Source organism: Mytilus trossulus, unplaced genomic scaffold (assembly GCF_036588685.1).
Source record: "Mytilus trossulus isolate FHL-02 unplaced genomic scaffold, PNRI_Mtr1.1.1.hap1 h1tg000085l___fragment_1__unscaffolded, whole genome shotgun sequence".
NCBI classification, from domain to species: Eukaryota; Metazoa; Mollusca; class Bivalvia; order Mytilida; family Mytilidae; genus Mytilus; species Mytilus trossulus.
In genome coordinates, this window is record NW_026963295.1 from 2,478,787 (window position 1) to 2,622,965 (window position 144,179).

General features: G+C 31.7%; 4 protein-coding genes across 6 annotated transcripts; 3 read left to right on the forward strand and 1 right to left on the reverse strand.

Moving 5' to 3' along the window:
• Window positions 1-10,199: 10,199 nt before the first annotated feature.
• On the reverse strand, window positions 10,200-66,890 carry LOC134699739 (neurabin-1-like). Of its 3 annotated transcripts, XM_063561167.1 has the most exons (25): window positions 66,825-66,890; window positions 64,596-64,649; window positions 60,852-63,389; window positions 58,256-58,276; window positions 50,268-50,407; window positions 47,700-47,827; window positions 46,597-46,729; window positions 45,855-45,975; window positions 34,275-34,379; window positions 33,680-33,926; window positions 32,788-33,090; window positions 32,012-32,065; window positions 30,863-30,991; window positions 30,293-30,414; window positions 29,890-29,986; window positions 29,046-29,178; window positions 28,325-28,414; window positions 26,964-27,130; window positions 26,155-26,231; window positions 25,617-25,766; window positions 24,880-25,061; window positions 14,870-15,043; window positions 13,111-13,223; window positions 11,654-11,839; window positions 10,200-10,357 (listed from the first exon to the last, which is right to left on the reverse strand). In XM_063561167.1, exons 3-25 carry the CDS (start codon window positions 63,101-63,103, stop codon window positions 10,211-10,213), a joined length of 5,271 nt encoding a protein of 1,756 aa, XP_063417237.1. In that variant the 5' UTR covers window positions 63,104-63,389; window positions 64,596-64,649; window positions 66,825-66,890; the 3' UTR covers window positions 10,200-10,210. The 3 variants fall into 3 exon arrangements, with proteins under 3 accessions (XP_063417237.1, XP_063417238.1, XP_063417239.1); XM_063561168.1 differs by lacking the exon at window positions 58,256-58,276; XM_063561169.1 differs by lacking the exon at window positions 14,870-15,043.
• Window positions 46,652-81,252, forward strand: LOC134699741 (uncharacterized). The gene is made up of 8 exons (XM_063561170.1): window positions 46,652-46,742; window positions 71,225-71,428; window positions 72,478-72,541; window positions 73,661-73,804; window positions 77,035-77,100; window positions 78,152-78,262; window positions 80,179-80,340; window positions 81,194-81,252. Exons 2-8 carry the CDS (start codon window positions 71,342-71,344, stop codon window positions 81,223-81,225), a joined length of 666 nt encoding a protein of 221 aa, XP_063417240.1. The 5' UTR covers window positions 46,652-46,742; window positions 71,225-71,341; the 3' UTR covers window positions 81,226-81,252.
• A 15,431-nt stretch (window positions 81,253-96,683) lies between these two features.
• Window positions 96,684-113,284, forward strand: LOC134699807 (opioid-binding protein/cell adhesion molecule-like). Its single transcript, XM_063561222.1, has 9 exons — window positions 96,684-96,745; window positions 101,812-101,873; window positions 102,143-102,409; window positions 105,468-105,749; window positions 106,856-107,122; window positions 107,653-107,757; window positions 110,457-110,484; window positions 111,243-111,337; window positions 112,763-113,284. The coding sequence occupies exons 2-9, from the start codon at window positions 101,813-101,815 to the stop codon at window positions 112,993-112,995; spliced, it is 1,338 nt and encodes a 445-aa protein (XP_063417292.1). The 5' UTR covers window positions 96,684-96,745; window position 101,812; the 3' UTR covers window positions 112,996-113,284.
• A 26,842-nt stretch (window positions 113,285-140,126) lies between these two features.
• LOC134699844 (opioid-binding protein/cell adhesion molecule-like) lies at window positions 140,127-143,366 on the forward strand. Its single transcript, XM_063561252.1, has 4 exons — window positions 140,127-140,208; window positions 140,411-140,764; window positions 141,656-141,934; window positions 143,074-143,366. The coding sequence occupies exons 1-4, from the start codon at window positions 140,148-140,150 to the stop codon at window positions 143,364-143,366; spliced, it is 987 nt and encodes a 328-aa protein (XP_063417322.1). The 5' UTR covers window positions 140,127-140,147.
• The last annotated feature ends 813 nt before the right edge of the window (window positions 143,367-144,179 follow it).

Below are 144,179 nucleotides of genomic sequence, written 5' to 3' on the forward strand. Positions count from 1 at the left end.
AGGGCTAAATAGTCTCCATGGAAATTAAATATCCCAATGCTAATAGAACTGCATACCAATTATCATTAACTAATCACATGTTCCCCATAAACTCACCTTATCACAAACTAATACATGAAAACTATGCAAAACTGCAAAGTCAATCTGACCATGACTGAGGGGGCGGGGCCAAATAATCTCCATGAAAGTGAGATATGCCAATACTTATACAACTACATACCTATTATCATTAACTAACTACTAGTGGTTCCCATAAACTGACCCAATCACAAACTAATACATGAAGACTAAGCAAAAGCTTCAAAGTCAATAAACCATAACTGAAGGGGCGGGGCCAAATAATTTCCATGGTAATGAGATGTGCTAATATTAATACAACTGCATACCAAATATCATTGACTTACCACTAGTGGTTCCCCATAAACTCGACCTTATCATAAACTAATACATTTTTGACCCCTCCGTCGCCCAAAGGCTGGAAACAGCATACCTATGTTTCACTTTTTGACTCTGTCAAGGGTAAAACTTAATTCCCACTCTACAATGGCATAGGCATAACAAAAGCAACATCTAAAGGGACATATATGTAAAGCAGTACATACAATGGCACATGTTTAATAATTATAAATAAGTAAGACAATACGTGTTATAAATACTGACTTTATTTTATGTGAAATGTTATGTTTTATACCATGGGGATATGTCAATGTACAAACTAAATATAACTGGGATTCAAATGAAAAAGAGATATAAAATAAAACTTTGAAAAAATCAACAAGTCTACATAATTAAACTGTGAAATCTTGTCACATTCATTAACATTTAACCTTTGACATTTAACCTTCATAGTTCCCCTCCTACTCGTAGGTTAGCAGACTACTGTACTGTCTTACAATAGTGTACATGGTAGAGGCTGACTATCCATGGTATTTGCTATACTGTAAATTCAGAAATTACAGCAAGGTTTTTATTATTGAGAAAAATGCAGCAGAGTTAAAAAACGCAATAATTTAAACTTGCATTTGAAATATTTTATATGAATTTAACAAGTTTTTTTCCCTCAAAATTGTAAAAATTAAAATTGCGTTTAAATCTTAAATGACAAAATTGCAATTATAAATGCATGCAATAATTTCTGAATTTACTGTATAAAATATCATGTCATGATTCTTTTGAGTCTACACTAGTTTGGTTATAAATGATAAAAATAGAAGACTTATTAAAAGAATTTTTCTGTAGTTTTCTGATTTCATTCCTACCCTAACTTGTTAAAAAAAAACTATAAGAGAGTTCGTCTCATATCATTACCACAAACAGTTTATGATATATACCTGCTCTTTGTAATGAAGCATACTTAAATCTTTAATCTTCGCTTTTCAGGTGTCTAAAACTACAAAGTCAAACTATCTTAGTATTTATCAATTAATATGAGGGGAAAAAAGAATGTGGGATGGAAACGCACAAAACTTCAGTGTCAGGAAATTTTAAGAATATTTCAAAATATCTGAAGCTTGTTTGGTTTTGTTTTCAATGGGGAAATCATGGACTTATGTAGTCAAAGGAATGGCAATATCCAATTCATCGTTTCAGAATCTAATGCATCCTGGGTAATATTTCCAAAAACATTGTGATTGGTTTAAAACGTTCTCAACAATGAAAATTCAACCAATGATGTAACGTTATTTTCATTTTGGTATACAAACAATGAAATTACCCATAATCCTTTAGATTCTGAAACAGCCAATTGCATTGATAGAGGGAACTATAAAACATCAGGTAACTTACACAAGCAAAAATTCCTGAAACCATGAACGTTAGTATCAAAGATAAAAATATCAGCCTTCTGTTACATTAGGGTACCAGTATCATTAAGGGTTATTGAATCCCTTCCTTTATCACAACATAATATAAATCATCTCAGAACAAAAAAAAAATATGAAAATATATAAAATATGGAAACTTACACAAAAATATGGAAATTTTGCATCAGTTTTGTTTTTGTTCTACAAAATTGAGTCTACAACCTTTACTAATTGAAACAACTGCTTGACCATACAAAAACATACTGCATGTATATCTGTCATAATAGTTATATGAAAGTTAATTATAAATTCTTATACATATGCACTCTTCACATGCTTTGTAAATGCTACGCATTGTTTGTTGTCCTTATTTCTATTACACTCCCCCCCCCCACTTAAGTACAACATATACATATAATACATGTAAAAGCAAATATATATATATATATATGGACACAACCTTTAAAATCTACAACATATAAATAAAACACAACATATGTTCTTACTGTTTACATATAAATTCACTTTTATAATAAGTTATAATCTTACATATAGCAACCAGATGCTTCGCAGGGCGTAGCTTTATACGACCGCAGAGGTTGAACCCTGAACGGTTGGGGCAAGTATGGACACAACATTCAAGCTGGATTCAGCTCTAAATTTGGATTGTGATTAAATAGTTGACACAGCATAGGTTTCTGACACAGAATGAATGTATTCAAATGAACTTAAAATTTTTGTTTTCTATTAGAGCAATTCACTATGCTGTTGAATATTAATCCTCTCAAAAAAATGTTTGAAAATTTTCTTTTTATTTATGAAATTTCAAATGAGAAAAATTGAACCCAATTTTTTAATCACATCCCCCTTTCCCTTATTCCAAAACTAATTTCAATTAAAATATTCTAATGGAGTTTGCAACAATTACTACTCATTTAAATACATCATAAAATATTAAGATGTAAAAAAAAAACTGCTTGTTATCACTGAATGGTAGATTATTTAAATTTATCAGTTGGTAGTAAAAAGTGAATATACATTGTATATTGTATATAACAAAGATTTAAGTTGATTCTGGACAAAGAAAGATAACTCCAATTAAAAAAAATCTTGCAGATATTTCTTGCTTACTATACTGGACAAAGAAAGATAACTCTTAATTAAATTTTTTTTTAGCTATTTCACAATATTGTGAAATTAGATATTTCTTGCCATTGCACAATACTGTGCAATTGAAAAGACTTGCTATTGCACAATACTTAATATAATAATTTTAGATCCTGATTTGGACCAACTTGAAAACTGGGCCCATAATCAAAAATCTAAGTACATGTTTAGATTCATCATATCAAAGAGGCCCAAGAATTTAATTTTTGTTAAAATCAAACTTAGTTTAATTTTGGACCCTTTGCACTTTAATTTAGACCAATTTTAAAACTGGACCAAAAATTAAGAATCTACATACACAGTTAGATTTGGCATATCAAAGAACCCCAATTATTCAATTTTTGATGAAATCAAACAATGTTTAATTTTGGACCTCGATTTGGGCCAACTTGAAAACTGGGCCAATAATCAAAAATCTAAGTACATTTTTAGATTCAGCATATCAAAGAACCCCAAGGTTTCAATTTTTGTTAAAATCAAACTAAGTTTAATTTTGGACCCTTTGGACCTTAATGTAGACCAATTTGAAAACGAGACCAAAAATTAAGAATCTACTTACACAGTTAGATTCAGCATATTAAAGAACCCCAATTATTCAATTTTGATGAAATCAAACAAAGTTTAATTTTGGACCCTTTGGGCCCCTTTTTCCTTAACTGTTGGGACCAAAACTCCCAAAATTAATACCAACCTTCCTTTCATAGTCAAAAACCTTGTGTTTAAATTTCATAGATTTCTATTTACTTATACTAACGCTATGGTGCAAAAACCAAGAAAAATGCTTATTTGGGTCCCTTTTTGGCCCCTAATTCCTAAACTGTTGGGACCAAAACTCCCAAAATCAATACCAACCTTTCTTTTGTGGTCATAAACTTTGTGTCAAAATTTCATAGATTTCTATTAACTTAAACTAAAGTTATAGTGCGAAAACCAAGAAAATGCTTATTTGGGCCCTTTTTGGCCCCTAATTCCTAAAATGTTGGGACCAAAACTCCCAAAATCAATACCAGCCTTCCTTTTATGGTCATAAACCTTGTGTTAAAATTTCATAGATTTCTATTCACTTTTACTAAAGTTAGAGTGCGAAAACTAAAAGTATTCGGACGACGACGACGACGACGACGACGACGCCAACGTGATAGCAATATACGACGAAAATTTTTTCAAAATTTGCGGTCGTATAAAAACCTGTCTTGAGAGACCAAACCCCTCTTTTCAAAAACCTTATTTTGCAAAAAGAATAAGTCTTGTATATTCATGAAATCAAGATCTCTGGTCGTAGATATAAAAGTTTCTGTTAAGTATTCAGTGACTCTAATCAGACAAAATATCTCACACAAAAAAAGATAATTGTAGGTTACATCAAAATATGTAATATTTTTTGTGTAAAGAGTTGCCATCACTTATATAATTAAGATCCCAGTTAATTTATCAATAAAGACCAAGTTCAAAAGAAATATAAGTTTCTTTATACTACAACTATTTCCTAAACATAGTAAGGGGTCCATAAAGGGATGAAAATAAGTTTGAAATTTGTGTTACAATTTAAATAGCTATGAATTTATTTATTTAAGTTGCAGTATAAAAACAATATTAGGTCAATGTCAGAAAAATATCAACTTTTGTGTACTCGGCGCAAAACTGAAGAAGGGCTCGGTAGAACCTTGCCCTTCCCTAGTTTCTCAGCCTCATACAAAAAAGTTGATATTTTTCTGACATTGATCTAATATTGTATATTTATATGTGATCTAGTACAAAGACAGCAGGTTTATTCAACATGAAACTTGAGCTTCATACACTACCTTAGTTTTGTTACTACAGTTTATCATCTCTTAAAGTTCAGAAATAAAGAATCAATATTTTTGATATGTTAATGATGTAGTATTTGCCATTTTTTTAGAACTGGACATATTAACAGGGTTTGTCACAAGATAGCTTCTACAACACCAAAACATCCATACTTTCACAAACATCTGAATTCTGAAATTAGATGAAAAGAAATAAAAAATTGAGAAAAAGGGTTGCCTTTGCCAAACATTTCACCCATACTTAAGTCTGAAAGTAAAAGAGGGACAGCACTGGATTTTTTTTAACAGGATCAATAAGATGAGGTAAAAATAGAAATCTTCAATAAAAGCCTCACCATACACAATGTTCATCTTGGTTATTTTTCGGCTAATGATGAATATTTTTTTTTTTTTTTTCCTTCTTGTCTAGACTTCTTTATTTAATTATTTTCAATTTTTGATAATACAAGTGAAGATCATAAAAACAATTGATAATTGAAATACATTACTTTTAAGTGGAATATTGATTTAAGAAATCATTAGATGTGAAAGAGGTTGAGTATAGCAGATTAACTTGGTATGAGTGTAAGATTTATATATTAATGAACATTCATGTTTTATTTTGTCAAGAGGTCCAGCTCCATTTCAATTGAAGTAAATAAAAAATTATAAATGATATGCAGATATAAAAATAATAAATAAATCAGTAAGCAAGATTACCATCAAAATTATATACTAATCAAAGCAGCTTTATAAAGAAAAAAATAAATTAAAAAGTTAACAAATATAATTACAACGATAGTTTGTTTTTATCTCAAATCACATCCATCTTCAACTCTTGTACACAAATTAGTGAGAAATATCTTAAATTTGTTTGCCTCTGGTGCGTCATAGTAGAGAACTGGTAACCTACCAAAGATCAGGCAACCAGTATAGAGGTTAATGTTATATAAGTTTGGACGATATGAGATACGAACACTGGCCATTTAATCAACTGTTGTCTGATATGAACACTTTGGCAGATCCAGAGGGGGTTCCAACTGCTTTTTTTGCAGATCAATGCATTAGAATGAGGACAAGTAGTTAGAACCCCCCTTTGTCCTGGGTTGGGATCCTCCCCTTTTTAAAATTGCTGGCTGGATCCGCCCCTGTGAACAGAAATGAATTGAAAGAAAATGTACCTATTTGCCATCCCTTACCTTTGGGGGATTATTTCATTTGAATTGAATCTCTTCTAGTAATCATACCTCTTTCAAAGAGGTCAAAATAAATTTTCATGAACAAAATCTTCCCAGTAGTCTAACAAATAATGCTTGAATAGGTCATAGTGCAAAGTCTCCATCAATGAGTTTTTAACATTCTTTATACAAGATTTTAAGATAAATATTTTTTTTCTTATTTCAAACATACATGTATCTAAAATATAAAAAAAAATATATTTAACTACCAGTATTGTCAGTTTAGAAATGCAGACTGAAAACAGTGAATTTAGGAAATCTACATTTCCTTTTCGCTACTTGATGAAAGAGAAGTTCCTTGTTCATGGACCATTAGATAACGAAAGTAGAAATAAACCAGGAACTAAAAGACAAGTTTACAACAAAGGAAAAAATATGTGATTTTTTTATAAGCAGAAGTAAAAAGTCTAAAAAATTTAAATAATAAACACATATCAAAAAGCTGTGAATTAAAAAAGAAGCAAAAATAAGACAAAAGATTTTTTTTTTTTGGAAAAATTACTTGAAAACAAATGAAAGTGCAGATTTTTTTTATATCATAAATGGGTATGTAATTGTTTTTTCTTTATTATGTTACTTTATCAAAAATAAATTATAAGCTTATAAAATGAAAACAAGTTTGAAAATTTAATTAACATTCAGTAAATTTTATGTTTATCTTTAATATAAGATGTGTGTTATCAAAGTTTTGTATCACACATAATATTTAAGAAAAATATCAACGTACTAGTTTTGTTGAAATATAATTCTTTTCAATAATTGACATATTTAAGTACACTATATTAAATTTGTCCATAAACTCTTACTCTGTTGCTGGTAAATTGTGATAGATAAAACAACGAAAAAAAATGTCTAATGACCCTGAAAGGAACTTCTCCCTACATATATATATAATTAATCTATTTTCCTACACAAAATCTAAGCATCTTAATTTGTGCTTTAGTTTCGAAAATTTCAAAACGAGGCACTACCCTAAAGTGAAGTGACATACACTTTTGATAATTAGTCTGCAATTGTCTATTTATATAGAATGATAAAGGAATGTCTGTTGATAATAAATTGTTTCTATGGTAACCCAGAGTTAGAGTAAAGTGTTCTAATTTGATAGGAAATTATCCCAGCTGATGTAAATAAAGAATGTTTTTTTCTGTTGAATGGATGATACTTGCAGTCTGCACTGTAAGCCACTAGTCAGATTAACTATGATAGGTATGTAATATTGCAATTGAATCTTGGAAAATCAGGGGCGGATCCAGGCATTTTCAAAAAGGGGGTTCCCAACCCAGAGTAAAGGGGGGGGGGGGGGGGGGGGGTTCCAGCTATATGCTCCAATTCAAATGCATTGATCGTCCAAAAAAAAGGGGGACCCCCCCTGGATCCACCAATGAAAATATGACAGTATTGTAGATCAAGAAATTAGTGTGAGAATTTACCCTTCATGCATATTGAAAAATTCATAAAATGTCAAGATTAATTATTGCAATTTTCTGGCACAATTTTTTTCAATCCAAAATCTAATCTCATATTTGTTATATCTCTGTTCCAGTTCAAAAAGGGAACTGAATGAGTTATTGATAGAAGACAGATAATTGCTTTTTTTTAAAAACAAACTAAAAAAACAGATACAAACTGACTTGAAAAAAAATAGCAACATTTTTTGTTTAACGGGAAAAAATCCGTGTAACAATACAATGTTAAAAGAAAATGAAAGACAAAAAAAATATAATTGTGAAAAAATTATGGTTATGAATATGATAATGACTGATACGATGTTTGAGTAATATATACATGTAGACAAATACTTATTAACAAAAAGTATACATCTTTACAACAGTGCAATAATATACATATATAATGTGTGACCTCTCTATATCAAAATATCTCCTATTCTATATTAAGCACCAACATTTGCATGAAAGCTTGAAAAATGAGACGTTTGTATTTTTCAATATAATCATGAAAATTGTCAAAAACAATTTGTTCAGTTGACAAAAAGAATTAAATATTTTACCATCTATATAACTTTGTTCTCTTGTTCCTCTTATTAAAAAAACCTGACCAAGGAAAAGAATAAATTAACCCTTTAAAATTTCTTAAATTTCCTCATATAGCCTTGAAAAAACAAACATGATAATGCCATATCTGAGACCATTCAATATCCTTCATTTTAAACTATTGGTCAAGTCATTGTCATCAAATGGCAAGTTTTTACACTAGGCACCATAATTTTTGTGTCAACTTGTTTAGCACTTGAAAAAAATATACAGATTCATTTTTATAATTACATACAGTTATAAAATTATACCAACAACCTTTTATAAATCATTATGGTCACATATAAAAGACCATACAATAAAAATAAAATAAAATACATGATTCAATATTTTATACCATAATATTTCCTTCTTCTTTCGTTTATTTCAATTTTGTAACATGTATCATCAATATTTTCTATTTCGGTATCTATTTATCTAGATTTACTATAGAGTCACTTAAGCACACATTAAATGGACATTATAAAACTTTTGGTAAGAATTTTCCTGAAAAAGGATAAACAGGAAGCTACCATATTTTCTTAGATTCGAAAAGAAAAAAAAACTTTTGTTTTTAAAAGGAATGTTTTCTTATTAATTTAAAGTCTGATCTTTTATTTGTGACCAAAACTACAACCAATGCTGTCTTGTAAGTACATCAGAAAATAACAACCTATTTAAAAATAATGTCAAGAATCCAGCAGAAAAGTTCTGCAAATGCCTTCAATGAACAAATTACAGATTAAGAATTATTCTGTCCATGGAAAGAAAAAAAAACATGACTAACAAAAAGATAGTTTTAATGCAATAATTATATATATGTAATATTTTAAAAAGTTAAATTTTTAGGAAGAAATTTTTGGTTTGTTTACTTTACAAAAACAAGAGTTTTACCAATAGTTGAACAAAAATAATTGTTAAACATGTTTTTGCAATGTGTATTTTTCTTTCCATAGTCAGTAAATTCTTGAACACAACTTAAATTCACAAAATATAGTTCTATAACATTAATCAGCACTTGAATACATCATTTACAATTAAAATGGTGGTCTTAAATATTGACATTATCCAATGAAATATGACCTTACATTCTAGGCTAGCCAATTCAAAATGTTCTTACTTTTAAAAAAGGCTTTTTATTTATCCATATAATGATGGTGAAATTGGTCCCAATCTAAAAAGCCACAATTAACAACAAAAATGACCAAAATATACAGATACATGATTTTTGTTTAAATGAATATATATAATGACTAATTTATCTGAAATTTCTTTCCATTCAAGTTTAGCATTATTTACTGTTTCCTCTGACAAGTAATTATAATAGTATACCGTTTTACAAACTCTGAAACAAAAATTATTGTCCTAGATGACAGTAAATTTTCAGCACTTTTGAATAATTGTTAAGCACATGGATTTGAATTTTTCAAATACAACATAAAATGAGAATGTTGCAAGAGAAAAAAATAATTTCTATATTCTATCTGATTTCTTAAATTGTGTCAACTGGCGTTTTTATTTTCATAATTTTCTGTATAAAACGTAATTACCACTTTCTTCATTTATATTTCATTTGGTGGCAGTAGTCAAAATAAGTGAGAATACAAAATACTATTTTTTTCAGTCCTATGCTTTGATTTTATCCTTCTATAAAAACAACTATCACAGTTTAATATATATATTTTATTGCTCCATTGTATAATGAAAACTTATGCATTTGTTATTTTATTATGTAAATTGAAAGTTTAGATTCTTGGAATCAAAAGCTGTATAAATTATACAATATATAAAATATTTGCATACATAATTACTTTATTAGTAATTTTAAATATAAAATTTCCTTATTCTAATGTCTAGGCAATAACAGTAGCAACAAAGTACTTCAAATGAAATGAACCTATCAAAAGGTGTTTTACATCTGTAAATAATGCTTGATGGCCAGCCAATCGTAAATAATGTAACATCACAGTTAAGACTGACTTCCAATGAATTATGACCTCTATTTACAAAATGTTGGTTAAGATCTGTGTTATACAATTAATTATCATTAAACCAGATTGATTTTCACATAGAAATCAATTCTGGAAAAGTCATTCTTATTATTTGTTTTTTTAATCAAATATATAATCTATGTTATGTTTAAAATGCAAAATAATTGTTCTTTCACTAATGTATAATTATCATTATTTCTTCCTTTGTTTCTTTTGTTCTTTTTCTTTTATCTTTCTTTCTTTTTCTAGTTGTTTCTTCTCTCTATCTAATGCCATTTTAAGTTCTTTGATTTTCTTCTTAAACAATTCTCTGTCCTTACTCACTGTGATACCCATCGTCTAAAAAATGAGAAGTGATAAACATTAAAATGAGAAGTGATAAACATTAAAATGAGAAGTGATAAACATAAAAATGAGAGGGATAAACTAAGCTAGAGGCTCTCAAGAGCCTGTATCGCTCACCTTGGTCTATGTGCGTGTATATTAAACAAAAGACACAGATGGATTAATGATAAAATTGTGTTTTGGTGATGGTGATGTGTTTGTTGATCTTACTTTACTGAACATCCTTGCTACTTACAATTATCATCATCTTTAATAAACTTGGCCCATTAGTTACAGAGTAAAATATTTTGTTAAAAATTTACAAAAATTTACAAAATTTATGAAAATTGTTAAAAATTGACTGTAAAGGGCTGTAACTCCTTAACACCTTTCGAGCCAGGTGAGCTAAAAATGAGAAGTGATAAACTTAAAAATAAGGAGATCAATACCCAGTAACTTTTCTGTATTGACAGAAGCACATCTTATGGCTGTATGTATGTAGCTTATCGTGTTTTTATGTGATATCCATACTTGGATTCAAAATTTTCCAGTTTAGAGAGTTTCGGATGAAAGTTTATTCATTAAGGCACCCAAAAGTGTAATTTTATCTTTTTTATTCAGAGTACATGCCTGCAATAATTATGACTACTTAACACAAATCTTATTGAAAATTTACCACATAGATTCTTTCTCATACAAAGAGGACAATTTGATTGTTAATTCAATTACACAGGTAAGAGGAATGATTGATCACTCCCAACTTTATGATGTCTCTTGTACGTGTCAGTCCCTGGTCAAGAGTCTGTAGTTCAATTGTTGTTGTAGGTTCATATTTGACATAATAAGTCAACCCCCTACCCCACGCATAGCAACCAAAAATATCCCCCTTTGCTGAATTTATGTAGAAAAGAAGGTAAGGGTAAATAAATATTGTTAACAATTTTCCAAAGAATCACTCTACATATCTGAAGATTCACAAAGCCTTTCAAGAAGAGAAAGCCAACTATCATCAGAAAGACTCTCTTCTATCAATTACTGTAAACCAACTTATTTTCATGGATACTTTATTTTGCGTTTAGTCCTTTCTAATCCACTTCTCAGCAATTTAGCTTCAAGATTATCTAATTTACTTGATGTAGTTCGATAAGAAAAGATCCAAGTTATACATATTCGTGACTTTAAATTCGCGTTATTTTTCTCCTCACGAAAGTCACGAAATTAAATCTCTCACGAAAATTAGTTGGTTTACAGTATGTATATCAAAAGACCTTCATGTCAAATCTTTGTCAAAAGGTCTACTTAAAATATTACCTTTAACTTGGTCCCATCTAATAATACAAGTTGAGGTCCAGTTATATTTTTCTCAGAAAAGAGAGGAATATATTTCTCCTGTTCCAGGGCCACTAGCCAGTGTCTGACATGTTCCATCCTCCACTCAGAGATTGGACAAGATTCTATTTGATTGTTATTCCGCCGACTTGGGGTTGTAGATTTATCCTGAAAATTAAGTTAAGATAAAGTACTCAGTAATCAACTTACTTTCACATATATTTTTCTCAGTTTTAACCATAGCTGAGGGAGGGGTCCTAATCCCAAAATTCCGAGCTTAACACCCGATTCCAGAGTCCCAATAAAGGTCCAACCTCCACTCATAGCTAGCTGACCACCTGCTATTTATGTTTATTTAGTTTTCTATCTTTGTATAAAAATATTGCTCAAAATTTTAATTGGGTTTGCATTATTTCTACATCTATCTAATTTGAATATGTAAATTTGTACTGAGATAATATAAATGTAAATGTGGCCATGGGACATAGATAATGCCCCTGCTTGCATATAACATTATAAAGAGACATAACTCAAGTTGCTAAAAGTGATGCCACCCTAATTTAAACTTGATCTGAGTTTTGTGTTAATCAGTCATTTGGTTCAGGGAACAACAGGGAAATAACTCTGAAATAGTGCATTTTTTCTAAAGGAATCTTAATGGAATTTTGCTATTTTGTATTTTAGCCGGAAAAAATGCACGGTCAGGTGATTTTTTTTTATATTCTCAAAGCATTCTTTAAAAGCTATCTTCTCGTATTTTAATTTACAATTCTATTATTAGTTTAGCTTCTAATCACATAATGATGTTTTTTTCCTGTATAATCCATACAAAATGTGTCATTTTGTCACAACCTGCAGCTTGAGAAAATGCCCAGTGACCTATCATTTTATTATATTTTTTAACATATATTAATATATACTACGTTTTGGCAAAGTATGAACAAATTCTTTCATTTTTATTTAGACTTCCATACCACCTTCATTAATACAACAAATGAAGCTGGAAATACTAAGTGACATATCATTTATACATTACATTGAGATTTGGGAAGATTTTCCCCCTCTAAGTATTCATCCTTGACCTTCAGGGGTTAATAACGTATCTTTATACATTACATTGAGATTTGGGAAGATTTTCCCCCTCTAAGTATGCATCCTTGACCTTCAGGGGTTAATAACGTATCTTTATACATTACATTGAGATTTGGGAAGATTTTCCCCCTCTAAGTATTCATCCTTGACCTTCAGGGGTTAATAACGTATCTTTATACATTACATTGAGATTTGGGAACATTTTTCCCCTCTAAGGATTCACCCTTGACCTTCAGGGGTTAATAACATATCTTTATACATTACATTGAGATTTGGGAAGATTTTTCCCTCTAAGTATTCATCCTTGACCTTCAGGGGTTAATAATATATTTAAAGATTTTATCTACCTCTGCAGCAGGAGTTCCTGAGATATTCAAAGAAAATATCGTCTTTTTTCCATCCTCATCGTCAATTTCCTGTACCATGTACGCTGACGATATATCTTCATTATCATCTAAACCTGATGAGAAAAAATTATAAAAAGTGAATTCAAAACTTCTCAATCAATTCTTATCTCAGGCCAATGGGTTTTGCCATTCAATACTCAGGTAATGTATTGAAACATTGTAAACTACAAAATAGGGCTCTTCACAGTAAGTTTGGCCATATTGGATAAGGGCAGATTTTTTAGAAAGAGGTGGGCATAGTATGAAAGTATGGGAAAGTTTTAATGATGTTTTCCCGTATTTTTCATACTATTTTTACCTTCATTATGAAAATCTGCCCTCTATCCAATATGGCCGAACTAACCGTGAAGAGCCCTAATAACATTCCTTAGGATCTAGCTATGTTAAATCAAACTTGAATACAGTTATATCAAAAACAAAATTCTATTAAGTTGCATACAACATACATAATTATATATTTTACAACACAACACATGCTGATCATTAGTACTAAATATTTGACATAACAATATAAATCTTCAAAATGCTTACAATTTTCAATAGAGAAATATGTCTTTCTAAAATCTATTTAAAGAAGTTCTGACATTCATTTATATCAAATCTAATTAAAATTTCACAGAACTATAAGATTTTTACCAGTTCACAACTATTTGTATAATTAAAGCTTCACACAAAAGTTGCCAGAAAAAAAGTTTGAATAGGAAGAAATGGTATTAAAATGTTAAGTTGTTTAAGAAATGTACAGGTAGGGTGAAAATGCATTTATTCTTCTACATACAATCAACTAGTTAAAATGCAAGAGATTTTTTTTAATATCTTCAAACCATATTTTCCTTGCTGATCTTTGAATATAAATGCCAACATTATATCTATAGTGTTAAGATACATGTATACATTCAGCTGAAAATATGCTATACAGTAAAACCTCTTCATAAAGGTAAGTATGAGAACCAGAAAAATCCAAGCTTATGAAACAGAACTCTTTCAAATGATGTTCAAAATGGATATTTATTACTAAAAGGAGACAAAGAAGGTTATGACCTAACAAGAGGTGCCTTGATGGCTTGTTTGTTTGTATTCTGGAATAGACCTAAATATGTTTACAGATGGATTACCGTTAAAATTGATCTTTCTCTCTTTACAATTGCTGTTACCCATATTGAAGGATTCATAAATGCTTTTCCCAAACAAAATTAGACTTATTACCAGGCTTGTACTAACATGAGCAACATGACTGGTGCCACATGTGTACCAGGATCTGCTTAACCTTTCAGAGTACCTGAGACCACCGTCTGTTTTTGGTGGGGTTTGTGTTGCTAAGTCTTTAGTTATGTATGTTGTGTTTAATTTGTTTACTATTGTCTGTCTATTTGTCTTTTTCTTTTTCAGCCATGGCGTTGTCAGTTTATTTTCGACTTATGAGTTTGAAGAGGGTGGAAAAGGGTTATTTTTGTGCAACATGTTTTGCCACTATTATTTCACGTAATAAGAAGGTTTGTTATTCTCTGTGTTTCCTGAAATCGGTAAAAAGATTAACTTGCAAGACATTTTTAATTGTTTGTTCATCGTGAAATGGCAATGTTATTTGCATTCGTCCGTGCAGATACACTCCCCCCCTTTTACGCCCCTCTTTGGATGTCCCTCTGGTATCTTTCACCTCTCATTTACTGATATTGAGTAACTCATAAACGTTTCTTACCATCCAATGAGTCAGATGAGTATGTAGCCTCTAATGGACGTTTGGAAATAAGTTTAATTCCTGAACCACCTCCATCTCCATTTAGGTTTTTATTTGATAACAATACAATTCCACCTCCGCTGTTGTCTGATGAGCTGCTTTTGCCAAATTTAAGAAACTTTGGCAATCCAATTCCTATTTAAAAACATGCAATTGGATATGTATGTGTGTTAGTTTCACAATTGTTAGGTTCAATTGTTAGAACAAAAATAATGCACCATGCTTTTTTACTCTACTGTCTATTGTTATGACATCTAATTTCAAGGAGATAAGACTAGTTTATTGTAGGTTTCATTTTAAGGGCAAAACATAAATATTAACACTCCCCCTCAGCCCCTCAAAAAATATACTTTCTTAGAAAAGTTAAGGATAATTTCAGTGAACATACAACAATATATGACCCAAAACCCTTGTTCCTACCAGCCCTTTCACATCATATCTTTATTAATAGATTGGTTCTAAACAGGGGTCGAATTTAAGCTTTTTTGTGTACTGTCCAACCGGACCAGTTGACTGAAAATCAACTGGTCCGGCTCCAAATCTACTGGTCCTGCAAAAATGACATGCATGTGAAAACTTTATCAACTCAATACTTAGTATCCCCTGTAATTGATGTTGCAGGTAAATTGTTTTGTTAACAAACCAAGATTGCGAAGCAATCAGAGATTTTTATCGGCTAATTTCTACTGGTCCGCAGAACCACCAGCTGACAAAATCTACTGGTCCGACCCAATTCTACTGGTCTCTGACCACCGGACTAGCGCTAATTTCGACCCCTGGTTCTAAATCAAACCAATATCACAGATTCTAATGCAACATGGTTTGAAAAGTTCATTTAGATGGGCCAATACGATGCCAGTCAACTTATTTTGTGAGCATCAAATCACCAATTGATGCAGCAAGAGCTTAAAATACAATACAGTTATCTCCTAATTCTTCATATTACAGGACACCTTTTTTTTTGGCATCAGAAAAGTCCTATTAATTACACAAGTAAGGTACAGTGTCTTAAATTTAATATGAATATCATTGGTCTGAGATGGATGGCAGATAAGCTAGTTCTTATTAATAAGTAGAATGTCAATGGATAAGTTTATGCATATCTGCAACTTAATTTATCCTTCAACTTGACTTTGGTTAAGATAATATGAGTAGACTTAATATCTGTAAAGAAAATATTTCACAATCTGTTTATATATTAAAAATGCATATATATAAACAATTCAGAAAAATACACTTAATATGCTTAAATAAACTGTTCCCCCTATTTTCAGATACTTTTTCATGAATCAGTCTATATTTCATAGTAAATCTTACAATTTTCTGATTTTCAATAATAAAATAATACCAAGTGTATGTTTCTGCAACTGGACCTAATTATTACAAGTTTAAAACATATAAGTACTATTAGCAGTCAGAGCTCTGACATAAACAAGTCAGAATAAAATGACTTCCATAGGTCAGATATAATTTGATGTAAGTGTTGTCTCCCTTCTTGCACTCAACAGAATATGACTTGTACAGGTCAGTTTATATGTCAGACTTTAATTTATCATAAAATGACTTCCACAGGTCAGCTTTTGCACAAAATATTGTGACTTAATATCGTCATATTCTAATAAGATTTATGTCCCTTTTTGATGCATTTTGACTTAGAGAGGTCATTTTTTGTTCTGACTTGAAGCAGTCATTACTACCACTTTGTATCAATCTCCATAAAAATAAAGTGATTACTTGTTTCCAATCAAAGAGTTTAAAAAGTGGGGCTCATCAAACGTTCTTCTTTCCAGAATCTTAACATAAAATATTTATATATCTCATTAAATTTAATCATTTCAAAATACAAACAAAAACCAGGGGAGAAAAAATGGATCATACAATTTTCTGTCAATATCAAAAGATTTACAAAATACAATATTGGATACATTTACTAGTACCATGACAATACCTTGAATCTTCCAAGGAAAAAATAAAGGATCTATTCTCATCCACTTTTAGCTAAATTTATCAAGAGCAAAACATTTATTATTTTAATATTTCATTGAGGTAAATACTGCTGTGCTAACTGACTCAAACAAGTCACACTATGTTCTGACTTAAAAAAGTCAGTCAAAACTAAACTTATTTCAACCAAGTCTAGTTCTGACTTATTGATTTAAAAATGTATTGGAAAGCCAGATATAGCACAGAGGAAATAAGGTCCCCTCACGTCACAATGAGGACTATAAAAAAAATATTTGGTATATTCAATATTTAAATGCATTTTCTTTTAAACAAGTCAAATCATGTTTTGACTTTTAACAGTCAGTCCAAAACTAATTGTATTGCAATTTTTAGAGTGGGGCACTGACATATTATATTAAATGAAAGTATGGGAACTTCAGAACATAGGAAATGTATCTAAGATCCCCTAAAATAAATAACCATTTGACTAAATTGTTTCTAAACATTTATCAAATAATAAATTCACAGATGGCAGATTCAGAAGCAGGGCTTAAAGGAACTCATTAATATTGTACACCTAGCTTTGATTTGAAAATTTGTTCTGCAATCTGACTTGAACAGGTCAAATCATGTTCAGACAAATTGACTTTAACAGGTCAAATGGGCATGTTCAGACAAATTGACTTAAACAGGTCAAATCATGTTCTTACTTAAAAAAATCAGTCAAAAGCTAAGTTTATGGAAATTTTGATTTTTTTAAGTCAGGCATTGCCATACATGTATGATATTAATGTTATGTATGGAAGAGTCCGATAAAAGACACATAAACTACATGCAAGATCCTCTAAGATAAATGACCATTTGATTTAATTGTTTCTTAAAAAACTTATTAATAAATAAACTCAACAGTGGCAGATTCAGAAGGGGGCTAAGACTAAGAGGAAGATCACTTAGCTTTGATTGGAAATTTTGTTCTTCAAACTGACTTGAACAGGTCAAATCATGTTCTGACTTAAAAGAGTCCGTCAAAAACAAAATGGTTTGCAAAGTTCTGTAATAGTCGGGCATTATCATGATTGTGTGGTAATTAGTTAGAATGTATGGATACAAGTAGGAAAAAAAATCACAAATATTAAGTCACAATTGTAAGAACTATATAAAAGATAATTTGGTATATTTTTGATATCTTAATATTTCATTGAGGTAAATCCTGTTAGTGCAAACTGACTTGAACAAGTCACATTATGTTCTGACTTCAAGGAGTCAGTAAAATACTATACTTTAATTAAGTATTGCAACTTTAAGTCTGGGATTGTCATATGTAATTAAGAATGTATAAGAAACTCAGATAAAAGACACCCAATAATAAAGTCACAAAAATGTGGCATATAAAAAAGTGTATGGTATACTAGTATTTAAAATTCAAATATATTTTGTTAACAAATTTCTTCAAATTATCTTAAAAATTTATTATATTTCTGTATTTTCATGACTATTTTCTGTTAAATTAACATTTGGAACTGAATTGTTTCTTAAAAAAAATTCAATCTTATTAAAATAAGTTCTCATCACTTGCTCCTTGATTTTTTATATGTCGCCGTGTGCGACATATAAAAGATCAAGGAGCAAGTGATGAGAACTTATTTTAATAAGATTGAAAAAAATTATGAATTAATTAACTCTACAGTAGCAGATTCAGATATGGAGGGGGCTTAAAGAAAGAAGACCTAGTTTTGATTGGACATTTTTTCCCTGTCAACTGACTTTAACAGGTCAAATCGTGTTCTGACTTCAAAGAGTCAGTCCCAACTAAACTTATTTCAACTTTATAGTCTAGTTTTTTCATATTGATTTAAAAATGTACGGAAAAGCCAGATAAAAGACAGAGTAAATAAGGTCCCCATACGGCTCAATAATGAGGACTATTTTAAAACAAGTTTATTTTGCATATTCAATATTTAAATGTATAATTTTGTTTTAAACAGGTCAAATCATGTTCTGACTTCAAAGAGTCAGTCAAAACTAAACTAATTTCAACTTTTAAGGCCAGGACTTTCATATTGATTTAAAAAAGTATGGAACATTTTTAGTTGATATATATATATATTCAATATTCAAATGCATTTTGATTTCTAAAGATTTTCATCAAATTATCTAAAAAAAAAAAAAATTGTATTATTTCTGTATTTTCATGACTTTTTTTCTGTTAAATTAACATTTAGAACTTTGGGTTTTAAAAAAAATATTATTTCAAAAACCATTTGACTGAATTGTTTCTTAAAAAATTAAACCTCTACAGTAGCAGATTCAGATATGGAGGGGGCTTAAAGGAAGAAGACCTAGTTTTGATTGGACATTTTTTCCCTGTCAACTGACTTTAACAGGTCAAATCGTGTTCTGACTTCAAAGAGTCAGTCCCAACTAAACTTATTTCAACTTTATAGTCTAGTTTTTTCATATTGATTTAAAAATGTACGGAAAAGCCAGATAAAAGACAGAGGAAATAAGGTCCCCATACGGCTCAATAATGAGGACTATTATAAATTTTATTTTGCATATTCAATATTTAAATGTATAATTTTGTTTTAAACTGGTCAAATTATGTTCTGACTTCAAAGAGTCAGTCAAAAACTTCACTTTAGCTTATTAGTACAACTTTTTAGTCTGGCATTGTCATATGCATTTAAGAATGTATTGGAAAATCGGATAAAAGACACCCAATAATAAAGTCACAATAACAAGGACTATAAAAAAATGTCTTTGGTATATTTTATATTCAAATATATTTTGTTTACAAATTTCATCAAATCATCTTGAAATTTTATTATATTTCTGTATTTTTATGACCTTTCTTTTCTGGTAAGTTAACACATGGAACTTTTGGTTGTAAAATATATTATTTTAAACCATTTGACTGAATTGTTTCTAATAAACCTATCAATTAATTAACCCAACAGTAGCAGATTCAGATAAGGGGGAAGGGGGGGGGGGGGGGGGGGGGGGGGGGGGGGGCTTAGAAGAAGAAGACATAGTTTTCGTTGGATTTAATTTATCTCTGTAAACTGACTTTAACAGGTCAAATTCATGTTCTAACTTCAAAGAGTCAGTCAAAACTAAACTTATTTCAACTTTTAAGTCTAGGATTTTCATATTGGTTTTAAAATGTATGGGAAACCAGATAAAAGACTGATGAAATAAGGTCCCCTAAAGTCACAATAATGAGGACTATAACAAATGTATTTGTTATATTTTATATTTAAATGTATTTTGTTAACAAATTACATCAAATTAATATCTTAAAAAAATTTATTCTATTTCTGCATTTTCATGAATTTTTTACATACATGTATATAGAACTTATAGTTGTAAAAAAAATATTCTAAAAACCATTTGACTGAATTGTTTCTTAAAAAAAATTATCAATTAATTTAAATCAACAGTAGCAGATTCAGATAATGAAAAAGGGGGATGCTAAGATGAAGAAACCTAGTTTGATTGGATTTTTCCCCCTGTAAACTGACTTTATCAGGTCAAATCATGTTCTGACTTCAAAGAGTCTGTCAAAACTAAACTAATTTCAACTTTTAAGGCCAGGATTTTCATATTGATTTAAAAATGATGGAACATTTTTATTTGATATATTCAATATTCAAATGCATTTTGATTTCTAAAGATTTAATTTCATCAAATTATTTAAAAAAAAAAAATTGTATTATTTCTGTATTTTCATGACTTTTTTTCTGTTAAATTAAGATTTGGAACTTTTGGTTTTTAAAAAAACATTATTTTAAAAACCATTTGACTGAATTGATTCTTAAAAAAAAATATGAATTAATTAACTCAACAGTAGCAGATTCAGATATGGAGGGGGCTTAAAGGAAGAAGACCTACTTTTGAATGGACATTTTTTTCCTGTCAACTGACTTTAACAGGTCAAATTATGTTCCGACTTCAAAGAGTCAGTCAAAAACTTCACTTTAGCTAATTAGTACAACGTTTTAGTCTGGCATTGTCATATGCATTTAAGAATGTATTGGAAAATCAGAATATATTTATTTTAAACGATTTGACTGAATTGTTTCTAATAAACCTATCAATTAATTAACCCAACAGTAGCAGATTCAGATAAGGGAAAAGGGGGGGGGGGGGCTTAGAAGAAGAAGACATAGTTTTCATTGGATTTAATTTATCTCTGTACACTGACTTTAACAGGTCAAATTCATGTTCTGACTTCAAAGAGTCAGTCAAAACTAAACTTATTTCAACTTTTAAGTCTAGGATTTTCATATTGGTTTTAAAATGAATGGGAAACCAGATAAAAGACTGATGAAAAGTCACAATAATGAGGACTATAAAAAAATGTATTTGGTATATTTTATATTCAAATGTATTTTGTTAACAAATTTCATCAAATTTATATCTTAAAAATTTATTTTATTTTTTGTATTTTTATGACTTTTTTTCTGTTATGTTAACATACATAAAACTTTTGATTGTAAAAACATTATTCCAAAAACCATTTGACTGAATTGTTTCTTAAAAAAATATCAATTAATTAACTCAACAGTAGCAGATTCAGATAAGGAGAAAAAAGGGGGGGCTAAGATGAAGAAACCTACATTGTAGTTTGATCGGATTTTTTCTTCTTCTGTAAACTGACTTAAACAGGTCAAATTATGTTCTGTTTTAAAAAAATGTTGAGGAGAAAATACTTAGAAAATCAGACTAAGTTTAGTGACTTTGTTGTCCTTCAAGAAGCGGTTCATATATAATACATAATATTTTCACTGTTTTTTAAATACATGTAAAAGTTGAAAGATAACTATCTATTTGGTGTTTTAAAATAGATTTTTTAGCAACATTTATAACTTTGTAATTTATGTTCAATTGTACACTTGTTATTTTTAATATATATTTTTTGGGAACAAAATCTTGTCAGGATTTCTTATGGTACTATCATGACAAGAGCATTCATATTCTAAAATACTCTTAACATTAAAAACAAGTCAGTATCTTCAGATCATTCTGAGTCTTATTGAATTAAAGTCAGAATAGTTATCAAAAGTACCAGGATTGTCATTTAGTATGCCAGACGCGCGTTTCATTCAGACTTTTATAAGTCAGAACATACTGACTTCCAATGTTCTTCTCACTTCTGTAGAAACAAAGACTATCTATATTTTGAATAAAAGGTTAATGCTTTATGTGGCTATGCATCTGGGGTAAGAATTATAGATGCGTAACTTCATAGGAAAACATATATGCCATGTAATTAATAAGAAGTGATTCATCAGGGTTCTCACTAAGGCGAGTCCATGAGTCCTGGACTCATCAAAATTTGTCTGGACTCACCATTTTCAAAACTGGTGAGTCCACAGATGCATCAAGATTGAAATATTTTGTATAAACTGAACACAGTTAAACACAAATATCATCATTTTATAGCAAAAGTTTAAAAGTGATCTGAATTTAATGTCATTTCATTGCTCTGTTAGGCCATGGAGACAAAAATATTACATTATAATGCAATAAAATATTTTCTTCTTGCTATTGGACTCATCATGGCCAAAAATGACGAGTCCCTGGACTCGCCTTCAAAAATCCTTAGCGAGAACCCTGATTCATGTGAGAGGAACATAATACTGAATAGACAATTCTGTTGTTTGCTGAAACACTGATCAATATAATATGTAAAGGTGGTCTCTCAGCAAATAAAAATAATTGTAACAGGATGCTGTTAGGAGGTCTCTCAAACAAAGCTCCAATAATTTGTCATTCCCATGGTCGCCTGACATTGAGCAAGTTCAAGTAAAAATTGGTTTGGTCTAGTAAAGTGATATGCATACATGTAGGTAACTTCTAGGGATTGACCCTGTATGTCATTCAAATCTTCTTGAAATGACGAAAACAGGAATATTATATGGTTAAGGGGTGGTGATCCAGACCATTTCAGAAAGGTGGATGGGGATGACCCCCATGGACTTTCCCTTTATTTCATTTGATTCGTTGTATTGTCCCATATAATAATATATAGGCTTAAGGGGTGGGGATCTCAACCGCTTACAAATTTACAAACATAAGGGAGTGGGGTGACCCCAAGGGACTTTATCTTTATTTCATTTGATTTGTCTTGTTGTCACTTACACTTATATATATGGTACAGGGGTGGGGGTCTTGACCATTTACATGTTTTCACACAGGAGGGGTGGTGTGACCCCCTTCCCCCCCAAGGGACTTCCCCTATATTTCATTGGGTTTGTTTTATTTTCCCATACAAGAATATATATGGTTTAGGGGTGGGGATCTCGACCGTTTACAAAATATGAGAACATTTGCAAATGGCAAGGGGGGGTTAAACCCAGAGACTAGCCCGGTATATTTCATTCAAATCAATTTGACATTATAAAAAGGAATATATATATGGTTTAAAGGGGATCTTATCATTTTCAAGATATAAGATTTTTCTCAAATGACAAGGGGTGGGGCGACCCATAGAGACTTGCCTGGTATATTTCATGATACTTTACAGAGAGAACAAATTGAGTTTAGGGGGCAGTGATCTCGACTGTTCACAAGTTAAATGACAGGGGTAGGGGTTATCCCTTTGAGACTCACCCTACATTTCATTTGATTTATTTTTAATATCATATTCCATAATCATAACTGAAAACCCGTTTTGTGAATCTCTTAATGTTCTCAAGTTAAAATCATTTTTTTTAAAATATAAAACTAAAAAAATATTTGGTTCTTTAGTTAAACCCTCCCTTCCTTTTTCCTTTATTTAAATTATTCCGATTTTCATTTCATTTTCAATATTCAAAAGATCGTTTTTCTCATTGGGAGAAACGAAAAAACAAATATATTTATAAGCCGCAAACTCGGAAAGGTTTAAAAGTCAATTCATGATTGAGTTTAAAAATAGAAAAATCACGTGACGATGTTCATCTCGAAGCAATAATTCCACTTTTAAAATTGCACTGACTGGTTAATAATGTTAATACTGTTTAAGACAACATGAGTTGTCTCCCGAAAATAACAGTTCATTATCATAACAACATTTTCTGACCTGAACAAGTCAGAATTGTCAGACACCAGGTCATCTCAAAGGCCACGCGTCCGTATTTACAGGTCACGCGCCTTTATGAAACAGCAACAAAATCACTTGCAAAGACCTTCTTTACACGTAAAAAATATTAAAATGGCCATGAAAATACGGAGGTAATATGAATTACCATCTGAAAATGACCACATTGACCTAGATTTTCACTAAAAAAACGTAAATAATCACTATATTTTCAATAACTTCTTGTTCGAGAAACTCCCAAAACAACGACTCTCAAACACGTGATCTCTCGCAAAAAAACCACGTGATCGTATGTGTCTTACATCGGCGGTAAATTCAAAATAACTTCTGGTTTGACGGACACGATGGAAAACTACGCAACACAAAAATTGACCCATACAGGTCAGAGTTTCAAAACATTTTCTGACTTGAAGAAGTCAGTATATTCTGACTTGTTTATGTCAGAGCTCTGACTGATTAGCAAATACTACATGTAAAGCATCACAAATATTAAGGGGTTCACACACAAACAAGTTACCAACTTATCACAAATATCACTTGTCACATGGTGATGTAATTTTCAAAATGGCAATTTTTCAAATGTTTTCTTTTATTATGAACTTCCTAAACGTGGAGACAAACAACTGAAAACAGTTTCTGTTCTAGAATATCAGATAAACTGAGATTTAAATGGAAATTTCTAGTTTGGCATTAAGATTAGAAAGATCATTTCAAAGGGAACATGTGTAATTTTTAAATTTTTAATTGATTGGACTCCAACTTCATCAAAGTCTGTCTTGATTATCAACAAAAACTTTAACCTGATGCAGGACAGAAGGATGAATGGAGAGACAAACCTAAAAACATAATGCCCATAAATGGTGCATAACAAAATTAAAATTAAATTAAAATCAGATAACAGTTTAGAAAAAGGTCTGGGTTGAATTAAGAATATGCTGTTTACCTTTACCCGATGAAGACTTTGATTTAGAACTACTACTAGCGCCATCTGAGGATCCAGTGGTATCTATTGAGACAGTGTCAGGTATTTCTGATTCCATATTTCTAAAGTTAGGATTTGTTGGATCGTATGAAGTCTGTGATACTGTTGATGCTGTTTCTGATTGTTCTGATGTGCTGTCCCTCCTAAAATAAATAAATATATAATCTAACTGTTTTAAATATTTTATCCTAGTGGTCACTTGAGGTGTACCCTTTCAATGTATGTGTATGTTGTTTCTCCAAGATATGAGTAATATAATTCTCCTTATAGTTTAAAATTTAAGCTGCCATGCAAATTCATATCCAAATCAGTTTATGACATTAAAATAGTACACATTTTCCTTAGGAACCAGCTTGAGCCCACCTCTCACTTTGGATTTTCTCACCGTGTTGAAGACCCATTGGTGGCCTTCAGCTGTTTTCTGTCAATTAAAATGAACAAGTGTACCTGACTAAATTAACAAAACCTGTCTTGTGTGTGTGTGTTTCAATGTTGTAAGAATATTTATAAACACTATACATCTTGCAATGCATTAAATAGCAAATAATCCATTTTTTAAACCTAAAAAGGAAAATGTCAACTATATAACATCCTACAAACTGTCATATTTTACCATTAAAAAAATTTTGTTTTTATAAAACCTATCAGTAATATCTAAAATATTCTGCAGCTATCCATACATTCCAATCTGTAATTACCTGGAACTTGATTGTGAATCTGTGTCTGCCCCGAGGGGTGGGGGAGGTGGTGGAGGGATAGAGGGAGGTCCCTCGACAGGTTCTGTAATCATTCTCTCCTGCAACTGAGCTTTTCTCTTCTTTGCATCACTTTTCTTCACAGTACTGTCTCTGAAAAAATTGCATGATAAAATTATAGACTTAACTTAAGCTCAGATATAATAGTCATCACTAAATTGAATATAATACTAAAAATTGTTATTGCGAGTATATCTTATTCATCAACAATTGTAAACTCATAGCAGATGAATGGCCCCTTTTAGCCGTATTGCACTGCTACTGGGTTATCAAACTGCAATCAATCATTCATAGAAGATGAATTTTCATTTTTTTTTTTCAGAATTATCTCCCTTTGACCAGAAGAGATTACTTTTGAAAACTCATTTAAGACAACAGTCACCATCACTTTAGACACCCCTTTTTAATAACTTTAGTTGTTTTTTTTTTTTATTAAATCTGATGATCCTCCACCATTTAAACACAATATTTTAATCCTTACCCTTCATGTTTCATCCATGATTCCAAACCACTTTGTGTTTCCGACTTTATCTCACCTCCTTTTTCTTCATCAAGAGACTGAAAAAATAATACACCATGAATAAAATGTTCTTTAGTAGCTGAAAGAATTCTTTACTTAAAGAAAATGAACCAATATTAGTGTAGGATGGCATGTTAATATTAGCAGGCAAAGTATTTTGAGCTTGCTTTCAGTAACTAAATGCATTCTTTGACAGAGCGATTAATTGTTGGTTGCTTAACACCCATTGATATTGGTATGGTATTGTATATTTATTTCTTTATATTTGTACTTGAGGTTGTTTTTTTTTAATTTTGTTTTTAACCTTTGGTACTCTAATTCTAGTTTTGTACTTTTTTAAGGTACTCAAGTTGTCCTACTGATGTAAAATTGAAAAATCTAGTTCAACTCACAACATATTCATATAGTTTTGCAAAATCTGATCCTTTTTCTGTGGATTTTTTTTATTATTCATTATTCTTTTGTCATATGGAGAAGTTGTTACTAATGACAGGTTTTCTCTTAATGCTAATCACAATATCATACACAGGGTAATTGAGAGAATGAAATATTCTGAAGAAATCTGTCTTTTGATGAGGTCTACATGTTGATGTTCAGATGTCTCTTGGTTATATTTGTTTTTGGGTTTTTGTCTCATGGATGAACAACCCCACATCTTATTATATATTTAAATAAAATTTGCTTTATCTGTAATTTGGATAAAACACAATTATTTTATATAACACTATAAACTTGATGTATGAAGAACTATAAAAAAATTTTTTACATACCTTATTTCTCTTTGAAGGTGGGCGTCGGCTGGCCATGGCCCCAGAACTAGCCAGTTGACCTTTAGATTTACTGACTGATGTGTCTAGTAGTCTTGCATCAGAGAGCACCTCATTAAATGATTCAGACAGTTGGTTGTCAATATCAGATATGGTACTGGTGTTCAAACCTGGCAAAATGTCAAAATATTTGAATGATTTTTTTTAATACTATGGATTCACGACTTTCATGGTACCAATTTTTGTTGAATTGGAGGAACATTGTACTTTTGTGTATATTTGATTTCATTTTTTTGTGTATAACTCTACATGCAAGTTATAGAAATTTTCCTTGTTGAATATCTAATTTGGTGGATCATCTTTGACCTCCCAACCAGCAAAAATTGGTTTCCAATGAATAATAATGAATTTACAGTAGTCAATTTTATTGATAGACAAATGCAAAAGTTTGTTTCCTAACTTCAACTTAATCATTTCCATGTACTGTGCATTCATTTATTTTCGTGGGTATCAATTTTTGTGGGTTGAGAAAAACTTGCATTTTCTTGGATATTTGATTTCATGGTTTTTTTAAATCGTTGAACATTTGAATTTGTGGTTTACCTGCACCCAAAAATACTAAGAAAATTGACAATTTAATAATAAATTCACAGCAGTAATTTTGCAATACTGTGGATTTGTTTACTTTTGTGGCAATAATTTTTCGTGAATTGCAGGAACATTGTATTGTCAAGGATACCTAATTTCATGGTTTTGTTACTGCAACTAAATTCAGTTCTATAATACATAAGAAAATCATCATTTCTTTGTTAGCTTTTTTCTTTAACAAAGGCTTAAGGTTGAACTTGAGTGAGGTTAGTTGAAAATTAATAAATTAAGAAGTTAAAATTGATACTTTAAGCTGGTAGAGTATCAATTAAGGATAAAAATAAGCTAGAAATATTGATAGGTCATGTACCTCCTTTTCGAGATATTTGAGATTTAAAATATGGCGAGAAAAGACTGACATGGACTTTGACCTTATATTTGCATTGGTATAATTGGGTCTCAAAACAAAAGAAAGAAAATCCAGAATCTTCTAAAATTTTGATAAATGACGTTTCATGAGCTATTAAATGTTATATTAAAAATTAAATGGGTGTTATGGGGCAAAATATTTTACCTTGTATTGTATGGAAAAACACCAAGGAGTCTGAACATTTGACACAAATTCTAAAACATCATTTTAGTACATCCTTAACTGTGACTTTTAGATGATGAACAGCAATAAAAGTGCTGAACCTTTACTTTGGGTGAAGTTCATGTTGGTATGTTGTGTTAATAATAAATTCAAATATATCTTCTATTCGTATTCTTTTACTTACTCTGACTAACTACAGTATCCCCTGGAGAATCATCAGACCCAGACGATATAGAAACAGCATCAGATATCTGACTTTGTGTTAGCACTTTATCTAAAACATATTAATAAATATTAAAATTAAAATAGATTTTTTTTATGGTTTTTTAATACATAGTATAGCAAGCATTCCCCCTTCCAATCAATGCACCTTACGTGTAATGTATAGCAAATATTATGCCCAAAGCACTCATGAAAAATTTTAACACTGTATTTTTTTTTTAATATTTGAACAGAATTTTGCTATGTTTTCCTTTCTCTGGAACATTACCATTGTCCAAAATAAAGTTAGCTTCTAAAACCAGGTTTAATCAAAATTTTCTACATAAGTTAATGCCTGTACCAAGTCAGGAATATGACAGTTGTTTTCAATTGGTTAGATAAGTATGAGAGCTTTTGAATTTACCATTTTATAAAAGGACTTTCCGTTTTCAGTTTCCCTTGGAGTTTGGAATTTTTGTTATTTTTCTTTTCTCTTTTGGCTTGATTTTAATTTTTTTTTTTTTTAACAAACAATAAATTTGAATTTGCAGAAACACAGATTAATTTTTTTTAATGAGGTTCATAAGAAAGAAAAATAATTTCAAGGTATCACTGCTGCAAAAATGTGGTATATATTATGCCAGCTGGGAATAAAACTTGTATCCCAGAATTCAGACATAGGTTATGAGATTCTTAAAGCTCACCTAAGGAAGACTGAACTTTAACACTGGATTCCTTTGATATGATATCTGGTACCCTTTGTGAGGCATCAGGAATTAAGACAGGTAACCCTGCTGCTTTCTGTGCTTCACCTAATTCACTCTCCAACTGAAAGATCTATAAAAAAAATAACAGATATTGATGGTATACCAAATCCTTTTCTTTGTTTTTGAAATAAGACTGACACTGAGAATGGAAACAGTCATGATTGAAAGTCTTCATCACAAATATTTTAGTGAATAAACTTTTTATATCTTCTTTAACAATGTTTAGCACACTGACTATGTGGTGACCCTAGTTTTTGTGTTGTTTGTATTCTGTCCCTTTGATGGATACCCGTCTTCATTTTTTGTATAAATGTACATTAAGCAAACTAATGTCATCTTTGAATTATCAACTGATTATCCCAAAATATTCTTAAACATCAAAATAGCTATCCAAACACCAATAATATTTGATCAGCAAGCATCTAAAATCCTTGTATTGTACTGACCAAAAACAGATTACTGTAAATTCAGAAATTAATGCGAGGTTTTTATTAATGGGAAAAATGCGACTGAGTTGTAAACGCAATAATTTTAACTCGCATTTTGAAATATTTTATATGAATGTAACAGGATTTTTCTCAATATCGTAAAAAATAAAATCGCATTTAAGTCTAAAATGACAAAATCGCAATAATAAATGCACGCAATAATTTCTGAATTTACAGTATCTAAATTATTTTCTGAATAATTTGCCTAAAATCTTTCTCCTAGTCTTTTTGGTGACTTATTACTGAATGACCTTAAGTGAACAATTATCTTATGATTTTACAGAGTTACCTACCCTATCTTTGAGTGACTTGACTAGAGAATTATATTGCTGATCTTTTTCCCCCTGTTGCTGAAGTAAAGATTCTCTTTCCTGCAGGAAATCTTTCTCTCTGTAAAAAAAAACAAGAAGTGAAATACAATGTGATATATATGCATACATGGGGGTGACCCAAATTTTAAAAGGAGAAATTTTTAGAAAGTTTCAAATCTATTTTTTGTTGCTGTTATTTAGTAATTCAATCATCATCATAACTCTATGTGCTATTCAGAACAGATTTTGCGCAAAATCACAACACATTTACATAATTTATAAGACAAATTGTCCAACTGGCTTGTGAGAATAGTCTAAGAGCAAATAATATTTTTCAATTTCCTTTTATTTCCTTAATAAGTTAAAAATGTTTATAATGTTTTACCTGGATTGATATTCTTTTATTAGCTTCTTAGCTTTATGATATTTCTTTTCTAGGGCTGTAAAGTCACCCTTCATTTTCTTCTCTAACGCAATGTACTGGCCTTGTGATCCCTCTAATAAATCCTGTAGAATTAAATACAAAGTTTGTAAAATGCTCTGACAAAAAAAACCACTAAAATACTAAACTAACCATACTTGTGATTTAATGTACATGTTAAATTGATGAAATTTCATAAGCTTTCCACATTACTCACTATAAGAATAAGGATATGTGGCATGATATGAGAAGACCCCATATTGTATAGTCAGCTCCAAAAGACCCTCACAAGTATACATCTGCATGGAAGTTGATATGACAAAGACTTCTATTGCTATTACGTCACAGTTTTGGCATTACAATTTAGTTGATACATTTTCTTCTTTTGATTAAAAAATTATAAAACTTCTAATTTACCAAAATGATTGCTTTTATAAAGAAATCTTTTTATTTCAAATAGTATAATAAATATGCATTTTCAAATTTTAACATTTTTTAATTAATAAACACTCAATCAATATACATCATCTTTACCTGATACTGATTGATCTCCTTTCTATTGGCCAACATCTTTTTCTCTAGTTCCCGTAATCTGTAGGCCATGTCTTCTGATTTCTTCTGGTACTCCTTCTTCTCATTCTGTACACTCTCTAACTGTATTAACTGTGAAACAACAATCGTTTTATATACAATTATACTTCTCTGTACCAAATTTTGGTTATACTTTTAGTTCTAGAATTTCTTTTATGTATGATTTCTAATATATTCATTCAATATTTTACATTTTTTGTGCAACATTTCTGACCATATCAAACCATTTTGCATTTTGTTTGTTGGTTGTAAGCAACACTTTCAATAATGTCAGCTAGTTTTCATTGGTAGAGATAGCTGGGGTTACTGTAGGGAACCTCATGCCTTCCAAAAGAAAAACTCACAGAAATTCATATTGCATCTTTAAAGTAGAAGGTGTAATCAGTTTCTACTAATTCATGCTGTTGATTACAGTAAATGAAGACAGACTATAGATATGTGCTTTTCTGACATCGGACTCTTGACTTTTCATATACTGAGTTTTACTGTGCTTATTGTTACTGTGGGTTTGTTTTTTCTACATTCCGTAGAGGTAGAGGGGAGGGTTGAGATCTCAAGAAACATGTAAAACCCCACTGCATTTTTGCTTTCATCCCAAGTCAGGAGCATCTGGTCTTTGTAAGTCTTGTATGATTTTTAATTTTAGTTTCTTGTGAATAATTTGGAGTCAAGTATGATGTCCATTACCACTGAACTAGTATACATATTTGTTAAGGGGACAGCTGAAGGACGCCCCCAGATGCAGGAGTTTCTCCATGCATTGAAGACCAACTGGTGGCCATCAGATGTTGTCTGCTTAAGGTCAGGTTGTTGTTTCTTTGACACATTCCCCATTTCCATTCTAAATTTTATTTGTTCATTTTTGAGGGCCGTACAGTGACATAGAGTTATTTATTTTTGTGTCATTTGGTCTCTTGTGTAGAGTTGTCTCATTGGCAATCATACCACATATTTCTTTTTTTTACTTAAGACTGCTTTGTAAATGAAGCTCCATGATATAGTGATAATTTTCAAAACTATACAAAGTCACAAGTTTGAATGATTAATCATGTGTTTGCTTGGTAATTTAAATATAAGTATAGTTTTACATACCTTGGCCTTCAATTTGGCTATTTCTGCTTCATTTACAGCATTCTTATACTGGGCCTGAAATAAAAAATCTTTTTTTAAAACTGTCAACTATTGTGTGCTTTATCTTAACAATAATACAAGATTTGGATATTTTTTATAATTAAGATATTATGAAAGGTTAAATGCAGTACTAAACAGATCATCACAAAATACAATGAACAAAATAGTTTAAAATAATAGGGCAAACATGTCAATTATAAATAGATTTTTTTGTAATGTAAAATTTTGACCTCTTACATGAAATTCTAGTTTAATTGAATTGATGAAAATAGTATGTAAACAATATCAACTCTCTTCACATTTTAGTCCATTAAATATATATGCTTAATTGCATTTGTTTGCACTATGTCAGGAACCTGATATTCAGTGGTTCATAAGTGTTTCCCATATATTCTGTTTTAATATAGATTATACCGTTTGTTTTCCTGTTTAAATGGTTTTACACTAGTAATTTTTGGGGCCCTTTATAACTTGCTGTTCTGTGTGACACAAGAATCTGTGTTGAAGAACATACTTTGACCATTAATGGTTAACTTTTCCTAATTTTTACTTGGATGGAGAGCTGTCTCATAGCACTCATACCACATTTTCTTATATTCTATATTATGGTTATTTAATTTTACTTTGAGTTTTGTATAGAAAGGCAGTAGTGCAATTGTTGGAAATATATACTTTCTTTTTTTCCAGATGTTACCTCCATCTAGATTTTCACATGTGTAAATTTTCCCTTTTCGTACCTCTTTTAATTTAACGAACATAGCCTGAGATTCCATATCAGGTGATACATCTTCACTGCTGCTTTCTGCAAGGTCAAATACTTCTACCACTGGTTTCCTGTCCTCGTCCGGTGACCCTACACTGTTATCATTACTGGAAGGTATTGACATTGGAGTTGCCTCCCCTGCAGCTATTTCCTCTGTGGTTTCCATGGTGCTGGAAACATCCTCCTCTTGCTGTACCATTTCTTCCTCTTCATCCTCATCGTCATATTCTTCATTGTGATTTGTGATTTCTAGTTGGTAATCTCCAGAACATTCATCCTGAAATAATTAAAAGCCTATGATTTTCAAATTTCTTACGTTACAAACCCCTAAATAGCTAACTCTGAATCCAAAATGATTACTTAACTATACATATGCTAATACCATGGCAGAAGTTGTATTTGGGTCAATGAGTTGCAACTTTACCACAAATTTTTTTTTTCTCTTTGTAACAACATTTGTCCCTTCATCTAATATAAGCATATGTTAAATCCATCAATATATTTACCCCTTTTTTTCTTGAAATCTGAAAGAATACCAAATACTTTATATTTCCTATTATTTTAATGAGCCTTTGTATGTTTTTGGATTGCCAATCTAAACCTTTACTTTAAATAATTTTCAAAATCCCTAATATGAGCCTCCGGAATCTGGTAAGTGATTGTCTTATGTAATATTTTAATGTTTTTGATATATTAGGAATTTGACAGATCTTTTATAATTCCTGTTTAATACATCCACACATTTTCTTTTAATCGTGGGCACCTGTCCATTGTAGAAAATTGTATTTTGACCTTGAGCTATGTATGACTATTTGTGTTACTTATGTTTATGTACTTCACATATTCATACTCATAATGTTTCTTACCGAATCATCTTCTACCTCCTCTTCATCTTCGTCATCATCGTCCAACTCTCTACCTGACTCAGACATGTGACGTTGATGGTCCCGTTCCATCACAGCATCTCTAGGTGTTATACTATCTTGTAGCTGTACTAATCTGTCATGTTCAAGTCTCTTCATTTCTTCTCTACGACGATCCTGTTCCAGTGACTGTTGTATGAGACGAGCTACTTCACTTTTACTCGGGTCTTTATCACGACCAATCATAAACCTAAAAAAGGGCAAATTAAATTGTATTTATCAACTTAAAACAAAAAAGCATACGTCATTACTACCTTTGTAAACACAGAACATGAATGATTAAAGAAAATGAGCATTCATCTGGTGAATTTCAAGAAGACAGCCGAACTTTTATAAACTATTATATATAGTATGGATTTTGGCTTATTGTTGAAGGCCTTTTTGTGACCTATATACATGCAGTGTCTCCATCCACATCATTTAGTCTCTGGTGGATAGTTTTCATTGCCTATCAGACCACATCTTAATAGTTTTATATCTAGTTTTTCCTGTTACAATTTCTTTGTAGGTGTGTGTGTTGTAAGGAATATAAACTTACTTGACTGTCCCTGTTGTATTTCTGAGTACAGAAGCAGCATAAGCCTGTGTAACACCCACCAAACTTTTACCATCCACTTCAATTATCTGATCATTAACCTGGATCCTGGAAAGAAAAATGAATAGGCAATTAAAATGTCTGGTTGATTGTGTTTAAAGTCCCTTTCAGCTATGTGATTATGGACTTTTCAATTGGATTTTCCTCTGAGTTCAGTATTTTGTGTTTTTACCTTTTTCAGTGTTAATGGATATATACCATTGAGCTCATAGTTCAAAGAGAAAAACACTGACATTCAGCAGAAAAAACTGGCAAATTTTGTGAATTCAGATTTGAGCAGGAATCAAACAAACAATGGAAGTAAGTGGTGCGAAATTCACAACATCAGACTAGAGACTACTGGTATTTAAAAACCCATACATCCTGTCCATCATTATGCCTGTTACTGCACCTTTTCTTCATAGAAAATCAAAAGATATATATTCCAGTAGATGCAAATCTCATCATGCATAAAGAATAAAGAAAACATTTGAAGAGACGGGAGAGTATATGTGTGGACAGATACATCATTTATACTGGTTTACTGTCTTACTGGTTTACTGTCTTACTGGATTTATCAATCATCTGCATATCACAGGGTTTATTGGTATCTTTGCAGTTTCCTCCTTGAAGTGAAACATGGTATGTTTAACTAGGTGTTAATTTAGAGAGGAAGATTTTATCAAGTTTATGAGATAGCAGTAAAAGATGGAAAAAGATTCTCCTTTTCACCTGTCTTTGAAGTTTCAAATTTCTAATTGCTGAAGTTATGTTTCTTATTAATCCACAAGGCCAAATAAAAGTTTGAGTGTGGTTCCTGCGTTACCCGTAACCGACCCTACTGTTTAGTCTTCATAAAAGCCTACCCTAAAGATTTTTTCGTCATTTCTTCATTAAGCGCTGTTAAAGTCATAATGTAGCTCTCATAGACTCGATGCAAAAAAATTAAATTAAAAAAACTATCTCTACGGTTACCTGCCCTAATATTTTTTTTAAAATGTAATTGGAACCACACATGCTTTTTTATTTGGCTTTAACAATTATTTATTTCTGATGACACAAGTCTACCGTACATGCCCTATTCTCATCTCGTAATTTTCCCCATCACCTATCAAAGATGTATTGCACTTTCTCTATTATTATTTTTACCTGCTCTATATAAAAGTCATTATTTACAAAGAAATGATATATTTTGTCTAACTGCCAGAACATTTCCCCAACACAAGGGATTGTTGATTGCTTCAATCAGTGAATGAAATTAAAGAAATTGTACAAATCTTCTTTGGAATCTACATTTAATGAGTAAACCTTCGTCTCTCACAGCTGGTGGATAATAACCAATTCATTAATCTTAATTCTCTACTGCCAACTTATATTGCTATCTATACTATGTTATCAGATGAAGGTGCAACACAAGCAAAACTAGACTTAATACAGGAAATGTTTCTCACTTTCAAATTAAAGATATTTTATTACAATTTATGACATTTAATGCATAATTTGTTGTGGTTTGTTTTATTGTGTTTCAGGTTGTGAGCTGTCTGAATATACAGTTGTGGATCCGGAACTTTTTTTTTATAAAAAAAGGGGGGGGGGGGGGGGGTCCTACTGACTGCCATAAAAGGGGAACCCTATCAATGCTTCGGTGATTCCCTATACATGCTATATAATCAAACAAAAATTCCCAACAAAAGGAGTGTTAATTTCTATTGTCAATACTGATATCTAGGATTCTTAGTCCATGCGTACATCAAATTCATTATTTATTTTAGAGATATGCTTTATATTATACTTTTGTAAGACTTAATCTGATTATCTTTGCAAAGGTAGATCTAAGTAAGGGAGGGTAGTACCCCCCCCCCCCCCCCCCCCCCTGTTAAAAATATGTTTGATTTGATAGGGAATCACTGAACACTGAAGCATACCTGGAGCGGGCCCTCACTTATGAACATTTCTGGATCTGCACTGCTAATGACCAGTTGGAATTATTTGTGTCATGATACATGTATTTTATTAATATTCTCTTTCCTTCTTAGGCCAAAAAGAGTATGAAACATGTTTCATCAATTAAATAATTACGGTTAACAAGTAATTTGGAAGAAAATAGTAATTCTTTTGTACCCTTTAACAACAGTTTACTGTGAAAACATTGTGTAATTACATATATTTGATTATTTTAGCACTGAATAACATGAATATAAGGAGTGCTAGCTAAAACAAAAGTTATATTTCACAGATATGTATATCTTTCATCATGCTGAAACAGACATTCAAAAACCATTTAACTTATGTAATGCCTCATGTGAAATATGCACTGAACAATTTACTTAATTATCACACATCTGAGGTGCCTCTAGGAAAGAACATTAAATGTTACCTCTTGTGTTTTGAATATTGGTATCTTGTATACTTTTACTCTTACATACTTGATAATTTTGGTTCACTGAGAGATCTAGAATTTCGTTAAGAGAGAGAAGGGACTATTTAAAAAAAAATGACTTAATGCCTTTTCAAAATTTACAGCAACAAGAATGTGCACCCATAAGGCAACATCCCAACTCACTCCTTATATTCACTACCTGTACAGTAACTGTCAAATCTTGGTAAAAACCCTAATTTAACATTATGGACTTCATAATGAACTTTTGAACTAAAGTTTTAAGTTGATGTGACCTCAAAGTACCCAAAACAAAAACTTAAACCTCCTTTCAACCAAAGCTTTAATTTTGATAAGAAACTAACAGACAAATGGATGGACAGACAGCCAACATAATGCCCCTCTAGACTACTATATATATTAGGCAGAAAATAACAATCCTATGTTTCTCATACACTTTTTGTAATTCAGGGGATGAAATCTAATTAAGTTTCTTTGAATTGATACATTAATTTTAAACCAATTCATTTTTTTTTTATATAGAACTAACTTTAACCTGTTCATTGAAAAGAGAACATGGTCTATCACTCATACACATCAAAACCAAACATAAACCCTTAAAGTACAAAGATAGGCATGACAGAAAAAAAATCAAGAAAACATGATGAAGACATAAGAAATAGTTAATACATCAGTCCCCTTTTTATACAACAAAATTAAGAACTTACCTAAAAAAAATTATGTAATACTCTGTTATATCAATGTTCCAACTTGCAGTTGATTTTTTTTTATCCAATTGTGCAATTTCAGCAGTTATAATCTATCAAACAACAGATATATAAACTACAATCCCTTAGAATGCAATGCAATCATATGCTGCTGCAAGTAAGGGGAGCTAAATCAACAAACACATAATCTGCCTTCCAAAAGATATTAATTATGTATCAAACCTAAGGAATTGTTAGTACAGCTACTACTATAATAAACATGTCTTTTTTTATATAATAACACAATATACAACTTTGTTTACATGGCACATCCATTTACAGGTTACATGCACCATGCATGAGGCTCGTAAAGGGGAAATCTAGTGCATAATTGTCATTGTACAATTGTTCATTTGTGGATTTTCCATAACAATTGAAATCTAATTTTTTTTTTACAGCAATTGACCTTCTCGAAAAAACAGGTTTAACATATATAGAATATAATATCCAAAGGACAAAAATTCCTTATGTTCATGGTATTATATTAACTTTAGGTACAGGAAAGCCTCTAAGACAATGAATTTGGGATCTGAGAGGCTATGCTTCAGCTCTAGTCTTGAACATGCATAAACTATTTGTGACTGAACATTAAGAAAATACCAATCAAGGTAAGCTAGGCTTGGCTATGGTTCACCTCTTGTCCAGAACATGCATGAACTATTTGTCACTGGACATTAAGCAAATGATCATCAAGCTATACTTTGCTATTTCAAGCATGGTCTAATGATGAGGGATTGATATATCATATATCTTTAAACTTGTCAGAATCACTAAGGAAATAAACATCACAATCACTAGTTTTTCTCTACTATCTGCCAAGATGTCTGATTTGACAATATCCTTGTGTACATATAAAGAAGATGTGGTATGATTGCCAATGAGACAACTGTCCACAAGAGACCAAAATGACACAGACATTAACAACTATAGGTCATTGTATGGCCTTCAACAATGAGCACAGCCCATACTGCATAGTCAGTTATAAAAGGCCCCGATAAAACAATGTTAAAGCATTCAAACGAGAAAACAAATGGCCATATTTAAAAAAAAAAAAAAAAAAAAAAAATGCATGCTTCTTTGCTTAATTTCTTAGAGAAAACCATTTCTTTTAATAAATTTTTACAAAAGCAAGTCTTTAGATCACACAGTACAATATTTCCCTAGAATTTTGTTAAGAGAGGATGGGATTTATGAATGTGATAGATACTTGCTTGATATAGCAATAGGGACTTCAAAATCTAATATAAGCATAGACTCACAAATGATGTACAGAGTACCCACCATGCACAAAACATCTAGAGTAGCACCATTACTTACTAGACTGACTATGACTGGATGTCTTACTCAATGACACCTCACAAAAGTGATAAGTTTACACTTTTCAACCAGATGCTCCGCAGGGCGTAGCTTTATACAACCACAGAGGTTGAACCCTGAACGGTTGGGGCAAGTATGGACATAACATTCAAGCTGGATTCAGCTCTAAATTTGGATTGTGATTAAATAGTTGACACAGCATAGGTTTCTGACACAGAATGAATGTGTTCTAATGAAATTAAAATTTTTGTTTTCTCTTAGAGCAATTCACTATGCTGTTGAATATTATTCCTCTCAAAAAAATGTTTGAAGAAATTTTCTTTTTATTTATGAAATTTCAAATGAGAAAATTGAACCCAATTTTTTTAATCACATCCCCCTTACCCTTATTCCAAAACTAATCTCAATTTAAATTTCTAATGGAGTTTGCAACAATTACTACTCATTTAAATATATCATAAAATATTAAGATGTAAAAAAACTGCTTGTTATCACTGAATGGTAAAGATTATTTTAATTTATCAGTTGGTAGTAAAAAGTGAATATACATTGTATATTGTATATATAACAAAGATTTAAGTTGATTCTGGACAAAGAAAGATAACTCCAAATATAAAAAATTCTTACAATTAGATATTTCTTGCTTACTATTCTGGACAAAGAAAGATAACTCTAATTAAAAACAAAATTGCGATTTCACAATATTTTGCAATAAGATATTTCTTGCCATTGCGCAATACTGTGCAATTGAAAAGACTTGCTATTGCACAAAACTTAATATAATAATTTTAGATCCTGATTTGGACCAACTTGGAAACTGGGCCCATAATCAAAAATCTAAGTACATGTTTGGATTCAGCATATCAAAGAACCCCAAGATTTCAATTTTTGTTAAAATCAAACTAAGTTTAATTTTGGACCCTTTGGACTTTAATGTAGACCAATTTGAAAACAAGACCAAAAATGAGGAATCTACATACACAGTTAGATTTGGCATATCAAAGAACCCCATTTATTCAATTTTTGATGAAATCAAACGAAGTTTAATTTTGGACCCTTTGGACCTTAATGTAGACCAATTTGAAAACGGGACCAAAAGTTAAAAATCTACATACACAGTTAGATTTGGCATATCAAAGAACCCCAATTATTCAATTTTGATGAAATCAAACAAAGTTTAATTTTGGACCCTTTGGGCCCCTTATTCCTAAACTGTTGGGACCAAGACTCCCAAAATCATTACCAACCTTCCTTTTATGGTCATAAACCTTGTGTTTGAATTTCATAGATTTCTATTAACTTAAACTAAAGTTATAGTGCGAAAACCAAGAAAATGCTTATTTGGGCCCTTTTTTGGCCCCTAATTCCTACACTGTTGAAACCAAAACTCCCAAAATCAATCCCAACCTTTCTTTTGTGGTCATAAACCTTGTGTCAAAATTTCATAGATTTCTATTAACTTAAACTAAAGTTATAGTGCGAAAACCAAGAAAATGCTTATTTGGGCCCTTTTTGGCCCCTAATTCCTAAAATGTTGGGACCAAAACTCCCAAAACCAATACCAACCTTCCTTTTGTGGTCATAAACCTTGAAATAAAATTTTATAGATTTATATTCACTTTTACTAAAGTTAGAGTGCGAAAACTAAAAGTATTTGGACGACGACGCCAACGTGATAGCAATATACGACGAAATTTTTCAAAATTTGCGGTCGTATAATTATACGACCGCAGAGGTTGTACCCTGAACGGTTGGGGCAAGTATGGACATAACATTCAAGCTGGATTCAGCTCTAAATTTGGATTGTGATTAAATAGTTGACACAGCATAGGTTTCTGACACAGAACGAATGTGTTCTAATGAAATTAAAATTTTTGTTTTCTCTTAGAGCAATTCACTATGCTGTTGAATATTATTCCTCTCAAAAAAATGTTTGAAGAAATTTTCTTTTTATTTATGAAATTTCAAATGAGAAAATTGAACCAATTTTTTTAATCACATCCCCCTTTCCCTTATTCCAAAACTAATCTCAATTAAAATTTCTAATTGAGTTTGCAACAATTACTACTCATTTAAATACATCATAAAATATTAAGATGTAAAAAAACTGCTTTTTATCACTGAATGGTAAAGATTATTTTAATTTATCAGTTGGTAGTAAAAAGTGAATATACATTGTATATTGTATATATAACAAAGATTTAAGTTGATTCTGGACAAAGAAAGATAACTCCAAATATAAAAAATTCTTACAATTAGATATTTCTTGCTTACTATTCTGGACAAAGAAAGATAACTCTAATTAAAAACAAAATTGCGATTTCACAATATTTTGCAATAAGATATTTCTTGCCATTGCGCAATACTGTGCAATTGAAAAGACTTGCTATTGCACAAAACTTAATATAATAATTTTAGATCCTGATTTGGACCAACTTGAAAACTGGGCCGATAATCAAGAATCTAAGTACATTTTTAGATTCAGCATATCAAAGAACCCAAAAGATTAATTTTTTGTCAAAATCAAACGAAGTTTAATTTTGGACCCTTTGGACCTTAATGTAGGCCAATTTGAAAACGGGACCAAAAGTTAAAAATCTACATACACAGTTAGATTCGGCATATCAAAGAACCCCAATTATTCAATTTTGATGAAATCAAACAAAGTTTAATTTTGGACCCTTTGGGCCCCTTATTCCTAAACTGTTGGGACCAAAACTCCCAAAATCATTACCAACCTTCCTTTTATGGTCATAAACCTTGTGTTTGAATTTCATAGATTTCTATTTACTTATACTAAAGTTATGGTGCAAAAACCAAGAAAAATGCTTATTTGGGTCCCTTTTTGGCCCCTAATTCCTAAACTGTTGGGACCTAAACTCCCAAAATCAATACCAACCTTCCTTTTGTGGTCATAAACATTGTGTTTAAATTTCATTATTTTCTATTTACTTAAACTAAAGTTATTGTGCGAAAACCAAGAATAATGCTTATTTGGGCCCTTTTTTGGCCCCTAATTCCTACACTGTTGAAACCAAAACTCCCAAAATCAATCCCAACCTTTCTTTTGTGGTCATAAACCTTGTGTCAAAATTTCATAGATTTCTATTAACTTAAACTAAAGTTATAGTGCGAAAACCAAGAAAATGCTTATTTGGGCCCTTTTTGGCCCCTAATTCCTAAAATGTTGGGACCAAAACTCCCAAAACCAATACCAACCTTCCTTTTGTGGTCATAAACCTTGAAATAAAATTTTATAGATTTATATTCACTTTTACTAAAGTTAGAGTGCGAAAACTAAAAGTATTCGGACGACGACGACGACGACGCCAACGTGATAGCAATATATAGCAGTATAAAAATAGTTAATCCTTTCAGTGCCTAAATAACATTTATTTAATCTAGCAGCAACAGATAATTTGAGGTTCAAATGAGGTCAAAGACATTTTCATCCAATCCTAATCTTTTATCATAACAACAGGTGATTTCTGTTTCATTAGAGATGATCAACCAGGTCCTCTACACCTTAGCAACTTTATAGAGTTCACGTTTTATTTGTAAAATTTTGATAGAAATCTGATTTTCTGAAATTGTACAATTAAGAAGGATGTCTAAAATTGCATTGAAAAAACAAGAATGTGTCCATAGTACACGGATGCCCAACTTGCACTATCATTTTCTATGTTCAGTGGATTGTGAATTTGGATAGTAACTCATTCTTGGAATTGAAATTAGAAAGATCAGTTCACAGGGAACATTTGTAATAAGTTACTTTGTTCGGACTTCTACTTCATCAAGAACTACCTTGACCAAAAACTTTAACCTGAAGTGGAATAGACTGATGAACAAACTGATGAATGAATGTATCCACAGACCAGAAAGCATAATGTCCCTCTACTATCCCTAACTACTGTAAACCAACTTATTTTCGCAGATACTTTATTTCGCGTTTTACCCTTTCTTGACCACTTCGCGGCTATTTAATTTCGCTATTATCTGATTTACTTGATGAAGTTTATTAAGGAAAGATCAAAGATTGACATATTCGCGTCGATTTATATTCGAGTTATTTTTCTACTCGCGAAAGTCATGAAAATAAATGGCTCCCGTAAATATGTTGGTTTACAGTATCCTTTTAAATGTCCATGATTGAGCTGTCAGGAACATTCTTATTCTAAAGTGTCACATACATGTATCAAAATAGTGGATATTAATCTAAAATTTGTAACTTTATGAAGTAAAAAAATAAATAAAAATATTTAAAAAACACAAAAATGTCATTAAAATGCTACAGGCAGATATATGTATATGCACACAAAAATGTCAACATTCCAAAAATGTTTTTAGCACATTTATTAAAATTAAATATAATTTATTATCACTTATCTTTATAAATGCTTATATTATATCTTTTATACATAAGTTGTGAATTTACATACTATATCTACACTTCCTTAAGTGTAAAACTATGTCCTAAGAGAATACCTGAGATATTTACACCTGTCGTAATATCAAAAACATCAATTTAACACATGTCTGAGGTATAACTCAATGACCTAGATCTTGACCTCAAGAAAGCTTTGTAAAACTATGTCCTAAGAGAATACCCAACATATTTACACCTGTCGTAGGATCAAACACATCAATTTTACACATGTCTTATGTGTAACTCAATGACCTAAATCTCGACCTCAACAAAGCTTTGTAAAACTATGTCCTAAGAGAATACCAGAGATATTTACACCTGTAGTATTATCAAACACATAAATTTTACACATGTCTTAAAAGTGTAACTCAATAACCTAGATCTCACCCTCAACAAAGCTCCTTAGAGAACCCGAGATATTTACACCTGTCGTAGTATTAAACACATCAATTTTACACATGTCTTAGGTTTAACTCAATGACCTAGATCTCACCCTCAACAAAGCTCCTTAGAGAATACCCGAGATATTTACACCTGTCGTAGTATTAAACACATCAATTTTACACATGTCTTAGGTTTAACTCAATGACCTAGATCTCACCCTCAACAAAGCTCCTTAGAGAATACCCGAGATATTTACACCTGTCGTAGTATTAAACACATCAATTTTACACATGCCTTAGGTTTAACTCAATGACCTAGATCTCACCCTCAACAAAGCTCCTTAGGGAATACCCGAGATATTTACACCTGTCATAGTATTAAACACATCAATTTTACACATGTCTTAGGTTTAACTCAATGACCTAGATCTCACCCTCAACAAAGCTCCTTAGAGAATACCCGAGATATTTACACCTGTCGTAGTATTAAACACATCAATTTACACATGTCTTAGGTTTAACTCAATGACCTAGATCTCACCCTCAACAAAGCTCCTTAGAGAATACCCGAGATATTTACACCTGTCGTAGTATTAAACACATCAATTTTATACATGTCTTAGGTGTAACTTAATGACCTAAATTCTGACCTCAACAAAGCTTTGAATTACAGAATCCAACCCCCATCTGGCTTATTTGAGTCAATAAAACTTTTGAAGTTAAGAACTATAAATTAGTTGCTACATATATCAAACACACTTATCAAGATTATTTGATGATAAAAAGATTTAAGAGAGGATAAATACTGCAGAGAATTTAATTTATATGTTACAGACTTCAACATATTTCAATAAAGTTTATTTAATGGTTTTTCACATAAAAAACATAAAACAGCTGATAAATGAATGTGCACTCGACAATAAATCTCATAAAATAAGGAAAATAAATAAATTTAAATGCATAGTTGAAACATAAAATTGAGAATGGAAATGGGGAATGTGTCAAAGAGACAACAACCCGACCAAAATAAAAAAAACACAACAGCAGAAGGTCACCAACAGGTCTTCAATGTAGCGAGAAATTCCCGCACCCGAAGGCGTCCTTCAGCTGGCCCCTAAACAAATATATACTAGTTCAGTGATAATGAACGCCATACTAATTTCCAAATTGTACACAAGAAACTAAAATTTAAATAATACAAGACTAACAAAGGCCAGAGGCTCCTGACTTGGGACAGGCGCAAAAATGCGGCGGGGTTAAACATGTTTGTGAGATCTCAACCCTCCCCCTATACCTCTAACCAGTGTAGAAAAGTAAAAGCATAACAATACGCACATTAAAATTCAGTTCAAGAGAAGTCCGAGTCTGATGTCAGAAGATGTAACCAAAGAAAATAAACAAAATGACAATAATACATAAATAACAACAGACTACTAGCAGTTAACTGACATGCCAGCTCCAGACTTCAATTAAACTGACTGAAAGATTATGATTTCATCATATGAACATCAGGCACAATCCTTCCCGTAAGGGGTTTAGTATCATACCATCATAACATATATGAGAAGAACATAACCCGTGTCATGCCAACAACTGTTTTTAGAATAAATGTGTTTAGTTCCGACGCAAAGACCTTATCAGTGACTCAATATTAACTCCAAAATATGCAATCTTTAATGACTTGACAACAGTATCGTAATTATATCCCTTCTTAATAAGTCTATTCAAAGGTTCTGAAAAAGTAGAGATCAGTTCATTTATAACTTTTTTGATTTTCAATTTAATAAAAAGTGTTTACATTGTGTAGTTTTAGTGGTACACATTAATGTATTACCTGCATTGGATTTTCAATTTACTGAGAAGTGTTGAGGCTGTACATTGTGTAGGTTAAGTGGTATACATCATACCCGTAGCCAGGAGGAGTTTTGACGACCCCCCCCTTGAAAACAAATAAGCACTGTTAAAGTCAACATTCTGGTCGAACTGTGACTGTTAAAGAAAAGTTTGTGAGTCCAAATAAACCCTCCCCCCCTTTGAAAATTCCTGACTACAGGCCTGTACATTAATATATTAGCTGCGTCAGATGAAAATCAACCTTCTGCAAATGCAAATTAACATGTACGTGTATTAGACTTGAATTGGTTTTGATGAAGTTTGGTCTGTTTTGTATTGTTTTTGATAACAACTCAATTTTCAAACAGTTATAGACTTTTTGTAGAGATTTTTCCATATAGGAGGTGGATAAAAACAACATCAGAGGTTATCTAAACTAACCTTCCATCCTTTTGTGCTGCCCCTCCTTCTGTTAAGGTTTTAATGAAAATCCCTAATTTTTCTACACCAGAATCAGCTCCAACTCCCATTCCAATAATACTAAGGCCAAGGCCCTCTGGACCTGAAAAATCAAACAACTGATAACTCTGAAATCTGAATATTGATTCTTAATTTCATTATCAACAAGAACTCTTCATGTAGCATTATTAGACTTATCTAACTTTGGCTAGTTTAAATATCACTGTTTTTCGCCATGGTTTAAATTGCTCTTATATATTTTATTTTTTCTATTAATTTCTAAGAACAAATTCAAAACTGGTGTTGCATTATGGGAAGACTACTTTTTCAGAGATCTGACTGAACCATCTTTATAAGGACATAGAGACAGAATATAATTAACAAGGAAGTTATAATTTTTGAATTAAGGTCTCAGACTTTAAATGTGATGTCCAAGTTCATCAATCATTGGAATAATGTGACAATTTTCAAATATAGGTAGAGCTGATATGTTTTATCTCTGACAATGGTTCACAATTTTCAAATGTTTACATTCTTTTTAAGAATTAACAACTTCTACTGTATGAAATGCATATTGGCTTGGCTAAAATCAAAACAAACAATTTGTAAAAATTTCAGTGAAAAGAGTTTCATATATTTGCCAACTCAGTTGCAACTGTACAAAGTTCTGCATTTTTTTTTACATTTTACAACAGTTTGAAACCATATCAAATTAAATACTGACCCTTCATAAGGTCAACAGGGAATACATCCATCTTTTCCACCCTCTTTTCCAGTTCATATTCCGCAGAAGCTGCCACAGGATCTACATCTTCGTTTCTCCTGTCGTATTCCTCTGTGGAAAACGTTGGAAATACCTGGAAATTAGGGGTAAATAATTGTACAGACATTTCTATCGTCATTTTAACATGTAGCTTTGAACTGATAAAAACATGCAATTAGGTTAATTTTATTTTCAGCTTCCTTGATATAAACAATATAATATAAGTATTACTTCCTTTACGTATCAGTTAAATTCCAATGTAACCAATTAAAAAAAATCTTTGATTTATCTCCCTTTGGTTGACAAATTAATGACAAACAGTTGACATAAAAATATATTTGATGATCTCCAAAATCAATAGGCCAAATTTTCAACAGAGACCAGATTTTTCCTTTTGGACTTTCATGCATAGGTTTTGAAATCTACACAATTCACACTTACTTATTAATCAATGGGTTACGAAATTGCAAATATTTTTTGTGTTTGTTGTATTGTTTTAAACAAAAGATTGTGACCCAACTCTTGTGAAATGAAACCTTTAAATGCTAAAAATCTATAAGCTAATTGACCTTTAGTTTATTTTTTTATAGGGTCCATCACTTGGCTTACTTTCATGATTTGACAGTTTTTTTGGGCAAGCTTTATATGTGGATACCATAATCAGACCTATATATATATATATATACATGTATGGTAAAATCATGTTTGTGGATTTTTCTTGTGTTGTTCAAGATTCAAAATAAAATCAATGGAAATTTAAATTTAAAAGAATTTAAATATGAGATTTTGATAAGAATATGTATCCTAGAAATTTGTTACCACTCCAATAAGTACTAATACTTAAGTGGTACCCCTTAATCATGGATTTCATTGGTAAAAAATAAGTGTTCTACAAAACACAATCGGATGTTCATATAATTCAAATAGCCAGTGGCGGATCAAAAACTTTTCCTAAGGAGGGCCCGCTCCAGTCATGCTTCAATGATTTCCTATATAATCAACCAAATTTTTCCCACGAAAGGGGGGGCCCCCCCCTTGGATCCGCCTATGATAGCAGCACTTACCCTAATGGGTTGTTTACTAAATTTGATTCTAGTGGCTGGATGGAAGAAGCAATCCTCCAAATCTGAATCATCACTGCTACTAATACCAGATATTTCTAAATAATCTATTATTTCATCTTTATCATAATCTGAAAGAATAAAATATATGAAATATTAAATAAATCAATATAAGCGTATCTTGAATTCTGTCCAGTAAAATTGGAGGATAAATGTGGATTATTTATTTAGGATACTATTTTTTGGGGTAGAAAAATTAGCTTTTTCATTATGTTTAGTGTAATACAATGAACATTCATGTAAATAAGTTTCCTTTACCCACGAGAATTTGCATCCCCTAAATAATACTAAATCCCCCAGTATATCATTATAGTGTTAAATAAATGTTGTCATAAATTTTAATAAATCATATAAATCATGATATGAAATTTCAACAGAAATTAATTGAGACATTTTCAATAGCATTAGGATTTTTCTTGTATGGCGGTTGGTAAAATGAGGGTCAGTATGATAAAAAGAAATCCAGATTTAATTTTGGCCTTTCATTATTATGCCAAAATGGCAGCAAGAGCTTGACAAATTAAACAGATGTTTTTCTAAGTTGATATTTCTTATGCTGTTATGTTTTTGTCTCATTTATGTACATATGTCCTCCGTCTAATTCATACTGTAGCTATCTATCCCTGTCAAAAGGATGTCAATAGGAACAGCTATTTGGCACTTACAATTGTTTCATGCTTAATTACTGTTATATGACATACAGATCCAAAAACCCAGAGATGTTTAGATAACCAATTATTTACAATACCAGAAGAGGAAACTTATGTTGACAGCTTATACATACAATAATACCAGAAGTAGAAACATTTGTTGACAGTTTAGAGATCTATCTATACAATAACACATCTGTAGATATTTTCATAAGGCCAAATAAAAAAGTATGTGTGTTTACTGTACACCTACCTACCCTAATTTGTATCCCCTACCCCAAACATTTTTGATTGAGCAATGTTGAAGTCACAATGTTGCTCCCATAGACTCAATGTAAAAAAATATCCCTACCAACCTATCCTGTCTTTTTTCATCATGTGACAGTAAACACATATACTTTTTTTGTTTGGCCTAATCAAAGTCAACATTATGTTTATGTATGTTACTCAATCAGAACAAAATCAGCTGTTTTCTTTATCTTTTTCTGTAATTGTTTCTTGTTTCAAAGAGTGCAAGTCAATATGAATAAAAAGAGAACCCTTCAAGCATGCACACATTTCTGACATTAACATAAGCATGATAAGTCTTCAACAATAGATAAATGTCTAAATACAATATGTGAAGTTCTAAAGCACGGGGTATTACTCTAGAAAAAAGTGCAAATCGTTTTGATTTCATAAAAGAAAAATATAAAATGAATAAACACATGAAAGATATTATGCAAGAAAACTATAAAAAGCTGTTCTTTAAAAAATTAAATTCTTTAACAGAAAATAATAAATTATTTATCTATAGTAAAATCAAAAAGAAGTACGAAACTGAGCCTTATTTACTTAAAGAGAATAACTTTGAAATAAGGAAAAAATTTACTAAATTAAGGGTAAGTGACCATATTTTGGAAATTGAAAGGGGTAGATACAAAAATATAAAAAGGGAAGAACGTTTATGTCAACATTGTTGTCTAAATAAAATAGATGATGAAGAACATTTTTTATTTACATGTATTAAAAATAAAGATTTGAGACTTGAATTTTTGCAGAAAGTTAGAAATACCTATTATGATATAGATAATATGGATAATGTGGATAAATTGGTTTTATGTCTTTCGTGTCCGTCAATTATGCAGTATACGGCTCCATTTGTTAAAAAGTCATGGTCACTGAGGAGAGTGGACTCAACAACTGCATGATAATACTTATATGTATATAATGTTTGTTCTTTTGTTGTTATTTTTGTATGATGTATTGTGTTCATTTATATATGCCTTCAACCCCATTGGGGTATAAATGTGCATTTATTCAATAAACAATAAAGTTAAACAGACTTATCTATTTGTTACAGCATCTAGAGAAACAAAATTTTTGAAGTCTTGCAAAAATAACTTGTTTCCTGTTATCCTTTTATATAACAATAATGCACATGGCGTAATGTTTCTAAAACATATAATCTCACATGACAGATTTTTTTTTTCAGTCAACATTGTTTTTAGAGTTGTCTCATTGGCAATCATACAACCTCTTCTAATTTTTATATGAACAAACGTACCAGAGGCCTAGGCCAATGACTAGCTAGATAACACAGGGGCAGATCCAGCCATTTTCAGGTAGCGGGGTTCCCAGCTTAGGATAAAGGAAGGGGGTTAATTCAATCATATGTCCACATTCAAATGCATTAACCAGAGGCCCAATGACGATCTAGGTAATACAGGGGCAGATCCAATCATATGTCCACATTCAAAAGCATTAATCGTCCCAAAAAAGTTTTTTTTCAAAAACAGAGCCACGTCCCTTCCCCCCTGGATCCGCCCCTGTAATAATTTAACAGGAAAGACAATGACAGAATTATATATTATGAAATTACCTGCTATATCTGTTGTATCGTTGAGTACAGTGTCTGGTTCCTCATGTCCATCTCCTGCTTCTCTTGGTGGGATCTCTTCTGTCAGAACAGGACTGGTTTCCTCCTTAACTTTATCTTCTACATAAACAGCAGCTCGACTTCTACAGATAAAAAGTTAAACAGCTGTCAAATATCATATCTATAATTTATTCTTTGGGAGTATCAAGTATCAATACACAACTGTTAAGTTTCATATCATATCTATAATTAATTCTGCAGGTATATGTTAAAGTCAGCTGGTTAAAATACTAACTGCACAAGTTATCAGTTGACATTCCCGAGCTGTCTGAAAAGAACATTATGTTGCTTAAGTCCAGCAACTCACTTTTTTGGGAAATAAATTGCTCACAATCATTTTAGTATAACTTATTTTATTTCATGATCATTTGAGTGAGAATTTCAAAGAGCCCAGGTCATTTAGTGGATAGTTGTCTCATGCTGCAAGCATACTACATTTCCCTAGATTATTATATAATCATGTCCTACAAAACATACATAGAACAAAATTGGTGGAGATAAAATCATAGTATCATAAAAGTCTGAAATGCATGGAATATTTTTGATTTTGTAAAGAACTACATGTATAAGCTTTATATTACAATGTATTATGACTTACAAAACATGTACCATTCATATGTTTGGAGATGAAATTTAAAATTCCTAAAAATATGAATGGCATGGTATACCTATGATTTTTCCCATAAATATCATATCATAAAACTGATGAAGAAACTGCATAGACCTACATCACTGATTAAATACTTTTTAATTTAACTCAGTTAATCTACATCCTGCTGAAATAAACATCTAAAAATCTATTTCAGCGTCTTTTTCTAAGGTATAAGTTTTTTTAATTCTCTAACCTTTATTAGATGTAAAATTAATGGCATTCACTCATTGCCTGGGGCAAGTAAGTAACCATCTGGCAATTGTATTATATATTTGTTAGAAAAAACAAGTTTGAACTGCCTCACTTATTTTACATCTGTGATCTGATGCGCATCTTCATGAAATTGATGTACGTTATTTTAATTATCTGCATGTGAATGTGCATCTGCTGCACCTTATTTTCAAAATTTAAGAATGCTATATGCGTAATATTGATTTGAAGAATACCACAACATTTCACTGAAGATTTTTCAAGCTTTTGTCTGAGATTAGAAAGATTTCATTATTTTATTTAATATGAAAATCTTATAGTGTACTTTTAAAAACCATACTGGTAGCTTATTTAGTTTCCAAGAAAATGTTAACCAATTTCAATTTCTTTTTTCATTTTCCCCACATATCCTTTTGCTTGGAAGGCTATCCTCTAGACAGACTCATAACATATTCCATTCCCTCACCCCTTATCACCTCTCATTTTTTCAAAAGAATTCCCTATTTTTTTCTTCAATTTCCCCAAAAAATTATCTGCTTTAGAGTGAATCTCTCTATTTTACTGACTCCCCCTCCCCTTCACCCCTCCTTATGTAATTAGCCTCACCTAATTTCCACAATCAATACAAGCACATAACTATACATATATATGTGTTCAGGTTAATATGACCCAACAAATGACTTCAATAACAGATGTTGCATTGCAGTTATAACTTATATTATCTTTATTGGTTTTCAGATGCATCTTTTTATCTTTAAATCAATTTAAGGAGATATTAATATGTGTGTGGCTGGCACATGTTTCACAACAATCATAATGTAAGATTGAATGAATGAATCATTGAATGACTTATTGTTTGACTAATTGACTGGATGATTTGGTAATTGATTAATAATTAATATCAGTCATCAACTATTGTTGATTCATTATTATTCTTGGGATACCTATATCCAGTAATGGTAATTTCACAGGTAAAGGTGGAGCATGAATTTCAATTTTCAACTTCACAGGTACAGGTGGACCACGAATTTCAATTTTCAACTTCACATGTAAAGGTGAACCATGAATTTCAATTTTCAACGAAATCCACATTTTCTATCTATAGGCTTGTATGCAGATTTTTGAGAAACAAAAAAATCAAATATCTATAAAGTTCAAAGTGTTCAAAGTAAATATTCAATATCATATTCAATTTTAACCATGTATATTAAAAGATGTATACATGTAAATATTAATATAAGCTTTGACAAATAAAAAAAATACAAACATGACAAAGGAAGCTTTATTTCAGCACTCAAAATAATGTATATATATCAAATGATAAGAAATCTATAAAAACAAGAGATAGTAAAATTGAGAATGGAAATGGGGAATGTGTCAAAGAGACAACAACCCCACCATAGAAAAAACAACGGCAGAAGGTCACCAACAGGTCTTCAATGTAGCAAGAAATTTCCAAATTGTACACAAGAAACTAAAATTAAAATAATACAAGACTAACAAAGGCCAGAGGCTCCTGACTTGGGACAGGCGCAAAAATGTGGCGGGGTTAAACATGTTTGTGAGATCTCAACCCTCTCTGTATACCTCTAGCCAAAGTAGAAAAGTAAAGCATAACAATAGCATGTATGATATATATACACAATTGTAGAAAGTGATGACAGACACTAAGACTATGAGAGAGTAATAACTTGAGGGCTCACACCAAAAGTCAAAATCGGGTAACTTTCATATCATTCAAAACTCTTTGAAAGCTTACATACTACTTTTAAAAATCTATATCAAATCCAGTTTGTAAACAGAAATGGCCTGGGTTTATACTCCCAAAAGTTTTACTAAAGGCATTGCTTTTTCCACATTTTTAAATCCAATTTGAAAAGACTTTACAATTCTGTCATGTGACCAAGAAATTAAAAAGTAAATGTTGATGGATTTGATTTTCGTCTTCATCATGTCTTTTGATTAAAAATATGTTGGTTTTAAAAATATTCCTTACCATACCCATAGCCAGGGGGGTTTCAGACGAACCCCCCCCCCCCCCCCCCCCCTTGAAAACAAATAAGCACTGTTGAAGTCAATGTTCTCTGTTCGAATTGTGACTGTTAAAGTCGAGTTTGTGAGTCCAACCAACCCCCCCCCCCCCCTCCCTTGGAAATTCCTGGCTACAGGCCTGCTTACTGATTGTTTAAAACCTTGGTCTAAAAAATATGGCCAAATTCTGTCTTAAACAAATGCATTGCTACTAAAATTCAAAAGATTTTTTCATTTTGTTTAAAAAAACTGTCATCAAGTTTATAAATAATTTTTAAGATAATGAAATATTGGCATTCTCCAAATGAATGTATTTAAATCCTAAATAAGCCACAATTCAGAAACTAATCATACATGATACAAGACCCATTAAAACCAACAAGATAGTTCCAAGTAAAAGTACAATTTAACTAGACCTCAGATTGCTATATAATTTACCTAGAACACACAAATTTCAAGTACAATTTACCTTAGAATACAATTCCAATTACAGGTACAAATTCCAAAGATTCAAATTTTATTTAATGTCAGCATGCTCAGAAACACTTAGTGTACAAGAGGACAATTTCATACATGTACAATTTACCTAGAAGACAATTCCACATTTAATATACAATTTACCTGTTTTAAAGAATCCATTCACATAATTCCAAAGTCACCTACCTGACAACTTCTATAAAATCCTTTCTCAGTAAAAATACCATACTGTAAAGTTTCTCATAAATAGTGAGAAGGAATTGACATCCGAAACAAACATCCTACACCACTTAATAACATAGGCAAAATTCTCCTGTGCCAATTAGTTCTCTATTTATTATATATAGAAATATATATGAGGTGAAAGTCAGGTACAATTCCAAAGACGTCTTGAAAACTATCCAAACTACTTATATATAACCAAATTTATTGTTTAGACTGATATGATGAGATGGACTGTAGAATTTTGTAGAAGTTTTGAATACCATCCAAAAAGTTCAAAAATAATGCACTAGCGGTATGTAAAAACAACAAAAACTTATATTCCAAAACTACATGTACATCTATGTAAACTTTATAAGTCTTCACAAAGTTGTTCAAAATATACTCTGATTCCTTTCAGATCCAGCGGTATATATGTTAAACAACAAAAAACAATATTCCAAAACTTATGTGAACTATTTTCAAGTCTTTACAAAGTTATTCAAAATATAACTTAAATCCTCCAATTCCTTTTCCCTGATCCAAATCAGACTATGAATTACGCAGATACTATAAGCAGTGAGTACATTCTAATAATGGGAACTCGAAACTTTCAATGCATGTATTTATCATTACAAACATCCACAAGTTTTTACATAGTAAATCGGTGATCTGCACAATATAGATACAGCTAATTAGCTAAAATCAAACAAGAGTAATACCACAATTAACTAACTCAATACACACAGGCACATCAATGTTCCTCTACACTGAGACAAAAGAACTGAATAGTTAATCCCTTTAGCAAACTTCAAAGTAAGTCGAAATTGATATAAAACTTTCAATTAGACTTTGATGTTATCTAACAAACAAATAAATTGTTTCTCTTGTACATGTTGTTTTGTAAATAGAATGACCACGATATATAAACAAGTCCAAGTTTAATAATGAGGTTATTCACATCCAGTTTTAGCCTCCGCCAAAATTTTAATTGGCCTTCCCTCAAGGTGCAAATTCTTAGGAAAAACAAATGTAATTTTTACAGTGTGAATGACTCACTAAAAATGCCATTTTAGGGTGACTGGGTGATATGGCCTCCCTTATCTTTAAAAGTAATGACTTTTTGCAGACTTTATCAGCATATCACTTTCTATAGCTACCAGAACAGTTATTGAGTTAATGAAAAATAAATCTGTTTCTGCACATTCACATGCTAAATAATGTTTGCATGAATTTGATACCAAGATCAGTAGTGCAGTGTAGTGTTTTTACATCTACTTTAATTATGAAACTTGGTTTTAGATTAGATTTATATTTCTGAAGCTTAACTTTAAGAAAATTTTAGTTAAGATTCTATTGACCTGTAGATATGACTTGTACAGGCCTTGGCTGGTGTGCCTGCAGTTGAGCATGAAGACTGTTTCTGAAACTGACAATCAGCTTATTTTTCCTTTATCAAAAGTCACAGAATAAAAGCATTAAACAGAATGTAAAGCCAGAAGTTTCTTCAGTGGTTTATTGGTCCAGTAATGTTAATTATTCAAGCATTTCTGGTCTCGGTATTGTTTTGACAGTCTTTTACATTATAATTATAACAAAATTCTTAAGTTTTCACTGGTTAATCGGTCTAGTAATTGATGGCATAAAATTGGAATGGAAATGGGGAGTGTATCAAAGAGACAACAACCCGACCATAGAAAAAACAACAGCTGAAGCTTCAAGGTCACCAACAGGTCTTCAATGTAACGAGAAATTCCCGCACCCAGAGAATTGCATACCAATTATCACTGGACATTGCCACATGTCATGCATGTCTGACAAATCTTAGGAATTATGGGTTAGCTCCCCTTACTAGAGATTAGACTTTGTACTCACAGACTGATGATCATGAAGCTGTATAATAACAATCAGGCAAATAACATCTTAAGTTTAAACCAGCCAGGATCAAACCAAGTGCCCTTTGAGTTCAATGTAAGCATGCTAACAGGGGACCACCCAGGTGGTTAAAAAATATACTTTTACAATCTCTAAAATTGTAAGTGATTTTTTATCACATGTTATTTTTAGTAAGCTGAGAATAAGTGATGCACATCAGGTACAACTTGTTTCTCTCACATCTTGTCCAAAACACAAGGTACTTGTGAATGTTACCAACATTGTTATGAATGAATTCAAGATTACATATATACTGTATATTCAGGAATTATTGAGTGCATCAATTATTGCAATTTTGTCATTTTAGACTAATATGCGATTTTATTTTTTACGATTTTGAGAAAAGTCCTGTTTAATCATACATGTCATATAATTATTTCAAAATGGGAGTTTTAATTTTTGTGTTTACAACTCTGTTGCATTTTTCGCAATAATAAAAACCTCACATTAAAATCTGAATTTACAGTAATCGTTTCCTTAGTTTTATTGCACTTTAAATGTATACATGTATTATAAAACTTTATCATTCAAATTGCAAGTTTAATCTAGAATGAAAAATGACCATGTTTCAAATTTCAAACACAGAAAGTGTTTGCTTAGCCTAAAACCAATCATAATAATTATATATATGCTTTCTCCTTGTCTTGGCAATTTCCTCTGACTTTTACATGAACCAGCTAATTATGTACTTCCTCCTTACATGGCCTCTTTCCTGCTCTAATTAGGGAGGGAACATGAAAATTGTTATTGTAAAATACTTTTCATTGGGGGTAATGTTAAGGTGTTTTTTTTCAAGTACACATGCACCCAAAAAGGAGGAATTTCATAAAAAAAAATTCTCTTGAAATTTTGGAAATTACTGACGCATACCTTTTTTTTCTTCTAATCAAGAATTTGTATAGTTATAATCCTTGTTCTAATCAAACATGTATATATATATATACAAAATTCAATGTACCCAAAAATCAATTTAATCCTTGTAAGATTCAATTTTCTCAATTTCTTATGCATATATATTTTGCACAAATATTTACCATAAAGTGAAATAAAATAAATGAAATGCATTATGAAGATCCCCCCCCCCCAAAAAAAATAAAAATCTTCAATAGCAAACAAAACTTGGACAAAAGGGGAATAACTCATATTTATTTGGAGAATTTGCTGAAATCTTTCTATGTGCAAGACATGCACACATGCATTTTTTTTTGTAATTTAAAAATAACATGCTCTAGGATAATAAATCAATCTCCTTTCCATTAATACAGGTAGTAGCATCACACACAATTTTAATCCTCTACCTTCAATGTTTATACTTATATATTCTATATGCAATTCTTTTGTACATAAACATAACCTACATTGTATATTGGGTTCAAGTCTGTTCAAACAGATTATATCTGAAGAACCACTATAAAAATGTAATTAAATTTGACCATAAAAAGTTCAAACTATCATACATTGTATACAAGTAATTAAACTAAAGTTTAAAATCTACTTTGACAATGAGGCTTTATAGCTGTGTGGGCTCTATGTCTATATTATCTACATGTTGGGTAAAACGCGTACGTATATCTATATTTGTACATACAAGGTGCCAATTATACTCTCTTCTTTAAATCCCACCTAGACCATCTTATACACTTAAATATATAATTAAAAGCTGTAAAAAGGTGTCAAAATGCCCAATATACATATGTATTTATGTCAATTAATTAATAATTTTGTAAAATAAGATGTTGGCTTCGAAAGGGGTAATATATTATTTGTATGCATAGAGTGTTTATTAAAATTTGTTCTAAATCCCATATTTGCCTGCTTTGCATAATTTTACTTATTATTCTATTCAATAAAATAAATTGATATTGAAATTTTCGTCATATCTTAAATCTATCCATTTACTTCGTCGTCAGAATTCTGATTTGAATAAATTTCATCTCCTTATTTTTATCATGCATATGAAACATTCCAATGTGCAAATTACAATATATATCTATGGCCTATAGGCAAAAGCATGTATGTCATTTAATAAGTTATGCTGATGCTTGAAAAATGAAACCTAAATAGATGTATTGTGCTAAGGCACAGAACTTGACAAACTTTATTCATAGGCGGATCCAGCCCCCCCCCCCTTTCGTGTGAAAAATTTGGTTGATTAGATAGGGAATCATTCAAGCATGACTGGAGCGAGGCCCCCTTAGGTCAGTAAGCAGCCCCCCTCCCTTAGGACAAGTTCTGGATCCGCCACTGCTTTTCTAATAGTCACGTTAACACGATAATGGTAGTTCCCTTCCAATTTAAACATGTTATCGGTGCAGCAGAGAGACTTCATGTTAAATGAGAAACCTTGTATGTACTAATGTACTATACTACTAGTACTGATGACTACTAAGTTACTGAGTAATAGCTATAGATGTGTCTATTTTACCTGTATAAATCTCTTGGCTTGCTGTGAAGATAAAAGAACCTTTTGTTTAGTCTTTATACAATTCAGTTTTTCATTTTGTTAAAATACATTGACAGCAAATCTCATCTCAGGCTGTTATTTTGTTTGATTAAAAAGTTTTGAGTTGAATTTGGGCTTGTTCAGTTTCCTTAAGTCTTATCTATATTTGAATTAGGTATGCTTAGGTATTTTTTTTAGGGTGGGGGTGGGTGGTGGGGGTGATGCTTTCTGTTCTACCTTGGTAAATAAATTGATTCAAAGTAATATAAGATCGAATCGCCATGGGCCCCAATTCCAAAAAAAAAATCCAATATCTATATTTTCAAAATGACTGAAATAATACTGTTCAAGTCTTTTGTGGCAGTATATATACATTGTGTTGAAAGGAAAATCTTCACTACTCTTTATAATCAAATCTTGACTCTAAAAAATTGCAATTGGTGACTTTTTAATCTGAGCCGCCCATAAATCTCTGCACATGTCAGTATGATTTGGCAATTTCGATCAGAAAATACCAATCTATCATGGTAACACCTTCAGGGAAAGCCTTGCTTCACATTTATACATTAACATCCTGGGGAATACAATCCTACATGTATAACATTACTTCCTATTACATTTATTAGGTGACAAGATAAAAACTTCATTTTAAACTTCATGTTGACACAGGTGATTACTACCTGTGGAGGTGATTATACAGGTAGACATCAAAAGAAGTTATATAACCCTAATATGGTTATCATTTCAATACACAAAAGAACAACTTGACAATTTGATAAAAAATAACCACAACATTGTCTGACATCTGATTCTTATGTACATGTCATTTAACTACATCTTTTATTTTGTGTTCAGTTTGAAAAGAAAAGTGTAAAAACAAAAAAATAAATGGTCTGCCGACTAGTTCTTGAAAGACAATTGCAAGAGATCATGGGCTACAATAATGTAAATATTAATTATTATCTGGACTGTTATCAGACAGATTAAAATGACCTCTACCAATATTTACAAAACTTATTATATCTCAAATGCAATTTCCTATTTTCAATTTACATGTACTTAAACAACTAGGTGAAATATTAGACAAGAGTCTAATGTTCATATATATGTATACATAGATTTACTACAAGTACAAATGTTCTCTGTTGCGAGTGAAAATAAAATACATTTCTCCTCTATAAATATGACAAAGATAATAAAATTTAAGATTTTTAAAATAGCAGGGTTTTAAGGCTAAATCTTGTATTTACTGTCCAAACTCCAAAGTAGAAACATTTTTTTTATTCATGAGCAAACAGACATGACACAGGATGCATTCCAGGGGCCCAGGATCCAGCCATATAAAAAAGGGGGGTTCCTAACAAATGACAAAGGGGGAGTTCCAACTATATGTCCCCATTCAAATATATTGATCGTCCAAAAAAAGGGGGGTTTAAACCCCCAGAACCCTTCCCCTGGATCCCTCACTGAGATGCATAAGTTTCTCCCATGGGTTGACAGTCTTTCTATTCCAATACTCCCATGATTGAATAGGACAACAATCGTGCAGTGATAAAAACTCCCCATAATGGGCTGTGGTAATAAATTAGCTACAAGTACATGTACCAATAAAAGCATTCTAATTCATCCAAATTTTTTAAATAAAGTTTCTTAAAGGTTACAATTAATGAATTAAACCTACATGTGTTTTAGACTATATCATGTATATTGAAGATTAAAAACCATCTGGCTGAGTTCTGTATCAGAGCCCAACATTAGCAGTACAACAGAACTAGTTGATAAGGAAAATATATCATGTATATTGCAAATCTAAATGTGTTAATTCGCTCATGAAATATCTCTGTGTCTATGGGTAAATGAGAATCTTTTTGAAATGGTACAAAGTACATACATATATATACATTGTACATTTGATTAGCATGAATGAAGCCTTTTAGGAAGATTTTACTTTAAAATGAGGGATGCAATTTTGGAAATCTTGCCTGTAATTCAGTGGTTGTCGTTTGTTTATGTGTTACATATTTGTTTTTCGTTCTTTTTTTTACATAAATAAGGCCGTTAGTTTTCTCGTTTGAATTGTTTCACATTGTCTTATCGGGGCCTTTTATAGCTGACTATTCGGTATGGGCTTTGCTCATTGTTGAAGGCCGTACAGTGACCTATAGTTGTTAATGTTTGTGTCATTTTGGTTTTTTTTGTGGATAGTTGTCTCATTGGCAATCATACCACATCTTCTTTTTTATATTGTATTGAAAAATTACCATCAAGCATTGTCAATAACGATTATAAACTAAATTTACAACATGTCTGTACTACACCTTAGGCAATAATTTATTTATCAGTCATGAAATTTACTGGTCATTTATAACTTACCAACATGTAAACTATATTTTAAGTAATAGCAAGGTATACATTTTCAATAAGTAAAATTTGGCAAAACTACTAACTAGAACATTCAACATGTAGATCTAGAATATCCACAAAAATAAAAAATAATCCTCAACCCACTAAAAAATCCAATTAAAACCACAATAAATGAAATGTTAGGGTAATTACTGCATAAGCATTATTTACTTACCGTACTGAGCCCTGTTGTTCTGCTGACATCTGATTAACTAATTGGGCTGTTGGTGATGGGGGGTCCGGATCACAGTCCTCGGTGGATGGGGAAATGTCAGCACCAAACTTTGTTCTCATCTGTACCCCATATGTATTGCTGTCATATGAACGGTGGGTGATCTCTTCCACACCAGGCTGAGGAGCAGGTGATGGAGGTTCATCCACTCGTTGGTGGCCGGATACACAATATGGGGGAGGAGGCTCTCGATCCTCTTCTGGATAGGGCGGTGGTGGTGGTCTGTCTTCTGACACATTATGAGGAGAGGCCATTACTGCAGACACATGGTCCTTGTCAAATTCATTAATCGGCTGTGACGTTTGCGGTAGCGGGGGTGGTGGTGATAATGGTGGTGGTGGCGGACTGTCTCTTGGCGATGATGTCATGCTTGATGTTGATTGTGGTGTGTCTGGTCTAAGATCCTCAGTCAGAAGTGAACTAACCACTTCAATCTGAACACTGCTAGGTGTGGTTGGCTTTTGAATGACAGATTCAGCATCCGGAGTTGAAAACACAGAAGGCTCAAATTGAGGTTCTATAACAGATACCGTCGGTACACCAGAATTTAACAGAGAATCAGCACTTTTACTAAAGTTTTCTTCAATTACATTTCTGTTTGACAGTTCATCATGATCATTTTGTGGAATAGCTGGGCTCGGTCTCCTTGGAGAAGGAACGGGTCGAGATGTGTTAGCTGGACGTGTCGGTGTTGTTGGTTTTGAAGGGACAGGGGGTTTTAATGGCACATTTGATTTAGACACAGGCACTTCTGGCTTTTCAATAGTCCGTGGTTTTGAACTTACATCACTTACTTTAGAATTTGAATGTTCTGATTTTTTGTCAACCGTATTAGAGGAAGTAGAGTCTGAATCATTATCATAACTCCTCCTACCAGCTCTGATCCTATATTTATCACTATAATAAGTACGACTCTTGTTTGGTTCAGCAGCTTCATCATTATCCAGTGTGTCAGCGGAACGTGAGCGATTACGCTGACTTAACTGTGTAAGTCCACTACTATGTCGAGAATCAGTAGACTCAGACATTTGTTCCCTTATTTCCCATGATCGCCTTTTTGACTGAAAGTCTGATCCAACATTGACATGAGACAGGTAATTATCAGCCTTGACCAAAGCTGCCTGAATTTCCTGTTTCGTCAAACGGCCCCCAGTATCATTATCTCTATTGCGACGCATTACTACTCCAGAAGTGTCTTCTGTTGAAGATGAGTGAGATGTTTTTGGGTTCTGAGAATGAGATACACTCTGACCTTTGTCACTTGACACTGAACGTATTCTATCACACTGAAATGCTCTTTTGTTGCTATCAGCTGACCTTGACCTATAACCTGATGTCACACTAAGGTCATATTTATTATTTTCTGTTTGAACATCGGTCGCTTCATCGACATCCATGTTTTCCTCTGTGTCTTTTTTGTTTCCAGATGAATTACTGCCTAATCTACCGTCAGTTTGTCGCCGTTTCCATAACAACCCACTGTAAGAAGAATTTACATTTGTTCTGCCACCAATGTTAAGACTTGAAGGTCTTTGATCAGAAGCCGACCCTTTTGGCACATGTGACATATCGTTACTCCCCTCATGTCTATTACGTGTTGATTCAATGTTGTGACGATGAGTAAAGTGATCATCTGAATGTTTACCTGCTGTCGGACTCGTAGGTGTACTAGTGTTTGGTGATAAAACAGGTGAAGGAGTTGCCTCCCCTTTCTCTGATAAATGAGCTTGGTCAGTTGAATGAGGGTGATTGGATGTTCCCTCAAGCCTTGCAAATAATGCTCGAGTATGTAAAAACCTTTGAACATGATTTGTAGCATCTAAGAGACCATGATCAGATTGAGGTACCGGAGTGTTTTTGGTCCTTGTAACAGCTTCAGTTTTCTTACGTTTTATTTCTGGAGATTTCTCTACTTCTTGTGCTCGATGATGTATTTCTTGTTTATCATGGGGCTTATTAACTTGGAACAGTTCCTTCATTTTACTCACGTTAGACCCAAATAATCCAAGGTGTGAATTTGAAGTTTTTGTTGTGTTCTCAGCTGGTTGTCTTTGCCTTGGAGGCGAATCGTTATCTCTGCTTCTAGGTTTAAGTGATGGCGGCATTTCTTCAGATGATTTTTGTCGCTGCAAGCTTCCACTACGAAACCTACTTGCGGTAAGGACGTCCTTCCTGGGGTCCGCAACAGTACCCATCTTGATAATCTTAATTGATATAATATGATGTAATCACTTAATTTTCCATTAGGTATCCATTGACCTATTCATTTTCATCTTCTAATATCCTTGATTCTTATGCGTAGATTATCAAATGTAATTTCCAGTTTAATCCAAATATAAGTTATTATATATATATATATATAATGTGTCTTCACGCTTGTGTTATAAAATCAATGAACCTTAGCTTGTACCATCAAAATTTTAATCAGCATGTGTTCCCATTTACATCTGAACTGCCCTAACCATTCCTGGAAGAACCCATCTAAAATGGAAATAATTTGAAAATTAACTCCTGGTATTACTAGTTTGCAAATATTTAATTCACAAAAAAAATCTTGACAAAATTATTCAATTTCTATAGTTACAAAAATGCTGTTGTCTCTTTGACATATTCCCATTCTCAATTTCATCTACAGAATGTATGACTGCACATGTTTGCTGTGTTAAGCTAAAACATTGTATAGAGTCAGTGAAATAAAACTAAAACTGATTTATATAAAAAAATCTTATTTTATAGGTTTTCTTAACATGACTTAAGACATATTACATGTAAAGGCATTAAAAGTTTTAAGTATGGTCCAAATACTCATATGGTCCGGAACATATATACATGAAAGTGACATGATACAAATTAAACAAATAAACAATTTGAGTATAAAATATTGTTGTAAAAATAAAATTCTTAAAAAAAAATTATTCAAAATATTCTTACTTTCTTATTAGAATTCTCAGTAAAATTATAAATATCAATGACATACAGTATAAAATATTTATACATGTACACAATCAATGCATGTTTTTTTTATCAGATCAGATATTTTATGCAATCAGTAATAACTGTTGTGTTGACCTATATATACAATCAAGGTAATGTTTTTACATAGAAGCTGATATTTATAGTACTTGTACAAATGTATAATATATGTATCATATATATGTTGGTTTTTTTTTAAATTCTTATGGAAATAAAAGGAGTATGCAATTACATTATGATTTGTTAATTCCTATAAAGTATACAGTGGGTTTTTTTAAATTGTATTTCAAAATCCTTGTTTATCATGTTTATATAGATCTACTTTTCTATCAAATATAAAAATTTGCAAACAATGCACACAACCTGCATTCAACTATTTCCAATTGAAAAAGCAAGTTGAATGAAAAGTTAATGTCAAATCCTGAACATACTGAAGTAAGAATTTTGCAGGGATGAATGTAGTAATTTTGAAATCTTTTTAATCAATGTTTGCTTTGTTAGTACATACATGTAATGTATAGCATGTTAATTTTGCCAAGTGTAAATATTTGCTTATTTTCTTGAATTGAAAAAATCGGCAAAATAAATTCTGCCAAAAGTGCACATGTACATGTTTGCAAACATACACTTTGTATTGATAAAAGTTTGAAATTTGACACCCACAATACCATGTATACAGTAGTATATAATAGCGTAAGCATAATGTACAATTACCATAAAGTGGATAAACCTGTTTCGTCTTCTAATATGCCACTTCAAGGCTTACATCTGGAAAAAAAGAAGTAACAAAAGTTAATCTAAAATTTAAATAATTGGTACATCTGTATAAATTTACCATGTGCATACAAATACTAACAATTTTTTTACTACATTGTCAAGTAAATTCAGGGGCTGTGATGATGAAAAAAAGAACTGCCCTCAATAGCCAAAAAATGCATGTTTATAATTATATCTTACTAAAATTTTGACTAATCACCATGATCATTTGCTATAAAAAAAAAATACGATGATTACATGTACAATGTGTAAAGCGTATGCAGCTTTTATTTTAGAAATCAAATTCTAAAATTGGTGAATGAGTTTCTTACATCCAGTTGAGCAGGAGCCAGGTAATCAGACTAAATCAGTAAATCTTTCACAATCTTGACAATATTCAAGACCACATCAAGTTCATGAAGTTTTGTTTCTTTAAATTCAAATCCTGCTTTGAAACTTAGCCAGATTTTGGTATGTTCTACAAACACTTGTTTGAATGTGGTCTTAGCAAATGACATAAAAATGTGAAAGTGTCCCTAATAAACAGGTTCTGTTTAACTGCATGTACATGTACATGTATGTACAATGTATGCACAGATATTTCATCATCATTTATACATAATTACATTAGATGTATGTTTCATTATAATACTTTATTTTGATTGGCTAACGGCAAATCACTTGTTATTCACTAAGCAGTTGCATCACTCAATAAAACTTTTCATTCATGATAGCACGTGGTCCAACAATAAAGTGCACAGGTGAATAATATACAAAATTTATAAAATTCGTGTTTTCATGATCATAGCTAAAAAATGTAATTATAAGTATTGAATGCTTTTTTTTGTAACTTTATAGGGTTGTAAAAGCGTTGACCGTGCTTCATACAAAATGTACTTCGGTCAACGCTTTTACACCCCAATAAATTTACAAAAAGAAGCATTCAATTCTTAAATGTAGCTTGATCCAGCTGTACACAATTAATATTAAAATTAGTTTCCTTTCCTTTTTCTAAAGTAAACATGAAGTTTTTGTTTCTTGCTTATTTCAAAGTGCAATCTAAGACATTGCATTTTACCAGCAATTATTTCAACACTAGTACTAGAAAGTCGAGTTTTTGCACAGATTTTTTTAAATTGTATTCTTTCATGTCTTTTAATTGTTCATTCGCATTTCTAATTTTATCATGATTTCTTTTCAATGGACTGTACAGTACTAAATTTATGTTCTCATCTCATTTGCAATGTAATTATGTATTTTTCAGCTTATGCATCATCACGATCATGTACATGATGTACATGATATAAATACATACATTGTACATCATAAATTCAAAAATAATAGTTTCACGATATCTGCAAATTACTGATACTTTCCATTGGATGACATATTATTATAAAATGGGTAAAACCAGGTTTTAGGATGCAAAGCCTACGAAGATCAATTTGGCAACCCATGGCCCAGTCCCCTCATGCCTTTCAAAAAAAAGGGGGGACTGGGAAATGTTAGTGGAACATGAAAAAATTATATGCATTAAGTATATGTGTAGTGCCATAGCGCCTCCTTCATCTGCCTCTACTATAGAACTGGTGTTGAATTGTATTAGTGAATGATAAAAATAAAAATAGAATACAATTTTTGTTCTACAAATCATGACAAGGTAAAGAATACTTTTTTATTAGCCTTATAAGTACACTAACACTAGATATGAACTCCTTCAATGCAAACCCATAATTATATTTTTACCACCAATAAGGAAATTCCTCCTTAGAGTCTACTTGCTTCATCTCAATGGGAAGCACTTGTCAAACAAGCTTCTGTACAGGTTATTGTCATTTACTTCCGGTTTTTTGGTTTACTTACTATTTACATTATTTTGTGTTACATATCGTGACAAAATATCCACAAATTTAACTGAATATCATTAATTTATCTATTTAATGTTCATCTGTTAGCATGTTCTCTCTCTGAACACACCCAATAAGGATTATCTCATCTGATTATTACCCCGGTGTCACCGCTACCGATTTGTCACCAAACGGGTCACATTATAATTTTCCAAAAGTCTCTGACATTTAAATTTTAAAAAATGCGTTTTCTAGGAGGAAATTCATAGACCATTGAAAATGTGAAGTGTTATCGTTGCATTATAATGCCATTAAAATAAAATTTGGATAAAAAACAAACCTTTCTTCGCTTCGGCAGCGCCATTTTGTTTTGTGACCTATGACCTCAGTCTTACAAAGCCCCCGGATGTCCAAAAATTTCCAATGGAGGTGTGTTTGAATTATTTTTTTTGGAGGTGTGTCCAAATAAAATACTTTTCATAATTTTCATATGTTCAAATTCGTTTATTGCATGGTATTGTATAACTATACAGTAATTTAAGCTGAAGATGAGGCCACTATAACAAACCAACTCAAGTTTAACAAAATTTGACGTCTGTTTCCTATTCAAGTTTTACTTGTGTGTGTCCGTATAGAAAAATGGTGCTTTATTAGACATCGATTATTTTTTTTTATATTTCGAAGGGATGGGGCCGTTGTCTTTTTTTGACAAACAATTTTGGAAATATCGTATAAAAAAAATAAGTATCAATGATTGCATTCGGGAAAATAATGGGGCGGTAAAATATAAAGAATAAAAAATATTGGACAAAATTGATTAATACTTTGAAAATTAGAAAATGATGGCCCAAAAAATAAATACTTAAGAAAGGAAGGCCCCAATCCAAATCCTATGTAAAAAATGCTGAGACGGAAGAACGTCTTATTTTTTAACTTCAAAAGAATAAGAAAATTATCAGATTAACCTCATAATGGATACCGCAAGTCGACGAAAACAAACTCATTGCAAAAGACAAAATTGACAAATCGACGAATCACATTCATCAGAAATCTAAGGATTGAGCTACACCAATCCAACAAAAACCGAGGTTGACCGGACTCGCATGCTTGACTTGGTCCACTATGGTAAATGGGAAATTATGATTTCCCTTAAGTTAGAACTGTCCGCTTGTTTCATCCCTATGTTACAGCTTTCGGACTTTCTTGAATTCTTCACTGGAGATGCACTATTTGTCTACATGTTCACATGATAGTACCCCAAGTATTTACAGGGGTGGCTACCAGTCTTAAAATTTGTAACGTTACACGTGCGTTTTGTCTACAAAAATCTCACCAGTGACACTCGAATACAAACGATTCAAATGGCAAAATAAAGTAGAAAGAGTATTGAGAATCCAAAATTCCGAAGGTATATACTGTAAATTCTGACATTGAAATTCTTGCAGTTTCGATAACTTCACAATTGACGAAAAATTAAGATACATTTATAATTTATTGCGTCCGAAAATATTAATTAACTAAAAGTATCCGTTCGAAAACAACAACAATAGAAATAATCAAATAAACTTTAAGTTGTTGTTGTAGTGAGATTCGTAAGTCATTCTTGTGTGCACATGTTTTCACCATTTACATACTGTATGGCTCATTCTCTAGATATCACGCGTACATCATTTAAGTGTCATGGTCATGCGTTTATACCAAATAAATAGTTAAGATAATCTGTACACGAGTGAATAGAGAAAAAAGTAAAGCCATAGAAGAACTGTATTTCTTGGCGCAATAGGAACATGTAGGACGCACGCACAAGGTCTCATGGCTTTACTGCGTGTTTTGCATTTTACTTTTAAACTAATAACAATTCATCATGTTCATATAAATTCCTAAACCTGACTTCCTCTTTCATTTCAGACAGTTTGAACCTGCGTAAATCTGAGCAAACTTTATAGAGTTGGCCATATATCTTTGATACATACTCGTTGATTATAATATTACATATTAATTTAGTTCTTCCTTGTTTTCAAAATTCCAATAGGGAACATACTTTATATAATTGTTTAGATAAACCAATTTTTCAAAACGTCTTGAAAAATTGGTTTATCTAAACAATTATAATTTAGTTCTTGTTTTACAACACAAATTATATATGATATAGATTATGTTATTAATATGCCATGAGCTTTAACCATTTATTGTTAATCTAATGAGTTTGTGCTAATAAAACATTTGTCATGATCGAAAAGGGGGAAGGGGGTTAAATTTTTTAAACATTTTTGTTTTGTGTGGAAAATTGGTCTTTGTTGTTTGTATTTTAGCACCTCCCACCTGTATGTCAGACTGTTGTATATGGTTAAAAAAAGACTGACTCTATTTAAGTACATTCAAATAAAAATACAATCCATCTATACAGAGATTGGATAACATTTCTTTTTTTTAAATTGGTATTGTTGTTATAAAGGATTTCTTAGATCTTTTTGTCGCGACCTATATAATAAATGATAAAATGTTATAAACACCGACAAAAATACTACAGAACATACTGAAATTAACACCCAAGTATACTCTGATTGTCTTATCCAACACGTTTGACACGTTGTTAAAAATATCGTGCCGTCTCAAATGCTTGGGCCGTCAGTTTAATCTCGAACGCGTCAACTCAGACTGTTGATGCTACTCTGTTGACAAGCAAGCAGGATTTAGAAGACATAGCAAAGCTGACTATATGATGTGGGGTTTCCACGTTGTTGAAGATCGTTCGGTTAACTTTAATTGCTTAGATCCACTTAATTTGAACTCTGGTGTATAGTTCTCTCATGGTATATGACAATCATACGACGTCTCCATATTTTCAATAAAGACAGGTCAGTTCGAGGTCATAACAATGTGCATAATAATGCGATATGGTTTCCAGCTGCAATGCTATTACATCGTGAGCTTGCACCTTATATCGATCTTCATCAAGTTTGCTTCAGAAAAAAAGTTTGGAAAACCAAGCGCATTTAAAAACCGGAAGCGACCCAAGGAGAAAAGAGCAGAACTGTGAAAACAACCTCTAGAATCAATTTTGTCTAAAGGAGTTCTTATTAACTTATTAAATTCTGCGTCTGGTGGAGGCTTCTCTCATTGACAATCATACTACATACATCTTTTTTATTTGCTTCATATTAAATAATAGCTATTAAAATAAAAATTGCAAAATACACTTCATAACAAACTATATCTCTTTAAAAATGTGGTGCGACGCCAGCCGTTTTCTTGATTTTTGTTCTTCAAGAAATCTTAAAACCAAACTATCTATAGTAAAAGGATCTTTAAACACTTGTTATACACACAAATTTAAGCGACACTACGGAACAGGCAAACCCATTTGAGGTTAAGGGAGTAGGAACCTTTGTTTCTTAATCCTTTTGAAATTTTGACTTTTAGATAATAGTCACTTCATTTGGGGGGAGCACCCCCTCCTTTCCCCTTTTCACAGATTTCTTGAACCAAACCAAGAGCCAAGGGAGTAATCGGCGTTAAGAAACCCACAGTAGCTTGTACAATCTTTAGAAATTTGCATACGAACACACTGCAATATGGGTACTTCCAACAACAAGAAGCAACACATGCAACCCAAAAAATATAATAATACCATGTAGAATTAAATCATGCACATACTCTTTTTATTCGAATATGCTAATTTCATTTTCAACGAATATACACAAATGACGGAAATAAAAGTATAAGTAACGATACATTAATCTTACTTCGACAGAAATGCATTGCTTCACTAGTGTACTTGTTTATAGTGTTGTTCGATTGTTTGTTACTTAACGTTCAGTGGCAAATATTTCATGAATGTTCATAACAATCTTATTTAAAGTATCATTTTTACTTATTTTGAAATTTGCGTTGACTATGTGATCATTGAAGTCTTCGGAGCAGGCGCAGTACAAGTTTATCTCGTTAGGTTGTACATAAATAGAACTAAATGTTGATAAGACCTTCAGTGTCCTGGAATAACATTTGGCAGACGAGTTTATTTAGACTGCTTAAAATGGTAAGATTATTGTATATAGAAAAAATGAAATGAAGACAATCTCTATGTTTTGTTTGGTTTATATATTGAGTTTGACTGATGCTAATTATATGCCACCAGCAGCGAGACATGCACATTTTCCTGTACGCGTAGATTTTTGGTTTAGTGCAAATAGAATTTGATGCTTATTTCAAATTTTAAAAGCGCTTCGGACGCACAAAATATTCAAGTGTTGTTTTGATTTTAAGCCAATACGAACGAGAAATATACACTTTTGTGCAAGGTCCTTTCTCAATTTTACATATGTTCAAGCATGCAGTCACGTTTTATTGAAAAATAGCCACTGCATGTATGCCATATAATTCTTAAAATACTGGAATGACTTAAAATGACAGGATTATCTCCTTGTAAGCACCCATAGAAAACATAAAAATGTTTGAAATGTGGGAATTTTAGAATAAATATCAAATTTATTAGACAAACTTGTATATAGAATGAGTTTATAGGAAAGATGTTTCAAAGAATATGCTGCTATTACATATCAATGATACCTTCATTTTCTGAAGAAAAAAAAATACTGTTTAAACCCTTTCAAATGGTTTTTATTCTATTCAAGTTATAAATAGCTATTTGGCATGCACAATTTTTTGAAAAGTTGGTTTTTAAGTGCTTCCGAGTCTCAGCTATACAATTCCCTTTTAACAATGTAACATTTATTTCAGAATATCATCGCATTATCTGTATTAAGTTTGTTCGTAACCCTTTCAAAAGCATACGACTGTGTTTGTCCTACTGATGAAGGACCGTTGCATGTATACACCATACATTATACCAAAGACATGACCCAGATTGTAACAACAACAAAAGACTGTTTGAGGATTAAAGCCTCTTATACAGGGGGTTATAGTGTCGTTATTAACGGAGAGGTAAGCTATATTAGAGGGGGAGGACAGGGGTAAGAGAGACAGGGAGAAAGGGGGTAGGAGAGAGGAGAAAGGAGAGGAAGGCTGTGAGATAGGAGAAAAAGTTCGAGAAAAATAAAATATGAAAAAATAAAATATCTCTCTTTTTTCCAGTAAATTAAAAAAAAAATAAGGAGAAGAGGGGTAGGGGAAAGGAGAAGAGGGTGGGAGAAGGGAGAAGGGTACGCCCTGTCCTCCCCTCATATTAGATGTAGTTTGGAACCTGCAATGCAATAAATATAGAAATAAGGAGATGTGGTTTGATTATAGGCAACCGTATGGCCTTCAACAATGAACAAAAATCATACTAATGCTTGGCTGTAAAAGACCCAAAAATATATTAAATTACAATTGTAACTCGATTTAACGCCAGATACAAAATATATTTTTATCCTTTTTAATTTGTTTTTATACGAAAATGAAAAGCCACTGACAATCACATTTGCATGAAGCGCGGAAGTGAATCCTGTTAAAAAGGGGATCATTTCTTGCTTTCAATTTGTATGAATTTTCAAAAAGACTGCATTCAATTTTGAAATTTGATATAGAACTATATATTTTGTATCAATCCATTTCAAATCCAAAATAAAGTTTTAAACTTTAGCACAAAAACTTCAGAAGAATTTTTCTAGTGAGAAGAACAAAGACGAAAGCAGTATAATTCCAAGGTCAGTCAATTATACGTCAAATAGCTAAGTTTACTAATGCTGGTAGAGTAAGATTTTTTTTTTTTTTTTTTTTTTTTGTATAAACGTTTGCTAAAGCATAGTAATTACAGATTGACATCTGCAAGCAATATATAGGCAGAGTTAAACCTGTTTATGCATATGATATTAAGATTTGATCGGACGTCATCCCAAATACAAAGTTCTTTGCAATATCAAGTTAACCAAAGTCTTGCTCTACATGCAATATGAAATTATCTCTATCTGTATAAAAGGGATCACATAGGTATGTTTGAAGTGTGAATATTGTGTAAAAAAATGTGCAAACAATATTATTTTTGATTGCAGATAGGCTTCGTGATCCATGGTGGTATTCGAATTAATACAGACTGTACGTCAGAAACCATGAAAGGTGATCTATGCCATCAGCTTCTTTTCCCAGGAAATATTCAAACTGTAGAGATATAATAAGTATGAGTATACCAATGAGACAACTCCATCCAAGTCACAATTTGGTAAAAGTAAACCATTATAGACCTGAACGCTCGGACTTAAACACAGAGCCTTGGATCCCTCCATTAAATTGAATTCCCTTATTCCTTTATTCACACAATATTGTTTTGTATACTACTCAAAAATCTTTCACGTGTTTTTAATTACTCTATTTTTTTCTTCAGAGTAGAATATAGTTAATTTCACTTTCCATCCGCCGTGGAAAACTGTGTAGATCATATCAAAATCATTTGTTGCGCGTATTGTACTGAATGAATTTTGCCTTCTGCGGACATAAGAATGATTGAAATACAAAATTAAGCGTCCGCAAATACGCGTAGTTAAAGAAAAGAAAACAGATACATATGAAATTTAGAAGTTCCTAGTTTAAATGTATGGAATTGTATTGTGCAAAGTGAGGTTGCACCTGTTTTAAGTCAGGAATCTGATGTACAGTAGTTGTCGTTTGTTTATGTAATATATATGTGTTTCTAGTTTCTCGTTTTGTTTATATAGATTAGACCGTTGGTTTTCCCGTTTGAATGGTTTTACACTAGTAATTTTGGGGCCCTTTATAGCTTGTTGTTCGGTGTGAGCCAAGGCTCCGTGTTGAAGGCCGTACTTTAACCTATAAGGGTTTACTTTTGAAATTGTTATTTGGATGGAGAGTTGTCTCATTGGCACTCACACCACATCTTCCTATATCTAATTATAGACGTTCTAAATTTGCCTCTACGGAGGAGACTCTTTTCCCATTGTCCTTGTTTTTTTTTCAAAACCGGTTAATCTTTTTTATGCAAACACTTTGCTTAGCTATTCGTGTTAGGTAACTTTTGGTCATATAGCTGAGGAACTTTCAACGTGTTTTTATATCCATGGCTTTCTGTTTCAATAAAATTGAGAATAGAAATTGGGAATATGTTAAAGAGACGACAACGTCCTCGACCAAAGAGATTTGAGCATGCCTGGTAAAGGTAATTAATACAGAAAAATGCGATTGGTTCGAACCAAATTTATAAGGTGTTATTTTCATTTACAGACCACAAAAGCATTTCCAAAAGATTTTTCTTCACCGATATGATGAAAGGAATGATGGAAGGGATGAAATCGTCAATGGGAGGAATGATGACAGGCGCCGAGAAGATGGCATGCGATTCTACATGTGGAGTATGCGATTGTGGAGGTATATGCTTTATATGACGGACACAACTTCTGCAGTCCCAAACTTTTTGGCAAATGTTTTTTTCTATTCTTGAATTGTTTGCATTTTATCTTGTCAATTTTGTTCCCCTTTTAAAAAAAATTCAACGATTCAAAAGGCAGTTTAAATTGACCACTATTTTGGTTCAAAAAGGGCACAAAAAGCCAACTTAGTTATATCAAAGATGAACTTTCATTTATATGAAATTTATCCAAATAAAAAAAAAAGGTAAGACTTTAGGATCAAATTGATACTCAAAATAGTGGAGTTTGCTCCAAAAGAACTTTTACAAAGTCAAACAGTTTTATTCCTTTTGAAAACAAAATAGTGATAAAAAAAGACCAATAAAAACATGGTAGGAAAGACTTCCATATGCATGACACCTCTTTTGTTGAAGAAATATGCATACAGAAACTAAAGTTTGGATATAAATGCACATTAAAAGTAATTCTTGACAAACGGTTACAAAATGTAGACGGTTATATAATAACAACAGTTGGTTTTCCTCCTATAAGAATAAGAATAAGAATACTTTATTGATCCAATTATGGACCCTGGCGGGTTTTAAATTTCATACAATGATAACAATGATTTGTGTTATATAAACAATGAAATATATGACAATAGTACATTGAACAGTTATTACATGCACGTGGAAGAGAACGTAATATGGGAGACAATCAATTTCTGTAAGGATTATTCCCCTTTAAACAGATATGGTGTTTTGAGCTGCATAAAAATGAAATGCAGCCCCAACTGATTATTTTTCTCCCATGTACACACAGCAACCAATTACTAGATATTTATGTATATACTTATATTTCTTTCACAATTGCAAGAATATGATAAGCGCCTTGGAGATTTGACTGCAGTTTAAATTCAAAATATATATATGGATAAACTAAAAGAGATTTACCCATTAACATAATTTGTGGATCTCAATTCAAAACTCTGGATAATAAAAATATTTAACTTTTTAAGTATATGTTTATCTTCAGTGGTCATTAACCATAAAAATTTTGATTTGCAGTCTTAGTTATTAAAATTTTGACAGTGATCATGAGCTTGCGCAAACAATGATGATTCCCGACATTTATTAAACAATGGACAGTTTATGAAAAAATAAAACTCATCTCCAATATCATTATGAGAACAAAAATTACAAGTCCTCTGTGACCTTTCTATATGTTTGTTCTTATGTCGCTCTTTTTCTACTCGTAATTGTTGGGCACTTATGCGAAATTTATATAAAATTTGTCTTGATTGGAAACTTTGAATATCAAGATATATTTCCATTTGGAAATTACTTTTATGAGAAAAATATATATCTAGCTTTCCATTAACATTATCTTTATCATTGAACCATGCTTCTAAAAATAATGTCTTTAACTTTTTCATAATAAGTTGTTTTAATCTATTAATTGAATAATCAATACAATATGTTTCTTTCAATTCAAACTTTTGTAAAATTAATTTGACAGAGGAATACCATGTCATAGTGTTATTTTCATGCATATCTTTGTTACATAAAAACGCTTCTTTCAATAAATTTGAGTTACAATGATGTAATCTATGCAGATAGCTTATCATAGATATAACAATATTAAAATATAAAGGAAATTTACCTAATTCTGATTGTATACAGCAACATTTGTACTTTTATTATTTAAGCCTAAAATATGCTTACAGAACTTTAAGTTTATTTTATCAGCAATATTATTCTGGTATATTTTTTCAAGTACATTTGTAGAATCTTTTTTTACAAGAAGCAGAGTTGGTTTTAAACATTCCCCATATCTCTGATCCATACAAAATAATAGGTTTAATGGTATTGTCAACAGATGTAAATTTGTTTTAATACTAGCATTTGAGCCAGATAAATATCTATTAAGTTTATAGATCTTTATATGAAGCTTTTAAAGATTTATTAAATAAGACTTCTTTTGCATAATTAAATAGGCCACTTGACTGGAATATAACTCCAAGGTATTTATATTTGAAAACAGTTTCAATTAATTTTTAAAATAGAATGGTTCTTTTATGTGGCGTCCACTTTTATTAAAACTAGTTTTTTTTTAAAGTTTACATTAAGGCACCAGGTATCACAGTATGATTCCAATGACTTCAAGCGCTTTTGAAGTCCATTAGCAGAATCAGAAAATACAATAACATCATCTTCATACATAAGACAGTCTATGCGACTATTGCTGAGTTTTACACTATCAGGACAATTTAGTAAATAGTTAGGTAGATCATTTATGAATAGAGTAAAACGGGCAGGACTTAAAACACCCCCTTGTCTAACCCCAATATAACAGTTAAAAATGGACCTAGTTTGTTATCAACTTTTACTCTTAGATTATTAAGGTTCATCATAACAAATGGACAAATATGGCGTATTTTTACCTCAAAAACTACTCTGTGTACAGACTTACCTGTGCTGTTTGAAAAGTTTTAATGCCTAGCATCCACTAGATATATAAAAGTTAAATGCATTTTGTGTTTAAGAAAGATAAAATCTTTCTTGGTTTTTGCTGGGCATTTTTTTCCTTTCTTCAGAAGGTGCAAAAATAAACAAACACCTGCATTACTTTGATACTGTCCACTCACTGACTCAGATAAACTCTTTAACTCACCTATAGTTGTGAAGATACCTGGTGTCCATGTCAATTAAGGACAATGAAAACAATACAAACCAGTTTTTTACCTGAGGGAGCATCTCATAGTTGTTCCACAACTTAGTCAATTTTCACACCCTTTGCATGAAGGAAAAAAAAATGCCCATCAAAATCCAAAAGACATTTTATCTTTCTGAAACACAAAATGGATTTAACTTTTTCATATCTAGTAGATGCTGGGCATTAAAACTTTTCCAACTTTACAGCTAAGTCTGTACTCAGAGTAATTTTTGGTGTGTAAATACAGCCATATTTGTCCGTTTGTTATGATGAACCTTAAGTGTATACAAGTGTTTAATTAACTGGTAAAATTTTCCCCCAATGTCTGACTTTACAATTTAACATAAACACAACTGTTGTTACGGTGTCTATCGCAAGAACATCCATTCGACCATTTCTCGATTTAACATATATTTAGATTAAGAAAGATTTGCATTTAAGAGTATCATCAAGTTCATTTGTATAACAATATATTAACAGTGTATTGACGTGACTGTTATATACAGACTAGTAACCAGTAATCCACCATTTCAGGTAATTGCTTCGATCGACAGCCATGCAAACTTTGTAAGGATTTACTCTGCTCCAATAACCAAATAAGTATGTATGATTCTTCTTATATATCTAAATATATCCTAATGTTTGTTATGGAAAACAATTCTGCTTTTACATATAAAGCATACTAGAAAGTGAATTGATTAAAAACTTTATTACTAATGGAAATTCAGGGGACAACTTTTGCACTCAGTGGAATAGCAAACTTATCCCTGAGACAGTTCAATCCTCAGTCACAGTTGATCGCGAACCATTCGTCTCAGCTCGGCCGATTCCGTACCATCATCTTCCGAGGATTGCCGAATGGATCGCGAATATGTTCAAAGAACTACTTTTCAATATAGGCAGATGAGGCTTTACTTTTTTTTTTTATAAATTAGATTATGAATGTGTCCAAATCTATTTTCTGCTTCAGTATACCTAAAATAATCATTTCTGCAATGTTATTACATGATGCAATTTGTTTCATTGAGGTACATGTTTCTATATTATATAGATTCATAGCGTTAATTATGAACACGAATTACGTACAGTTTTGAATCAAACTTAAATTTTAAAATGTATGATATTTCTTTGAGATACCCAACATCAAAGCCAGACAACAATACCAAACGCTTCTACTCAAGCTGCGAACAAACAACCAACAAACATTTAAAAACAAACACCAATTATACATATATCATATAAAAAAACAAATACACCCTTTTTCGCGTCTTCTGAAGAAAACTTTGATTAAAAATAGTAAACTACCACAACCTTACATGTAGATAAACTTTTACAACTTTGAATTGTGTTACTATTTAACGAGCAAAACATTTACAAGAAACTATAACTATCATGAGCTGAATGGATTACTCGAATTATAAACAAACTTCTTTTCTTATGAGTTCATTTAACAAAATGAAATAATCTGCCTGAAATTTGTGACACTTTCATACAAAAACATATGACCTAACATGTACATTCAGAGGCGACCAAAACCAATTGTACAAAATGTATACGTCTTTTTTGTTTAATTGTTAAATTATGCCAATACTAAAATATCCTTTAATCACCAAGGCTTACAATTTCATGTTTTCTTGTTTATATTACAAAGGTTACCAGATAACTGACAAGACAACGACAAAAGCAACAATAGCACCTACCCCCATGTTTACCAGCCCGTCTACAGCAGACACTCAATCTCCAATAACTGTGACACAAAAAGGTAACATACAATAGAAAGAACATCACTTATATATAAAACACTGGAACGTACATGTAGTAAATTAACACGAAAGTAGTCAATCGATGTTCAAATATCGTAAATCGACCGGGCAGAGACAAATAAAGATAAAAAAAACCCAAAAAAAACCAAACAAAACAAAACCCAAACCCAAACCACTTCCAAAAAAAACCCTTAAAAATCTCCATTATAACAGCGAGGGAATCGCCAAAATGAAATTAAGTTAAGGAGATGCGTTGTTGTAATAAAACGGAGCTAGATAAACGAAATATTAAAGAGGTGTGAGTTAATTTGATTTCCCTTTAACTCCGTCTATCTTCACCACAGCATATCCTGCAAAACAATCTCTACCAAATAATTCAGAGTTGAGTTTGATGTTCAAAAAGTAAAATCACAAAAATACTGAACATAGAGGAAAATCAATTCGGAAAGTCCATATTCACATGGCAAAATCAAACAACAAAACGTATAAAAAACGAATGGACAAGAACTGTTATATTCCTGACTAGGTACAGGAATTTTCAAATGTAGAAAATGGTGGATTAAACCAGGTTTGATGTTTGATGAACAATTGATGTTCATTCATTCGAAGAACATGATATTTTTTTTAATTGAATTTACCTAGTAGTTTTGTATCTTTGAACCAATTTCTTTTCATCTTTGATACAATTTCTTTTCAGTTAAGTCAATTGCAGTGTTTTTTTTATGCCCCACCTACGATAGTAGAGGGGCATTATGTTTTCTGGTCTGTGCGTCCGTTCGTCCGTCCGTCCGTCTGTTCGTCCGTCTGTCCCGCTTCAGGTTAAAGTTGGTCAAGGTAGTTTTGATGAAGCTGAAGTCCAATCAATTTGAAACTTAATACACATGTTCCTTTTGATATGATCTTTCTAATTTTAAAGCCAAATTAAAATTTTGACCCAAATTTCACGGTCCACTGAACTTAGAAAATGAAAGTGCGAGTTTCAGGTTAAAGTTTTTAGTCAAGGTAGTTTTTGATGTCCAATCAACTTAAAACTTAGTACACATGTTCCCTATGATATGATCTTTCTAATTTTGATGCCTAACTATATATTTTTTACCCGTTTCCACGGTCCATTGAACATGGAAAATGATAATGCGAGTGGGGCATCCGTGTACTTTGGACATATTCTTGTTTTTCTTCTGTAGTGCTGCTACACATATGTCCCAGATTAGGAGAAGATTGAGCATTTTAACGTCAAATCGTTGTGCGCTTGTTCAAAGTCAGGAACCTGTAGTTAAGTGGTTGTCATTGGTTTCTGTTTGTATTATTTCGTAAATTATTCTATTATGGATTATAGCCGTTGGAATTTTCATTTGAATTGTTTCACATTTATCATCATATGTCGGGGCCATTGGTGTTTTGTCTTTGTCGAAGGTCGTAAGGCTACCTATAAGAGCTCACATTTATTTCATTTGAACTCCGATGGAATGTGATCTCCTTGTCAGTCATACTACGTTTCCTTTTATTTTGGTTTACCATTCGGTAATTATTTCATTAAATGCTGATATATAGAATAAGCTTTAGGCTATTTTATTACATCAGCAACATTACTTCATATTCATAATTCATTCTCAAACGACAGATCTTATATATTCTTAATGAATAACTGAATATTAAAAAATAGAAATAAATGCATTTACACCAGCTTAAAAAGTAAACTAACACAAGTACCGAACTCCAAGGAAATTTTAAACGAAAAGTGCCAAACCAAATTGCAAAATCAAAATCTCAAAAACACCAAACGAATGTTTAACAACTGACATTGGTAGAACTTATTTCGAAAATGGTGGATTTAACCTGGTTGTATAGCTGAACTTCTCACTTGCATTAGAGTCGCATAAAAATTAAAACGATGAATTAATTTTTGATTTCTAAGCTTCGACCAACAGCCCATGTCAAAGCTCGCCTTGTGTGAATGGCGGCTTGTGTGTGGAAAAAGACCAGAGTTATTTATGTTACTGTCAAAGTTCTCCACTTGGTTCTATAATAAATACTGGGAAGAGATGTGAATTGAACATAGATTTACCTAAGACATTGAGTAAGTATTTTAATTTCATCTATATACACAATTTTTTTTACGAATTGATAAACTGATATTGTATAAAAAATTATGAAAATAGGTTAATATTCTAGTGGTAGTGGTCTTGTCTTTACGTTTAGAATTGAATTTCTGCACACAATATTATCTATGTCGAAAAGACACCTCCTTACAAAGGAAAATAAAAACTGTCAACAATTAATTGACACGAGTTTAAGGAGACAGACCAACAATTCACCAACTATAATTTAGAACATATAAGAAACCCCTTCTTCACAAAACATATAGCTTTTAGTTTCATTGTTTACTTCAACTAACAAAAACAGTTGTAAAACTTTTGGTGAAATTGAAATACATCAAGACCAATTTGAGCCAAACTCTACTAGTTTCAGAGTTTGCATTAAAAATGTAAAATTCATGATTTACCTAGTATCTCATAATTTTAATTTAAAGTAAAATATTTACAAAACTGTAAAAAAAAAAATAGTTGAACAGTTAGGGATTTTAAATTCGATGATCTGACACCGGACGCTAGAAACAAAGTGCTCTATCAGACGAGCTCGATACAAAACATTTGAAAACTTTTATAATTCAAAGTGCATTTAATTTATTTGCATTTGCACCCATCTGTTTATGATCAGTCTACAAGATAGGATTTGAACATTCAATGTCACTAAACCATCAGTCATACTGAATGAAAAAACAAGGAAAATTAAAGAGGTTTTAAAAAAATACATAAATACTTAAGTACTATGATCAATAAATAACAAAGACAGAAAGGCCCACTCAACATAATTGATAATTCAAAGAATCTTTTGTAGAATAAATAAATATTTTATTTCATATATTCCAGCAACAACATGGCTCCACATATTCGGAAAATAGCAGCAGCATTATAGAAATGATATATTTATGATAACAAACGATTTAATGATCCTGTCTAATAACTTTGTTTATACGCAAGAATAAATAGGTGAAAACAGTATAATTCATATTCAATGTACCATACAGTCTACAGAAAAATGATGGTTGACAAACTAGTAGCTGTTGTTTTGCATGAATGCATTTCAAATAAACTCTTCATAGATTACATGACTAAATTCTGTAAATACGCCAGATGCGGGTTTCGTCTACAAAAGACTCATCAGTGACGCTCGAATCCAAAAAAGTTAAAAAGGCCAAATAAAGTACGAAGTTGAAGAGCATTGAGGACCAACATTTTCAAGAGCATGGTGGATGACACTTGAATGGCAGGAGACGTTTACTCAGCTTTTGTTTGTTAAATTAACTTGTATCATTTGGCTGCTGAAAGTGTTTTAAAAAACCCAATCGATTTTGTATTTATTTTTAGATTCCAATGATTTATTTTGATTCACACATATATCGTGCCTTTTAACATTGTACATACCACCATAAGCAACAGAAAAGTTGACTGAACAAAATTTGCCTTATTAGGATTCATCACCGAGTAAACTTGAACGTAACAATTAAATCTGCATGAAATTTACAGTTATATTTCTCATTTGTGTACCTGCCGCTTGATTAAGCCAAATACCTCTTTCCTGTTGACATTGACGTTGACATGACATACTAGTACATAGTTGATTTCCATTGACAGATAAATCCAAATCACATTTGCAAAAATAAAGGCATCAGTAGTATACCGCTGTTCTAAACTCGTAAATCGATGAACAAAAAACAAAATCGGGGTAACAAACTAAAACTGAGGAAAACGCATTAAATATAAGTTAGAGGAGAACAGCGACACAACATTAAAATGTAACACACACAGAAACGGACTAAGCAGTAAAACAATCCGATGAGAATAACAAATATAACATCAATACCAAATACATGAATATGGGATAGAAAAGTACCGTGACGCGACTTATAGTAATGTGAATTCACACTCAAATATAAGAGAAAACAAACGACACAACGGAAAACAACGTTGAAAAGTAACAGACACAGAAACGAACTATAATATAACAATGTTTCTAACTTGGTACAGGACATTTGTAAAGAAAAACATGGTGGGTTGAACCTAGTTTTTGGGCATTAAAAGACACTTACATTACACACCTTACACTGCAAAAGTATGTGCTCAGCTTATCAACGGACGCAATTTTATCACCTATCGTCGTCCTTAATTTATGAACGTTTTCTAAAATCATTTCATTAGAAACCACTAGACCTTTCGAATTTGCTCAAATGCATTAACATATAATTAAGTGTCTTACTATGCTTACTATGCTTACTATACTATAAACAAATATATCGATTGCTTCCCCCAGAACTAGAACTGCAGCTGTAACTATATATCTATCACAAAAGCAGATACAATGACCCCTGAGAGATATCGAATGTTGTATTATACTAAATATACAAGGTATACGTCTGTCTTCTGTCGTCGTTATCTTTCCCAGCTATCGATTTTATTTTGGGAGAACCTCTGAATTGACTGAGACTAAACTAAGCAGAGATATTTGGTACCCATTTGTCGACGTTTTATATAACTGTGGAAAAATGAATAACATGCATTTATTCAATACAAATTCCCTTTTAGTCTTGGGCTTATCATTTCGATATTTTTATCATCTGTATTCATAGTTCAATTAAGGAGGAACACAAATCACGTTGTCTCATCATTCACTGATCGAAAAAAACAAATGCCAGGATGGCACACATGGCTTTATTAATCACATATTTTGCAACACACAACCTTGGCTCAGGCCGAACAGCAAGCCAAAGGATACAAAATGACTGAAAACGTGAAAACTATTTTCATGTCAAATTTATAGTCAATCTACTTTTAAAATTTCAATAATGCTTTCTCATTTTGTGTCAGCGCAAATACCACATGTTATCTTGAAAAAAAAACATTGTTTGATCAACAGAAATACAAACTTATTAATATACCAGGTTTATAATTTTTGTTCGCACCATATTCGTTCCTTCTACATTAGACTCAAATCAAATGGGTTCTATAAATTTTGGGATTTCAAAAATTTGGCATTGATAGTTCATTGTGATGTCAAATCCATAACATCGAACAATTATTTTCAAAAAGACTTCAAATCTGTATATAACCTTGCAGTGCCTAAAGTTAAAGTTTGTAAATATTTGACAGGGAATAATATTTCTCTGAAAGATGTTCTCTGGTCGATTGGAGGATTTTCGGATCCCCCCTCCAGATATAATGTAAAATACTTTGCACCATAACACCCATTTCATTAAAGATTTCAATAGCTTATGAAGGGTTTGTACCAAAATTGAAGAAAACGAATGCAAATTTGAGGAAGAAGTCAGAGAGAGACCTTTACCGCCATTTTTAAAGATATATATAATATCTCAAAATGGATCTCCACAATCTATCAATATGATTAGCTTCAAGGAAATTTTGAGTAATTTTAGCAATAGTTACTTATATTCTTGCTGTCATTATCATACTATTGCACTCAGCAAATCAATAAATGGAAGACTTTTATGGTATGATTTCTTGACACTATTTTTGCAGTAGAGGTGTATCCAAACAAATGAAAAATAACGAAAGTACTGCCAACAATTCGCTCTCTTTCCACTTTGGAATCCGGGTTATATTACGACGACATTTTATTGATTCCATGTCCATTCAACATATTTCCTAAATGCAAACGCATGCAAAACTGCGATAACTATGTCATGTTTAATGTTAATCTTTATTTTAGAGTCTTTTTACCTTTTATACTGATATGACATAAATAATAAAGTATTTTTTTCAATTTAAAATCCATGTAATTCTCCTGTTCTCTTTAGGCGAGTCTGCTATCAAACGTTTTTATGGTAGGCCTTCCAAATTCTCTCCATCAATAAAATAAAATTCTATAAAAACCTTTCTAACTCGTATTATTCGAGCAAGGAATGAAATTGTGAAGTTGAATAATGTCACTTTTGCTTATAGAATAATCTGCATCAGGTATTCTAGAGATCAAAAGTTTAAACGTCAAGTAATTTTATAGGTAGGACAGAATTTCTTACTCTTTTGGAACACATGAGATATTTTCCGGTACAAATAAACAAAGCAAAACAGACAGACAAACATATAGAAAATAGCAGTTCAATTTTCTAAAGCTATCATATTCATTTGTGCTTACCGATATGTTTCTAAAACTCCTTTGTAAAGTGGTTTGATTTAGTCAGTTTACACGAATTAAAGTCTTCCTTTTTGAATTTACCCTGGAGTTCGGAATTTTTCATCTTTTGTTTTTGCAGGATTAGATAAAAAGAAAGTCTACTATAAGACGTATAGATATATTATGGTTACAATATTATGATGGTTTCCCAAAACCATATAATTCATTACATTCAAATTGTATGCTGTGAAATGATGGTCATTGTAATATTCAATGAGACATGGTAACACCAGCAGACGTGATCAAATTAATCAGTATAGTGATTTATATCCCTTCTTGATTTTCTCCGTAGAGGGTTACTGCCTACAAGGAATCTATTGAAACAAGGAATTATACATTTAATTGAAGTTGTCATACGAAACATCGGGCTAATTTGATGGTGCAAAATGTGGTCATTCTGACTATGATCATGGAACACATTCATGATCATTTATGCATCTGCTTTTCTGAATTCTTTGTTTGTTTTAGGTCAACACTCTATTCTTTTTCTTTTTCTTTTGCCCATTAACCATTACTAGTATTCATCACATTGTAGCACCTCTTTATTTTGTATCCTTATTTTGTGTTCAAATTTTCCCTCAAGTGTTATGTATTATTTATTCTCTATTCACTTTTTTCTATACGAATCGAACTAGACTTAAATAAATATTCCATGACTGTCATTAAAGTCAAACCAGATAATTACAGATATACAGATAAACAAAAATTAAACGGACGAACGCTAAATCATGCAGTACTTTGAATATAAATATACATTAATAACAAAGGTGATCAGTAATATAGTATACATCTTTACATAATTCCCCGTTTGCTCTACCTTATTATCTGATATGGCCTAGTGGACATTAGATTGGACATACACTGATAAGCTATTCACCTTTATAGAATAACTTTGGAAGAATATTTCAGAATGGTAGGTGTAGTAATGCCAATACAAACTTTAATTATATTAGTTACTTCCAATATATACCAGCATAGATGGATTAGAAGAAATAAGAATTTTCGTGATCAATGATACATTGTTCTTTGACTTAGGAATCCTCCTCATATATCCATCCGTAGAAGAATGCTTAGTCAAATAGTATTCAAAACCGTACTACGCGCATGTTAATGAAAGTCGCCCTAAGTTCAGTCCATATATTTGTTGATATATTGTTATCTATTGGAAGAACATTATTTTGTTTATCTCTTGTTAATTAAAATTGTTTCGCACTTAGAGGAAAAATGGTCAACCAATATAACAGATGTAATATATTTTAACGATGAAAATATTATAGGGTTATAGCATGAATATTGGGGAATATTGTCCCGAGTAAAATTTTATATTGCACGAGCTTGCGAGTGCAATATATGTTCTACGAGGGACAATATTCCCAAATATTCATGCAATAACCCTTTTATTGTATAGCAATATAATATTTTAAAGTAAAGATTGGTTTAAACTAAGATTTAAACGTTGATGACGTCATGAATTTTGAAGATTTATTGCACTAGTGCAATATTAGAATTTATTGCACGCTAACTTTTGGTTACGTTCTGTGGGAAATATTATATTGCCATACAATAATAATAGTTACTGCACCAAATAAATAAAGAATAATTCTCTTGTTATGCTTCTAAATTAGAAATACAATTGAAATCAATCCAAACCCTCACCGGAACCATTTTGTCTTCCAGATTTTCAATTTAAGGGGGCTCGCGGGTCTAAATGAATTTTTTTGTTTTATATAAGATATCTCTATATTTTTCTATGAATGAACTTTATCTTATCCTTAATATAAAAATGAAATAAAAATATGGGGTCACCGTTCATTTACGCTCACAATCTGCCGTCAAAAAATGCATACATTTTTGTTAATGTCCTTTTTTTCTGTTGAACTAATAGGAGAAATAGCGGTAATATCGAAATAAAAAAAGAACTAAATTACAGAAATCGCTTAAATTTTACAATTATTTACTTTATGTACAGCTTATTAGAAAACAACAATAAAAAATATAGGTCACCGATGAGTTAAAAAAGATATTTCAATTCTAATGCCAAAAAAGGGCATTTTTTAACCAAAGGGAGATAATTTAGAGCTTTTTTTAATGATATCGACATTTTAAAAGTCACCTGGGGTCAACACGAATTGATTTTTTGGAATAATTTTTGTACCATAAGATAAAGTAACAACTACTGAAGGTAATTAATAGAATTTGTAGTGTAAAATAAAAAAAAAAAAATTCTTCTAAAAATCTTATACCCGCGAGCCTCCTTAAAAGTTAAAAAAAATAGTTTTCACAATTCCCTGAATGTTTTATTTCCGTTTTTTTCATTTATTCGTCGAACATAGGCAAAGTTTGTGATAAAATCAAATATATTGTGAGCTTTTTTCTCTAGATACCCTGTTCGTTTGAGGATTTGATCTTCACCAATTTGTAAGGGCAGTATTAAAAATGAGGTGAAATATATGACATTTCATCAAGTTGGTTTCAATCTAATATGTTTGAACTTCAAAGTGATGGTTTTTTCTTGCATGCCGGGAAAAAATAGACATCTACATTGTACATAAAAAGGACAACATCTATAGTGTCGACCTGGTTAGCTTTTCAAACAATCCAAAAATGTATCCTCATAAATAAAAAAAAATATAATGTTTCAGAGCTTAAATTGATTTGAACATTTCGTGTAAAAAAACTTAAGGCGAAGTGTACGTAATTGCACGCCCCTAGCGGAATACGGGATTAATAACGTTCGACGTTAGTTACGCAAGTTATCTCCCTTACTCCAAGAAAGGACACACGAAAGAAAAAATACTTCGTTCGGTCTATCATAAATCCAACAAGCATTCCCGTGCTGTCTTAAAAAACCTAATCTTGAGAAATTATCTGAGTTATTTCAGTTAGAAATCAAAGCATTCTATTGTTTCGTGCAGCCTGACTTTAATACCAGTTGATTTTTATTTTTATTTTAGACGTATGGGACATGAAAGTCATTTCGTGTAAAACTTATGATATCAACAGATTGTAAAAATTCCTCACCGCAGAATTATACATAAATAAACATGTGACGATTGTACTTTTATTGATATCAAATTAATAAAAATGAAACATTAACACTGCATGAAATGATTAGTTTAAGGAATCATTAAACTACTTGAAAATCAGTTGTAAGTTCCGAGTTTATTATTTTCCTGTTAGTTTATTGGTCAAGTAAACGCAATATTTAATAGTAGTTTACAAATGGTTTACTGGATGCAGTAAGTTCACGAATCGACACCTGATTTACTGTCCAGTATTTTTCAAATTTATTGAAGTTTAATAGACATACAACTTCAAATTTAATGTAGAGGATACCTGTATAACATGATTTACTACACATTAAAGTCAAAGATATTCCAAACAGAAAGCTGTTTACTGTGGTTTTAATTCTGATTAAACATCGAGTTGCAAATTTAATACAACAATAAACTTTCATTTAATGCAAATTGAAATCAGATTCAATTCCAAGTTTAAAGATTTAATGTGTGATATAACTAGATTTACTTCAAATTGAAACTCATTTTGACTCCATATGCTATAAACAAATGTGTGTATTATTCGTGTTTGTTGCACTAAATATATGCCAATTGATCTGCAAATGCACTACAGAAAACAGTTTTCATCAATATATCACCAATAACAGTTCTCACAAACTCTATCATAATGCATGACATATTTGTTTATGCAAAAATTCGCCAGTATTACAAATAAAGCCATAATTGTGCACCCTAAGTTGCCTCAACCAATAATTCGAATAAAAGACTCATGACTGCCTCAAAATATGAGATAATTACAATGAGAGAAACAAGCTGTCTGTAATGGAGAATTTGCCTGACTAAAGCGAAAACCTGAATAAAAAAACCAATTGTATAACGTATTAACTAACTTTATTCTTTATTTTCGATTTACAAATACATGACATATGAAAGAACTAACATTCCTTTCTATAATAATTTGAAAACAAGAACAATATCTGCATACATATTGAATTATACAACTCTAATTTTGTGCATTTTGATTTTTTTTGTTATACTGAGCTGTTTTAAGGAACAATAAAACATACATAAAACATAACATTTAAATATAATAAATATTACGATATTTGAAGATTCCTATTGTTGTGGTCTGGGAACAGTATATGTAACATATATATTTTCCTGTTGTGATGGATTCCATTTTATTACCTAATTGATCCTAATTTTAAACTTACAATTGTTTTAATAGAAAGAGTTAGTTCCCTTTGAATACAAACGTTTGAGCTGAATAATGAAATCCAACATAATTTGGAGGGTTTAAAAAGCCCCCAATTATATGCAACCGGTTACCCCGTTCTTATAAAAATAATAATTATTCGAAAATTATCATACTGATGTTTTTTATAAGAATCTTAATAATTATGAACGTATTTATAAAACTTTAAGTTAAAACAAAACTTTCTAAATATCCCGCTTCTGTACCGTAGTTATATTTTATTTCATTACAACACCCGATATCCAAAAGTGAATGTTGTTTATTCTCTTCTTTTAATTGCTAATTATTTCACTCTTAATCTTTACATATAAATATTCAAAATATCCGTCTTATCACTTTTCAACTGACATAACTTGTAAACTAATAAGTGTAAATCATTCGTTTAAATATGAGTTTGTAACGTTTAAATAAGTTTACAATTAAAGCAAAATTCTGTTTATCTATGTCTGCACTTTAAACATACCTTCATTTTCCTTCGTATTAAACTTTAAAAAAATCTTCATTTTTTTAAAGATACGAAAAACGTTCTTATTCCAACAAGAGTTGTTTCCCTTTCATTGTTCAATTGTTATAACGAATCCCATAATATTATAAGTCCCTAGTTACGTACGTGTGTATATGTTTAAAATATTATATTTGATTATGCTTGCTTGGACACCAATGAGCAAAATATACAATGAAGAGTTTCACAAAGACAAGGATTTTTAATGTAAAACCAGCTGTTGTCTACATGCATTGTATAATTGCTTACATAATTGCTTACATCAGGATAGCAGATTCACTTTTATTACTACTACATGGCTTTTTCATATATTGTATAATCACGCACAAAAGAAACATTAAAACATATTGAAATTTAATTTATCCGAAGTTTCTCACTATTTCGAAGAATTTCCATTTTGTCTTAAACAATTTACTACTGTGTGTGTGCAAATAAAATAAACTACTTGTTTACGCAGGAGCACATCATATATTGAACAAAAACAACGGAGAAAATTCAATAAAATAATCATTGTTTACATATATTTTCCGTGATGTTAGTTTTCAAATCAAAAAGGTTATAATTTTGTTTTGCCAATGATATGTTATTTATAATTTTGCCTATTACTACAGTATTGTTGTTTCAAGAAGCACTTTAAATTAACTATTTGTATCAAAACATCCTCTTACGACCCGCTTGTTGTTGTTGAAGACAGTATGCTGACATGAGGGTGTATTTTTTGTATAATTGTTCGCATCCATTTGATTTCGTGATGACTGATATATGTTAACATAATAATTGAAAATTACCAGCGATTTTCTTTGTTTTTGTAGCTTTGGACATTTAATTATGTAAAAATTAATAACAATTACATGTAGCAATTACTGCATACCTAAAAAATATACAGTTTAATCAATGATTTTTACTATCTAAACACCCATTCATGTCCTGGCACGACTTCTGGTTTTTTCCTTAAAGAAACTGCCCCAACCTTTCGAATATTATTCTGCTGTCTGCTTCTCTTACTCAGTTTATTTTCGTGTTTCTGGTCTAGGTTTTTTGACTAATTTGGCAAAATCGTCAGACCTCCAATGCAGAAGTGTGACGATAAACGACCCTTCGTCTTCTGAATCGGTTTGTTCAGAAGACATATACTGTATCTCCATACTTTGCATAACTGTTTCTTTTTGTTCTTTTGGCATGCTGGATTTTTCTTTTAATGCCTTTTTTCTGTTGTTTAATTTCTAAAAAAACGAATTAAGCTCTAATCAAAATTCCTTTAATTTCATTTTGAATACATACAAATAGATTCTATATATGCCTCAATAACTCTCCTTCAATAAAAACATTATTATTTTCGTTATTTCTATAAACAATAACGTCCAGCAAAAAGCAATCTATTTTTTTTTGTGTGTAATAACACCTAATATAAGAAAGCCATATTTTGATTGGTTGGTAGCTATAGCCAGTGTATTTTTCGCATATACTAATATTTTTCCTCATTTCAAACGAATTTGCCTGTTTTTCATCACTGCCGGTGAATTTGCCTGAAATACCATGGTATTTGTCATTTTGGATATTCCTTTTTATACCCTCTCGAGCATCCTCCCTCAAAAAAACTTAGATATGACGTTACATAAAAAAGCGAGCTAACGCGTATTAGTACATGTATAATTACCACAGTTTTATGATAATTTCCTCTTAGCCTCAAAATTGTGCATAAAAATGTTAAGGAATTGTAGCTTTCAAGTTATTAAAATTGCTGTTACAAAATATTAGAAATTATCATAAATTAAGGAATGTATATCCCTCATGCAAAGCTCTGATTCCTTTTACGAATTTGACTATAATTTTTGGACCTTGTTGATTATAGCTCTTCATCTTTTATATAAGCTTTGGATTTCAAATATTTTGGCCACGAGCATCACTGAAGAGACATGATTTGTCGAAATGCGCATCTGGTGCAACAAAACATTTATCACAATCTTTATTTTCATTTTTACAAATTGTTGTTATTACAATTAGATTAATATAATGATCAAATGAACACTTGAAATTAAATATTTGTTTAATTGTATATTTGAATCCTATTTGGTACTCTCGCCCAAGGTGACACTTGCTAACACAAGTAATGTAATATTTTTTACATTTACATGTTTGCAGTTCATTCATGTTCCTTTGCATTTGCATTTTTGTAAAGTTTCTAATATTCTAAACAATTGTCCTCCCACATTATGTTAACTTCCGATATAGTCAATTTCAATGATCATCATTCAAATAATCAATGTATTACTGATCAACATGCTAAAAAAAAGATGTTAACTGATTTAAGTAGCGTGATTTTTCTAAAAACATGTATTAAAAAATAAAGTTACAATTGAAATTTTCCATATTAATTTAAGAGTTAGGTTATGTAATCTGCTACATGCATTTGTAACTCATAAACTTAAGCAAGTTTTTAATAATATCCGACCGTATGAGTATTTTGAAAAAGTAGCGTACGGTCCAAATACTCATACGGTCTGGAACACTTACAAAAAACGTTATGTTTCTGAATCAGACTCATATGTTCTACTCTATTAATATGAATAATCAACCGAGTTAAAACATGCTATGAATACACTAACTTGAGAAATGCTAAAATATAAGAATAACTCAACTGTTTTATGGTGGACGTGTCTTGCAAAAACCGAAAACCATGGTAACAAGCTGTACAATGATTGTCGACATGTTTTTGTGTGCGTTAAATAATCCTTATACATGTTTTAGCGATAAGAAAGAACGACAGCTACGTAGCTTTCGTCTGTAACTTTTAATCATGATTTACTTCGCTTTCTAAGTTAATAGCATCTGTCACAACCTACCTTGAAATGAAAGATGTTTACCAGTTAACTAAAGATATAAGATATACATTGCATTTTACATTGCCGTGGACGACGATATTCAGCTGATAAACCAAACTGCACAACAAAAGATTAAACACTAATTTTTCAATTATTAATTTTAGGGAGCACATGTATGCGAAATATGAATCTCCTAATTGGTACGATAATCCAGAGCTAGCAGTTTGAACTACGAGTTCCTCGATAGAAGTTTAATATTCTTCTTTTCAAGTATTTGATCAAAATGCTTAAAATGGTGAACTTGTAGTCATCATTTCGATAGTGTTACATGCGCCATTATAATTTGAAAGACCCTTATGGACTGTTTATAGCACAGATAACTGAGAAATTGTTATATTTTTTTTTATATTATATCATCTTTTCCCCCATATTCCCGTTTATCTTATTTCTCCCTAAATGCAACTAATATAATTTGAGGTATACACCAATTTGCAATACTATGGGTGATATCATGTATATGTGTTCTTGTTGAAATCAGGGTTTGAGCATCATCCAAACATTTGTAGGGATAAATATTTGTGAATAGGCAAGTATCCAAGCAAAATATTTGTAAATTCTAGCTGTATTCCATGTTTTCTTCGGAAAGAGGCGGTTGTGTATTTTTATTGTATAATAAAGATGTAAGTTGTTTCACGGGGAGTAGGTCAGTATCCAGTTGAAGACATGTAACTCTGACCAATATTGAATTCTTTTTGGCATGTCATTTTTTATATATTTAGTTTTTTTATTTACTACTAAAACGAAAAACAGGAAAAAGGTAGAAATTCATACTTTTTGTATAAAATACCTGACCTTACCGTATTCAATTTTGTCATTGTCATTGACTGTAAATATTGAAGCTTCAATATATTTTTTTTTGAAGGCCTAGCTTTCATTTAAACAACTAACTATAATAGTAACATAGTTTATTTTGCAAACATAAGAATCAAGGTCCTTTTTAATAGTGGAACACTCCAAATATTATTTGTTTTCATTTATAAAAGATAGTACGGTGACCGAGTAAGGAAAACTCGCTTATTTAAGGAGTTTAATTGTCATTCGGACTATACGGCTATAAATCACAGTATTGGTAGTTCAAAGGTTTTACTTAACGTTTTGACTTGTCGTCAAAAAATCGTACGGTGCAATTTTCATAAAATGGACTTTGAAGTACGTTAGTTTACTTGAACGAAAAATCGACAGAGAAAAAGTTTTGAGGTCAACATTGTAAAATAACATTCGTGATATGATATATGTTATTATATAAATTATTGTTATAACGTATTCATGTTATTTTAACGATTCCAAATAAAGTTTAGCATAATTAATTCGTTATTAAAGAGTTTTTGTAAAAGTTTAACACTACGAATACTTTGCATTTGATAGAGTACGTTCCAATTTAATTTCATATATTTTTTTTTATCGCAAATAGTAAAATAATTCACATTTATATAATATTTCATACATTTGTACCTTTATTAATCAACAATATCAAATTCATTTGTCTCAAAAGCACTATTGCAGCAATTCAAGCCAGACAAAAATTATAACGCTCATATGACGGAGCTATTCGAAGCTTATATACAGCCTCTTATAGATATATATACGCAATTAGGATGTTATGTATTATTTACATTTACATACTGGAATATGTTCCTTGAAGCAGTAGACATTTAGCTGTCAAATGTTTAGAGCAGAACGAGAAGGAAATTGGTCTCTTCCTTGAGATCGTCATCTTAAATGAAACATTATATTTTTGTAACCAACCGTAGCGTACGAAGGTGGATACTCGATATGCTTCAATTTTCTGAGAACATTCGATCACCTTTTATAGATGGCTACTTCGCTTTTTATACAGATCCTGGATATTTTAACAGTACTACGACATGGCAACAGAAAAGACCGTTATAATAGCCTCACGAGGATTAGGTGACACTTTAGGCATAACAAATCAAAAGTCTGCGCTTGTTAGATGGACCCTTACTAGACATTTAATAGAATCCATTTGTCGTTTAATGCTGAAAAGGGATGGACTTGATGCAAATTATGCCAATTCACAAGAAGAAACAAAGCCAACAGCAAAGAAAAGAGATAAAGAACATGTTATTGCCATTGTGAACCATCTGAATTATCCATGACTGATCCCTTGGGTGTGGAATTCCTCCCTCAATGTCTTATCAATATCTCTTCTTAAATGCATGCTTCAAGAAATATTCGAGGTTATTTACTCACAGTAGTCGAGGGAGGCTTGAACATGTCTAAACATTTTATCACTTGTGCTCTTTCCTAATATCAAAAGGAATTTTTATAGTCCAATATCTAAGTCAAACACAAACCTTAAATATAAATCGGGGGAAATTCTGTCAGGTCGCATAAATCCATAACTTGTGATTAGACGTGCACTGATTTTGGGAAAATGTAGAGATGATCTTATCACAGAGCATGTGTTGTCGCACCCATTCTATTATCCCCTTTTCAAAATGACGGCACCATGAGAAAATCATGCAAGTCGGATTTTGTGAAGCAATTCGAATCTTAAGTCTCTTGTGCACTTTCCCTACCTTCCTTTATACCATCACTCACAACTTACATAAGAGATGGTATGGCATTGGCTCAATTTATTAATGCAAAAAAAGGTAAAACATACGGCGACCTTGCAGCTAACTATTAAAACAAAATATGTCCCAATACTTTTCTATGGCGCACATAGTAGCATATTGTTTTGACCACTACGATACAAACAACTGTATAAAATTTGCAGAAAGGGAACGCCGTATAGAGACTGCATGAAGCTTCCATGAAAGTGTATCAGATTATAGAGCGGAGAACTATTCCTGACTGGAAAACTTTGACAAATCCCATAAGATTCCACCTGATGTGAGCTTTACATAGTCAAAACGTTTGTTAATTCCAACACTGTTCATGGCTGTCGTTCCTTGTTCGGCACTCAAGAAAAGGCATATACCCAATGCCTTAACCTTTGACACGGAGTTTAGGGAAATGTGAAACAATCATACGGACCTCTTATACAATTGTAATTGTTCTGTGTGTTCGCTACTATAAAAAATAGGTCACATACAAGAGAGTTGAAGTTGCAGATGTCTTTCCCCAACAATTTGTAAACTATTGCCTGCTACACATGTACTTACCGGATGCAACGCAACTTCGTCTCTTTTTGGAGTAGGTATACAAACTGTCTACAAGACTTCGAAGGACACGCACGACTATTTCAGTTTATTTTAGAGTTTCGGTATAATATTGACAATGATGAAGCCCTTGTTTTGGCATGAAAGATAATTTCAAGGGTTTATGATCAGAACTGTCTCTTTAAAACCACTCCGTCATTATAATTATTCAAGTTTGCTACTAGTAAAGATGTAAGTTTAGTCAGGTAACCTTCCTGCGAGACGGCACTGAAACAGTATGTTTTTACGTACTTCATTTCAAACTAAAATTTGGACCGCATTACACATTGCTAAACCTCTATCCGGTCATCTTTAGAATACGGTGGGCGAGAGTAAAATGTTGCATTACACCCCGTTTATTTTTCCAGGACATATTTTAGCAGAATTCTTACAGGATCTGGTGTCTTTATTGAAAGGAAAATCTGCATGCGAAAAAGTCATGTGTTTGTTCACTACAAAACCTTACATGTCCGGGGCTTTGATCCTGTAAAGGGTAAGAATTTTGTAAAAAAACTTAAATTATGTTCCTTGACAATTAACCAGAAGTTATAATTTTGTTGTGTGGTTCTCTTTGATTGGAATGTTGAATTGTAACTATTTTCGAAGTATTGAGTGCTTTTTAGTTTTAATGAATTTCATGAATGATCTTATGCAAAATATGCCTTCATGACAGTTAGATGCAGGTAAAAATAAAATTAATCATTTATTGATGAGGTTGAATGTCAGCCGGCAAGGTAACTATTGTAATTTTAACCGAATATGTGTTGATATCTTGTGTAATAGAACAAGTATTTGAAAAACGCCAATTTCAAGAAGAAAATTTTTTTTTTCATTCTTTTTTAACATTTTCATTGATTATTGATATAAGAAAATGTCTGTATCTAGAATTTAACTTCAATTGTTATATATTTCTTCAAATTTAAAAAAAGTATGGAAGAAGAAAAAATAAAAACAGAATTTGATCTTTGACCTCATTTTATGCAAAAAAATCGATATTTTAATAGTACTCATTTTTTCCGAATCCAATGATATATAATATAGCCATATAGTATGTTTGACGATTAAATCTAAAAAATATTGGGTCTGGTCACCGTACTCAGAATTGACTTCAAATTTAGAACATGATAAGATTTTTATCTTTTATTCAACACGTCATATAACGGAAAGACTTTCGTTATGCTATTGTCATATTTCCGTTTTTCTGGCGTTTTTTCTGTGAGAAATTTATTTGGGTTTTTACAATTTTGATATGTGAATACATGAATCACATTACAGATATTGTAAGGCCGTACACTGTTTTCGTGTTCAACTGAATAAGAAGTTATTGTGTCGTTCAAAGACTTTTTTTTTTTTTAAGTTTTATTTTATTATTACAAAATTAGCATGGAAATTGCACTTGGTGGTAATTTGTAGGTAAGTGTTTAATTTGAAGGACACACTTGCATTAAACGTCGACACATGGGTAAAACAACGGATATTACAAGCTTGACAGGATCTGCCATCATTTACAGAGCACACATGATCATTCCAAGTTTTGATAATGTTTTCATTTTCTTATCTTAAGAATGTATCGAGTGTATTATGAAATTATTTGTTTATGACGTTTTATTTGTGTACACCCAGGAACACCTTCGTGCATTAACTCTTTCTTAATTGGCCACATTGTCTTATAATTTAACAATATAATGAATAAAAAAGACTTCATTAATGTATAAATTCAAAATACGCATGGAAAAATTTTCCTTCTAAATTTTTACCAATCTTCTTAAAGGGGACATCTATTTTTACAATTCTTCTTTTTGGATTTTTTTCGTACTTTAATCAGATTTGATAAAACGTCGCCAGTGTCTGAGCAGCAGGCAAATGAACCAGGATTAAAGTCTTGTCCTTTTTCTAAAACATTGGAAGATAACAAGACTCTGTTGATAAAATTCCGCATCAGTTTCACAAATGATGCTTGCTGGTCTTGTAGTATAGATTTTGGTAATATGCTTTTAAGTGGCTCGGGGTATATACATCCCACCATTGTGTAATATTCAATTCTGTTTTCTTGCCTTTCATTAATGCTGAGTACTTTATCGATATAGTGTCAATATGCCAAATTGCTACCTTTTTTGAAATAGATATCTGTTTTTATAGTGATTAAGATAAAAGCACTGTTTTGACTGCTGTAATTCAATTTTTAAAATATTGTACTTTTGTGCCTGTTTGTTTTGCTGACACATTGCAACCTGTTGTTCGGTGGTTGTCGTCTGTTTATGTGGTTCATACGTCTTTTTATTTTTCATTTTTATATAGATAAGACCATTGGTTTTCCTGTTTGAATTGTTTTACACAAGACTATTGTTGGCCCTTCATAGCTTGCTGTTCGCTGTGAGCCAAGGCTCCGTGTTAAAGGCCGTACTATGACCTATAAGTGTTTGCTCTTCACTCATTGTGACTATGATGGAGAGTTGTATCATTGGCCATCATACCACATCTTCTTATTTCTATTAGCCTTGGTCTCAGATCCTGAATGTGCATTTCTTAAATCGGGAGCCAGTAATTAAGTGGCTGTCAATCGTGTCTTTTCTCGTTTGTTGTTTTGAACATAATGAGGCAACTGGTTTTCTCATTTGAATTTTTGCTGTCGGAGCTTTTAATACCACTAGAACACACCCGCGAAATCGCGGGCATAATATACAACTGTTGTAGGATGATTTTTTTGTAAAAGATATTATGTATGGAGAATTTCATAAAAAGGTATCAAAAGCCCTCTCCCTTTTTCCAAAGTCCGATATTTGTTTCCTTTCTGTTAAATTCAATTATTTTCGTGTTTCTGGCCTCAGACCACAATTCTTTTTCTCCTTTGCTACAATGCATCTATTGGTAAAAGTCAAATTGAATTTAAAATTTGCACCGCTTCCAACATGAAATAAATGTAACTTTTTATATATAGACCATTATTAGTCTAATAAAATATGGTTCTAGGACAATCCATCAGTGCTTTTTCTTTTGAGAGCCTTATTAACATGCCAATGGTAGGATATAAATCATGTATAAATGACTAAGACAGACTACGGGTAATTTGAGGGGTGGTCGTAGAGGTCCTGATCCCGAAATCCCGTGCTTGAAACCTTGAAATCCGGAGATTCAGAATTTTAAGAAATTTTCCCGAAATTCTAAAATCGAAAAATATATTCCCGGCCCCAGCAAGGATCAATCCCCAAACCCCGAGCTTAAAAACATCCGATCCAGTGGCGGATCCAGCCTTTTTAAAAGGGGGGTCCTAACCAAGGACAAAAAGGGGGGTTCCAACTACATGTCCCCATTTAAATGCATTGATTTAAAAAAAAGGGGGTTTCAACCCCCGGAACCCCCCTTTTGGATCCGCCACTGCGATCCCGACGTCCCAAAAAAGGTCCTGCCTCCCTCTAATCTCTAACCTACTTTCATTTTTATTTTTGCCAAATCACTATTTTCACTTTCAACAATAAATTTGTATGCCCCATTTATGGGCATTATGTTTTCTAGTCTGTGCATATGTGCGTTCGTTCGTTCATCCGTCTGTCCGTCCGTCCGTCTGTCCCGCTTCCGGTTAAAGTTTTTGGTCGAGGTGGACGAAAAGGTGATGATGTTGAAGTCCAATCAACTCGAAAGTTAGTAAATATAGTGCCGATGTGGCATCCGTGTACTTTGTTTCCACATGTTTTACTTATTGTAATATATATGCAACTGGTAGGACCTCTTAAATAGTAAACATTTCAAAGTAGAACACACCCGCGAAATCGCGGGCATAATATACAACTGTTGTAGGATGATTTTTTTGTAAAAGATATTATGTATGGAGAATTTCATAAAAAGGTATCAAAAGCCCTCTCCCTTTTTCCAAAGTCCGATATTTGTTTCCTTTCTGTTAAATTCAATTATTTTCGTGTTGCTGGCCTCAGACCACAATTCTTTTTCTCCTTTGCTACAATGCATCTATTGGTAAAAGTCAAATTGAATTTAAAATTTGCACCGCTTCAAACATGAAATAAATGTAACTGCTTATATATAGACCATTATTAGTCTAATAAAATATGGTTCTAGGACAATCCATCAGTGCTTTTTCTTTTGAGAGCCTTATTAACATGCCAATGGTAGGATATAAATCATGTATAAATGACTAAGACAGACTATGGCTAATTTGAGGGGTGGTCGTAGAGGTCCTGATCCCGAAATCCCGTGCTTGAAACCTTGAAATCCGGAGATTCAGAATTTTAAGAAATTTTCCCGAAATTCTAAAATCGAAAAATATATTCCCGGCCCCAGCAAGGATCAATCCCCAAACCCCGAGCTTAAAAACATCCGATCCAGTGGCGGATCCAGCCTTTTTAAAAGGGGGGTCCTAACCAAGGACAAAAAGGGGGGTTCCAACTACATGTCCCCATTTAAATGCATTGATTTAAAAAAAAGGGGGTTTCAACCCCCGGAACCCCCCTTTTGGATCCGCCACTGCGATCCCGACGTCCCAAAAAAGGTCCTGCCTCCCTCTAATCTCTAACCTACTTTCATTTTTATTTTTGCCAAATCACTATTTTCACTTTCAACAATAAATTTGTATGCCCCATTTATGGGCATTATGTTTTCTAGTCTGTGCATATGTGCGTTCGTTCGTTCATCCGTCTGTCCGTCCGTCCGTCTGTCCCGCTTCCGGTTAAAGTTTTTGGTCGAGGTGGACGAAAAGGTGATGATGTTGAAGTCCAATCAACTCGAAAGTTAGTAAATATAGTGCCGATGTGGCATCCGTGTACTTTGTTTCCACATGTTTTACTTATTTTAATATATATGCAACTGGTAGGACCTCTTAAATAGTAAACATTTCAAAGTAGACAGAATACAGAGAGTCTCTATATGTTAAAGAAGTACAAGCGTAGTTTAAATGTAGATAAACGCGGACAAATCATTGTCCTCTCTTAGCCCAAAGGAGGTATAATAGTTGTGGTTCTTGCGATATAAACACCATGATATGGAGAACGCTCTGATTGGCTTAATTATTTTTCTTTAATGTTATGTATCATACGATTGGTTGTATTTGTGCATCTTTCAAACCGGAAGTATAATCTATGATTAAAAGTCCGTCCGATGACGGAATCATATCCGGACTTCTTTTCTGTCGTTTTTTCCCCCAAAATAACTCAATCTGAATAATCATAGGAATGGATGACAAATGCGACTATGCATGTTACCTATAGGAAACAGAGGCATTATGGTTGATTTATTGTGGAAGGAAGAGAAGCGACACACAAAATGAGGTCTTCTCGTTTAATAGTATAGATACTGTATGGTATTGGTTTTGCTAATTGTTGAAGACCTCAAGGGACATGTACTTATTACATCAATTTCAATTTGACTCTGGTTGATATTTGTATCATGTGCAATCATACCACAATTACTTAGTTTATATACATTTAATTTACAAATGTCATTATTTCCACAGAAATTTATTTTGTGCCTACTAAAAAGCTTTTCTAAATAAAATTTGACAAGGAAGGCTCATTAAAAAGAAAAAAACGCAAGACAAAATGTTACATTTCATTTTTACAGGGCTCATCAAATGTCATAATTTAATATTCCTTGTGAAAGAAAATACGATATGTCTGTGTCTCAACTCATAAGCGACATGTATTCGCGGTCTGAGATTTGATCTGGTCATTATAGCGATTGTGACATTTTGATGAAGTGTGGTTTCCCATGGCGGGTGATGCATGCAAAGCTGTAACCACTTATTTCAATTTCGCACGAGTTTTTGTTTGTTTCGATGATATGCATCTGATAAAAAGGTTTATGTAATTTTGACACTGGCAAACTACTGTTTGCCTACATTAATATAAAAGTTCTTGGTTTCGTCTAGATAGTAACACATTTTTCCACGATTGTGAGGAAACCTTACCCCCCAGTTTTTGACTGGGTTCGTGTTTCTCAATCTATGATTTTTTATGTTGTGTGTTTGTACTGTTGTTTGTTTGTTGGTCCTTTTCTTTTTTAGCCATGGCGTTGTTAATCTATTTTTTGACCTATGAGTGTGAATGTCCCTTTGATATCTTTCGGCTCTCTCTAAGAGAGTATTCATCGTAATTATTCTTTATTTTATCACAAAAGTCAAACAATGACCACTTATATCAATTCAAATTTGATATTCTTAGAAAAAAAACAAAGAATTGATAAATTAGTCATTATATGATGATTTATTGAGAGTCAATTTACATGAATAAAGACACTGTTAAGTGATACTAAACAAAAGTTTTACGAAAGAAAGCTTTGCTTCTGGTGTCTTCATTTTCTAAATATGTGTAAGTAGAATGAAATATTTGTTATGCCATATATTTTTTTTGGTCAAAATGACAGAAATCCTCAGTATATCATGATTAATTTTTATATGGAGTGGAATATATATAGTATACAATACATATTCAACTCGCAATAATATACGCATATATCTGTATATTTCATTGAAGAATGAAGACAACGTTACCATTTAGAATTTGGATGTTCACTGCAGCTGTGTTTCATTTAGCAGGTAATATGTCTCCTTATTTTCAGATCGTTTCCGTCTCAAAACTATTAACAGAAGTCATACACTTTATTATTGGTAAAAATAAACGTTTCTAATGCAGTCGGTATATTTAATGCATATGTTTTGCTTATAAACATAAAGTATGCGAACGAGGTTCATATATTATTATATTTGTGTCTTTCACAAAAAGACAAAGATATGCATGTCAGTACGTATAACGGTATGCAAAACATTATTTCGGTCAAATCAATAACGGACAAAATATGTTGTAGAAGCCTCTCCTGTTAGATTGTATTCAAAAGGGTCGACTGTGTTACTCAAATGCACATCCGATGGCACATACTCATGGTGGATTAAATCAGCACACCTTTCGAAGCACCCACGGGGTTGGACATACGATCCTGACGAAAATTACAATTGGTTAAAAGTCATCAGAAGTAATCAAACTAACGATTTTGACCTAGAGATAACTAATGCCTCTAGTTTTGACGAAGGTCTCTACTACTGCAATTCTAACCGTTATACTTTACAAATGGAAAGTAAGTAAAGAAAAACGTAAGTTTCAATATAGAAGAGAAATGACAAAAAATGTTATATTGCTGTCAATTATCTGGAGACAAGGAAACGAAATTAATTGACTACCAGAAATTTGCCATTTATTACCATTATGTTTTAATTCTTTCTAAATATGAAAAAAAACCAATGATACTGTAGAATTCAAAATGTTTTAGAAGTCAATCATTCAAGTTTAATCATCTTCGTAGCCAGGAAACATAACTAGTCATTAAAATATATCCAAGATTCAGTCAAGCGGTTAACTTCCATTTTAGTTGCTGCCTTTCTTTGTAAACAACAGTGTCATACAAATCTCTATATATCTACATTTAGCGCAATGACAGATGTACAATTTGTAGATATTACAGTATACCTCCCATGTATTGAAACATATATGCAAACATTATGTCGATTTCGCTATCATGATAGTAGTTGAAATGGAAAGAAACTACAAATGCTGATGATGATGTATGCATACGGCTTTTGAAAATTCAGTGGCAAAATAAAGGCATATTCAGGACGATAATGTGTTAATGTTATATGAATATTTACCCAGTACAATGGGGTGATCTCAGATGCACAGATAAAGGTAAACTTATGTTGCTCCAAATGTGGCACCCGTCGTGTTGTTTTTATTGTAAAACTAAAAGAGTGATATGCATTGTATAAGATAAGATAAGCAAATAGTCTTAGGTTCGATTTAGTTTTTTTATTTTCGTATTTTGCAATAGATCAAAAACTTATATCCACCAAAAAAAACAAGATGCACAACAAAACGATTAATTGATTAAAATCCACACATTAACTTAATGTTTAAATGAATTGCATTCAGTATTTACATTTTAAATTCTCATGAGGCTATGAACATGATGAACCAACAATACTCTGATAGAATACTTTGTATGTGAAATAAGTGATAATTTTCAATATATGATGTATGAGCACATTACTCGGTAATGCTCTAGGTTCTGGAAGTAATAAAATAAAGTAGAGGAGGTTCATTAAGAGACTTTCCGTTTTTAATTGTCCTTGGCTATAGATGCTTTTGTTATTTTAGTTTGTTTTGTATATGTTGAGGGCCTTTCGATTGAAACAGGAAACAAGTTATTATTTTTCTATAAATATCAATGAAACATATGAGTGTGTTTCCTCTTATAGTTGATGCGTTTCCCACAATTTTGGTTTGTGACCCGGATTTGTTTCAGTTAAACCGATTTATGGCTATTATACAGCGGTATACTAATATTGCCTTTATGAGTATTTATATAATACTTGTATTTATATTAATATATAGTTTTTCCAATTAAGTACGTAATGCAGTTCTAAAATGAACCCTCTTTTATTAACAAAACTTACTTTTAATTTTCTAGTTATTCAAATCTCTGTCAGTACACTAAAATGCATCTAATTCTTTTGAAAAGTAAGACTATGAAATAAAACAAGTATAATATGTTTGCTATGGTCATTTATGGTTCACTTCATTTTATATTCGAACATACAAACTTGATGCACTAATCACCATGTCACTGTATGTGCTTACCCTGAAGGCTTTGGCCTTTCTCAATAGCAATTGCTCAAATAGTTTACCAATTACAGTTTGAATTGATCTTCCACAAACTGATTAACTGGCAAAATATTTATCTAGTAACTACTTCAGTGAATGGTTGCTAGCTTGAAGTGAGTGCAGTGAAAAAACAATTCAACTTTGATTTTTTTTGAAAAATTCAGGATTTTCTTATCCCAGGAATAGATTACCTTACTAGGTATTTGGAACAACTTTTTGGAATTTTGGGTTCTCCATGCTCTTCAACTCTGTACCTGGATACATAACTATTTTATCTCAGCGTCACTGTTGAGTCTTATGTAGACGAAGCCCTTTACTTGCAGATTTGTTTTTGTATTTCTATGAAGCAGAACTTATCTAAGGGCTGGTACAGAAAAGAGAAAAGAAATTAGCACAGTCTTTTAATTTCACCTTTCGGTAAATTCATGATGTATTGTCTCTTAATAATAATAGATTCAGTGATCACTTAAATTTAATATATTCAAGTGAACTTGAAATTAAAGATATTATCGACACAGACAAATCAGCTTCATATTTAGACCTTATTCTCGAAATGACTACTGATGGTAGGTTGAATACCTAAATTTATGACAAACGCGATGATTTTAATTTTCCTATAGTCAACTTTCCATTTCTGTGTAGCAACATCCCAGCGGCAGCAGCATATGGAGTATATGTGTCTCAACTGATACGTTACTCTAGAAATAACTCAAAGTACGTTGATTTTGTTCACAAGGAATACTGCTTTCTCAAAAGTTGCCAAGACAGGGCTATGAATCAATCAAATTAAGGTCGTCACTCAAGAAATTTTACGGTTGCCACCATGAACTGATTGGCCATTATGCCAAAAGTGTGTCAGCAATCATATCTTCCTCAGTCATAATAACTTTCCCTCATTACCGAAATGAACAAAGAAATAACACGACGGGTGCCGTATACGATACAGGGAATGCTTACCCTTCCGGAGTACCTGATTTCACTACTGATTTTTAGTGGAGTTCGTGTTGTTTTTTTATTTATTATTTGTAACTGCTGATGTAAATGTCCTTTGGTTTTATAAGTCTTTGGGTTTGATTGTTTTTGTCTTTGTTAGTTTTAGTTTCAAACTTATTACATTAATGTTATAGTCGAGTATACCCAAGTAATGATCACGTGACACAATATTTTTTTAATTTTCATCCCTATATTCAAAATCAAGACTGATTTTGCGTTATCACAATTCGACTTAATCACATTCCTTAAACATCAAGAGGAAAGAAGAAATCCTCCGTTTAGTTCGATTTAAATGATTTAGCCAAAGCCTACCGAAAGAGCATAGTAATAATAATGAAATCTCTATATGTTAGAGACCCGTAGCTCAACTTATTTCTAGTTCTGTATGCACATAGCTCTCTAACTGTACAATATCTATTGTTCCAAAATTGTATTTTCTAAATCTTACAAAGTAATAACATTTTTGTTGAATTTGTATGTTTTAGCATTGCCTACGAATATGTCATTTGATTACGAATCAAAAGATAGTAAAATACATGGAATAGAAAGCATTGCACTAAGTGTCATATGCAGGGTTCAAAGTGGAAAACCACAAGAAACATTATCGCTCATACGAAACAACAACACCGTGAAGACTGGTGAACATGGAAAGATTGAGTATATATTAATACCAACAAAACTGGATCATAATGCAGAATATACATGTGAGGCAAGGAGTCCATTATCAAATCAACCATTGAGAAAGACAGTCCAGTTAAACATCAACTGTAAGTTATCTTTGCTCAAATATTTATAATATGGTAACAATTCATTGACATGTTAAGAAATTGACATTTGCAGAAAAGATTTCAGTTTACGTGGGATGTATACGGTAATATTTTACTTTATATATTTCATATATATTTTTTAACTGTAAGTCACGATTTTGGGCATAATACTGTGAGTATTGTCCAGCAACTAATTTTAGTCCAAATTGCAACAACATCAGTTTACAGATACTCAAATCTCAGTATATTAAGAAGATCAATGTAAATCAAATTAAAATACAATGCAATGAAATAGAGAAATATATGTATGAGTTTTACTGCGCGTTTTGCTGTTTGTTTGTTTATTCTAAATTGGAAAAAGGGGAGGATTGAGATCTAACAAAACATGTTTAGCCCCGCCGCATTTTTGCGCCTGTCCCAAGTCAGGAACATCTGGCCTTTGTTAGTCTTGTATGTTTGTTTAATTTTGGCTCATATATAAATTTTTCGGAATTTAATGTTCCGAACCATTGTCGTAAATGCGTTTGGTCCAAATACAATAATAAAACAGCACACGTCAATGTTACCCGGAATAACTCTTATATGTGTTGTTCAGTGTGAAAAGTACTTATGGTTTTTAGTATAGAGAAAATTATGTTGAATTTATTTTACAACATGGTGACATTTTGTGATTTTGTACAGTCAGAAATCAATAAATTCATATTTGTACGCTTTCATTTAAACAAGTTTCCGTTTATTGCTAGCAAGGTGTTTATTTGAACGACTTTTGCGGCAAGAAATTGATACTCTGGTAATGAGATGTATTTTGTCATAAAAAAAAACAAAAATAAATGAAGGATGACATATGTGCTCACCCTTCCAAAACACTAGGCATCGCCCCTGATTTTTCTTTGGGTTTGTGTTCCACATAATTTGGTTTTCAATGTTCTGTTTTGTATACTGTTGTTTTTCTTTTGATCATTTTTCTTTTATTTAACACGTACATTGTCAGTTTTTTTCCCACTTTTGAGTTTGAATGTTCCTTAGATATATCTCGTCTCTCTTCCCTAATATTACAATTATATTGAATCTTACTACTTTTATTTTTTTTACATTTTTTTGTTTAGACAAACCAACGGTTTTTAGCCTACAGATTACGAATGATGAAATCAATGAAGGTGAAACGAAAACAATATGTTGTTATGTAGTTAGCAACCCAGCACCATCAGCAACGAGATTGTTGAATGGAAGTCAGGAAATTTTTGTTACATATCAAACGAAGCAAACTTGTTACACAATTAAACACGTCAGTCGTTACGACCAAGGAAACTACACATGTTTAGCCACGAATATCATTGGAAAAGGATCAGTAACTATTTCACTCCAAGTAAATTGTAAGTCTACACATAGGATGTGTATAACTAACTCTTGAAGTTTCTTGTTGGTCACTTAATATAGCATTACATATTATAAAGGACAAACTATCGTTTAAGATAAAGTACATTCACAAATTTTTAAATGTTTAAAATGTTACTATTTTGAAATGTACTCACTAGAATAAATCTAAAATCTAAGTTTGCTGTCTCTCGGTTGACTGAATGTTCCTGGAAATGCGGCCTGTGATGATATAAAATCAGCAGAATAAGAGTAAACGTTTTAATAAATGTAAATGGTGACGTTCTGATGGAATTTTCGTTTCGTTCACACAGGAGCTTAGTGTTGATTTTTCTTTTGTTCTCGAATAAAACTGAAATTATCATTGAATTGAAATATCCTAGTACTAGTATCATTGCTTGGAATTTAAACCGTTGTAAAGATTAAAGTAAAACTAGTCAAACAATTTTAGATTTGACTGACCATTGATATATTTAGTTGTTTGGGCCGCTAAAAGAATCAACTTACGAATATACATGATTTGTTTCAGTCGATCATCCTTCAGTAGAAAAATCAACATTTTCTTCATACATCATCGTTATTGTATTACTGATAATTATTGCAGTCTTAGTTACTGGGATGGTAATATATGTTCGTAAGTAAACTAACTTAGGTAAAATTGAGACTGGAAATGGGGAATGTGTCAAAGAGACAACAAGCCGACCATAGAAGTGTCCGTTTCAGTGAACGCTCTGTCAAGTGGTGAGAATATAAACAAAAGCGGAAAGTTTCATTAAAGGTATAGACAGCATTGTCAAATCTAAATATGACGTTTCCATTGTTCGGAAAGTAATATTTATCTTTAAACCCAAATAATCAAATTATTTTCGAAGGTATTCATCCATGTCAAATACACATTATTAATACGATAGTGTCGACATTGCAGTGTCTGCATGGAATTTACGATATCGCTTTAACATCGTATACATTATGTATTATTTACATGTTAGACATCCCTATGTCGTCAATGTACTTCCGATATTGTTTTTACATCGTTTACATGTAACAAAGTCTTTTGTATGTTTCGCATCGTCGATATTGCCAATATCACGATGATTAAAATGTAGTCATGGTATCATGTTCACATCGTTTACGTTGATCAAACTCTCATTTATTGTTTACATCGTCAACAATATGATCATACATTAATAGGAATGCTAATAAATCGGAGAGAAATTAGTCGGTAACTAGTCAATTGCAAATTCTTTTACAAAATTATGTACTCTAGGATGCTGCTTACAAGGAAGCTATCTAGAGTTGTTAGTTGTGAAGTTGAAATCATCCCATCATAAGTTTAACTGACGCCATCACGGTTGGTGTCCGCTATAGTAGTTTTCAATATTTCAGGCACTTTACATCTTTGAAAGAGAAGTGTAAGGGTCATGACCTTTACAAATTCACCGAATGAATCACTATTTACCTACAGCCGTAAATAAAATTGACAAGTTTGTAGAACATGCAAAGTTACAGAAGGAGATTTTCGGTTAAGAACATTCATTTACTTTTTAATCATTAGAGAAACAGATTCTCACATAGTAACTCGAAGATTTTCTGGTTTTGCTCTTCAACTTCGTACTTGTTTGGCTTATAAATATCCTGGTACCTTTGATAACTATTTATCTTTCCGAGATCCGACTTTACTTGCGTCTTTTTAATGGTCACCGGACGTATTCGTATAATTACGCGGATATAGACGAGTGCAAAGTAACATTCCTTATCGCTTGTATTTAATTTCACAATAAATATTAATGAAAATAAATTTTAAGGAACTTGCATGTAGATAAACGACGTGAAAATGTGTGTCGTTACAAATATATTACCAATATTAAATAAAGAATAACGATAATTTGTGTTAATATTGCGGAAGAATATCTAAAAGAGGGACGAAAGATACCAAAGGGACAGTAAAACTTATAAATCTAAAACAAACTGACAACGCCATGGCAAAAAATGAAAAATTAAAGAAGTTTTTTTCTTCAAAAAACGCGGGAAAATATGAATGCCTACTAAAATCTACCCACTCAAATCCAATTATTAGAAAAAAAAACGAATTATGTCAAAAGAATGAGCACCTTGTACTTCCACTGCACTCTCATTATAATACTAGTAGAATAGAATGATATACAAACGAAAAAAAATACATATAACTATTATACACATATTTAGGTTATACAAAACGAGTGACTTGTGAAAAATACTGTTCATCCAGTTCTTAAACCAATGCATGTAGATAAGTCGTCTGTGCACGATTTTTTCATTTTTTGAGCACACATATCGTATAATTGTCATTTTTTTTTCTCTCTGTCTGTTATGATGTAAAAATATGGCAGCTAATTATTTATCGTATTTTGAAGCCGTAGTTTACTGATTGTCACCTTATAGTCATCAATTAACAAGGAATCATGGATATTGAGCACGTGTACAATCAGATACTAGTTTATTTCATGACTGATCGATGCGTATTGCGACCACTTCATTTTTACGAGAAGGGTCAATCTAAACTTACTTGCATACGGAAATATATCGACAAATTGCTTCCTGGAAGCAAACAATTAAAAAAGTGAACTTCTGAAATATGGAAAAATTAATCTTCTACAGAAAAAAGTATATGTACATATGTTTTATAATGAAATCAATCCATTTAGTTATAAAAATGTTTCATTTTTTTTTAATTTGAGGTTTCATATGACTTTAATGTAATATATAACAACAAACTAGAGTATACTGATTAACAATAAAATAGTTGTTACGGTGAGGTTGAATTCCCTGTCATTTAATAATCGACACATGGCTTAAGCTTGTGTCCGGAAAAAAGTGTCTGTGAAGTGTACCTTAACCTAACCTTTGGGTATAGATGTGTGATTTGTTTTCTGATACAAGTGTTTGCGAAAATTCACAAGAACTTTTAGTCATCCGATGTTTACTCAGTATACAGAAAAACCCTACAAAAACAATTTGACACGATGTTGATAACATCATGATGTAAACGATTTGAACGCAAGAATAAAGACTAGGTATGCAGTATAAATAAGATGTTGACACAATAAAGTAAACATAGTGATGTCAACTGATGGTTTTTGAATGGGCCCTCGGTATCCACTATTTTTATCTATATTTATGTGATAGAAATTACAAAAAGTATCAGATGTATTGATGAGCATTGTCATTGTCTTTACAGAGAGGAAAGCGTTTAATTTGCTTTTATTATTGAAATGATAAAAATCAATTTATTGATGTTTTGAAGATTTTAATCAATACATGTAATGTAATTTTCGTTTCATTTTTTAATTACAGGGTACATGAAACAGAGATTACAAAAGAGGTGTGTGTAGTAATTTGAAACAAATAAAACTTCAAAGATATTTTGATATTCCGAGTGGTAATAAACTCATCATAGATACCAGGAATAAATTTTTTAACGCCAGATCTAATTATGATGTTACGAAAAATTATACTCGAAAACAGTTATTTTAGTAACCGTGGTGCGTGACAGCTTCATATTATTTTACAAAAACACTCTGAGAAAATAAGCTCACGTGAACTACACACAATCTAGAAAAACTTTTTAATAGATATCGGAAGATGTGGTATGAGGGCCAATGAGACAATTCTCCATCCATATAACAATTTATAAAAGTAATAAACCATTATAGGTCCAGGTACGGCCTTCAACACGGAGCCCTGGCTCACATCGAACAGCAAGCTAAATAGGGCCCCAAAATAAGTAATGTAAAACCATTCAAACGGGAAACCAACGGCATAATCTATATAAAAACGAGAAACGAGAAAAACGTATGAACTACATAAACAGACAACAACTACTATACATCAGATTCCTGACGTAGGACAGGTGCAAACATTTGCAGCGGGATTAAACGCTTTAATGGTACGAAACCTTCACCCTTTTCTGAAACAATAGTATAACATCACAACATAGAAACATACACTATAAAATATCAAATGGAAGGCTTAACTCAATCAACAGACGCAAATTAACACACAATGAACGAATAAATTTGATCTTCGATACCTGCATGTATCTTATTTAGGTTATCTTATTCAAACAAGTTACAATTTTAGGTTGATAGTTAATCCAACAACTCGAAGGAATGGTAATGAAAGTGTTCATTATACGGAAATTAATGAAGATATTTTGATATTAACAACATCCCAAGGTACGAAATGTAAAATACAATATACCCCAATAATTGGAAAAGTTTACATTTACTATACTAAAATAGGATTGATACCATTGCTGATGGAAAGTCAGTGTGAGAGTACATTTGTCAACTGATGTATTATAAAATATTGAATGAAATAAATACACTTGTGTAAAAATATCCTGACGTATTTTGATGGAATGGACACACTTTTGTGAATAAGGAATACACTAGTATATTTCAAGTATTGAAAATGTAACTGCCGAAATGTAAGTGCGCTATTTCCTTAAGCCAGTCCCTGTGGGTTTTATCGGTCTAGAAAACAGTATTTTGATACATTTTGAAATGATTTGATTGATTCTTTGTTAGATTACATTTTTGTTTATAATTTTTGTACAACGGGTAAAGTTGACCAAATACTATCTGTATTGCAAACATACTTAACATACTGCGCATTTGGTTACTTGAATTGTAGGTTGTAAACGTACTTGATAAAGAAAATTGCAGAAACACGTATCTTGTACACTAATACATTTTATGTGTACATGAATTCAATTATCCTATTGCAAAACTTGATATAAGATGACGTTATTAATTCTGCACAATTCGGGGGAAAGGGGGGGGGGTGCTCTCTACGATCTGATGTTGAGTACAATTATGTTTTCAAGTATGAAACGAGCAACTTAATATTTTCTAGAAGGGAAAGCTCGTTGTTAATATATTTTAACAAACATTTTTAGATAACTTAAACACATTGGCAATTTAGTTATTAAATTATTCCCAGTTACTTTTCTGTAAGAAAAATGAAAAATAAATCATACAGTCAAGTTTTCTTATTTTGAAATTAAAGCATTATCAGCTTTTCTGTCCTTTTTGTCTTTATAATTTGTGTTTGATCTGGTTTGTGTTGCTGTTACCCCAAACACCAACACCCGAAAACATTGTTTATATGCCTGACTAATAAATAGGAATTTGTGATTCAGAGGTTTTCGTTTGTTGCAGATTATAATTTTTTCCCCCGTTAATTACGTAAACATAAATCTGATTGCTAGTTTTCTCGTTTAAATTGTTTTGCATTTGTAACTTGGGGACCTTTTATAGCGTGCTATGGATTTTGATAAAGTGACCTATATTTTCAAACTGCTACGTTATTTGGTCTCTGTTGGAGAATTGTCTCTTAGGTAATCATATCACATCTTCTTTTTGATAATCTTATACTGATTCATGCATTGATTTTTTTTTCGGTTTTTCTTCACTAAACACGACTTAACACAAATTATTCAATTATGGTAATCACGTATGATAATAAATGAAAAAAAATGATCATCATATACTTTATATGGTTCAACTAATGCTGCAATCGGACACACTGGTAGAAAAAAACCTCTGAAAGTTTATTGTTAAAATGAATGTACTATACTGTGATTTTACCTTTTCCAGGAAATGATAACCCGGTTATATCAACAGACGAAACTTCAGTTATGGAAAATTCAGGTATAGTCCCAGTGAATGAAGAACGTTCGTCTGCATCATCGGATCAGGACCCAAATGCGTCAGAAAATGTGGACGATGGTTATGAACGACCATACAACATGTTATTGGCAAATTATCAAACTGAAGACGATCATGTTTATCTTACTACTAACAATAATTCAACCATATTATACATTTAACTTTTTTAGACACTGTTTCTTGTGGATTCACTAAAGTAGATTGTTCAGCAGATAACAAAAATATATTTTATACAAATGGCGGTTTAGAAAACTGTGAATCTGAAAAAATAGTGAGAACGATGTCAACGAAGCAGACAATAATTGTAAAGGACCAACCATTATCCACAAAATACCAAGGTAGAATACATTTAACTGAACAAACATACTATTAAATCAGCATAATGTATGAGCAGGTCTTTGTTGGCCCCTTGATTTCGAAAAGTATTGTAAATATTTCAAATAACATCCTTAGAACAATAATATGGACGCTATCAGTATTACTGTTTTTTGCATTTTGTCTTATGTTTGATGGTTTTTTTAAAGGTCTTTAATCTTCTTGAAATTGGTGTTGAACTGAAAAAACTGCTTTGAATGTCTTATCATTTGTTATATCTAGATACGAACCAAGACTTTATGCATCATGGTGTGCTGCAATAGAACATGATTGCCTACAAAGGAAATTACGTAAACAATAATAAATTTACCGAAGTCGATAAGTGGGAAATTATATTAAGCAGATTCTTTGCGTTGGGATCTTTCAAGCCGACATTGCAGCGATAATTTTTAAAGTTTATGATATAGCTTAATAGTATTTAAAACGATGAAATTAACAAAGCTGACATGCAAATATACTTTGCATCTTTTTTCGTAATGAACCAATTTGAACCTCAGAAAAATTCTAAAAATCCATTTCTTTTGTATTCAAAAGCTGCACACTTGAAGTCGAAGAAGCACACATCACCGATTTTAAATCCTTATACTATGACTTGGACATTTTATTCGATTAAATCTTGACCTTGCACAGATAACGGTTAATCATTAACTTATTCAAACATTAGTTTACGAACGTTTAACAGTGTCACGTATTGTTGTTATTTAAGCAGTATTTTTAACATTGTCATATAACATGTATAAACATGAAGTTTGGCTAGCCAAACAACCAGATTCAATCCACCATTATTTCTTAAAATGTCCTATACCAAGTAAGGTATATGGCAGTTGCTATCTGCATTCCGTTTCTATGTATTTTGGCGTTTGCTTTTGTTATAGTTCATTATTCCTATTTTTCCGTTGTTTTCCTTTTAAAGTTAATGAAAGAGAGACAAAACATACCAGAGGGACAGTCAAACTCATAAATCGAAAAAAACCTGATAACGCCTGGCTAAAAATGAAAGAAGACACACAGACAAACAATAAAACGCATGACACAACATAGAAAACTAAAGAATAAGCAACACGAACCCCACCAAAAACTAGGGTTGATCGCAGTAAATGAGTTTCTCTCGGTTTTAGTTGATAACCCAGATTTGTTTTTGTGCTAAATCGAATTATAACTACTGAACAAAAGTATACTACTGTTGCCATTATATAAATATCATAAACTAATAAACAACATATTAATCAGGGTAACCAAACCAAATGAGTGTCTTTAACTATGTTGTAGATGTCAACTAATGTAAATAGAGGCAACAATAGTCAATTGATTATTTAGTACCACAAATGTATCAAAATTAATATACAAACGTTCGAACTGCATAGGCAGCATGGCCGGTTGCGTGTCAGGGTTAATGTCTCCTTATTTACATACAAAAGTTGTCATGCAAAATCACTCTCTGGGAATTGGTCACAATCGGTAAAAATACAGATCAGACGATAACTGTAAATAACTTATTTTCGCGATTATTTCGCGGCCATTAATTTCGCGATTTTCTGATTTACTTGATGTAATTTAAAAAAGAAAGATCAAATTTTTACATATTCGCGACGATTTATATTCGCGTTAATTTTCTACTCGCGAAAACAAATCGCTCGCGAAAATAAGTTGGTTTACAGTATTCCGCCATTGAATGATCACTAGGGTACAGTAAAACCGCAAATTGGAATATAAGTTGCAATAAATTGTTTCCCAAATCACTATAAATAAATATGTTTCAACTATACAAAGAGTAGAAAAAGTTAGTGTTTATCTTGAAGGGTATCAAAGTTTTCAAACTATTTGTAAATAATAACACATATATAAATACTTAACAATACTATGTTGCTTTGATTTTTGAAATAAATAAATTGTTAAAAACTGTATCTATTTGTCTTCATTATCTCGTAAAAAATCTATTTGTCTACTGTAAAGTCAGAAATATCCTGTCGGTATATTTTCCTAAAATAGCAATAACTAATCTCCGTTTTTTGTCCATTTTTCAAAAAAATGCAATAATAGATATCCCATTAATGTCTGAATTCACAAAATTTTCACAATAAGAAGTACATGCATATAAAATTGTAACAACCTTTTATAGCTTTTCTCATTGTTGAAAGCCGTACGATTGTTTACATCCACTACAACAGAACCTTGTTGGATAGTTGATACAACATCTCCTTATTTTTATATTTATATTATCTAAATGGTGGGAACGGAAATGTATAATCCGAATTAAAAAAAAAACTCTTCAAAGATATAAAGATTATAAATGTTTACGCCTTGTGTGTTGTCTATAAAAATCTCATCAGTAACGATCGAAAAAATAAAGTTAAAAGACCAACGAGAACAAAATGGAAGAGAATTGAGTACCTGAAATTCCATTTTTTTTTGGCCAAATAAAGCTTAGGTATCTATTCCTAGGGTAAAGTATTTCTAACCATTCAATAGTATTTGAGTTTTGAAATAAGAAGTTATTTGAAAAAAATCATGGTATTTTTTTCTAAATTGTTTGCAAAAAGTCACTTGCAGAAGTCTTTGCAAAGAGATTAAACACTTACAAACTTCATCATGAACAAGTACAAGGAGATGATGAAAAAACACAAAAAACACATAATAAGTGCTTCTATATTAGATAATTTGATATGCTTGTGCATTTTCTTATTTGTATATTTGTTTTGTCCAGTAGGCGATTTTTTTTATGAATATATGGATCTTAATCCGATGGCAGCTATTTTAATTTGGATTGGATATTTGGGAGGCTATTATTGCGAAATTTATGTTTTAATTTTGTAGAGAATGTAGCATCTAACTTATTTGTTTATGGGCCTTTCAAAAGGAGATTAAACCTGTTTTGATGCATGTTTATTTGATGGTAGTTATCGTTATTTCTTTTTACCCATGGCTTGTCAGTTTGTTTTCGACTTCTGAGTTAAATATCACTTTGGTATCTTTCATCTCCTTTTCCCTGTGGACTAATCTGATCTCATTTCATTTGGAGTTCATTAAATGCCCTTATTGTTCATGAGTTAGCTTGATTTGTCTCTTAATTATCGATAAAGGAGTTTTTAATACACAACTTTCCTGTATCTAAAATTAACACTTCTCTCCACACGGGATTTCAATTCCCGGAAGCTTAACTGTATGTCAAATACTAGAAAATTCCGGCACGTCACCTAGAATTATAATATATAAACAGGGCGTAGTTGTTGTCACAGACACGACAATACCAAAAGACGTGGCCCTAGAAACACATTGAAAGATACAATTAAATATGGCTTTCTTTCAGTATTCAGATTTTTTTTTTTATGACAAAAATTCTGACAATGTTTTCGACTTTCAGATAAAAAAAACTATAGCAATTTCTAAGTAGCAACATTCCAGCAGCACCTGCATAAAGGGTATACATCTCCCAATTGATACGACATTTCCGTGCTAGCATTTCCTATCATGATTTTCTTGATAGAGGGTTACTGCTCACAAGAAAGTTATTAAACCAACAGTTCCAAATGGTGAAGTTGAAATCATCCTTTTGTAAATTTTACGGTGGCCATAACGAGTAGGTTTACCATTATGGAATAACCGTTTCACAAATGATATCGGATATGTTTCTTACGTCATTACTACAATACCCTTCCCTTTTATCAATGTGTCTTACCGAATTAAACTATTTACCGGATTGTTATCACATAAGCTACACGAAGGTTACCACATGTGGAGCAGGATCTGCTTACCTTTCCGGAGCACCTGAGATCACCTCTATTTTTTTTGGTGGAATTCGTGTTGCGTATTCCTTAGTTTTCTATGTTGTGTCATGTTTTTTTTGTTTTTCAGTTTGTCTTTTTTCATTTTAAGCCAAGGAGTTTATTTTCGATTGTGAGTTTGACTGTCCCTCTGGTGTCTTTCGTCCCTCTTTGAGTGCGTTTTGCTGGAGTTGCCTTGATCGGGAACGCCTACACGCGAATAATTTAAGGACACATATTGATATATATATATACCCAAATGAGACCTTCAGTTCCATCGTATTGGGTTATATCTCAATTAAAATTTAAGGTCGTCCACGTCCACAATGCACGGACAACATTAAATGGCATTGGTTGTGCTCCTTGCCTCAACAGATTTGTGAGGATGAACGACTAACATTTTGTCAAAGTTCTTTTCTTTTCAGTATAGACAACTGATTTGTAAGTTTATCAAGTGTGTCGTTCTCCCATTTATGACATTGAGTGTAAGTTAACATGAAATAAAAGATATTAAAATTTAAAAAAACATTCATACCCTTAATTTTACTCGAAATCGAGATTGATGTCCAGCTGAAAACCAAATGTACATGCACATTTTTATATGCATTTCAACATCGATTTTCAGCAACAAAATATTTGAAATATGTATCTACTAGTTGGTGCAGTAATCCAGAGCCTGTGTTTCTTTTTGTCAATCACTCACTTTTCACGAATGTGACCTACCAAATTATACTATTTACCGGATTTGTAATAACATAAGCAACACACACGACGGGTGCAACATGTTGAGCAGGAGCTGCTTACCCTTTCATAGCACCTGAGATCACCCGTAGTTTTTAGTGGAGTTCGTGTTGTTTAGTCTTTAGTTTTCTTTGTTTCCTAGACTATTATTTGTCTGATTGTCTGTTTATTTTTAGTCATGTCGTTGTCAATATATTTTCTATCTATGAGTTTGACTCTCCCTCTGGTATCTTTCGTCCCTCTTTTTGAAGCTTTAGGATAATCCCCTCATTGAATGGATCAAAATGTTCATAATTGTAAATGTGTAGTCATCTTCTGTGTAGTTTAAAATGCTTTGTTTCTGATATGACATTGAGGAGTAATTGAACTTTATTCGTCAAATCACCGATGGGTACATCATACGCTCACGGCGTAGGTCTTTTTCCAAAAAAGTACAAAACTAAGGTTCCAACTCCCTCAGACAAAGTTGGTCTTTCCATTTCTGGTCATTTGCGTTATATAATCAGCCTTTGACATGTACTTATGTATAACGGCGGGTATCAATGTAAACCATGATGTAGAGACAACATAAGTTTCCTATGTCAGATCTATAAAATATAAAATAGTTTAACAGCGTAATGATATTTTGATTTCCTTTATTTATATCGATATAAGGAGTAAGTGCAAGCATAAACAAAATGTTTACTCCGTTCCCCCCTCTATCTCTCTCTCTCTCTCTCTCTCTCTTCATATATATCATTATCGTCGTTCAAAACTAAAGACTGAGAGAAGTATGGTGTTGATGTTGTTTTATGAACCTCATATATAATGATCATATTGCATTGCGTTTTATCTACGTTATTATATCGCTAATTAATTTCTGTGTCGTGAATCGTTGATGTTTCAATTTTAATGGTCGAGTTAAATAAAAACGTTGTGTTATTTTGACAATTTCCTGTACCAAAGCTCACTAGTACTAACAACATCAATTTTTATTCAATGAGAATCGATCCTTGGGGCTGCTATAAAAATACTGTTTAGATGAATTCTGGATGAAGGATGAAAACATCGAAATTAGAATATACATCATGAAATATTTAGCAGCGAAACTTACTATCAAGAAACATATTTTTAGATAATAAAATGGGCCGGAAACATTTGAATTGAATTAAATCGGTTTCCTTCAAAACACAGGAAATAATTCATCGATTTCCTATTGAATTGACCTTCTTTGGCGACAAAATAATAGTTTTGTACATTTATGCACTATGATTATTATGTTTTCTCAACTGCATTTTCTCGGTAAATGACTAATTTCATGACTGGCCAATGTGATTGATATCATCAAATTATGAGTGTAAAATAATATAAATGTATCTATGATATATGCATGATATGATTGTCTGCGAAAGTAAAATCTAAACAGGAGGTATGTTTGGTATAAATAAGGCATATATTATTAAATTGTGAATAAAAATTGTAACTTTATGATAAATTTAAAACAAGCATATATAACCATCAACGCAAAAGAAGTCACATTTAAGTCTAATTTAAATGTAATTGGTTACGAAATTTAATCCTTTGAAAGTTAAACATGTCAAACATCAGCACAAATATTCACATAAACGGTGTAGGCCATGTACAAATATACATATATAAAACGAACTATATGCATCAATTCATTGATAAATGCAAATTTACTTTGTTACAGAATTCACAAAGAAATTGACCAAAGATAATTTGGTTAATTTTTTTTGACAGTTTAAAATAAAAATAACTTGTTAAATCATCACCTCTTAATAATGATAAGTCGTTCAAACATTTTCCTTAACGATTGAAATGACCGGACTCTATTGAAAATTGAAGGATGTACTGGGAATTTTGATTTTTGCCTTTGTTTCACAATTGATAAAGAAGGCTTTATTATTTCAGAAATAGGATTGATTAATTCATTTATGTAATCAAATCACTTTAAATTTATTTTGCAACCAAGAATAATTAAGCATGCACTGAATTGATTTGAAAACGAATAATCTAATGTTGTGCTAAAAATTTAAAAAATGTCTTTGTTAGTTGTACCGAATTCTCATTTTGGTCGTTCATATGAAGAATATTTCCTATTGACCAAAAGATACACCATGTATATTTAACTGTATCCTTCCTTATGTTGTCATTACTTTTTTAGAAGGTTTCGGTTTATAAATTTCCATTAATTTCGTTTAAGCGTATACTTTATCAAATCTTCGAATCAGTCGTGTCTATCCGTTGTAGGTTTTTTTTCCATTTCAAATAGTTTATTTTCGGAAGGTGTAGAATGTCCACATGTTATAATTTTTCAGTCTTCAAACTAAAAAAAACTATTCAAACACAAGCACCCATATCCATTGAAAAGAAATTATATTTCCTAAAAGGATATTTCAAACAGGAATCATTTGTTTATTTATTTAAGCACTTACAATTAATGTGTAGATAAAGTGATAAAAAGTAAAAACACAAAAATACTGAACTCCTACAAAAATTCAAAAAGGAAAATCCAAAACAGAAAGGCAAAATCAAATGTCCAAACACATCAAACGAATGGATAACAACTGTCATATTCCTGACTTGGTACAGGCATTTTCTAATGTAGATAATGGTGGATTGAACCTGAAAATATGCCTCGATGTAAGGTAATTATTATCAATTTTTGTTGGTGCGTACAGTTGCATCATTCTTTACCCAGCTGTGATAAGTATGTTTTTTTCGTTATATTTGTGGTTTTAATAATTAAGCTAATAACAAGCTATCTAGTGTATAACTAAGTTTTAGCCTCTTTTGGGAAATACTATGCAACGAACTTTTTTTAAATAGTTCTGTACACGTTCTAGCCTAATGTTCAACTATAAACAGAATCAATTATATTATAGAACTGTATATAGGTAGAACATTGTAGAACTGTGTCATGACCATTTCTTGGTAGAACAGTTTAAATTTTTTTCTGAGTGTTTACTTATCTGAATTTGACTGACAGTATAAACCTATTTTACAATAGAATGGATGTATGTTGCTATATTTTGTATAAAACTATAAAGATGAACATAATAAAAATGATGCAATGAATAAAATATGCAACCATATAGATGAAAAAAGCTACCCACGACTAGTGTACTGTTATAGACATATAAATGTCAAAGTCCCATCTAGTATTGACTGTTTAACCAGTTCTAGGATAGGTATGCCTACAAAAGTTTAATGGTAAAACCGATTCTATCAGAACTGCACTTTATGTGTTAGGGGCACTGTTCTATGACTATTATTCATCAGTTCTCCTAATAGGTCTTGAATAGTTTAAGATTGGTCAGAACTACCTTCGGAAACAAACTGTTGATTTTCAGAAACAATTTTGTTAATCCAGTACAAATAAATATTTAAATTTATTTTTGCAATGAGCATAACAAATCCCACAACGCTAGTCATTTTCGCCTCCTTCAACACAAAGTTTCGTATTCCAATAGCAATTTTAAGTGAAAAATCGTAGTGAAATATTTTTTGTCGAACAAATCATCATACAAATCACAGGTTGAATAGAATAATCTATTCCTTTTTTCCCTTTCAGAAATGAAAATAAAGAAACATGTTCTATTTATATTGTGCTGCTGTACGTTGTGCTATCAAGTATCAGGTATTAATTTTTTATGTAGTGCAGATATATCCCGAAACAGCAATATATCCGTTGAAACCATATATATGATTTGGTGTCGCATATTCTCAGATTACCAAAATTAAAAAATAAATCATTGTTATTTTCATATGTTTTTCTTTCTTTACCTCACTTTAACCCTTTTAGAAAATGAAGGCAGTATGTGTTTAGCACTTTATAACCGCAAGACCTATTATCTCACTTTTCATCCCGATCCGTTTGAAAATGATTACAGAACATATGATAAACGTGATAATAGTCAAGACTGGAAATGCGCTTAATTTCATGTTAACGATTTAAAAGGTACATATACAATTTTGGAAGAAACAGTATTGTCGATCGTCTATATTAACTGTGGTAGATAATTTTAATACAAACACATAATTGCTACATTAACTCATATAAGAAACAAGAAACAAGAATCATGAAATGTTTATCATACTATAAATTTTCAAATCTTTAACGAAAAGTGGATACTTTATGAATTTATACCACTATTTTAATCGTAAACAGATAAAGTTATACTTTGGCTGTTTTGAAACCATTTTATTCATTGATATTTTTTAAATGTTTTTGTTATATTTAAAAAAAAAATCTAAATCAACAAGGTTAGATAAAAAACACTGTAATCATTTTTCATGTGCATGTAAGGTAGTCGAATATAAATATAAGAAGATGTGGAATGATTTCCAAAAAAACAAAGTGACACAGTTGTTAAAACCTATATGTCAACGTACGACCATATACAAAGATATAATCCAATTATTCATAGTCAGATTTAAATACTTCGATATTGACAAACGTAAAACAATACAAACGGGAAAAATAACGGCCTCATTCATTGATACAAAAATAAACGAAACTATACAGTACCTATTGAAAACAAATTCTGAAATCTTTCAGGCACGAAATTTATAGAAGCACTACCAGGCGAAACAATAGTTTTGAAATATAAATTAAGTGCTACGTATGCAGACTGGTATGGACCATGGTATGACAATACAGAAATCCGTTATCCGACTGTTATAAATGCGCTTGATAGGTATGGTGAAAATAAAACATGGAACGTAACTCAATATTCATCAGATGCTAACCTAAGAAACAGTCTACCACAAAAAAATCGATTACATATTGCTGGACAGGGTTCGAAAGGAGAATTTTACTTAGAAATCAGAAATGTATCAGTTGACGATGCAGGTCTATATCTATGCAAAATTCATAATTTGGCGGCATATCAATCATTAACGACCATAATGTTTATAGTACATCTTAAATGTAAGTATTGAATACTACATTCTTACATCTTCTTTTATACTCTTCAATTTATTATAACAAGCTTTATAAATGTTAGTATATTTATCATTTCTTTCATTTTTTATACAATAATGTAGAAATGATAGATAATCAGTGTATGGCGTGCCTTACTAACATATGGGGTTATAAATAAACAGTTCAAATACGCATTCATATATGAGAACTAGCAGGAAGTTAGATTTAACAGAGGAATTTTATTCATTATCTATACAAAAAAATGTTAAAATTAAGCAGATAACTTGACTGCTTTCAAAGCAAACTTAATATGATAGTTTAAAATAAACCACTTACCGTCATCAGTAATATACCTATGAATGACTGCTGCAGACAAGTGTGCTTTTGACCAGTCATCAAGACAAGAAAAACAATACCAGACATATGGAGTTTGACTGTTTTCAGAATTTTGATAGGGTCAGTGTCTCATTGACACATTCCTTATTTCCATTCTCATTTTTATATTGAAAGGTAAACTGTTGTCAAGTTCTCTGGTCAGGTCTGATTAACACTAATTTTGAGGTTTTCCATCACAATATCAGGTATACTTCTAACAGATTAATGCATAAGAACATTTATACGTGATATGGTTGTTTATATAAATAACATATGAGAACCTTTCCGTTTTTTCTATCACTTTCCGAAAAAAAAAATCCTTAAAAAAGTACACGACATATCGAAATGATATTCGTTGTCAGTAATTGGGTAGTTATAAAGACTTTCGGATCTACATTATTCCAGAACTGAGTGTTCTATCTGACAGCAGAACAAATAGCTATGAGTTAACAGACAAACATAAAAATGTATAGGATATTGCAAAGATGTTTTATACATCGAGTTAATAATATGATATGTCTTGAACTTGAAGGTACGACCCATCCCTAAGGAGGATAATTCCAACCGAAATATCTAACATGGCCATGTTCGAAGCACTATCCCTTAGCATGTTGATTACAGCTCTTTGTAAGAAACAGTGCGATCTATAAGGGTTTGAGATTTTTCTATAAATTGCCTGGTAGAAGCACTTATAGAAAACTGATCAAAAACTAAATTTGAATGGGAAAAATCAGTGGTTGCCATGGTAGAATCAAAATTTTTTCATATCAATTTCTTTATATAAAATTGATGAAACCTGGTTTAAGCTTCATTTTAGGTAAGATTGCATGTCAATTAAATTGGTAAATGTTTTTAAAAAAAATGCGAAAAAATACATAATTGCATTCGGATTCGCTGAAATACGTCGCACTAATTAAAAAAAAATTGGAATATATATCTGTTTCACAGGAGATGACAGATATTTTCATCTTGTCGAAACCACAATCCCGGCATCTTTCCCTTGAATGTTAACTACCAAATAAAACTAAATCACTGGGTTTATTATACTTTTACGAGTAACACGAAGGTAGCCACACGTTGAATATAATCTGCTTACCCATTCCGGAGCCCCCGAGATTACCCCGATGAATTTATATTGGATAAAGGCAACAGTAGTATACCGCTGTTAAAAATTCATAAATCGATTGAGAAAATAATAAATTCAGGTTACAAACTAGAACTGAGAGAAACACATGAAATATCAAAGGAGAACTACGACACAACAGAAACACGACATTAAAATGAACTATAATATAGCAATGGCCATTTTCCTGACTTGGTACAGGACATTTTAATAAAACAAAATGGTGGGTTGAACTTGGTTTTGTGGCATTCAAAACCTCACGCTTTTATGGCAATGTTAAATATAACATTAAAATGACAACATTATATGATATGACTACAATATAAATAAATGGGAGAACATATAGGAAAGAGATACACTATCACATGAATAATAGCTAACAAAATGTGCGAGTTTTAAAATTTAAAACGCCAGACGCGCGTTTCTTCCACAAAAGAGTAATCATTGGCACTCTTATGAAAAAAGTTCGAAAGCCACATTAGTACAAAGCTGAAGAGCATTGAGGATCAAAAGTTCCAAAAATTGGCCTAATACGGCTAGGGTCTTCTGACTGGGGTGAGAACATCCTTATTATTTGAAATAATTAATACTTTTGCCAACAGTGTTTTGTTTTATAAAATGACTATATACTAGATATAAATGATAAAACCGGTGAGTAACTGAAAAAGTAACCCAGATAGGTTTTGTGCTGTAATTACAGTCCAATGTTATGCTAGTAGAGCTAAGTGCTCACATTTAAACTCTGTCACATGAACTCTCTTAATGTGACTGCCTCAAGTCAGGAGCCAGTTGTTCAATGGTTGTCTTTGTTTCATGTGTGTCATATTTGTTTTTCGCAGATTGTTAACTTATAAATTATACCGTAACTTTAAGGCTGAACGGTTGCCAATGATTGCTTATTACAACTGCATTTAAAACCCTTGGGAATAATTGACTCATTTGAAATCATGTGAGATCACACCACATAATTTATTCATTAGTATATATATATTTAACTTTATTTCAATTTCTATGTTGCGTTTTGAATATTGTTACATTTTTTATGTTTTGTACGCATACCAACTCGAAATCTTGATGATACTTAAATTCGACTCTATCTCGAACTCTGGCTAAAAAGGTGACTCTAATTTAAAGTTAAGTAGAATTGTTACTCAACCTCTACCTTTAAATGAGACTCAAACTCGATATTCAACTCGAAACTCAATGCTAACTTGAACTTTAATCGCCTGGAGCTTAATTCTAGCTGGAAATCGAAGACTTGCTTAAAGGTAAACTCGAGTAGTAACCCGAACTTTAAGTTGAACTCTAACTCGGTGGATGGCCACCCTCATCAAATGCAATTTATCTAAAAAAAAAAGATAGAACTAGTTTTTTTCGATTTGGTCACGTGATTTTACCTCATCAAGTAATGTCATAACCAAATCAAAGAATGAAAGGAGCACATCAAATAACGAAACAAACACATGGTGTAGTATAAAATCGTCAAATTTTGAAACATCATTACGTTATGTTAAAGCCATATAAAGAATAGGTAAATCATCATTACGAATAACAAAACTCCATTATGTAAAGAAACAACTACATAACGTTGAGTCACATACACATCAAGTGATGTTAAAACCATATTGCGTAATGACACAACCACATTACATAATGGCGAAACCACATCGAGTAATAATGAAACCAATTAAGAAATGATAAAACCATATCAGGTTAATACGAAACCATGTCGTGAAATATCGAAACATCATTAAGTAATGACTATTCCATGTTGATTTATATCAAAACATTATAACGCAATGTCACAACCATATTATTAAAAGACAATAAAATATCATCATGTAATGATAAAACAACATTATGTGATATCAGAGTTCCGCATAGGACAACTGTAGCGTTCCATACATGCCATCATTTAAATTCATAAACAGGTAAGAATAAGACATTTGTTTGACTTAAATTGCATGTATTCTGTTATAAAATAAATAAAAAAAACACCGAACATTTAACTATTTTATTTCTTCATACATGCATTTTAACATCATATGTTACAGCGTGTTTTGGTATTCTAAAACAGCGAATACTCATTGACATTGTTAAAATGCCGAGGCAGGAAAAAATTCGATGAAAATCCCGATATTGTCTTTATTTGTTTTTCATTGTGTACATGACCGTCCCTTTTACATTAGTTCTGTTGTTATTATGCTTAATTAAAGCAGCAGTTATAACGGATCTTTACATCTCATCCGTCTATTTACAAGACAAATCAAGTAAAATACATCAACCGAGGAAATGGTACGAACCCAAAAAGGAGTGACCCAAGTTGCTTTGAAAGAGAATAGGTCCACATCTTTGAATTCAGCATATTATCTGATCAAAATTTCACAATCGGTACTAGAAAGCAGTCGATGCATATAATGTAAAAATTTAGAGAACTGTGGTCTTACATTAACATCTACGACGACAAAAAAAATAATGTTGGTACTGTTCACCTTTATAGCTCACAAAGCACCTATCCTATATTTTGTGAATTTATGTTTTACAGATATTCCAGACTTGTTAATCACCTTTGAACCATCAATGCTCATTTATGAAAGAAGTTCCCTTCGTTTGTGTTGCCTCTCTAACAATAATTTGCCGAATGTAATTATTGGATGGGTTAACACAAAAGACTGTCAGCAAGATATGCTGCATCCTAGTACCGCTTGCCTTCATTTTGTGAAGACCAGGCGCAATGATAGTGGGATCTATACATGTAAAGCTGAATACGAAGGACAGACAGTCACTGCCAACATTACTGTTAATGTATTGTGTAAGTTTTTTTTTACACAGTTTATCCTTAAAAAACTCAAATAACTCAATAATAATTTGCAATAATTTTTTTAAGAAGTTACTTTGATAGTAGAAATATTTGGTCCCGAATATTAAATTCAGGGTAGCAGGATCAACATAAGATTCAAGTTTATTGTAATAACAGGTAGAAAGTGAAACAGAACTATTTTAGTTCAGGTTTTCCAGTTAACCCAAAGTAGACCAAAAGCAGAAAAAAGCGTTCAACATTGTCACCAAATTTTGAATTATTTAGTGACAGAACATCATCTATATAGCGGAAAGTAGAGTTAAAGGATGTTGATAACTTCTTATCTTTCTTCTTGTATGAAGTCAGCCTCATAATAGTCAAGAAACTAGTCGGCAAGAAGAAAGACACAATTGGTTCCCATTGACATGCCTACAGTTTGTTGAAAAACACGTTCTCCGAACGTAACACATATGTTGTCAATCAAGAAATCCAGCTTCTTGATAATGTCAGTTTCAGAACTGTTTTTGTTTGAATCAGAGTGATCCTTTTTAAAGTAGGATTTATCCCTATCTAAGACTACTGTTGCCTTTATTCGATACTTTCATCATATCTTTGGGGGAAAATATAAGTACATATTAGCAAATTAGTAATATTCCACAGATTTTAATTTAAACCTGATCTGCGTTTAATTCAATTCTTTTTTATCTTTGTGTATTGTTAGATACCGTTACTAGCTTTCAGTATGTTGGCCCTTAATCGCAAAACAAGTAAAAGTTGTTTAGCCTTGAAAAAGTATGTGTTAACTATCAGTAACTGCACTAAGCAGATTGATATAGTGGTGTAGCACGTCAAATAGTTAGTTTACACTTAGTTGTTCGTAAGAATAGATATGAACAGAGGAGTTGCAATTTATAAGATATCAAGTTTATTATTTTTTTAATTTTTCCTCCTTAATTTATGTAGAACAGTTTTACAGTGGATAAATGTGTACATGAATGACTTCTTTGCGTTTCAGCCAACATTTCTTTACAAGAAAACGCATTATCTATAAAAGACGTGGTAATCATAGTATTATTCATACTTATTGCTGTCATTTTGGTAATAACAAGAACATATATATGTAAGTACTCACTAGGTGTTTTTTTTTTAAATAGTACAATTCATTAGACAAATTCATAATTTCTATTTTCAAATTTTCATAGAAATTTGCATAACCGTATATATAGTTATCATACGAGTAAAATTTAGAAACTTCTTTGTGGTATATTGATTTGTAAAATAAAGTTTAAACGGAATAAAAAAAGTAAACACAATACAGCAACCACATTTTTTTCTTTGAAATTTTGTCTTAGTATTCTAACAATATTGATTTTTTAAATTGAGGGATGTGAGTTAAGACCTTATTTTCTAGTAAATACACTACTTCTACTAATACTGTAACGTTTGTGCCTTTTTAATTGCAGTGTTCCTTAAACGAAGATACAGAAAGAGGTGAGAAAGTCTTGTATTGTGTGATTGTATGATTAAATTTCTTGATTGTATTTCAGTTCTGTAAACATTGTACTTGGTGAAAAACCACAAAGTTCTCAATGTTTTTTGTGAACAGAACTATATAGCGTTCAGTTTTAAACATCAAGACAAACAATATGATCAGTTCATTAAATGAGGAATAAATGCTAGTAACTTTATTTAAGCTCTACTGGCTCACAGGGCATAGTGAGCTTTTCTCACCACTTGTCATCCGTCGTCCGCCGTCTGTTCACTTTAACAAAAAATCTTTTCCTCTAAAAATACATGGCCAAATTCATACAAACCTGGCCACAATCATCATCAAGGTATCTTGTTTAAAAATGTGTTCGATGACCCCGTCTGCTTTCCAAGATGGCCACCAGGACTAAAATTGAACAGGGATTCTCGTTTTATCTCTGAAACAAAAGCATTAAGGGTCAAAATATCGTGAGCCTAAATCCATCAATTGGAAATACAACTTTAAAATGTTGATGGATTTAGTCGAGGATTATGCCAGGCAATGGACTAATCGCGAGAAGGAAGACGTAGAAACTCTATCCGAATGGATTAAAGCAGTGAAAAAATTAAAAGTTAAATTAAAAAAACTGAATTGGTCTACCAATGCCCATGCTACGCCAATCTTTAAAGACCCGAATGTTGCAAAACACTTATCCTACCTCCATGACAAATATGTTGTTGTCCCCGCAGATAAAGCCCCAAACAACATCGTTTTTGTGTGTAAAACTCATTACATTAACTGCTTGATACACGAATTAGGTATTGCCAATTCACTTTGAAGCTCAATATTTACCCTCACGACACTTACCAAAGAGGAAATCCTGGATAATCATAGGCTTGTTCTATGTTCCTTTGGAATTTCAACCAAAGATGAAGAACAATATCTTCCATCACTGTATTGGATACTTAAGCTATATAAGTGTCCTTACAAACAACGGTATATTGTTGGGTCTTCCAAGTGCTCCACGAAACCTCTTTCTAAATTATCAACATCTATTTTATCAGCAATCAAAGACGGGCTTCAAGGTTATTGTGAAACTGCATATTCTAGAGGTGGCGTGACGCAGATATGGATACTTAAAAATTCCAAAGATCTTTTAGAGTACATACAATCTAACTCTCTTTCATCTTGTAATAGTATTAAAATTTTTAACTTCTGTACTCTTTACGCAAGTATTCCACATTCCAGACTAAAAGACAAATTGAAAGAGTTGGTATTGCTTTACTTCATAAAAAGGAATGGCCAACGTAAATAGAAGTATCTTGTCTTAAGGAGAGATTGATCCTACTTTGTAAAGGATCACTCTGATTCAAACAAACAATTCTTTGAAACTGATATTATCAAGATGCTTGATTTCTTGATTCACAACATATTTGTTACGTTCGGAGGACGTGTTTTCAAAAGACTGTCGGCATTCCAATGAGAACAAATTGTGCCGACTTGTTTCGTTATTATTATGAGGTGACTATGTGGAACGCATCTATCCCATCGAACTAGAGATAAAGGATACTATAGATTCAGTTTAGTCTGCCTCATATTTTGACTTACATCCATAAATTGACAATGAGGGTCGGTTAAATCAAAAGTTAAATATGGTGAAGTTGAAATCATCACTTAGTAAATTTTACGGACGTCGTCACGAGTTAGTTGAAATAAGCAACACGACGGATGGAGCAGGATCTGCTTACTCTTCCGGAGCACCTGAGATCACCCTAGTTTTTGGTGGGGTTCGTGTTGTTTATAGTTTACTTAAGTTTTCTATGTTGTGTCATGTGTACTATTGTTTGTCTGTTTGTCTTTTTCATTTTAAACCATGGCGTTGTCAGTTTATTTTCGATTTATGAGTTTAGCTGCCCCTTTGGTATCTTTCGTCCCTCTTTTAGATCAAATCTGACATGAAATAAAAATTTTCATCAAGATTTTTCTGCCTAGAAATTTTCAGACCTATTAGACAACCTGTTCTTGGCCTTCTACCCCTGAATTATAAATTTTAAGGAAATTTTGCAGTTGTTTGCTTGCTATCCTGAAAAGCATTATAGATAGAGATAAACTGTAAACCCCAAATGATCAACAAAATAATATTTTTAAATACTAGTAAGTCAAAATAACCAAATTGTCAATTGACCACTAACGAAGTCAAATTTTATATAATTATCGCAAATCTTGTAATCCTACAAAACTCTTTTCCGAAACTACTGATAAAAATATAACCAAACTTAGTCACATTCTTCATTAAGATATCTTGTTAAAGACAATTGTCCCATGACGTCGGTTGCCAATCAATATGGCCGACATGGCTAAAAATAGAACATATGAGTAAAATGCAGTTTTTAGCTTATATCTATATGGTATTTAGAGCAAATCTGATAAGGATTAAAATGTTCATCATGTTAAGATCTATCTGTCCTGAAATTTTCACATGAATCAGAGAGCCTGTTGTAAGGTTGCTGGCCCTAAATTGTGAATTTAATGTGGATTTTACAGTTTTGGGTTATTTTCATGAATATCATTATAGATAGAAATAAATTGTAAACAGATAAAATATTCAACAAAGTCAGATCTACATATAAGTCAATTTGACCAAAACTGTCACTTGACCACATAAGGAGATATTGCCCTTAAAAGTAAACTTTTTTTACTAAAGTCTTCTCCTCTGAAATTTAAGCAAAAGTATAACGCTTGCATTATTTCATGTAACAATTGTATAATATACTATTATCAGTTGATCGACACATGTTTTTTAGGAGCCTCTAGTTTAATATTAAAATAGAGATCCAATACTCAATTTCATCAATGTTGATATGAATTTCATTCAGACATTGATCATTTAAGGTTCATAGAAACCATAAATATTCGAGCAGAAGAAGACAAAAGTCCTGACAGGGCTCACTATATTAACATAACTGAAGTTAATAACGTGTTGACCACATCTCAAGGTACATGTATGACATCAGAATATTATTGCATCTCAAAGAGAAAGAACAGTCACAGTTGTGTACACGTCAATTAAAAATACGTTTTGTGTCATTGTCAGTACTCTATAAATTGTTATCAAAGAAAACGGAAAACACTTCTTTTTTTCATATTTAAGACTTGAGTTCATATATTATAAAATTGTAATATACCCACATTATTTTTGATGATATAGACCTTCATAAAAAGCGTTGAATATAGATCGAACCTGCTGATGGTATTTCTGGCAACAATCGTATCTTTTCAGTTTGTTTTTATATCTATTTTAATGAAGTTATTTTACATCGTTTATTGGGTAAAGTTTCGTGTCATTGACTTATCCATAGCAATTCCCTTCGTTTAAGAAATAAACTTTTCGAAAAAAAACCACAATTGTATTATAGATGGTGCGTTGTTTAATTGTATTGCTTCAGAAAGCACTTCATATAAATTAAATAATGTTTTCCAAATAGAAATTGTATAGATGATGTAGTTTGAGAACCTCGACTGTATATAACTTGTGATAGTTTATGTCATTTCATTTTCAAATCTATTTCAGAAAATCATAGACAAACTGATGAAGCAATTGACATAGATGCAGAAAATATAGGTATTGTCCAGATGCCGGAAGAACAGAATTCATCCTTATCGAACAGTTACAGTGACACAACAGAATATATTAACAGCGGATATGAACATCTATTTACAACTCTAGTGGCAAATAATGGTGAGGAAGACGAACATATGTATGATGTTACAAAACAGAACTTTGCTACTGAAAATATACTTCCTTCTAGGAGTGAACCTTTTGTGGAAATCATAGAACAATATTCCTCATCGGATAACGTACGAAGACATTTTCATGCAAATGACGGCCACGAAAATGTGAAGTTAAAGGACCTCATTGCAAATGATAATGCTTCTTATCCGTCATCATTTCAATCGAAAAAGCATGAACCCGAATACATCAACTTGCCACTCAAACAGTAAAAGCATTCTTTTTCAAATGTTCCTGACATAAATGCATCACTCTAAAATGATGTCTGGATTATACTATTTAAAAATGCACTGGATAACATTTTAGTCTAGTAAAAAATGTAATTCAAGATAACTTATAAACGTGTTCGTAGTAATTGATTTAGTTGTTAACGACTGTTCAATGTGTGTAAGCAGTATAATGTATACATATATTGTACATTAAGTAAGATTTTTGGTGGGTTTCGATGTGCTCAGTCTTAATTATTTTGTTTGCTATGTTTTCATACTATTGTTGTTATTTTGTTGTATCTTCGTTATTTGATATTGAGTAGTAATTTTGTCATCGACAAATGAGTTTATATATCCATCTGAAATATTCTATCAGTCTGTTTATATGCTATCACAGCACCCAAGTAAATCCTTTGAGAGGATAGTATTCCATTATTGGAAAAAAAAAATATAAATAAGCACAATAAACAAAGATGTAGTATCATTGAATGAAATAAATCAACTAAATTTAGGAAAAGAAGGTCAACATTACGAATTTACTGCTTCATAGATCTTTATGATTATGTTCTCATTAGTAGAGATGAACAATGGGGAGGAGGCAATTATCCCAGTACACAATATGACATTTCAAGCTTTTTTTCTATGTTTTATGTAATATCTGCTGAAAGTCGACGCCAGTTATCATAGTGTAGATTACAAACACGTGTTTATGCATTGGGAGTAGGTTGGCATCCATTTAGATATATAGCATTGCTTATTAGATATAGGAAGATGTGTTGTGAGTGCCAATGAGACAACTCTCCATCCAAATAACAATTTAAAAAGTAAACCATTATAGGTTAAAGTACGGCCTTCAACACGGAGCCTTGGCTCACACCGAACAACAAGCTATAAAGGGCCCCAAAATTACTAGTGTAAAACCATTCAAACGGGAAAACCAACGGTCTAATCTATATAAAAAAAAACGAGAAATGAGAAACACGTATATATTACATAAACAAACGAAAACTACTGTACATCAGATTCCTGACTTAGGACAGGTGCATTAGTTCCTCCTGAGAATACCTTTTTCCGACGTAGTCGGTATAATTTCGGTTTGTGCCCTTTGAACTTAAGGACGCTTAACTATGGCAACAGAATACGCATGTTCGAAAATCCTTTCTGTGATTGGACAAATACTGTCATGGTGGGTGATTTGATTGTGTTTGAAAAAACGTCTCGTTAATTATATCGTGATGGAAAGCAAGTGAAAAACTATAAATATTTGAACAAGACCTTCCAAAGATTTATATTTTTATTAAAATAATTGTTTCTCCAATAGCTCTTTGCATCCATGACAGCTGTTTATTCGGGACAATTATATAATTTTTAATGTAAAATTTGTTGTTCTAACGTACACGACTTTTAGAACGCACCTACGCATGTGAGATTTCCGTAGGGTTTTGAGAATGTAAACAGAAAGATATGAGGACCGAGAATACTGGTGAAACACAAACAGCGAAAACGTTATTTAAATAATCACTTATTTAAATATAATCAGAATATTCACAAAACAATTTGTAACGTTCTTTTGTTGATAATTCATTGATTTTTAGATAGTTAGAGCATAGTTGTTCACAAGATGAAGGTAGTGAACGGGCGTTACCACCAAGGACAAATTGTGTCAAACTATGCAGGTTTTCACTGCACTACAATAGCCCCTTATGCACTCATTACCTATGTTCAGTAAATCCTGCGATTTTTACACCAGAAACTATTGATTGCATTGTACCAAATGGTCACCAAATGTATCAGCAGCTAAAATCATAAGAATTTTTTGTAGGGCCAAATGAAAATGTGTGGTTCCAGTAAACCTACCTTCCCTACTTGTTCGTCTTAAAAATAGCCTACCATAAAGATTTTATTGTCATTTTTCATTAAACACTGTTAAAGTCAGAATGTAACTCCCATAGACTCAATGTTAAAATAAACCAAAAAAAAAAAAATCCCTACCTACCTATCCTAACTTTTATTTAGATGTAACTGGAACCGCGCATACTTTTTTATTTGGCCTAGTTACATTCAGATAAAGATTTAATTAAAGCGGTCCTGCATCATTAAGTCATTGTGCTTCTGAAAGTTATCGAAATGATAGTTTTAAACATATACTCAAATTTAAATACGTCGAATATCTTTTTTAAAGATAGTTCTTGTTTAAAGTATATTTACTTCCTAAATAAAATGAAGAAACCAAGAAGTAATTCATGTTTTATTGCATGAAATATATGAACCCACCGTTCATATGGTCTAGATCGATGGTGGTACATATGCGAACTGCAAGATAGATCTTTCGAAAGAAAAAAATACAATTGAAGACAACGAACGATTATATCAAAAAAGTTTTTTTTTCTTCAGTCTGAGATCTTAAGTACATGTAGTTTTGTTTTCATTTCTAGAAGGATTAATTTAAGATCTAGAACACGATTAGATTTTATCATTTATTTAATTCATCTTAGAAAGGAAAGCTTTCCACTGTTCTATTGTTATCGTTTCGGGGTTTTAAGCTCTTTTCCTTGTTGAAATTTTGTTTATATTTTTTCATTTTGTTTTTTGACAATACATGAACTAAATTTTCAAAGACATTGTAAGGCACACGTTTGTTTGATTGGTTTTATGTTCACTGAATTAGAAGTTATTATAGCAAACAATGTAAACATAAGTAATCAGGTAAGTTTTAGAGTATAACTTTTTTTGCAAGGTATGAACGGTATTGACCATTGATGGTTGAATGTAGTTTAGCATGTTTAACGGGTTCTTTTGAAGGGAAAACTGGCATTACAGCTTTGTTAGCTTACCGGGCCCAAAGAGCGAAGTGAGCTTTTCTCACTACTTGGCGTCAATCCGTCCTCGGTTGTCGTCTTTAACTTTTATAAAAATCTTCTTCTCTGAAACTACAGGGCTAAATTAAACCACACTTAGTAACAATCATCATTAGGGTATATAGTTTAATAAATTATCCGATGATCCGTCCAACCGAACAAGATGGCCGCGATGGCTTCAATTGAACATAAGGTTAAAATGTAGTTTTTCCTTATATCTCTGAAACCAAAGCATTAAGAGTAAATCTGACAAGGCGTATTTTGTTAATCAGGTCAAGGTCTATCTGCTCTGATATTTTCGGAAACCTTTTGTTAGGTTGTTGCCCCTGACATTTTGCAGTTTAAATGCGTCATAAATTTTTGACACTAGACACTTGCAAAATTTAACTACCACAGATAATCACATTGTTATATTTCCTACAGTACCACAACTTTATAAATTCTTCATGTCACTTAATGTTAGATTCTTATGACTTTATGTCGTGTACAAGTTGCGATTTTGTACAGGCTATAACATGTACAAATATAGTGTACATGTTATATCTTGTATAATGCAAAAATACAAGTTATAACATGTACAAAAGTACCTCATACATGTTATAACCTGTACAAAATATTGCTTAAAAATGGTTTTAACTTGTACAAAATAAAAAAATAAGGATATTTTTCTATTATCGCAACAGATGATATTGACCTAAATAACATTTTCATAACTTTTGTATTATTCCTTCATGTTAGTGCGTTTTGTACTTTTTGAGACAGTTAATGTCCAGGTGTCGGTATTAAGAAGCATTCCTAAGACCTGTCATAAGATATATCTTAGGACATGTCTTATTATCCTCTTATGACTATATATGGACATATCTTTATTTGATGAATTATAATTGTGAGTGTCCACTTTGAAGGCAATAGTAAAATACTTTCATTTTAGTTGACACTAAAAGACATAAGAGAATAGCCAAGATAGATGTGTCTACAAATAAAATTGGGAATTGAAATGGGGTATGTGTCTAAAGGACAACAACCCGCCCATGGAGCAGACAACATCCAAAGGCCACAAAATACATGCTTTCAAAGTAGAGGATATATATTTAAAATATCAAAAGGACATTCGCCTCATGCAATGATCTTATAGTTTATAAACAAAAATTGAGTTATAAATTTACATAAGTCATGCTGAAGGCCAAAAATGTGGAAGAGTAGATCCGAAGATATTGATAATGAAGCGTGGTCCAATGAAAACTATTTCAGCTCTCTCTTGCTTTTACACAGTAAGCATATAAGACATCGTTTTAGTCTTTGCATGCTATAAAACGAGAGGGAGGAGTATTTCCAAAAATTAATAGGAATCGTTCTTAAATTTTTGGAAGAATTTAGTTACTACATGTAGTATAAAATGTAATTGTCATTGAGGAATGCAAGCTTTTAGTAAATAGTTTCACACTTATTTAAGCCATGATGGACTGCATAAAACATATACTTACATGAAAACACATTTTGCAAACATAAGTCATGAAACATATATTTCTGAAACTTTGTGATCATTTTCCTCTACAGAAAAATACACGTTCTGGCCTATTTATTGTTGTTCTTCATGCATTGTTGAATTTTAATGTATATTTTACTTCATTGAGATTTATTTTAAATTTTGTACAAGTTAAAACCATTTTTAAGCAACATTTTGTACAGGTTATAACATGTATGAGGTACTTTTGTACATGTTATAACTTGTATTTTTGCATTATACAAGTTATAACATGTACAATATTTTTGTACATGTTATAACCTGTACAAAATCGTAACTTGTACACGACATATATATATATATAGATACTGTATAATGAATGGTGACACTTTATAAACATATATCTTAACTTATCTTATCTAACTGTTTCAAGTGGAAAAGAATGACGAAAGATACCAGAGGAACGTTCAAACTCTTAGATCGAAAATAATCTGACAACGCCGTGGCTAAAAAAGAAAAAGACAATCAGACAAATAATAATACACAAGACACAATATAAAAAACTGAGCAACACGATCGATGTCCACAAAATTGGATTACTATGGGTGACGCTTATGGAGTGGGACATTTGATCTAATTGATGGGTTTTGGTGAGTCGGGTTGCGTAGTCCTAGCCTTCTTTGTTGTGTTTACCTTTCGATGTTTTGTCGTTTCTTGCAATGTCGTTGTCAGGTTGTCGTAGAAGGTTTGATCTACTTTTGGTACCATCTACCGCTCTTTCACCTGTCTTCACAGCCTCCGAAATAATTCCCTCTTTAAAACCAGAATTGTCTTTTAATAAAGACATAACGAAATGCAACGACAAAGATGTATTTATACCTTATGTAACCAGTCAGCGTACTTATTTATGTTTCATTGCATGAAATATATGGACCCACAGTTCACATGGTCTAGATCGATGGTGGTACATATGCGAACTGCAAGATAGATCTTTCAAAAGAAAAATTACAATTGAAGACAACGAACGATTATATTAAAAAAGTGTTTTTTCAATCTGAGGTTTTAAGTACATGTAGTTTTGTTTTCATTTCTAGAAGGATTGATTTAAGATCTAGAACATGATTAGATTTTATCATTTATTCAACTCATCTTAGAAAGGAAAGCTTTCCATTGTTCTATTGTTATCGATCCGGGGTGTGACGGTCTTTTCCCCGTTGGAATTTTATTTATGTTTTTCCATTTTTTTTTATGGTAATACATAAACTAAATTTTCATTGACATTGTAAGGCACACGTTTGTTTGATTGTTTTCATGTTCACTGAATTAGAAGTTATTATAGCATTCAATGTAAATATAAGTAATCAGGTAAGTTTTAGAGTATAACTTTTTTTTGCAAGGTATGAATGGTATTGACCATTGATGGTCGAATGTGGTTTAGCATGTTAACCGGTTTCATTTGAAGGGAAAACTGGAATTCAAATTTAAATCCCAGCTTTATTAGCTCACCGGGCCCAAAGAGCGAAGTGAGCTTTTCTCATCACTTGGCGTCAATCCGTCCTCGGTTGTCGTCTTTAACTTTTACAAAAATCTTCTCCTCTGAAACTACAGGGCTAAATTAAACCACACTTAGTAACAAACATCATTAGGGTGTATAGTTTACAAAACGTATCCGATGATCTGTCCAACCGAACAAGATGGCCGCCATGGCTTTAATTGAACATAAGATTAAAATGAAGTTTTTCCTTATATCTCTGAAACCAAAGCATAAAGAGTAAATCTGACAAGGCATATATTTGTTACTCAGGTTAAGGTCTATTTGCCCTGATGTTTTCGGAAAGCTTTTGTTAGGTTGCTGCCCCTGAATTTGTAATTCTAAGGACATTTTGCAGTTTTTTTGTTATCATCTTAGATATTATTGTAGATAGAGAAAAACTGTAAACAGCAATTATGTTTAGCAAAGCAAGATCTGCAAACATGTTAACATGACTAATATGTTCAATAAATCGCTTTCAAAAATCTTCTGCTGAAATAACTGAAACAAATTAAATCAAACTTGGCCACAATTAGCATTAGGGTATTCAGTATTAAAAGTACTTCCATAGACCCTGCCTGCCAAACAACAAGGCAGACATAGCTAAAAATATAACATAGGGAAAAATGCAGTTTTTACTTTTATCACTTAAACTAAAGTAAAACAGCTGCATTATTTCGACAATCAATTGTAAATAAAAAAAATACCTGGTGAGCGACACAGGCTCCTTGGAACCTGTAGTTTACTATTATGATGTCTGATGAATTTACTTTGGTATTTTCCGTCTCTCTTTGAGAGAAATTCAGTCGAATGCAATCGAAACAAGTGTAAAATAAGTTAGCAAAGTTTCAAAACGGGTGTGTTTTGAACTGTTATCAGTATTTTTTTTTATCTCGTTATAAAACTATAACAAAAGAAGCCAGCGGAAGAAAATTCATATCTCGATCAAGTGTTGAAACCTCCCATTTCCTTTCATGATAACAAAATAAGTTTCATACTTTTACAATTATATCTTATTTTACAATACGATGTATTTAAATTGCAGCCCAAAACAGCTGAAAATCTGATACTACTTCAGTATGTAAATCCCTTTATTAAAATTTTCACATATTTTTCATCTACGTTACTTAAACTTATAACTTTCAAGTTATGTTATAAGACATTTGCTTAACCGTTGATTGCCAGATGAATAGAATGATATATATTGAGAAAAAAAGAATTTGTTGAAGTTATATAACATCTTGATGAACGTTTAATTATGAGTAATCGAACCCGGTAATTTTTTTTCTCCATAAAACAATAAAAAATAAGAGTAGTTGTGGTTTCGGAAACAAGTTATTACAATTTATACTAAACCCTTTAAACTTTGCTGATACGAGTGCTTACTTGTATTCGAATTAGTAAAGAGGAAAGGGATTAATATCAGTTGTAATAGCTTGTGTTCCTTGGTTGACGGATTTTATAATGAAAATGCATTTACTATTTTATAAGTTTGAAATAAGATGATGTGGTAAAGGGGTCAATGAGGCACAATGTGTGTGTGTGTGTGTGTTTAATAGATAATGGTACAACCTTCATCACAGACCTTTGCTCACATCGAGCAGCAAGCTATAAAGAGCATCAAAATGACTAGCATTAGGTTCATTTATGTATTTGGCAAGGCTGTCAGATCTTTGTATCTTTTTTCAACCAGGAAAGAACCGCTGAACTTCTTTAGGATAACTCACAATCTTGACCAATTAAAATTAGAGTTGATTGCACTTTCAACATGTAAGAACACATTTAGTGGCATATGAAAGAACCAAACTAAAACGTATAAGATAATGTTACTTTTTTATGATTTAAATGTTTGAGATTTATTTATACTTTTCAGGTTAGAGTGATAAGAGTATGATGACAAGGCGTGCATTTAGAATTTTGATGATCTTTGAAGCCTTTTTTCGTATCTCAGGTAATGTTTTTGATAAAATTAAATGTTTTTCTTATATCACTTATTTAAGGGAGTATATGCAGAATTTGCAATCTGTTAAAATGTCAATCAAATTGAGAACTGACATTGGGAATGTGTCAAAGAGACAAGATCCCAAGCATTGAGCGGTAAACAGATTCAGTATTTTTAGAGTCTTTAATTTAAAATATGAAATATTTTGTAGAATCATCCAAAGTCAAATACTCATACTTTACCGTCGGACAGACAGTGTTACTAAAATGTACAGACGGTAAATTAAATCTGAAAAGCGCAGTTTGGGCTGGCCCTGTACACAATAGTATTCGAAAGGGAACTCCAGTATCAGTAATTGATAATAATGGAAAACGAAGCAAGTGGAAAGTTTCACAGTATACAGACGATGGACGTGTAGAAAGTAGTCTGTTACATCGCAATAGATTAAGAGTTACAGGAAACTATGACCTTCAGATATTTAAAACTTCTTCATTAGATGAAGGTCTCTACATGTGCTATTTAGGACCAATGGAAGTGTTTTCAAGAATAATATTACACATGAAAAGTAAGTAAAAAAAGAGACATACGCAATTGTAAGAAATAAACAAAATGCTATTTATATAATTTTTCAATCGCATTAGATTATCTCTGAGAGAAAATGATAAAAGAATAGTTTAAAACTTATTACCTCACATTAATACACATTTATTAGAATTTGTCTCAGGTTTTCCTGTTCCTTTTTATGTGCATTTCGCATATAAACAAAAAATAAACACATAAATAAATCCTCTGCCGTGATAGTAGAAAATAGCAAATTCACATACATCGGTTGTGATCAAATGATATAAACTTATAACGCAACCGATGTATGTTTATTTGCTATCAAAAATAGGGGCGAAAGATATCAGCTGGACATTCAAACTCAAAGATCGAAAATAAACTGACAACGCCAGGGCTAAACTAAAAAAGACAAACAGACAAAAATAGTATACAAGACACTTTTCAGAAAACTAAGCGAAGAGCACTAAAACCTTGGTGTGATCGCAGGTGCTCCGGAAGGGAAAGCAAGTTGTGCTCCACATATTGCACCCATCGTGTTGTTCATAAATATCAAGCATGTAAAACATTGGAGAGTCCATACATATGATTTAAATTACCAAATCTAAAAAAAGGAATTGGCAACTATAGCTGTAGCTAAATTTTGTCTTGTGCTCTTATGATGCAAGCATTGAATTTAGCATGTCTGTTGATTAACATCCGTCACATAATTCATCAATAGTAGTCTCCCGCACATTAGCTAGATATTTGTATTTAGTAAGTCTTATACCTACTCTCATAAGGTTCTTAGGTCCTTATACACAAATATAAGCATTTGAATTGACCTTCTGTCCCATTTAAAGTTTGTATTGGTTTACGATATTTGTTTTTACGATATTTGTGGATTTTTTTTTTACAGCCTTGCCATCGAATATGACGTTTGCTAATGCAACAAAAGAGAAGATATTACACGGAAAAGAAAACACTACATTACATATATTATGCAGTGTTCAAGATGGAATACCGGATTCATTATCAATCATACGAAACAACAAAACTGTAAAGAGTGGCGAAGACAGCAGTCTTGAGTATAGTTTGTTACCAACACGACTTGACAATGGATTGAAATATACGTGCGAGGCAAGGAGTTCCTTGTTAAAACAACCAATGAGAAAGATGATTCATCTGGATATCAAATGTAAGAAATATAATATAATATATCAAAAGTTTGTTTAGTTAAATGCTCGAAGACATATAAACTGGTTACATGTTTTCACGCCATTCTCACTCGATCGGTTTTAGCAAGATATTTCGAATGAAATTGATTCTAAGCTATGTTGCAAAGTACTTCATTATATGAACACGTTAATGCTTTGCTTTGAATTACCTATATACAGTATGATATTAGACCAAAGTATAATTACTATTATATAAGATCCACATTTGGAGCAGGATCTGCTTACCCGTCCCTCATTTTGCTATGCAGTCTTTAATTGATGGTTGTTTATGTAATATTCTTTTTGGTATCATCTGTCTCTGTTTTATTAACCTCAATTCAAAATATTCCCGTTGCCATTTTATTCGATTTTAATTTGTTTTATACAAATTCTGTTTTATAAGCAATTTTATATACGTTCCTAAACGTTTACGCGCTTCACATATTCCATTTTTTTTCATTAAAGGAATACAATTAGATGATATGTTATTTTCGATAATAATCTTCCAAATACATATTTTTAGTACACTCAAACTATATAAATAATGTTAAACCTAATGAACATTTTTCTGCGTCAGCAAGCTGCGAAATTCTTTTCTCATCGGACGACATTTCTTGTAGCGTCCTCAACAGTTGTCCCTTTCCTCATATTTTAGACACACTTTCTACTTTTAACTTCGTCAGGAATGTTCAAACCTAAACATTTGAAAGATAAAGATGTAGATATACAAAGAAAAACTAGAAACGCTAGAATCTGTATATTGTTTTTGACATTGCGTTTTAAAGTGTTTTTTTTTAAGGGAAATGGCAGGGCAATGACCAAACTCCGAAACCGCGTTTTCGTCTTCTTACTACACTTTGCTGACTATGATAGTTTCCCGCAGCATGATCACCACTGTTCCGGAATTTAGGCAATGACCCGAAGTATGATGTTAGGTATTTATAGAAGGCAGCAAATGAAATTGTAGAGGACACATAACTACTAAACTGGATACAATATGTATAATCATTTTCACTATTTCTTAAACCATTACATATAAGATTATACTTTTTTGTCAGTTGCAAAAGAGATGATAATAGCTGAAATCATGTAAATTTTGGAAAACGTTTGTTTTAATTAGATAGACCAGTGGTATCACTCATGCAAAATGGGACCCAAGAAATAATTAAAGGCACATCTTACACATTATGTTGTGATGTCGACAGCAATCCATTACCAACATCAACCAGCTTGATGAATGGAAGTCAGGAAATATTGGTTACACATAATGTTACAGAAACATGCTTCATATTTAGAAATGTCAGCCAATACGATCAAGGAAACTACACGTGTATAGCCTACAATATAGTTGGCAATGGTCCAGCTACCTTTGTTATTCGAGTAAACTGTGAGTTATTAACAATTTATTCATGAATTAACTATTAAGTGTTTTCAGAAGCATGATACTTATAAGAATATACCATAAAAATGTAACACAATTTTATGACCAACAAAGCAAATACTTTGAAATTTTATTTTCCCAAACGTGTTGATATTAGCTCAGGCAAAGTTTTTTTTGCGGTCATGACATACGTGATAATGAAATTACAATTATTTGTTGATACATCTTAAATACCTGGAAACTTAACTGCTCTGTTTTTATATAAACTCTAGTTTCAAACAGAAACATTTTTTTCAATCCAAAATAGGTTAAAAGATGTATTGATATTCATTTGCATACATTAGTTGTCTCTCCAACGCAGCTCATAGGTTAAATCTAGTCTCTTGACAATTAATGAACTATTTTCAGTTCAAACAAAACTTGTCAGTGTATTTGACTATTGATATTTCAAAAACAATAGTGTTATCTTGTAAAGCGACTGAAATCTGTCTCTTAAAAACAACTTGAAGAAAAGTAAGAATGTGTTCTCACTCTCAATTTAGCTAAACTTTAGTTCTATCTAGGTTATACATTTCTTCAGCATTTGTGTTTCGTTAATGTTTTGTATTTCCATCACCTAATAGTTGTATTTATATTCACCAAGCAAGGACATGTTAACTCTACAAGATATATACCCATACTGTGTACAGTGATTCGGAAGTCAAAGCTACATGGGGTTCGTGTTGCTTATTCTTTAGTTTTCTATGTTGTGTCATGTGTTCTATTGTTTGTCTGTTTGTCTTTTTCATTTTTAGTCTGGCGTTGTCAGTTTATTTTCGATTTATGAGTTTGATTGTCCCTCTGGT

Bases quoted from the DNA above. Each gene is read 5' to 3' on its own strand.
- LOC134699739 (XM_063561167.1), bottom strand. From the start codon at position 63,103: ATGGGTACTGTTGCGGACCCCAGGAAGGACGTCCTTACCGCAAGTAGG. The intron at 32,066-32,787 runs GTACGAAAAGGG...TTTTTATTTCAG, and splicing joins TGTTCGTTAAATTAAAAGAG to GCCCAGTATAAGAATGCTGT. The intron at 28,415-29,045 runs GTGAGCTTTAAG...AATATGTTTTAG, and splicing joins TAAAGTTCAGTCTTCCTTAG to ATAAAGTGCTAACACAAAGT.
- LOC134699741 (XM_063561170.1), top strand. From the start codon at position 71,342: ATGACCCAGATTGTAACAACAACAAAAGACTGTTTGAGGATTAAAGCC. The intron at 73,805-77,034 runs GTATATGCTTTA...CCACCATTTCAG, and splicing joins TGGAGTATGCGATTGTGGAG to GTAATTGCTTCGATCGACAG. The intron at 80,341-81,193 runs GTAAGTATTTTA...CATATATTCCAG, and splicing joins AGATTTACCTAAGACATTGA to CAACAACATGGCTCCACATA.
- LOC134699807 (XM_063561222.1), top strand. From the start codon at position 101,813: ATGAAGACAACGTTACCATTTAGAATTTGGATGTTCACTGCAGCTGTG. The intron at 105,750-106,855 runs GTAAGTTATCTT...TTTTTTGTTTAG, and splicing joins AGTCCAGTTAAACATCAACT to ACAAACCAACGGTTTTTAGC. The intron at 107,123-107,652 runs GTAAGTCTACAC...GATTTGTTTCAG, and splicing joins TATTTCACTCCAAGTAAATT to TCGATCATCCTTCAGTAGAA.
- LOC134699844 (XM_063561252.1), top strand. From the start codon at position 140,148: ATGATGACAAGGCGTGCATTTAGAATTTTGATGATCTTTGAAGCCTTT. The intron at 140,765-141,655 runs GTAAGTAAAAAA...TTTTTTTTACAG, and splicing joins AATAATATTACACATGAAAA to CCTTGCCATCGAATATGACG. The intron at 141,935-143,073 runs GTAAGAAATATA...TGTTTTAATTAG, and splicing joins GATTCATCTGGATATCAAAT to ATAGACCAGTGGTATCACTC.